The sequence below is a fragment of the Notolepis coatsorum genome (assembly GCF_963971535.1).
Source record: "Notolepis coatsorum genome assembly, chromosome: 16".
NCBI classification, from domain to species: domain Eukaryota; kingdom Metazoa; phylum Chordata; class Actinopteri; order Aulopiformes; family Paralepididae; genus Notolepis; species Notolepis coatsorum.
The window spans coordinates 57031077-57166493 of record NC_140180.1 but is presented as its reverse complement, the minus strand read 5'-3'; the positions used below and the strand labels follow the sequence as shown (position 1 = coordinate 57166493).

Sequence of the window (135417 nt, the reverse complement as noted above, 5' to 3'; positions counted from 1 at the left end):
GCTCCCACGGGCTGAATATTGCCCCGATCCACGAGATTAAATCCACGGGTGCCTCTCGGCGTGCCGAAGCTTTTCCTAAATCACTTCCATCATCGAAAACGAGGGGAAAAGATCGACCCTGAAAATTTCGCCTGATTTTAAAAAACGCTTTATTAAGTGAGCCTATTATGGGATCCACGCGAGCTTTCTACCGTAGATACATCTGGGCGTCCCGCAACTTTTACTCATTCACTTGTACCCCCGAAAATGCTTAGAAAAGAAAAGCAGACAGCGTGGAATAAACTTGCCAAAACGGTAAAGTGTGCCACGGGCGCGCCGTGATTCCGATTCGCGTAAAAATATTCACGGCCATAGAGGAGAGCGTGTGACACCTTTTTGCAACCGATTATGTGTCTCGAATTTGCTCCCACGCGGCGCGCAAAATCGCGCAAGGAAAAATCGGACATGGCACTCTCCCCCACCACCCTCGAAAATCGGCCTTCCTCCGCTATGTCGTGCACAGGGGGGTACTGACAGACAGGTTCCATCCTGAGTATATGAGAGGAGCTTCGGAGAGGCTCCAGGAGAGAGGAGAGAGGCTGAAAACCCGCAGTTATTGCCCGACTGTTGGGAGCTGAATCCCGGATCCGATTTTGATGATGAATACCCCCAAAACATGGAGGGCCCACATTTTTCTTTTTTACGAATAACACGAAACTTTTGTTTTTCAGTCCGATTTCGGGGAAAGTGAGGGAATTCGGGACATTTCCTCATCCTCTGATTGATTGATTGATTGAAAACTTTATTAACAGATTGCAGAATGGGTACAATAGAGTACGGCTCAATACACACAATTGTTAAGGGGATGCAGACCAGAGAAAGACTTTCGTCTTGTTTACATCAGGGTCCCCCATTTTCAATTCATAATGACATTTATGACATACACCACATACAAATATCAAGACATTTATGACATACATGACATACAGGTATATAGTACTGTTACATTTGTGCCATACAAGATATGCAAATATACATTACTGTAAACAGAGACCCTAACAGAAAATATATACATACGATGGGGAGGAGACTGTTCATTAGGAGGGGGTGGGAGGGTGCGTTTGGACATTTACTTGGCCAGTTTTGAATTGCAGCCTCCCATAGGTGCTCTTTGAGAGCGGTTTTGAAGGTGGGTAGGGATTCAAATATTTTTTACGGCTGTGGGTAGGGCGTTCCACATTGTTGTGGCCTGGGCTAATTGCAAAACGTGTTTAGTCCCTTGTTTGTGCAGAATCTGGGTTGAACATGATTTGTGGAACTCCCTCTGGTGTTGTGGTCGTGGTATTCACTGACCTTTGGGAAGTATTTCGACATGTACATGGGTACCTTAGTGGTGTAGTGTATCTTGTAGACCAGGCCCATTGCAAGTTGCTGTACTCTATCATCTACTCTAAGCCATCCTAGGTTGTCAAAATGGGCAGGGGTGAGGTTGGTCAAGCAGTAGTCTGACCAGTTTGTTTTGTGATGTTTGTAATCTTGTTTTTAGCGCCTTTGAGGTGCTTTGGTACCATGAGGAATATCCTAGACCATTGCTACTCGCAATTTAAGAGCGGGTACAAGTCTCATGCTGACAGTCCTTTCGGCAAATCAGACCATGACGCCATCTTTATTTTACCGGAGTACAGACAAAGTCTCAAGCGCGCCCCTGTAGTAACGTGAGAGGTTAAGCGCTGGACTCAGTGGCGGCTGGTCCATAGTGGGCCGCCCTCCCTGGTTAAAAGAAGAAGAAGAAAGGAAAGTATTCACGCCCCCGGCCCCTAGCGGCCTAGCCCCCTCCAACCCCTTTTCATGGGCGCTCGATCTCAGCTCCACGGTCCGTGTGCAACTCACAGGCAAATACATACGTACGTGTAAATAAATACAATCAAATACGATATCCGAGGGCGCTTGGTCTAGTGCCCGAAAAGTCACTCTATTGGCTGAGAGTGGCACGTGACATCGCCTCAAGGAAATACGCTCTGCTAGTAGTTGTCTGGTTGTCTGCTAGTAGTTAGCTGGTTAGATACTGTACATTCAGACAGTGTTGGATCTAACTAAATAGATTTATATGGACACTTTTATGGAAAGTTCAAGCCCTGGACCACAAAGCTTCTCGAAGGATTAAGGCTATACTCGGTCAACAACAGCAACAACAACAACAAGCAGGTATAATGGCTAGCTGGATGCAGTCTGGACAATGGACATATACTGTACACTTTATCAAGCCCTGCTGGATCGCGTTTGAACTAAACAAGTGAGTCGCGGTCTCTCTCTCTCTCTCTCTCTCTCTCTCTCTCTCTCTCTCTCTCTCTCTCTCTCTCTCTCTCGCTCTCTCTCTCTCTCTCTCTCTCTCTCTCTCTCTCTCTCTCTCTCTCTCTCTCTCTCTCTCTCTCTCTCGCTCTCTCTCGCTCTCCCTGTTAGAGCGATGCTGTGTTGTTGTTGAACTAACTAATAAATTTCGCCGCTGGGGGGCCATAATCACCCGGACAATGAATGGTAACTTGTTTAAAATGACAAGATATACATATGTGATTATTATTGTTTGGCTTTGGCAATGTAAACGTAGAGAGAGAGAGAGAGAGAGAGAGAGAGAGAGAGAGAGAGAGAGAGAGAGAGAGAGAGAGAGAGAGAGAGAAAGAGAGAGAGCTGTGCGTGTTTGTGTTTGTTTGGAAACGTGGTTGCATTTGACTGACTGTGATCATATATTGATTGATGGCAATGGTGATAATATTCGCCAATGCGTGCCTTGTACATGTTTGCAAAATGTTTGGTATAGTGCCCCTCCTGGAGAAGAATTCACCAGCCGCCACTGGCTGGACTGTGGAGTCGGTGGAGACACTCCAGTCTGCACTTGAATGTACAGAATGGAGTGTGTTCCGCAACAACACTGACAATATTAATGACTACACGGAAACAGTGCTGGACTTTGTTTGTACTTTGGTAGAAGAAGCAATCCCCTCTACCACAATTAGAGTTTACCTAAACCAAAAGCCCTGGGTGGACAAATCCATCCGTGAGGCTCTGAAAGCGCGCACCTCAACATACAACAACGGACTTGTGACAGGCAACATGAATGACCACAAGGTGGCGAGATACAACGTAAGGAGGACAGTAATAGAGCCAAAAGGGCGCTACAGGGATCAAATTGAACTTCAATATGAACAGGCTGACTCTAGAGGTATGTGGCACGGCCTCAGAACGATGACAGATTACAAAGGCACCTCCCTCAAGCTGAACAGTGACATTCAATTGGCAAATGATCCCAATACCTTCTATGCGAGGTTTGAGGCTGTGAATAACAACACCAGCCTACAAACCACTGCAATGGAGGGGGGGGGGCACTGCCGATGGAGACTCAGTGTTCAGGATAACAGAACATGAGGTGAGGAAGACTTTAAGAAAGTGAATATCAGGAAGGCAGCAGGACCGGACGGTATCCCCGGCCGCGTCCTAAAAGTCTGTGCCGACCAACTGGCCCCGGTATTCACTGACATATTTAACCTGTCCTTAGAACAGGCATTCATCCCCACCTGTCTGAAGAAGTCCACCATTATCCCTGTACCCAAAAAATCCAAGCCCGCTTGCCTCAACGACTACCGCCCTGTAGCTCTCACCTCCATAGCCATGAAGTGCTTTGAGAAGCTAGTGAAGGGCTACATCTGTTCCTCCCTCCCGATCAACCTGGACCCCTGCAATTTGCATATCGCCCCAACAGGTCCATGGAGGATGCCATAGCCCATGTGCTGCACACAGCAGCATCACACCTGGACAAGAGGCAGGGGAACTATGTGAGAATGCTATTCATCAACTACAGCTCAGCATTCAATACCATAGTCCCCTCCAAACTCATAGCCAAGCTCAGGGACCTGGGCTTGAACTATGACCTCTGCCAGTGGGTCTTGGACTTCCTGACGGGCAGACCCCAGGTGGTGAGAGCAGGCAACTGCACTTCCTCATCCATCACTCTCAACATAGGGGCCCCCCAGGGCTGTGTTCTGAGTCCCCTCCTCTACTCTCTGTACACACATGACTGTGTGGCACAGCGGAACAACAACACAATCATCAAATTTGCTGACGACACAGTCGTGGTGGGCCTGATCTCTGCAAACGACGAGAGGGCCTACCTGGAAGAGGTAAAGGTTCTAGGGGGATGGTGTCAAGAGAACAGCCTCTCCCTGAACGTCAGCTAAACAAAAGAGATGATTGGGGACTTTAGGAGGTCGGGGGTCAGGGACTACAGCCCCCTCAGCATCGACGGGGCACCGGTTGAGAGAGTGAACAGTTTTAAGTACCTCAGAGTCCACATATCTGAGGACTTGACATGGACCACACACATTGACAGTGTTATCAAGAAGGCACGACAATGCCTCTACTTCCTTAGGCGCCTAAGGAAGTTCCAAGTGAGTCAGAAGATCCTCAAGAACTTCTACTCATGCACAATAGAGAGCATCCTGACTGGCAATATCACCTCCTGGTTTGGGAATAGCACTGCACAAGACCGTAGCAGACTACAGAGAGTGGCCCGTTCAGCCGAACGCACAATTGGAGGTGGGCTTCCCACTCTCCAAGACATTTACAACAAGCGGTGCATGGGTAAGGCTAAGAGAATAATCAAAGACTCCAGCCACCCAAACAACTGCCTCTTTGAACTGCTGCGGTCAGGCAAGCGATACCGGAGTCTCATGGCAAGCACAGAGAGACTCAGAAGGAGCTTCTATCCCCAGACCATCAGGATGCTCAATGAACAATGAACAATAACAAACCATCAATACACCCACAGCACACACATCCACACGCACACACTCACTTTAAATAAACAACACACTGTAGCACCCACTTTACCACTTTAGACACTAACACACTTTATATTTATATTTATTGGTAAGGAAATTTGCACATCAATCTCATTCCTTATTGCACCTCACCACCACAAGGTGGCACCACAAGCTAAGCTATACCTCACCATTTCTACACTGTACTTTACCTGCACTGTATATACTGTACATACTGTATATAGGTATATTGATTTTTGTTGTTGTTTACACTTGTTTACATACTTGACTTTCTATTTTATACTTATATTATACTTATTTTATACTATCTTGTTATTATCTAGCACACTCAGGAGCAAAACAGAAAAAAGCATTTCATGCAAAGTATTCTGTATTTCTGTATGACAACTAATAAAGAAACTTGAACTTGAAACTTGAGGTGCAAGCATAGTCGTAGTACCCTTGAATGACTGCTCCTGCCAGAGTCTTCAGGGTATTCTTGTTTACCAGAGAGGAGATCCGGTACAAGAATCTAGTTATCTGCCAGCAACAAGACAAAAGGTGTCGCTATAGTGACAAGACGTAATCTAGATATCAAAGTGTTGGACGTGTGGTCAGATACGGAGGGGAGGATAACAATGGCAAAGGTTGAATATTCTCACAGGAAAATTGCACTAATCGTGTTGTACGCCCCTAATACATTTGATGCAGAGTTTTACAGAGTTTTACTTCATGAATATGCTTTCATAGTGGGTGGTGATTTCAATACGTGCTGGGACTCCACGATGGATAGATCCGGCTCCTCTGAGACATATGACCAAAAACAATCCTCTAATGCCCTTAGGAAGTGGGCCCATGACACTGGGCACACTGTTATGGTTTGTAACCGACCCCAATCGCACAACACAAGACAGGTATGATGGTTTGCCAAGAAACAGATATTTATTGAACAACAGGAAAATACAGGGAAAAGGGCACTGTCCCTTTAAGGGAGAATCACAAATACAGGAATATAATATGAGGGGAAGGAAAGGTGCCTTTAAGAGGCGGGCAGGAAAAGGGAACACTAAGGGAAAGTAAGGGAACGCCTAAAGGAAGGTTAAGGGAACGCCTTGGGACAGAGGAACTAGAGACTAGGTAAACCAGGGACAAGGAGAACTAGGGAGAGAGGACTAGGGACTAGGAGAGCTAGGGAACAGGAGAAACGGGGACTAGGGGAACTAGGGACAAGGAACTAGGTGGAACTAGAAGGGGAGAACTTGGGACCAGGAACTAGGTGGAACTAGAAAGGGGAGAACTAGGGAACAGAGGGGACTGAGGCCCGCGGAGGCGGGCTGGGGAACAGGGAGGAACTGGGAGGACTGGTGGAAATCATCTGGGCCGCTCTGCAGGACAGAGGAGATAGTTAATGCACAAAGGGAAAAAACAGAGCAGGTGCAGAACAGTCCAAATAACAAAGTGAACAAAGTAATAATATCTTCGTGTGACAAACACACAGGGGGAGATGTAAAGTCCAAAAATACTATTCTAAGTGAGAACCAAAAACAGAGGCAATACGCTGGGAGAGTGACATCACAATCTAAACTCACCCAGGCGTATGCGTAATGGTACAGGAAACGCAGCGGGAAGGGGGCAAGGGGCATTACGCTGAGTGAGTGACATCACAATCAAAACTCACCCAGGCGTATGCGTAAAGGTACAGGGACAGCAGCGGGAACGGGGGCAAGGGCACTACGCTGAGTGAGTGACATCACAATCAAAACTCACCCAGGCGTATGCGTAAAGGTACAGGGACAGCAACGGGAACGGGGGCAAGGGCACTACGCTGAGTGAGTGACATCACAATCAAAACTCACCCAGGCGTATGCGTAAAGGTACAGGGACAGCAACGGGGCGAGGGCATCGCCACCGGGTGGCTGGCTGTCCGAGCCGAGGAACAGAGCGCTGGGACAGCGGCGGTGACGAGGGCATCGTCCACCGGGTAGCCGCTGTCGGAGCCGAGGAACAGAGTGCGCGCCACACCTTGGTGTGCGCGTCGGAACAGGGAGCTGGAACAGTGGCGGTGGCGAGGATGTCGTCCACCGGGTAGCCACTGTCGGAGCCGAGGAACAGAGTGCGCGCCACACCTTGGTGTGCGCGTCGGAACAGGGAGCTGGAACAGTGGCGGTGGCGAGGATGTCGTCCACCGGGTAGCCACTGTCGGAGCCGAGGAACAGAGTGCGCGCCACACCTTGGTGTGCGCGTCGGAACAGGGAGCTGGAACAGTGGCGGTGGCGAGGATGTCGTCCACCGGGTAGCCACTGTCGGAGCCGAGGAACAGAGTGCGCGCCACACCTTGGTGTGCGCGTCGGAACAGGGAGCTGGAACAGTGGCGGTGGCGAGGATGTCGTCCACCGGGTAGCCGCTGTCGGAGCCGAGGAACAGAGTGCGCGCCACACCTTGGTGTGCGCGTCGGAACAGTGAGACGCCTCGGGGTGCGTCTGCGAGGAGGAGTGTGCCAAGCACGAAGGTCTGGAAGATGCGCGTCGGCGCGCTGAGGTCTGGAGAGCGTGCCAAGCTCGAAGGTCTGGAAGATGCGCGTCTGTGCGCTGGTACGGAGGAGCGTGCCAAGCTCGAAGGTCTGGAAGATGCGCGTCAGTGCGCTGGTACGGAGGAGCGTGCCAAGCTCGAAGGTCTGGAAGATGCGCGTCTGTGCGTTGGGACGGAGGAGCGTGCCAAGCTCGAAGGTCTGGAAGATGCGCGTCTGTGCGCTGGGACGGAGGAGCGTGCCAAGCTCGAAGGTCTGGAAGATGCGCGTCTGTGCGCTGGTACGGAGGAGCGTGCCAAGCTCGAAGGTCTGAAGTGGAACACTGGAATACCTCCCGTAGAGGATTAGAGAGCGCAGTACAGTGTCTCCCTCCAGGCAAACGGCGGCAGGTGGCGAAGGCTTGAGCGCATCTGGCGCGCTGGTCTGGATGAGCGTCAGGACGAACAGCTGCGCTGGGGTCTGCAGTGGAGCGCTGGGGTGCCTCCCGTGGAAGTTACAGGGAGCGCAGAACAGTCTCCTCCACAGGCTACGGCGACAGCAGACGAAGGCTGGAGCAAACATCTCAAGGCTGGAGAGATCCATCTTACAGCATTGGTAGACCAGAGGATCTCCCGAAAGAGTCTAGATGTTAGAGAATATGACTCAGCATGAATACAACACGACCCCACGCCAAAACGAGGGGAAGCGCCCTGGTATTTAAAGCCCACAGGGGGACTAATTAGCCTGCCACCACAGGTGCGAGAGATAATAGAATATCAAACAGGTGTGGCCACTAAGGGTAAGGAACGAGAGGGTGGGGGCTAGAGAGAGTGAGTAGGGAATTCCTAACAGTAGGCTTAAAGAAGACAGAGAAAAGGTAGTGAGCAGCGGGCAAAACCTCACAGTACCCCCCCCTCAACGGGAGCCACCCGGCGACCCAAAACAAATACAGACAGAGTGGCAGGGGGCAAAACAAGAGGTACTGGCCAAGCCAGCAGGGGAAGCCAACCACAAGAGTGGGGCTAGCAAAAGAAACAGGGTCGCCGAGGGGTAACTAGGGTAGCAGAGGGGCAACTGGGGGAACTGGTCTAGAGGAACTGGGTCTAGAGAACTAGTCTAGCGAACTGGGCAAGAGAACTGGTCTAGAGAACTGGTTTAGAGAACTGGTCTAGAGAACTGGTCTAGAGAACGGGTCTAGAGGAACTGGTCTAGAGGAACTGGGTCTAGAGAACTGGTCTAGAGCAACTGGTCTAGAGGAACTGAGGGGCGAGCAGGGTAGCTAAGGGGTAACCATGGAAGCACCGGGAAGGGGCTAGCAGAGGGAAGGTTAGCTGCCAGGGCACTGATAGCTACAGGGCCTATGCTAGCTGTACTGCTACATCAACATAGAGGCTGCGCAAGCTGCCGGAGCCAGGCTAGCAGAGGGAAAGGGTAGCTGCCAGGGCACTGATAGCTACAGGGCCTATGCTAGCTGTACTGCTACATCAACATAGAGGCTGCGCTAGCTGCCGGAGCTAGGCTGGCAGACAGGGCTGGACCAGCATGAGAGCACAAGCTAGCTGGAAGGACAGTCCTAGCTGTGTGAGATAAACTGACCTTGCTAGCTGAAAGGGCAGTCCTAGCAGTGGGAAAAACTACACAAAAAAGTGGAGGCCATGCAGAGGGACCGGGTTAGCTGCTTGGGCCTGGCTAGCTACAGGGCCTATGCCAGCTGCAAGGCTGCATCAACATAGAGGCTGTGCTAACAGCCGGGGCCAAGCTAGCAGACCGGGGCCATGCAGAGGGAAACTGGGTTAGCTGCCAGGGCATGGCTAGCTACAGGGCCCATGCCAGCAGCAAGGGCTGCATAAACATAGAGGCTGTGCTAGCAGCCGGGGCTAAGCTAGCAGACAGGGGCTCTGCTGAGGGACTGGGTTAGCTGCCAGGGCATGGCTAGCTACAGGGGGGTAACAGGCTAACAAGGGAGCTAAACAGGACCAACAAGGAAGCTAAACTGGGCTAACAGGGAAGCTAACAGGGCTAACAGGGGAGCTAGAGGGGAGACTAACAAGCTAACAGGGGAGCTAACAGGGCTAACAGGGGAGCTAGAGGGAACAAGAAAAAAAAAAGGCAAACTCAACCTACACCGTCTGTGCTGGCTGGGGTCGTCGATTTGGTGGGGTCGTACTGTTATGGTTTGTAACCGACCCCAATCGCACAACACAAGACAGGTATGATGGTTTGCCAAGAAACAGATATTTATTGAACAACAGGAAAATACAGGGAAAAGGGCACTGTCCCTTTAAGGGAGAATCACAAATACAGGAATATAATATGAGGGGAAGGAAAGGTGCCTTTAAGAGGCGGGCAGGAAAAGGGAACACTAAGGGAAAGTAAGGGAACGCCTAAAGGAAGGTTAAGGGAACGCCTTGGGACAGAGGAACTAGAGACTAGGTAAACCAGGGACAAGGAGAACTAGGGAGAGAGGACTAGGGACTAGGAGAGCTAGGGAACAGGAGAAACGGGGACTAGGGGAACTAGGGACAAGGAACTAGGTGGAACTAGAAGGGGAGAACTTGGGACCAGGAACTAGGTGGAACTAGAAAGGGGAGAACTAGGGAACAGAGGGGACTGAGGCCCGCGGAGGCGGGCTGGGGAACAGGGAGGAACTGGGAGGACTGGTGGAAATCATCTGGGCCGCTCTGCAGGACAGAGGAGATAGTTAATGCACAAAGGGAAAAAACAGAGCAGGTGCAGAACAGTCCAAATAACAAAGTGAACAAAGTAATAATATCTTCGTGTGACAAACACACAGGGGGAGATGTAAAGTCCAAAAATACTATTCTAAGTGAGAACCAAAAACAGAGGCAATACGCTGGGAGAGTGACATCACAATCTAAACTCACCCAGGCGTATGCGTAATGGTACAGGAAACGCAGCGGGAAGGGGGCAAGGGGCATTACGCTGAGTGAGTGACATCACAATCAAAACTCACCCAGGCGTATGCGTAAAGGTACAGGGACAGCAGCGGGAACGGGGGCAAGGGCACTACGCTGAGTGAGTGACATCACAATCAAAACTCACCCAGGCGTATGCGTAAAGGTACAGGGACAGCAACGGGAACGGGGGCAAGGGCACTACGCTGAGTGAGTGACATCACAATCAAAACTCACCCAGGCGTATGCGTAAAGGTACAGGGACAGCAACGGGGCGAGGGCATCGCCACCGGGTGGCTGGCTGTCCGAGCCGAGGAACAGAGCGCTGGGACAGCGGCGGTGACGAGGGCATCATCCACCGGATAGCCGCTGTCGGAGCCGAGGAACAGAGTGCGCGCCACACCTTGGTGTGCGCGTCGGAACAGGGAGCTGGAACAGTGGCGGTGGCGAGGATGTCGTCCACCGGGTAGCCACTGTCGGAGCCGAGGAACAGAGTGCGCGCCACACCTTGGTGTGCGCGTCGGAACAGGGAGCTGGAACAGTGGCGGTGGCGAGGATGTCGTCCACCGGGTAGCCACTGTCGGAGCCGAGGAACAGAGTGCGCGCCACACCTTGGTGTGCGCGTCGGAACAGGGAGCTGGAACAGTGGCGGTGGCGAGGATGTCGTCCACCGGGTAGCCACTGTCGGAGCCGAGGAACAGAGTGCGCGCCACACCTTGGTGTGCGCGTCGGAACAGGGAGCTGGAACAGTGGCGGTGGCGAGGATGTCGTCCACCGGGTAGCCGCTGTCGGAGCCGAGGAACAGAGTGCGCGCCACACCTTGGTGTGCGCGTCGGAACAGTGAGACGCCTCGGGGTGCGTCTGCGAGGAGGAGTGTGCCAAGCACGAAGGTCTGGAAGATGCGCGTCGGCGCGCTGAGGTCTGGAGAGCGTGCCAAGCTCGAAGGTCTGGAAGATGCGCGTCTGTGCGCTGGTACGGAGGAGCGTGCCAAGCTCGAAGGTCTGGAAGATGCGCGTCAGTGCGCTGGTACGGAGGAGCGTGCCAAGCTCGAAGGTCTGGAAGATGCGCGTCTGTGCGCTGGGACGGAGGAGCGTGCCAAGCTCGAAGGTCTGGAAGATGCGCGTCTGTGCGCTGGGACGGAGGAGCGTGCCAAGCTCGAAGGTCTGGAAGATGCGCGTCTGTGCGCTGGTACGGAGGAGCGTGCCAAGCTCGAAGGTCTGAAGTGGAACACTGGAATACCTCCCGTAGAGGATTAGAGAGCGCAGTACAGTGTCTCCCTCCAGGCAAACGGCGGCAGGTGGCGAAGGCTTGAGCGCATCTGGCGCGCTGGTCTGGATGAGCGTCAGGACGAACAGCTGCGCTGGGGTCTGCAGTGGAGCGCTGGGGTGCCTCCCGTGGAAGTTACAGGGAGCGCAGAACAGTCTCCTCCACAGGCTACGGCGACAGCAGACGAAGGCTGGAGCAAACATCTCAAGGCTGGAGAGATCCATCTTACAGCATTGGTAGACCAGAGGATCTCCCGAAAGAGTCTAGATGTTAGAGAATATGACTCAGCATGAATACAACACGACCCCACGCCAAAACGAGGGGAAGCGCCCTGGTATTTAAAGCCCACAGGGGGACTAATTAGCCTGCCACCACAGGTGCGAGAGATAATAGAATATCAAACAGGTGTGGCCACTAAGGGTAAGGAACGAGAGGGTGGGGGCTAGAGAGAGTGAGTAGGGAATTCCTAACAGTAGGCTTAAAGAAGACAGAGAAAAGGTAGTGAGCAGCGGGCAAAACCTCACACACACTGACCTATGGCGCATAATCATTCCTACTTTAAAGGACTACTCTTGCCTATCAGCCAGACACAAAACTTTCTCTAGGATCACTTATTCTCGTCCCCTATATTGTTTGACAATTTCGATGTTTCACTGATTCCCTTAGCTCTCTCGGATCACAAAGGGATTGTTTTTACAGCATCGTTTGGCAAACTATCCACAAAAGCTCCCAGATGGCGTTTTAACTAGGGATGTACGATATTATCGGCCTACCCATCAGCGTTTCCGTTAGAACATATTCGTGCCGGTCTGGGTGTCCTGCAAGATTTCTATCACCGGACATATTCGAGATATTCCGGTCAGAGTTTTAAACAGCAGTTTATTATAATCACATTTTTATGAGCTAACGAATTCCGTTATAATTGGACATGTGTATTAATTACATCAAGCGAAGAATGAGAAATTGATTTGCAGAATCAAATTACTATCTCTCGCCTCTCAAGTTAGTGCGATACGCTACCAGCATCAAGCTCCCGCCCTGCAGGCTTGCGCTGCAGCAGCTGTCACACGCACCCCCAAATGAATCTCGAGTAGACATCGCTTCACCTCGTTGTATCAGACACGTCACACATATCATAATGTTCAACTTCACACACAGCAAACTGTAGTTGATCATCACATTGCCTCGTTTGCTAGCTCGTCGCCACATGCAGAGAGGACGAGCCAGTGGAGCCACATGCGTGTAACGCATTTGTTAATTTCATTATAGGTTATAGCCTACATTTAGTTATAATCAATAATATGCATTACTATGTGACACGGCAGTCAACCAACAGTTGCATATGATTAAAAATTTCAACACTCACTCACCCCGTCTCTCGTTGTTTGTGCCTATCCGTTTTGTACCTGCGACGGCTGCGAGAACAGCGACTTTAGTTGCTGGTTCGACTTTAATAGATCCCCATTGGAACAGGCGAGGCTCGCAACGGTAGCAGCAGACTGGGGATGCTCTTTGTGGTTCAATCAATAAATTAATAGTAAAAGTACGCTCGACATTTTTGTTTCTTTTCCGCGGGAGCCACCACGGAGCGTCAGCGGTCTCTGTGACTTCAAGTTCAGAAGACTCATCTTCGTTGTCATTATTAGACCTGCTTGTGCTTGGTTTCATGAAATATTTACTAAGCTTAGCTTGTTTCGCCATCTCTCTCTCTTCCTCGTATACCTGTTTGTCGTTATGGTGGCCAGAGCGCGCAGGCTCAAAAAAAATAAAAATAAGTTTCACATCTGAGCGGCGCCATCCTATCAGAGTGAAGCAACAATTAAACTGAAAATGGAATTATTGTTTCGTTCATCGCATAGGCTATTTAATTTTAGCCGATTTTAATACAATTCAAATAATAAAATTGTGCTTAGAGGAATTATTTTCACCGGACATTAAGTCTGGAGATATTTAAATATTCGGACTTCAACATATTTTGCCGGTCAAATACCGGTAATTACCGGCTAACGGAAACGCTGCTACCGATATTATCGGCCGATATTGGCATTAAAATTTTATATCGGAAAATATCTGTATCGGTTGATATCGGTATCGGAAATTAAGAGTTGGACAATATCGGTATATCGGATATGGGTAAAAAGCCAATATCGAACATCCCTAGTTTTAACTCATCCTTGTTAAAAAACGAAGACTTCTGTACTGAATTCAGAGAAAAACTAGCGGCATTTTTGAGGATTAACATCGGCACGGTGGAGGACCCTAGAATCCTGTGGAATGCAGTAAAGGGCTTTGTTAGAAGTCATTCTGTCACACTTTTCGCTTCCAACTTGAGTAAATCTAGAAAAACTGGAAACACTAACCGCGGACCTATACGCTGCACTGCAGACTAATTACAATGAACAAATTAACACACAACGGATAATAGTTAAAAAATAAACTCCATAGACAACACTCTGAGTTTTTAGGACGAGACAAAATTATTACTTTCATGGTTTTAGACCCAGCCATTTACTGGCAATGAGAATTTGCGCAAATTATCAATTTTCAGATATCCCTTCAATCAGGACACAACAAGGAGTAGTTATTACTGACTTAAAAAAAGATCAATGACACTTTTAGAGAATTTTATTCACAACTGTATAGCTCAGAGGTCAACTTCGATCATTCCAAATTTGAAACATTTATTGATGGGCTTAAAATACCAAAATTATCCAAGGAGGAGGCAGAGGAATTGGGGAGACCAATCACTCTTACAGAACTCAGAGAGACAATTGTTGAAATGCAGAGTGGTAAGGCACCAGGCTGGGATGAGATTCCACCTGAATTATATTTAGCATTCTGGGATCAGTTGGGCCCATTGTTGCTCGAGATGATTGAACACGCCATTGAACAGGGGGATTCTTGAGAGATGTAAATATGTCTTTAATTTCTTTACTACTCAAAAAGGACAAGGACCCCAATGACTGTGGCAGCTATAGGCCCCTGAGTCTTCTCGGGCCGATCAAATTGTTTTTGCCAAAGTACTAGCCCGTCGTCTGCAGAAGTATATGACGGTGCTGGTACATTGTGATCAAACCGGATTTATTCAGGGTCGCTTAGCCGCAGATAATCTCAGGAGATTATTACATTTAATTGACAACAGTTAGGACAATATAGTTGTAAGGAATATATAAAATTGCTCTTTATGCGGATTACTTACTATTTTTTATGAAAGACCCCTCCCATTCAGCCACAAAGTTACTTAATATAATTGATGACTTCTGTAAATTATCAGGCTTCAAAATTAACTGGTCCAAATCAGTTTATCTACCTCTTAATGAGCTGGCCAAAGTGGTGCAACTACCAGCTGACATCCCCATAGTTGAACACTTTAAGTACTTAGGCATTACAGATTTTTCCCACACTAAATCAGACAACTAAATATAACTTCACAGGTACATATAATAAAATACACCAAGATCTAAATAGATGGTCGACTACCTAGGATACATTTTGTTAGCTCAATGCTCCCCCTGCCTCGTCCAATAGACCACTGGCGCAAGATACAAACTATGATATCTAAATTGATTTGGAATAACAAATGCCCAAGAATTAAAATAACTACCACTCAACATAGGAAACAGGATGGGGGCTTAGCAATCCCCTATTTTAAGTTGTACTTCTGGTCCTTTTCGCTGAGACCCCTGATAAGCTGGTTTGACCCTGAAATTGCTGTATCATGGCGCTCCTTAGAAGCAGCAGCGGTCTCACCACAAAGATTACAGGATGTAGTATACTCCAATATCCCTATATCAAAAAGGCAATTACGATATGGACCGATCATATCCCACGTAATTCAAACATGGCGTAACGTACAGAGGTCTTGTGCGTCAAATGCCCATGGCACCTCAACGCTCAAATTTTTTATAACCAACATCTACTTGTTGGGCACCAACATGTTAATATTCCTCCTTGGGAGAGGAGGGGAGTTCATACTCTGGGGGATATACAGTATATGATAAAAATGGCCTTTGAGTGTTTCAGGACCTAAGAGATTTTTATGATCATCAATCATTCTCCCTCTACTTGCAACTAAGGTCGCGCTCAAGGCTCATGTGGTGCCGTGGGCTCAAACATTACACCCACACCCCTTTATTAAGCTTATCAGGGACTGGACAACCTCAAGAGGATTTGTCTCAGATTTGTATACACTCTTTTCATGGCCGCCTAGTTATAGTTGAAAGTGGGGGTGCAAGATTTTTTCTTTTTTTTTTGTTCATTTTTTTTTATTATTATTTAAAAAAAATTGGACAGGCAAGAGGTGGTTTGGAGGGGGTCCGGCACGACCCCCTCCATGGCATATTTTTTTTTTTAATTTAATGAACCTGTACGTGCAATTTCCTGCAATATAGAGCCTTCAATCTTGACCAATAAAGCTGCTCTTTTCACTATAAAACTCAGTTTATATTGCAGTATGATAGCCAATTACTATAATAATAATATATTATACTGTATATACACTGTATATTGATTTTTCGCTCATTCATTTTTATTAAATCAATCTCCTTTCGAATAGGCCAAGTTTTTAATAAGAAAGAGAAAAAAGATATATTTCCATTACCTGTGTCTCTTTCTCTCCTTCTCTGCCTCCTCCCTGAGTCTGCAGTGCACAATCATGACATCGATCTCAAAAATTTATTAAAAAAAAAAAAAAAAGTACAAAAAAAAAAAAAAAAAAAATGGAGGCCCCTCGTCACTATAGGCCCACGGGCCGCAGCCGTCGTTAATCCGGCCCTGCTCGTCTGCCATATAGATAGCGTTAACGTTTGGAAATTAAGTCAACGTCATCCAGCTCACACCACATATCTAGATAACGTTAGCTAGCGGCTAGCACTAAAGCTAACGCCAACCAGAAAGGGAAACGTTATTATTATTTATTCGAGGAAACCGTATGACCAGATCGCAATTCGGGACCGTGAAACACTTTTATTGTATTGCGTGGTAGAACCGTAGAAGTTCTACTACCACTCAATAGTAACTTATGTCTAACATAATCCTTTTATTTGAACAACTTACTGGAAAAGCCTGCCTGCCTGCCACCAATATTATGACACACTCTGTGGGCTTTGATTTACACTCAGCCTACCTGCAGCCAGACTACAGCGCTGTGCTCCAAGGTCTACGCGCTGGAGATGGGAGGAACTGGATCAAACCATAATGGGGCAGGGGGGGGGGGGGGGGGGTTCGCAAACTTTGGAAACTTAAAAACTTGTTATTAAGTGTCATTGCGTATTATTAATTTGATTGAAATTACGTAGTTATGGTTAGATTTATATATTGGGGGGGGGGGTATATCATATTTTTCATATGATCAAAAAGTGGTGGGGCAAGATCATACCCTTGCTCCCCCAAGTTCAATAGTGGGAGAGCAGCTGCTCTGCGTGCTCTTAAGGCCAGGCGCCTATGCTCTTATTAATCAAATCCACATATAAAAAATGATCATTCGATACAGTCTGGCAAGGGGACATCCCAGAGTTAGACTTTGAGTTTGACTGGGATGATATTTGGACAAATGTTACATTAGCCTCCCGCAACCCAAATGATCAACAAATCCATTTTAATTATATTCATAGGACGTATATCTCACACCTAGAAAGCTGTTTTCTATGGGACTGGTGCACTTTGTGCTCTCTGAGGGCCACTGGCACTTATATGCACATGTTTTGGCATTGTCCACGAGTAGCTCGTTTTTGGAAGTCAATAACAACTAAAATTTCAAACATATGTAACCCAACAATCCCACTTACAGCAGCAACACTACTTCTAAACGATATATCATTACTACCAGCATCCATACAACAAAAGAGAATCATTGATAGCCATGAGGAGGAAATGTCTAATGTCTAATGTCTTTTTTTGTGTTGTTTTTATTTTTACTCTGTATTTATTATTATTTTTGTTATCGTTATTGTAGTTAATATTATTGAAGTATTGTCTTGTGGTGTCTTATGTATTATTGTGTTTTGTTTGTTTTGAAAAAAGGAAAATAAAAAAATATTTGATAAAGAAATAAAATAATTCATAAATGTTATTCCCAAGGCAGTCCAAAAAACAACTATCTCCCAACTAAACTAGTGCATGTGTGTGATGTCATCATCATTTGTCATCAATTAATTGGGAATGACGTTATAGATGGCACTGAAAGCACCCAGGGTAATGTTCTTAGAATGTTCAAGTACATTTTCTGTTTCAGAATTGAAAATAATTTTGTTGCTCAAGTTGCTCATGTTTGCAAATATTGATTGATCCTTAACTCATTGGGCGCCGGCCACATATTATTACGTGTTTGCTCGACAACCGTTGGGCGCCAAACACGTAATATTACGTTTTTGGATCGTTTTTCCTTTTTTTCTATTTTAATATCAATATTACACTCAACAACATATGTTACCGCTGAAAGCCATACTAAGCACCAAAAGTGCAGTACCGGCCAGATCCTGCTAGGTGGCAGTATCGCCCACCCTTTGAAACCCTGTTCCAGACCCTCGATCCATAAGTTGTGCCAAATTATGTCCGGGACCAGATGGACATCAATACTGGAAATTGCTATCAGACAATTGGCATATTCTTTTTGGAATAAACCCGATCAAAGGTAAAGACTATCTGACGTCAATTCCGCCTTGATCCTACAATGTTTTCATATCGATCCAGCTGATCAGCGTGTGTGGTGTTCAAAACGAATGCCGTTAGTGGCGATCAAAGCATAAAAAAATGATCCATTTGATTTGGAAATAGTAGCGTGTCCAGGCAAGAAACGCCAACGCTTATAGTAGAATTCACATATAGCCCTATAACTCAGCTTTTCAGGAATTATCCCGGATCACTCCTAAACTATACAATATTCACCACGGGATAACATGCAAACGTATACATGAAAAAATGATCTCTTCTTTGCATGTTCAACGGAAGAAAGTCACTGTCAAATGACCATAGTATTGTCTCCATAGCTATAATATAGAATATAGATATAGCTCTCCAAACATAGTGACGCACAGTGAAAGTAGGCTATGGAAACATGGCACAGCCATTACTAGGTTAAGGCTAATGGCTGGTGCCCAATGAGTTAATGTGGCCATGTAAATAACACATTGCAATTATTAATGGAAATAACACATTGCAATTATTAAATTGGGCGATGTTCCCCTTTAAGTCCTCAGCTTTTTTTGACACTCAAGGAAAACTGGAAAAATTATTTGATATGCAGTTCAACACTGTATGTAAATCTTTTCTATGTATTAATATGTAGTAAACATTGTGTTTTGAATCTCACCGGTCTGGGTTTGGGACATTATATGATGGCCTATGATTGTCATTCCTATGTTCAATTCTCATAAGTTACAGCAATTCTGGGTTGATATTGATACCATTAGTTACACAGATTTGGTGTGTGAAGCCAAACCATTTTTGACCACTTGAGAATTAAAAGGAAAAAAAGGGGTCAACAATTCCTTTAAAAGACTATTAGGACTCCAAGACCTTGAAGAACACTTATGAGAATACTATGATTCCGTTTAAATATATTTCGATATCTGGAGATTTCTGCAATAATCCTTTTTTTTGGATGACGAGCCCTTTTATTCTGTAAATGGCTCAGAAAACCCCACCTATTGTCAGTGTACATCCTCTGAATGGCCAAGGTCTACTCTCTAGTTTATGGATGTAAGGATTTATGGTGCTGTAATAAGCATAGATGGCACAATAGGTAATTATATACAGCAAGGTCAGGTAAGAAAAATGCATGAATAATAATAATAATAAATTAATTATAAATAAATAAATAAATAAATAAATAAATAAATAAATAAATAAATAAATAAATAAATAAATAAATAAATAAATAAATAAATAAATAAATAAATAAATAAATAAATAAATAAATAAATAAATAAATAAATAAATAAATAAATAAATAAACAAATAAATAAATAAATAAATATTTAACTCTTTCAATGCCATGCCTGGTTTTCCGTTTTACCGCTTGAATGCCACCATCGGCGCCAATGTTAACGTTAATATCGCCTAATCTATGTTTTAAATTATGGCTATGTGTCTAATCTGCCCATCGCATTATCAAATACTATTTTCCAGTCAGTGCTGTGAAGGCAGATTCTTTTTTTATCGCGTCGTTTACGTTTCAGAGCAGTTAGAAAAGCCCCCGTTTTGATATAAAAAACAGCTCATTCTGGAGCATTCTATGAAAATCGTCTTTTAGTGGAATATTCTACAACGTTGATATTCGTCGGCCTTTTTATGAATCGTTTTCAAATAAACGCTAGATGATCAATATTATACGTGCACGCACGCACATTACGGCCGCGCACTGATAATCGCCCCGTTGATTTCCTCTCGGACTTTTACAATGAAACCGAAAGAAGACATTTCACAAAACAGCTTATAACTTCATCAAACTTACTCCGATTATCCTACCACTGATAACACAGAGTCCTTACCTGACATCAGATGGTATCCAACTGGTATATTCCAATTCCTGATCACCATTCGAAAAAATCGATACATGTATGGATCCAACGCGATACAGTAGAACTCCATGATCCGCGGGGCTCTGAGGCTCCAGAATGAACTGTGGTAACCCCGGCTGGATCAGTGAACTGGAAAATGTGGAGTACCGGATTTTTTTCCCCATTCATTTTTATTGAGTCCATTCCAAAATCACTTATGTCATCTGGGAGACGACAGGGGGCGCTTTTTTCCACAGTGATCGTCGGCGCCCCTCGGCTATACTCGGGTAGGCTCGGGTGATGCAATAATTTTTCAGATCGCAAAAAAAAAAAAAAAGAAAAAAAAAATCAGAGAAATCTCGTGAGTGGCTAGCAACCACCTATAAAAAAACACGAGAAATCTCGTGAGTGGCACTGAAAGAGTTAAAAAGCTGTCACTACATTTAAATGGCAATAGGGGACTCACATACAGGCTCATTGGACGGTCCTCAAGAGTCTCAGTTTTAGAGCCATACATTCCCAAGTTAAATTCCAAAACTGTTTAGGGACCACAGTATGCAGAAATAGGCAAATATATCATTAGAAAAAAGGCAAAAATAACATTTGTAGCTACTGCATGCAAAAACTACATGGTTTTGGACCAAAACTGCATAGGACTAGCATAAATGGGAGACTGTGTTTTTTTGCTTGTGCTCTAGCATAACATGACTACATTATAGATTCTCTAGTTCCATATGATATGACAACATTGGAAAAGGAACGTCACACGGTTAATCAAGGACACCTATGGCTCAAAGCGACAGTGTTGATTTATTGCACCTGTTGGCTGCGAGCATAACCGCCTTGGTGTTTTCAATACATTTCCCATGAGCCTCTTTGCTCTGTTGTCTCTGAGTGCTTTCTTTTTTACATGCAGACCTTTTGCTGAACTTTTCTTGGTGGTCAAGGTGGCTGCATATTTGTTTTCCATTGTTGCAAAACATACCCCGCGTTCTGTGTGCATAGAGACGACTGTGTTCGTTTGATTGATTGATTGAAAACTTTATTAACAGATTGCAGAATGGGTACAATACAGTACAGCCACAATTACTAGGCTTACTTCTGGTATCGCCAGAAGGCTTGTCGCACCAGACCCTTTGAGGTTAGAGTAGAACAGGTGAGTTCTGTGTTGAAGCGCTGTAGGCCTACACTCTCCAGAACTTGATTAATTAATAGAAAAAACACACATCGTCGTATTACAGGGCTAAAGACATCAAGTGGGCCTCTCAATTGGCAACTCTAGTCATAGGCAGTATAACCTGTTTAAGCTATCTCAACAGAAGTTACCCCAGCCTCACATTTCAAAGGATTGATTTGCTACTTCATGTATTGACTTGCTGCTGGTCTCCATCCCACCCTCTTTGGACTGTTGGAACATTTACAGCTATGACTGGAATGTGTGGAGCTCACAGGAAGACACGTATCTGCTGGTGTTGAAACAGAACAGATGAGAGGTGGGTTACAGGTAGGAGACACTGTTGCAATAAGTCCTTATTGCTCGACTACTCCATCGATAGCAGTGAGTCACCCAATGAAAAAAGAAAGAAGAAAAAAAAGGTTTTACATTGATGACAGAGTATGCTGTAGGCAAATCAGATACAAGGTATGGGGAGTAACACGGTCAAACATGTATTGCGGAGGACCCGCAGAACCTTTTTATTCTTTGTGAGATATTGAAATTCTAGGTGGGGCAACACGGCTGCAGCTTAAGCAAAGCCCAAAGTTGACTCAATTACCTAAGTGGTGGTTGACTGCACAGTGCGGTGGCTGTGGCAAGACTGGACCTGTTGAATGTGTTACCCGTGAGTTAGGACTGGTTTCATGTGCCCAGACATAAAGGCTATTCTCACTCTATCAAAGATTCAAGATGCTTTCTTCTTCTCTTTCTCCAGGAGGATTTAAAGCCGCCAGTAAATTAAACTTGTTCAGCGCACACAGTTTGTTTCTACATTACAAACTGCTTTGTGGCATGTGATATTTATCCATACACACAAACAGGGCATTGCTATGGAAACATCCCTGCAATAACCTGCCCCCTTGCTTATTATGTTGCTATAGCAGCCATCCCAGAATAGTATTTTTTTCTCCCCGTCTCTGTCCCTCCCTCGTGTTTCGTGACTCACAACTTGCAGTGGAAACCACAATTCAATCTGTCTCCCATTCCTCTTTTTTCCCCTTACATTCTTCTCTCTACCAGAAGCACAGCCTGCCCTTCTGAATCATGCGTGCGTGCGTGTGTGTGTGTGTGTGTGTGTGTGTGTGTGTGTGTGTGTGTGTGTGTGTGTGTGTGTGTGTGTGTGTGTGTGTGTGTGTGTGTGTTTGTGCATGCATGTGTGTCTGTGTGTGTGTGCCTCAGTGTGTGTTGTGGGGAATTCCGAAAATATTAGGAAATGATGGGTTTCCATGGTAATGGGCAATATAGGGCCTGATGACCAGAGTGTTTTAAGATACTGTATCTTGACTTATTGTTAGAGCACTCGTTTGCTGAGTGTAGATTCTTTGTATCAGTGTGTTATTTCCATGGATACTTTTGATCCACTTTATATTTATGAGATCTTACTTGCACAGATTGGCTTTTAAACAAAAAATATACCAATGTACATAGAAAGACCGGGTCATTGCTTACAATAATATAAGTTATATTATGTAATATATTACATAATGTGTATATTACATAATCAATTACCTGACAGTGTGAATGAAAATATTATCAATACAGCATCATATTCATTATTCAAGATGTAAGACAAAGCAATTTAATAAATGTTGCCAAGAAGATGAAGTTGATTAGCTATGCTAATGAAATTAGAAAGCTAATAAAAAGAGACATGCTATTCCCTCTAAACTCTCATTAGCGTCTCACAACGCTAAGCTCTTTAAAGACCCAATGGCCATAATTCATCCATATAAATGTAGCAAAGTAAATGCCAAATAAAGTAAAATCCCAATGTTTGAGATGTTTTCTTTTCTTTTTATTCCATGGTTGATAAACAAACGTGATACATAGGTTTTGAGTCAGAGAAGGTGACAAGAAAAAAAACATATGGTAATAATAGTTTGATCTTGAACACTTAATCTGATCATTGCAGTACATTATAGCACCCATAGTTAATGACACATTATAGTCATGGAAATTATACATTTTAATATGATTACAAGTTATTAATATGATAAAGTGAGCAAGTTGTTTATTACACATGTAGGCTGACTTGTAATCATATTACTGGTATAAATATAGATAGATAGTTTTATAACATATAATGAGTATTGTTTCAAAAACCTATCTATGCACAATTATAACAACACTAACTTACAATGCATTATGATTGTGTTATAGTGTCTTATAAATATGATTATAGTGTATTTCATAGGCTTCACATAAGTATATATTTCACCATGATTCCAGTACTGACGGAGGGGACTGTACCGGAATAGTCTTTGACACTGCAGTGGTTCAAAATGGCACACAATCCCGACAATACTTCCAAGTTTTGTAAATAAATCTAGTGAAACTGATGCAACAGAGAGCTCCAACAACCTCTGGTTTGCTTGAGGCCTACTTTTAACACCAGAGATGACTCACTCCAGATTTAACCTTCACCCCAAAAAAAGCAACCATTTAGGAGAGCAAACTACAGAAGCGCCAGACGAGCTCGGTTTCAATGAAAGCATGATGTTTTATGAATTGCTGCCATTATTTGGGATAATGCAGTATTTTGCTGGTGCCTCATGTGCTGATTCTGAGCGTGTGAGTGTTATTCACTTTCACCGGGGACAAAAATGGTACTGTAGGTAAATGACAAATTACACCCCATGATTTATACCGCATGATCTTAATGATGTCGATGACGCGCACAGCCCGGCCACTTGTCAAAAACGCTGCCTGTACTGTTGGGATGAGAGAAAGAATGTTGATTGCCAATCTCACCAATTTAGAGGGAGAACAGGAGTGTTGTTTCAATTGATCGGATTCTAAACTTTATCACCGATCTATGACCCCTTGAAATCTATACAAACAAATAACATCATCTGCTGTGATCGCTTCAGATAGATTAAACCGTCCTCACACAATCAGCAAGTACAAACTCCCGCCCATCGGGTGACTATGGCAAATAACAGAATCTGCTGTAATCCCTTCAGATAGGTCTACTTCTATGTGATCAATTGAACCGTCCTCACACAATCAGCAAGTACAAACACCCGCCCATCGGGTGACTATGGCGATAGGCTGAGCCAAACCGATTCTTAAAAAGCAAGTGATCATTTGAATGACCATTTTGATACAGGTGTGGTCTTGTGTTTTCATCTACTCTGACAACAGCTACAGTGTGTACAGTGTTACTCAGGCAAACACAACGTGACTTCTCTTATCTGGCAAGAGATATTAATCATACTGATGGTGATACACTCACACACAATCAAGGACACACACACACACACACACACACACACACACACACACACACACACACACACACACACACACACACACACACACACACACACACACACACACACACACACACACACACACACACACAGTCATACCCAGTCACCCCCTTCATAAGCATGTGCCCGTCGACACATTCAACCTCCAGTTCCCTCACTAATCCTCTCATTTTCCTCTACCCTACAGTCTGAGCTGCACTGTTTGCCTTGTACTCACACAGGCCGTGACTCACGGTGAATCTAAGCCCAGCTATTTGCACTGCTTCGCTGGTCGACACACCTCAGCAGGAAACACACCCGTTCCCACATATCCTTGTATTCAACCACGGTGCCTTTCCACACACACCGGTGATGTCGTCAAAGGGGGATGAACCGTTCATCGGACGCGCTGCTCCTTGTGCAACAGAGGGGGGGTGGATATGTGTCACTGGGTAGCCTGCAGTGTTAAAAGTAGGGGGGGACATGATGGTACGGTGTGTGTATGGTTGTTACCCGCTTATCAAGCGGGCAGAAAAGTGGCAATGTTTTTTACTTGAACTTGAGGACTGCAAAGCAAAACACCATACTTTATACTTATAGCACATGCATGAGCCTGGTCTCTTTTCAAAGATGACATTCTGAAGTTTCTGATTCCAGAAAAAAAATTCACTTTTAGTGCTAACGTAATAGAGTACCATAGGTCTGAACTTGAGTTGTAGAAAAACTTGTTACTCAAGTTTTTCTGTAGTAGTTAGTAGTCCAGAGGTAGTCATAGCCTGAAGCCTTATGTAGTACATATCCGAATTTCATAAAGATCCATTCAGAAATGAGTGATTAGGAGTGATTTTGGTGAACTCAGTTTTCTCATAGACTTCAATTAATTTGGCTGTTTTTCTCTTCCTGTTAAAGAATTTAGTTCGTCACCTAGATCCCTGATTCATACATCCCCACGTGGTGTTTCATTGGTAAGCCACACTCATTGGCTACAACGATCCACAATCATTTTCGAGATCGGATCTAGATTGACGGAACTACTGCGCCAAAAGTCGGGAGTGGTATTTTGCGCGATACCGTGTACTTTGCACAAGCCTCAAATACAGGCATGTAACTCGAGAACCGCTGAACGGATTTTGTCGCTATCGACAGGCAACAAATAAGCCTTCAATTCGATATATATATTGTATTACAAAATATGCACACCCAAGCCACTAGGGGTCGCCAAAGTGCCGGTTGCAAAAAGTCCGAAAAATTTCCCATATGTGGGACGTTGCATGCTAAGAGGAGAACGCAATGCGTTGTTACCTTAAATATATCTAGAGATATAAGCAGAGGAACGCCTTCTGCACACTTCAGATCCATGCATTTTCATTTACTACAGAGCTTTCGGTCTACGGGACCTTTGTCCATATCAGAACATATTATACGTTGACATTTTTTTTAAACCTGCGCATAGAGATTGCCCTGAATTACTCACAAACGCAATGAGTGCAAACATGCACACGTCATGATAATATTATTTTGGCAGATGCTGGGAATGGTGTAAAAATGACACCCTTCTTCAAGGGCAACGGCAGCCACACCTGGGTGGCAAAAAGTCAACAAGACAGGGAATGGAACTGAGTAAACAAGGTGCTGGAGTTGGAGGCTTTGAGTCACACGGCTGATGCTCCTGTAAGGGAGATACCATGTATTCTGCTCCCTCTGCTTGGAACCCAGCAGAGTTATATCTCTCTCTTTAAATGTAAACTACATAAATGTTTCGACAGGAATGGCCTTTGCGAGTTGAGTTTCGTGAATTTGACCCTGGCATCTGTTAGCCTCCTATTTTCTTCACTCATTCTTAATTTAATTTAATTTAATTTAATTTTTCTGGTATGTTGTCTGTATGCAACTTTTATGAATGTATTTCATGCTACTTTCTTGGCCTACCTTAACAGTGTTGGTGGACACTTTTCTAAAACTACTAACTACTTCACACTGATAATCAAATTACATCTTAATTACTCTAAAAACGAATTAGCACTGCTTTGAAAAACTAGACTACTATACAGTCTGGAATGTCATATAGGAGCAACACTGAATGTGATTGATATAGAGGCCAGGGCAGCCAAACTCTGGCATTCCATAAGACAAAGGTGCCCAAACTGTTCAATGTCTAGAGTCAAAGGCCAAAAGGTATTGGTATGCATGGTAGGTTGCAGTCCAAAGAATGCAACCCGACATTGATCATTTAGAAGTGTAACAAGTAAATAATGAGGACTTGGCGCAAAAGGGACGTAAGTGACATTTTCAGAATTTTACAGGAGAGCAAAGACAGCCTAACTCAATTGAAGGTTCCCACTTATGCCTTTATGTTATCTGCCTTTATTTGAACAAGTCAAATTATAGTGAACTTATGAACTTATCCTTTTACCATTTGATAGAGCTCATCAAAGAGCTTTAAAATTATATATAAAACAAGTTTTCGCCCGAGGTGTCACTTACACCCCTTTTGCTCCAAGTCCTAACTGTGTCTTAATTCTGTGTTTGCTAATAATGCCAAATAATTATGCCACATTTGACCCATAGACTCTACTTTGGTCAGCCCTGCTTTATGGGTGTCCTAAGTGAAAGAAAGGGAAAAGGTTTTTGTAAGCATTTGTAATTATGGACAAAAATAGTGAAAGGAACACTGCAACATTATGGGAAATGACTTAGCGTCTTCTCCAGAGTCAGACACGAAGATAGATACTAATGTCATCTCAGTGTCTTCAGTAGAAAGCTTTCCGGCTGCAAGCTAGCCTAGCTTAGCACAATTGAAATGCGGATATGTAGCGGCTAGCCTATGCATTTGCCAAAAACACCTCTCCCAGAGCCTAAGGCTGCGGTTACACTAGGGCCAGTTTTAGTTTTCAGTTTTCAGTTTCAGTTTCGTTTTTAAGAACGCTACGTAATGGCAGGCAAGTTAGACATCGTTTTGCCTCCTAAGCACAGTGATGTATACATGTAGTACAATGCCAAAGCAGTAGCTGGCGATGTAGTTCAAACATGAAGGCCATTTTCAACCAATCCGAAAAGTTGAATGTGCCAATACACTTCCTGCTAAAAAACAACAATCCACCATCGCGTGAGCCATTTAGCCAACGTAGCATTTATTTTTCAGCAAAGAAAGTGCAATAAAAGTGCAATAAACAAAACGGATACATTCACTGTGTGTTCTGCCTCTCATTTGTTGATGAAACAAAACCAACATCAACACAATTTACCACCAAGAGTGGATAGTTTAGTCTCACAAAAAGATCTCAGATGTTCTTAGCTACATGCTAATGTGAATGGCATTCTCCATGTATATAGTTAGCATCGAGGCTATTAACGTAGTAACGTTAACGCTAGTAGAAATGGATGAAAACTTTATTTAACAGATTGCAGAATGGGTACAATACAATACGGCTCAATACACACAATTGTTAAGGGTATGCAGACTGTTGTAGTTTTGGACTGGGCTCCTTATAACAATAACTTGACAATACGTTGGTAGCCGCAGCTACTTGGGACAGCTCTGCTGTAAACACTGGAAATAACCGCGCAGGTCTCTACTGCGCATGGTCATTGGGCAGAACGGCTCCGTATCCGGCTTGCGCAAATTACATGGCACCATTGTCGGCGAGTTTCGGCGAGTTTCCAAAACGAAAACACCTTTTGAGCGTTGCCACTGCCAAAACTGTGTTTCTTTTGAACTTGGACATGAAAACGTAATCATTCGAAAATAGAACGTTGCTGTTTTAGCCCAGTGTAACCATGGCCTTAAGCTAGGCTGGCCTAGCTTTCTACTGGGCACACAGTAGATTGGTATCTATCTTGTTGTCTATCTTGTTGTCTGAATCAGTAAGACAACAAGTTTAACGGCATTCTGCCATAGTTGAGTGGTAGTTGCATTGAGTTTGAATCTTAAAGGAACATGCAAACGTTATGGGAAATGTACAGTAAATTTACTACCACTCAACTATGGCAAAATGCAGTTCAACATGTAACGATAAAAGAATGGTTCAATAAGATACACCACTTAACTGGCCCGGGGCCCTCTTGTGGACACTTTGCCGACCTCTAGCGGCTCGGGTATGCATTTATTTTAATACAATATATTAATAATAATAATAATTCATTTAATTTATATAGCGCTTCTCAATAACCCGAAGTCGCTGACAATAATCGGGAGCAAGAGTACAAACAAAGAAACAAAAGCAAAGAAACAACAAAGAAACAAAAACAAACGGAACGTGAGACCATGGGGGGAACAGGGAAAACAGCATGATAGCACAAAAAAGACTGGAGACAGACATCAATCAGGTTGGAGGGGGGGGGGGGGGGGGGTTATGGGTGGGGGGGGGTTGAAGGCAAGGGAGAACAGGTGGGTTTTGAAGCGAGCTTTGAAGGTGGAGAGTGTAGGGAAGTCTCTGATGGACTGGGGGAGGGAGTTCCAGAGTCGGGGTGCAGTACGAGAGAAGGCCCGATCTCCAACGTTTTTAAGCTTGGATGTCGGGACAGTGAGGGAGGCAGTGGAGGAGGACCGGAGGGAACGGGTGGGGCGGTAGGGAAGAAGGAGATCAGTCAGGTAGGGGGGGGCCAGGCTGTGGAGGGCTTTGAAGGTGAGGAGTAGTGTTTTAAAGTTTATGCAGTGTTTGATCGGGAGCCAGTGGAGGGAGTGGAGGACAGGAGTGATGTGTTTGCGGGACCGGGTGTTAGTGAGGAGGCGGGCGGCTGAATTTTGGACCATTTGCAGTTTATGGAGGGAGCGGGAGGTGATACCAGTGAGGAGGGAGTTGCAGTAGTCCAGGTGGGAGGAGATTAAGGCGTGAATGAGGGATTCAGCAGCAGGGGGGGAGAGGCAGTGACGGATTTTTGCAATGTTGCGGAGGTGAAAGTAGGTCAAATGAGAGGGTGGGGTCAAGGAGGACACCAAGGTTTCGGACTAGGGGGGAGGGGGTGATGGTGGAGTCGTTGATGGTGAGTGTGATGGGTCCGGATCTGGTGAGGGTGGTTTTGGTGCCAATGATGAGAAGTTCAGTCTTGTCACTGTTCAGTTTGAGGAAGTTGTGAGTCATCCAAGTTTGGAGTTCGGTGATGCAGGATTCTATGTGACTGAGGGGTGGGCTGTGGGGGGATTGTGTACTGATGTAGATTTGGGTGTCGTCAGCATAGCAGTGGAAGTTGAGGTGGTATTTACGGATGATGTGACCAAGGGGGAGAATGTAGCAGATGAAGAGCAGGGGGCCAAGGACTGAGCCTTGGGGGACCCCCTGTGTGACTGGGGAGGGGGAGGAGGTGTGGCCGGAGAGGGAGATGAATTGGTGTCTGTCTGTGAGGTAGGAGGAGAACCAGCCAAGTGCTGTGCCCTCAACACCCAGTTGGTGCAGCCTTTGGAGGAGGATGGAGTGACACACTGTGTCAAAGGCTGCACTGAGATCGAGTAGGATCAGGATGTTGAGGGCACCGGAGTCAGCGGAGATGAGGAGGTCGTCGATGACTTTAACCAGTGCAGTTTCGGTGCTGTGAGCGGGACGGAATCCAGACTGAAGGGGTTCATAGAGGGTGTTGGACTGGAGATGGGAGTGGAGTTGGGAGGCAGCAATGCGTTCCAGTGTTTTAGAGAAAAAAGGAAGATTGGATATGGGGCGGTAGTTGGAGAGGCTGGATGGGTCAAGAGTGTGTTTTTTGAGGACAGGGGTGACAGCGGCGAGTTTATAGGGGGAGGGGACGTGGCCTAGGGATAGTGACTGGTTGAAAAGGGCGGTGAGGTGGGGGATGAGAGCAGGGAGGCAGGCTTTGGTGAGAGTAGTGGGTAGGGGGTCAAGGGAGCAGGTAGTGGTCTTGGAGGTGGTCATGAGGTCCATGATGAAGGAGGAGTCGACTGGGGCGAAGGCAGTAAAAGGGGTGGGAGGGATGGAGTCAGGTGGGGGGAAAATGATGGTGGGGGGGGCAAGGGTGGGGGAATTGGCGATGCGGGCAGTCAGTGAGCTGTTGATTAGAGATACTTTATTATTGAAGAAGAGGAGAAACGAGTTGCAGAGGTCAGGGGAGGAGAGTAAGTTATTGTCCACGGGTTGTAGGAGTTTCTTGACAGTGGAGAAGAGAGTCCGGGGGTTGTGGTTGCTGCTGTTGATGATGATGGAGTAGTGGGCAGATCGCAATCATTTGGCGATCTCGGAAATGATTGGACAGGGTTGTAGCCAATGAGTGTGGCGAATCAGGGATCTAGGTGAAAAGTCACGAGCGAACACAGGAAGAGAAATAAATGCAGAATGAATTGAAGTCAATGAGGAAATTGTTTACTGGAGAGCTTCTTTTTTTCTCCAGCTCCAGCTCATACCAATTGTTTTGGAAATACTATATTTGGATATTGAAACTACTACAGAAAAACGTGAGTAAGCGGCCGGGTAGCGCAGCGGACTAAGCATCGGTCTACCACCGCAGAGACACTGGTATCGAATCCAGCTGTCAGCGGTGCCTCCGGTTTGGCCGGTCGTCATACTGACACAATTGGCATTGTCAGCGGGAGGGAAGCCGGTGGGTGGTAATCTGGTCGTTGTAAACAGCGACTCCTACAGGTCGGTCAGGGCACCTGCACAGCGAGTAAGGGATCTGGGTGAGGTAGTGTGCCCTCCCACGCGTTACACTCACCCAATGAGAGTCCTCGCTGCCAGGCGAAAAGAGGCTGCTGGCTGTTTCCTATGTATCGGAGGAAGCATGTGATAGACTCTCGTCGTTGGCAGAGATCAGGCCCACCACTACTGTGTCATCAGCAAATTTGATGATTGTGTTGTTGTTCCGCTGTGCCACGCAGTCATGTGTGTACAGGGAGTAGAGGAGGGGGCTCAGAACACAGCCCTGGGGGGCCCCTATGTTGAGCGTGATGGATGAGGAGGTGCAGTTGCCTGCTCTTACCACCTGGGGTCTGCCCGTCAGGAAGTCCAAGACCCACTGGCAGAGGTCATAGTTCAAGCCCAGGTCCCTGAGCTTGGCTATGAGTTTGGAGGGGACTATGGTATTGAATGCTGAGCTGTAGTCGATGAACAGCATTCTCACATAGTTCCCCTGCCTCTTGTCCAGGTGTGATGCTGCTGTGTGCAGCACATGGGCTATGGCGTCCTCCGTGGACCTGTTAGGGCGGTATGCAAATTGCAGGGGGTCCAGGTTGATGGGGAGGGAGGAACAGATGTAGCCCTTCACTAGCTTCTCAAAGCACTTCATGGCTATGAAGGTGAGAGCTACAGGGCGGTAGTCGTTGAGGCAAGCAGGCGTAGATTTTTTGGGTACAGGGATGATGGTGGACTTCTTCAGACAGGTGGGGATGACAGCCTGTTCTAAGGACAGGTTAAAGATGTCAGTGAATACCGGGGCCAGTTGGTCGGCACAGACTTTTAGGACGCGGCCGAAGATGCCGTCCGGTCCTGCTGCCTTCCTGATATTAACTTTTTTAAAGGTCCGCCTCACCTCATGCTCTGTTACCCTGAACACTGAGTCTCCATCAGCAGACCCCCCCCCCCCCCCCCCATTGCCGTTGCTTGTAGGTGTTGTTATTCACAGCCTCAAACCTTGCATAGAAGGTATTGAGATCATTTGCTAAGGAGATGTCACTGTTCAGTTTGTAATCTGTCATTGTTCTGAGGCCCTGCCACATACCTCTAGAGTCAGCCTGTTCAAACTGAAGTTCAACTTTATCCCTGTAACGCCGTTTTGCCTCTATTACTGCTCTCCTGACGTTGTATCCATGTTGCCTGTCACAAGCCCGGTGTTGTAGGCTGAGGTGCGCACTTTCAGAGCCTTACGGACGGATTTATCTACCCAGGGCTTTTGATTTGGGTAGATTCTAATTCTGGTAGAGGGGATTGTTTCTTCTATCAGAGTACAGACAAAGTCAAGCACCGTTTCAGTGTATTCGTTAATATTGGCTGTGTTATCACGGACCTATGTTACTCTATTTCATTAGCACTAAAAGTGATCTCTCTTTATTGTATCAGTGTCATCTTTCAAAAGAGACCAGGCTCATGCATGTGCTATAAGTATAAAGTATAAAGATATGCTTTTCAAAAAAAGTATGCAGTCCTCAAGTTCAAGTTTAAAAATGGCCACTTTTCTGGGCGGCAGTTAAGCGACAAAAAATAAAATGAAAGAATATAATACTGTAGCTCAAACTGTAAACTGATGTTTCATTCCAAAATGTGACACTTGTTCTTTAAAATGATAGCTGGAATGATGTTAATAGGGGAGAACGGGGGACGTTGTCACACAGGTAGGTGGTCACATTCATTATATTTCACCACCAGAGGATCCTGTCTCCCATACTTTGGTATTTAAATGTCCAGAATTGGAGTCAGAGTTCACCTACATTGTCATATTTGGAGTGAAACAGCTGAATTTGAGGTGAGAGGACTTTTTTGTGTTTTTCATGTCCATTTGTAAATATTCCGCTCCTCAGTATTTTTCTTAGGCTTTTACACAATTGGTTTATAATGAAACAATTATTACCCTTAAAAAGTGTGAAGGGATAGCTATAGTTTAGATTGTTGTTAGCTAGCTAACTAGTTGTTAGATGGCTGTTAGCCTTGATGCTATCAAGACATTCCATGGTTGGTCGTCACATTTTATTTGGGGTTGGTTGTCACATGTTACAACTATGAATTGAAAATGGGGGACCCTGATGTAAACAAGACAAATCATCTTTCTCTGGTCTGCATCCCCTTAACAATTGTGTGTATTGAGCCGTACTGTATTGTACCCATTCTGCAATCTGTTAAATAAAGTTTTCATGGGTGGCTAAGTGGCGCAGTGGGCAAGGCGCTCGCCACTAACCGAGGAGATGCTGGGTTCGAGCCCAGCTCTTGGCGTTGCTACCGGCTTGGCTGGTCGTTCATACTAACACAATTGGCAGTGTTAGGGGTGGGAAAGCCGGTGGGTGGGGATTGGACGTTGTGGACAGCGACTCCTACAGGTCGGTTGGTGCGCCTGTACAGCAGAATCAGGAAGTATCGGGGGCAGCGTGAGCCTCCCATGCGTTACTCCTCTCCACTGAGAGATTGCACTGTTCAGGTGAAAATATGCGACAGCTGCCTCCTCGTGTACCGGAGGGGACACGTGATGCAAGGCTTGGTCCTCACTGCAGCCGACCAGTGGGAGGCATAGTCTAGCAACATTCGAGACAGGGGAGGGGAGAATTGAGTTTTTTTTTTATTCATTCATTCATTCATTCATTCATTCATTCATTCATTCATTCATTCATTCATTCATTCATTCATTCATGTTGTGTAGGCTATTATTGTTAGGCCGATTTATTGTGTTCTTATTTTGTTATATAGGATGGCCTAAAGATGTGTTTCCTGTTTATGTTCATGTTAAGATGCATTAAGTTATGTATTTGTCAACTTGTCAATGCAATTAAACTTTCAAATTTAGTTTTGCCTTCTTGTCTTCTTTTTAAGATTTTCCCATTAAAACACATGGTGACAACCAACCCCATAGTGTGTGACAACCATCCCCATGATGGGTTGGTTGTCACAATGTGTCAGAGTGTCTTTGATAGGTGATTAACTCTTTGTTACAATACGTTGGAAAATGAGAGGAATACACATTTCAAGCCAACATCTTAAGCTTCAATTTAATGTAGGAATGACTATTGAAAGATGTTTTGATTATGAGCAATTCACACTAGAGTAAAAAGTGTGACAACGTCCCCCGTTCTCCCCTACTCACTATGGAGTATTCTATGGAATATTATTGAAGTGATTAGCTATCTAGAGACGTTTGCATTCAAATGAGTAATATTTTGTGGATCAGCAGTATTTCAAAACGATTGTGTAATGGGAACCTTGTTCCCCCTAAAAGAAAATAATTATAGGTAGGGATTCAGAATTTGGAATGAAACCCTTCAAACCCTGTTGACAAACAACTAACATAAAATCACTTTGGAAAACGAATGACGTGATGAGGTTCTCCACATCATTGTGCCTGCACTGGGTACATTTGTGTATGCAAATACGTAGTGTTCACATGGACTTTCACATACATTTCGGTGTCAAAGGGGAAAACTTAAATATCCTGGGTGTACCATTTGAACATCCATTAGCCCTTGGTGTCGTTGAAAGAGTAATGGAATACCTAGATTCACATAGAGGCCTCTAAGGTTCCACATTATCTTACAGATGGTTGGTATTACTCCTCTACTTTTATCTCTGCATGAATGTGCCGACACATGCACACACACACGTGTACATAGAGACACACACACACAGGCACACACGCACACACATATACAAAGCAGGCCGCATGTGCTCGTCCTTCAGGGCTGCGCCCTGTTTTTGTGAGAAAACAAAATCAGAGCACTCTTGACTCATAGTGGTGAAATGTGGTAATGTGCACGCATGTAAATGTGTATATGTGTGTATATATGTATGTGCATGTATATATGTGTGTGTGTATATGTATGTGTATGTGTGTGTGTGTGTGTATATATCTAAGTGTGTATGTGTGTGTGTGTATATGTGTGCCACTCCCTGTTCCCTTCTCCCTACAAAGCCACGAAGCAACTTCCTCTGTGTTTGCTCTCCTCCTTGCCTGTTGTTTGCTACTTCACCTCACTGAGTATGGGTGTGACACGTGGGGAGGAGGAAAGGGGAGTTTTGAGGACAAACCTTAAACTCGGTATACCAGCCATGCAGGCAGGCACGCATTCACACCACATGCACATGCAGCATGGCACAGTCTCTCTCACTCACACACACATGCACGCATGCACGCATGCACGCACGCACGCACGCACGCACGCACGCACGCACACACACACACACACACACACACACACACACACACACACACACACACACACACACACACACACACACACACACACACACATCCACACTGTCACACACCAACATGCCCCAAGGTCACTACACATATGCACCATAACTACTTACACACACACACACACACACACACACACACACACACACACACACACACACACACACACACACACACACACACACACACACACACACACACACACACACACACACACACACACACACACATACACACACACACACACACACGCACAGAGAGAGAGAGAGTGAGCGAGAGAGAGAGAGGCATATGCACAAAACTGAAATCATAAGTCATATTGTTTAAATTATTGAACTAAAATTTTGACCATGCATTTCCCTCTCTGAGACTGTAAGGTTGGGTTTCCTGATCCCAGATTGGTTTCCTGATCCTAGATCACGGGTAATCCCAGGCTGAACCTGTGTGAGACACCGCCCTGTATGACTCAGCCTCTGTAACACGGTCTTCATCATTTTGTAATTTTTCTCTTCGACACCGCAGCTGCATCTCAAACACACAGAAATACAAGGTTTCCATCAACTACACAAGTATGTGTGATGGCGTGTGTCGTTTTGCATATTTGAAGAAAAATGGTTTAATAAAGAGGAAAAATTAAAGCTTCAATATGCGTGTAATATTAGGCAATGTTAGGCAACACGTCATGTGTCTCATAATTGCAGCCTGTAGGCAGATTGAACACAGCCCTACTCAGGCTTGTGCAGGCAAAGATAATGTTTGCATGCAGGATGGGAGATTGGAGTGTGAACGGACACAATACTCTTGCTTTCCATTGTGGTGACAGGAGAAGTGAAACACTGACGAGCAAGAACACCATGGCAGTGAGACGGTCGGGGATGAAACATTATTACGAGTGACAGTATCGTTTTTCCATGTGGTTTTACCTCAGAATACTTTGTAGATAATCCCATAGAAACAATAACTCGCAATTCAGCAACCTTCCAAAGGAGGTTTGCTGAATCTGTGGTAGAATAATCTGTTGTAAACACTCATTTAGCCATTGTTTTCTGTGCGTTTTTTCAACCACTGTGCTCAAACAAAGCAGTCTGAGATGAGGCAGCCAGTCTGTGAGACCTGCTGCTGTAATGATACAGTTGATTCGGTGGTGGTGCTATATGGTAAATGCTGTAATAACATGTTTACGAGGCCTTCCATCAAAAAGGTAAGCTTATGGGGGTGAGCTAGATGGCTAGAGTAGAGTTGTATTTGTGTTTACCATTCTACTATATCCTAGCAACTAACGTCATATCCTGAAATAAGAAAAGGAAAAATACACTGCTTGGAATAATGAAAAAGGAATTAGACAAAGTGAATTGTGTAAAACAAAAAATCAAAACAAAACAAAACAACTTTGGACTTTTTACCTTGGGTTTGTTTTCCTTTTTTCAGTTTTATTACAGTCAGTGCATGGCCTATTCAGATCTTTGTATGTCTAAACTGGCAATACAGGCCCGCCCCTTTTGCTAACTTTTTTTCTTTAAGTAAAAAATATTCTGTATGTCATTGGAGCCCTTTATGACAAGCAGTGGGTGGGCCGACCCACGGCACCCAGGGACCACTCCCTTACACCATAGCCCTCCCCTCCCTTTAACCATTCTGCTCTGCCCCGGAGTAGCAGCCACGCAGAGAAAAAAATAGTAAAAAGCACTCCGAGGAGAGGAGAAAACGGAGGGGAGGGCGAGAGAGGGTGAAAACGCCCTGGAAAACTGTTGATACAGAAATACAAAAAGAGTGAGAGATACTTTTGAGACTGCAAGTTGAGACTGGGGAGACGTGCTTTTACTCTGGCTGGGACGGGGAGAGGAGGACCGTGAAGGATGCTCAAGCTGGCGTGAGACTTCTTGGCGCTCACACTGCGCAAAGGTAAAAAAAAACATCAACTTTCCAACTCAATAATTACTTGTATTGTTCATTATAGTTCTAAACGACGTTCACCGTTTAATTGTGTCCAACGGGGTAGTATTGCTATACCAAGCTTGATCGAACTTTTAATGACGTGGGCAAAGTTTATTTAATTTAATTAAGCCACACTTTATCAAGCTATTACTGAAGGTTGGCGATGGGTTTACTTTGCCAAGTGTTTTGCCGTTCTAAGTGTTGTTATTTTCAACACGAGATGTGAGGTGGGTGTGTATCCCACACACCCGCACATGATGACTGGGAATGGTTTCTCGTGTCGCTCACTTCTCTTCTCTTATAGCCTAACTAACAAAAGCAGACTTGTCTCCTGTCTTCTTGGGGGGAATGCATTTTCGTAGTATGCTACAGTAAATGTTCTCTTTGGAAATTAAACCTCAACGCTCCTGCATTCCAGCAGTGATTTGCCCCCTCTCTCTGTGCAACGTGGATAGATCTCTCCCTGGCGCACGTCGTCAGAGGACGAGGAGTAACGGCCCAGAAACCCGCTCAAGTGTTTAGGGAGGAAACATCTCGGCACCTCCATCACTCATTCAAAATCAAGGGTGACCGACTGACCGGTATCTCGTTGTTAGTTCCTTTATCTTGTGTATTGGAAAAGTGAACGTGCTTCTCTCTGTAAAGCTGTAATGATATAGCCCGCAGCAAGCAATGGGCTCGGGTGTGGATTCCACTCCTTCACCTCCTATACCCCCCCCTCCACACACACACACACACACACACACACACACACACACACACACACACACACACACACACACACACACTCACCTCCCTTCTCATCCCTCCCTCGTTGATTCTCGTCCCCTCCCAGCAAGGCGCACCCAAGGGAGAGAAAAAAAAAGAATAAAAAACGTCTTTCCACGCAGGCTACAATCATCTCAATCCCAGCCACACACAAGTGTTACTTTTGAGCATGTAAAGGAACGGGCTGTGTCAGTGTGATCTCCCAAAACTGCGTTACTGCTCTCCAATCTATACACTCAACTATGTGTGCTTTTTGTAGACTGGTTTGTTGTGGATGGACTGTGGGGAAATTCTCCTTTAAATTTTTTTTCATTTAATTTATTTAGGATTTTTCTTATTTTCTTTCTTTCTTTAAAAAAAACGCTTGGTTCCCTTTAACCTGGGCTCCTGGCCAGGGTGTGGAGGGGAGGAGAAATGGGGGAAGAAGAGGGAGGGAAGGGGGGTGAGAGAGGGAGAGAGAGAGAGGCAGGGAGTGAGAGAGAGGGGGGGGGGGGGGCGGTGTAATGGAATGTAGTGGTTTGGAAAGACAAGCTAATTGAAACCAGGTTTGAGGCATAGTGGGGGAAAGCAAGACTTGAGAGAGAAAGAAGCATTTTAGCAACCAAAAGTTTTGGAACTTTTATTCTTGGCCACCAGCTTACTTATTACTTACTTACTTAAGCCTTTTACCCCGTTTGGGGCATAGGCCGTCAACAGGGGTTCTCCAAGCATCCCGATCCTGAGCCAACCTCTCAATCTGGCCACCAGCTTACCAAAATTAATGAGTAGAAACAGTATAGCTTCCCAGCGTATATATATCAAATAAATTATCTACATCACATTTGATCCAGTGTTTGTTTATTCAAGTGTATAGCATACTTATAGACAAAGCCAGGGCTGGCCGAAAGAGAGCTTAAAAAATATACTCGACTTTGTACAGCCTGGATGAAATAAAAAATGTCACTGCGTCTCGGTTGCCTGGCGTGCAACAACCCCCTCCTGCCACACCCTGAAAGTCTTCTGGAGGGGAAAGCTGCTGTTCCCCCACACTGCTCCTCTCAGGCGCTCTCCACAGGCTGTCAACAATGCACAACCAACTCATATTGAGTGCCCCAAAGCTGTAAAACTCTGGCATTTCTCAAATTGCTCTTGTCAAGGTGATTGATTGTGACACACGGCTGTTTGCTGGAAGAGCCTTATGGTCACATTAGGCTCAGTCAGTATGCTGTTGCATGTAGGTTGTAAGTTAGGTATGTTCGTGGCGTGTCGGGATAACTGTATGTTTCTATGGATTTATAGCTTTGTTGCCACAAGGGAAGATGGGAGAGAATAGGACAGAAAATAACCTATAGGGTTGCAAACATGACCTAGAACTGGTTTTGAACTAAATGTTGACATGTCACTGCAAGCAGCGCAGAGGAAGGCTAGTACATGGTACACTATAGTAGTATAGTATATAGTAGTATATACAACAGTTAAAGTATGAAATGATTATGAAACGATGTTATGGTCATAGTTTGATTGAAATTGATTGAATTGATTGATTGATTGATTGATTGATTGAAAACTTTATTAACAGATTGCAGAATGGGTACAGTACAGTACAGCTCAATACATACAATTGTTAAGGGGATGCAGACCAGAGAAAGACTTTCGTCTTGTTTACATCAGGGTCCCCCATTTTCAATTCATCATAACATATATGACATACATACAGATAGACAGTACTGCTACATCTATACATTTATGACATATCAGATTTGCAAATACAGTACTGTTTGTGATACAAAAGTGTCCAGAAAAAGAGTGTACATTTGACGTAGAAACTGTACATTGGAGGAGGTTGGGTGGGTGGGGTGGGGTGGGGTTGGGTGGGTGGGTGGGGGCTGTACATTGGAGGGGGGGACACACTGTACACTGTACATTGGAATACTGACAAAGCCATACTTGGTCATTTACTGTACAACTGGGTTAGGACATTTGTAGTTAACCCTGTTCTTTACTTCCCTGACTGTTCCCCTACTGGACACTGTATCTGTTACTTGTTACCCGTGGTTTTATGTCCTGCATATTCATACTGTTGCTTATTCCCTGTGGTTCTTTGTTTCTCTGTTCATTTGTTTTGCTCATTGTCAGCGTCTTTGGGTTTTTGAAAAGCGCTTTATAAATAAAATGTATTATTATTATTTATAATGGGTAATGTGTTGCTCTCCCATGGTTTTAGGCCCAGTAAGTCCATCCCTGTCGCAAACAGCATTGTGTCCAGTTGACTATACCTGAAATAATTACACACGTTGCATGGCTGTCCGGGCCCTTAAAGGATAACTCCACTATTTTGGGAAATTAGCTTATTTAACATCTTCCCTGGAGTTAGACAAGAAGATACATACCTTTTTTGTCTCTGTGCGTGCATTTTAGCTTTGGGAATAGACGCTCCGTTAGCATAGCTTAGCTTCATCACTGGAAGTGAGGCAGGACAGTAGCCTTACAGTGCCTTACAGTGTATTGCAAGGTCTGACATTGACCAAACTTGATATGCATGACCTTGGTGGGCTCTAGGTCAACTCCTGCAAAGGGGGTCAATGTCAGACTTTGCAATCAAAAGTTAGGGGGCTAATAACCCTTGCCATAATTTCAGTGCGCCCCCTAACTTTTGATTGCAAGGTCTGACATTGACCCCCTTTTCAGGAGTTGACCTAGAGCCCACCAAGGTCATGCATATCAAATTTGGTCAATGTCAGACCTTGCAATACACTGTAAGGCACTGTAAGGCTACTGTCCTGCCTCACTTCCAGTGATGAAGCTAAGCTATGCTAACGGAGCGTCTATTCCCAAAGCTAAAATGCACGCACAGAGACAAAAAAGGTATGTATCTTCTTGTCTAACTCCAGGGAAGATGTTAAATAAGCTAATTTCCCAAAATAGTGGAGTTCCCCTTTAAGTCTTAACTTGGCAGTGCCAACATGTTCCTCACATCGCTCCCTCAGACTCTGCCGTTCAGGCCGGTCTGCCCCTCGCCCGCCACTGGTATTAAGAGAGGAGAGAGGAGTGGTGTTACTCAGTCGCTCCAGTGTGAAGCGGAAAGAACCCGGACTCAAGCACACTTCCTCTGCCATTTCCTCATGGGCTTGCTGAGGGGTCGGTTGGAGGGAGGGTGGGGGTGGCGGGGGAGTGAGGGAAAGAGGAAAGGAGGGAGGTGGACGAAGAGAATGAGCAGAAAGGAGGGGGCGCGTCTGATTGCAATCAAAAGAAAGTTTGTTTTCTTTTCACACTTTTATGTTCATTCAGGGGACCAGATTGGTCCCTCGGACATCCTATCCGACTGAGAAGAACTCACTGAAGCCCCCTCCTGCGAGATCGCTTCTCTCAAACGATTCCTTAATGAATGTACAGACGTTTGGGCGGTTTCTCTTTCAGTCACGTTTTCAGACCTCGTACGGGCTCCTGGGGCCAGAATGCAAGAAGAAACATAAAATGAGATATTCATGGCGTGTTGTTGTCAGGCGATCGCTAAAATACAGTCCCTTTCCTAGTTGCTCCCTAGCTACGAGTTAAAAAAAAAAAAAGTCCCTAAATGTCATTCGCCACTAGAGCAGATGTCGTTCCAGGCGAAGCCACCACCCGGTAGCCACTCCCTCCTTCTCCTTCCTCGAGTGCCGGCTTGGAATGTCTCAGCACGTCTACTGTAAACCCTGGAGGGCCTGTCATTATCATCACCTGCCTCGTTGGTGAGAAATACTGATTTGAGAATTACGTTCCAGACTGCGATCACAAGTCATGGAACAACCCTATGAGTCACACCCACATGCGTATCCAGTCCACATACATTACACACACAAAAACCCACCCTCCCACCAGGAATCTTATTCATATTGTGCTAAACATGTTTACTTGTAAAATGTATATTTTTTTGCTGTGATAGTCAAATTCAATTAGTTCTGGGAGTCGTTTTTCTAATCTGACAAGACGATGACCCCACCCACTGTTTTGCATCCGGAAAGAGAAGAGAAAGACATAAACCTTTGATTCTTGCTGTCCCCAGGGGTGTTTTTCCTAATATCCGTTACAAAGGGATATCAATTGTCTGCACACTGTAAACCTTACACAACCTTGAGTTCTACTGCGCAGTTCGCCCCACCCTCACACACACACGCACGTACATATTCATTCTAATTCTAATTTGTTGGAATTAGAATTAGTCTACTTTAATCTACTCAAAGAGCATGTCATTATAACATATTGATTGCCATTGCTAAAGGGCATATACCTGGAGTGCAGGTTTTTGTGTTTTGCCTGCATACATTGTGTTTTACATGGGGCCAATGTAACTGTCTTATCAAGTGACTCAACTTGTTCAAACTTGTCCTAACAACAGTTGTAGCATGCTGGAGAGAATCCAGATCGAGTCGCCAACATTGTGTCGTTACACGTGAGACACATTCAGTAATGCTTTTCTATGCATGCCCGTGATAGGCATTAATAGGCTATTGCAACAGTCTGTCTCTATCTATGGACAATATTGTGTTGTGTTATACAGGCCAGGTTTTTTTCCATACTCATGATATGTCGTTATTACATCCTAATATAATCTTTAGGTGGGCTGTGTAAATTCTGTCACCCCCCCCCCCTCTGTATCTCTCTCTGTGTGGTGCAACTATTTTTGCCAGTTGGAAAATTTGCATCTTCAGCAGCTCCCTGTCCAGCTCTCTGCAGCCAAAAAGCAGCTTCACGTCTCCTCCTACTGACTCTCGCCCCACAGTCAAGTTGCTCAATATTCCTGGCTCAGAAGTTGCCCCAAGACACAGGACCATATATCCCTTCTTCGTTTCATAATCCTAACCAAAGCCAACTTGGATCATGCTTTCTCCTCTCTTCACTGTGAAATTTTTTTTGTCGTGTCTCAGTGACAAATCTAAAAACCAGTGTTTGTCTTTGACTTATCTGCACAATATACTGTAGAACCTCGATTTTGCAGGATTGTTTGATGTCCTTTGATAGGCACAAATCTACTTGTGATGAAAATGTAGCCACATCGGAAGGCTGGAAATGCTCTTTCGACATAACCCCTGCTCTAGTTTGTGATCTCGTAAAAATAAACGTAAGAGAAAAGGTTCTCAAAGAGTTTCTCTTCAGTTTTTCCACTGTGCGAGCGGCGACGGCTCCTGCCAACGTCACAATGGTTTAATCAGCAGCAGGCTGAGCTGGCGTCAGTGGGCACGGCTTTGGTCTTGAGCAGGACTTGCGGTCTGGGTTTGGAGGACTCACTCCGGACTACAGAGACACACAGAACAGAACCAAACCATTTATTTTGACTCGCATTCCTTTTCGTATGCGTCACACACATGCATGTCCTATCTATCTGCGTTATTCGGGGGTCTTCATACGGATTCTATGCTGGGGAACTGCCATCGCATTTCTCCTCGGTAGCCGTGACCCTTGTGTTGTTACTCTGCTGCTTCACAGCCGCAATGGATAGAAGGAACAGGGTGGCTATTATGTTGCGATAACAAATCTGATTTGGGCTCTACTTGCTCTCTCTCTCACTCACTCTCTCCAACCTCTCTCTCTTTATCTGCACTGTAGGCTCTTTATTAGCTCATAATCAAATCTTATCACTCGCCAGCTACTGCGACTGTGCCAGAGTCACTAACCATGTTTGATCTTTAATCATTGCCACGCTGCTCCCGTTTACTCCTCAGTGAATTGACAGTCCTCATGGAGTGACTTAAAGTTTCTTTGATCGGGATTCTAGGATTCTCTGACCTACTTTATCTCACAAGCTGTGACAGTTAAACACGCCATGTATGCACAGATTTGGAGGGGAGGTGGGCCCTGGGGGTGGAGTCAAATCAGGGCTGCTGATGTGAGGGGGTGGGGCACACTGTCTCATCACCAGGTACAAAGATGCAGCTATTTCAGTAATGATGGTGATGGTGGTGATGATGATGATGATGATGATGATGATGATGATGATGATGATGATGATGATGATCTGAAGCTGCTGGGATGAAAGGCAATCCTGTTTGGCAGACCCTGTGCTGACAGGCCCCTGTGTGTGTGAGAGTGTGTGTACTTGTACGTGTGTACCTGATTGCGTGTGGGTTGGATGTTTGTTAGGGCAGAACAGACTCGGTGGAGAGGGTGGGAGTGGGGGCTGACTGACTCCAGGGAGGTGGGCGTACATGCAGGCCACAGGGTGGGCGGTACAGACTGGAGCTGTGGTCTGAGTTAGATAGAGAGAGAGAGTGCGAGAGAGAGGACATTTCTTTGGAGTTAGTCACCGTGGTGGGGAGAGGCTGGGCTCCCTTCCAGCTGGCCTGACGGCTCTATCAAGGAATGTGTGTGACTATGAGGCCTGGGTGGGGCTCCGCTGTGAGCTGCTCCCTGAGCAAGTAGAGCGGTGAGGGAGAGCGATACGGTGGGTTCACCTCATGGAACGTAGGTGTAGTGCTTCTCCTGTTCAACATGGGCAGGTCACATGTGAGCTTACCCCCCCCCCCCCAACTGTAAAAAGCCAATGGTGCCAAAACATGTTAAAAATGATCTCTAGACATATTTGTTTGAAAGTCTACACACGGCAAAAAAATACTTATCAACAGAGCATTTTTCACACTCCTACGCAGAGCTGTCTCTATGCCTGTACGTCACAGCCTGCTAAACAGTTCTCTGCCCAAGAGAGCCAAATGTGATACCAAATCCGGAGATCTGCAACCAAATAAGTTAGGAAGAAAATGTGGCTATAACTTTGAATTGGGTGCATACAATTACAGAGTATCTCTAATAACCCAAAATTAATGTTATGAGTTATGCGGTGATAGTAGCTATCAGAAAAGTAAACAGACTTTCCTGCATAAAGAAACCATACCTTCATGGCTGCATTCATTGTAGTTTCCATGGACACAGTGAATAAACAAGGCTGCACAATAATATAATATTATTTATTCAATATGTTAAGGGAAAATAATACGAGGTGGCACCAGTTAGTTTACTTCCTCTTTGAGCAGAGATGTTTGACAGTGGAACGTTGTCCAAATCTCTGTGTAGGAGAATGGGCATTTTTGTACGTGTTGACAAGTTTAAAAGTACCACATCCAACAGCAATGCAGTATTTTGGCATTAGCATAGTAAACAAAAGATTACAATATATCACACCTACAGGTAACATTTGAAAATGTTATGTTATATTCATGAGGTTGGAACCCACTCGATGTTACATTAAGTTTTGCATATTGTTTCATCATGTGATGTTGAGATATGCATAGCATATCTGTCACTCATAATATGGGAGGGTCGTTAAAACAGACACGTTGACACAGGTTTTAAATATGTGTCTAGACAGGGATTTTTTTTTACATGTGTACTTTGGCCATTTAAAGATTTGACATTTTCACACACGGATGCAGCCTTTTTGCCTTGTTAACACATTCCCGGCCAATCGCGTATATATACGTGATTGGGAGCCGACGCCGAAGCTTTTCGATTTTAATATCCTATTCAATGTCACAGAGCTGTATTTTGGCTGGAAAAGGCATATTGGGACTCGGAAAGTGCAGTACCGGCCAGATCCTGGTATTGGCGCTGTCTCGAGAATGCAGTAATCCTTGTTGCAGACTTGTTGTCACCTTTTTTACGCTCCGGGCGGACTTTTTTGTTAGTCTGAAGCAAGGGCTTCACCCGATCGCCTGGAATACTTTTTGCAACGCCGAATTCATTATGCAGTAAAGGAATATGGCATCAGCCAATGGACATATGAGATGGAAAATTCTTTTTGGAATCCAACACGCCGACGTCAATTTCAGCTTGATCGTGCAAGGATTTAATAGCCATCCCCCTGCTCATCCTATGTTGTGGTAATAACAAATGCCGTTATTGGTAATCAATAATCAGAAACGACTTCCCCTGCCCTCCCCCCTTCATGCATTCATGATGGAACATAGCTTGTGTAGGGACACATAGCTTGTGTAGGGACGAAACGCCAATCGATTTAACGTTATTAACTTAGCGCCTTAAAAATTGCTTTTCAGGAATGATCCCAGATCATTCCGATATAACACTCATATTCACCACGGTATAAAACGGGAACGTATTGATGAAAAAAATATTTCTTTATGGCATATTGAACGGAAGGTTCATACTGTCAATTGACAATGACATTGGACCCATAGCTATAATATAAAATATAGATTTAGCTCTACAAACAACGTGACGCACAGTGAACGTTTGTAATGGAAAGGTGGCCTTCCTAGACTGGGGCCCATCTAATGGCTGGCCATGAATGTGTTAAGGATTTTTCGAATGCGGTTTTGGCACTCATTGGTAGGGCTGGGCGATATGGCCTCTAAATGATATCACGATATTTTTTTGCTCCATCACGATACACGATATATATTGCGATATTTTTACATTTCCTCTAAAGCACTTAAAATGCGTGATTTAACCCTTTGATGGATACAGTCACGCCAATATGATGATTATATAAACCTCTGTTGTCAAGCCTCGTCAATATAACCCCCCCCCCCCACCCCCACCCCTTTCCCTACTAATGGAACTGGTGTCGTGGATCACTCCTGTGAGCGTTTCCAGGGTTAGCGGCTAACGTTAGTTAGCGGCTAACTTAGTTACCGCCTCTCTGTCTCTGGGTGTGTGGCGTGCGTGTACGTGACGTAAATTGGGCGAGTGTGTGTGTCTGTGTGAGGGAGAGAGGAAAGTGCTGCACTAAAGTAAGTCTCATCTTAACCGCGGTGGCTTAGAAACTGACGTGAGGTTTTGTGCAAAACATCACGATGTCCACGATATGTTTAAAAAGTGTATCGCTGGGCGGTTAGGTGGCCGAGCGGAGATTGCGTTCGTCACCAACCCCGGACAGCTCCGGGGTTGTCACCAGCTTGGCTGGCCGTCTGCACTAATACAATTGGCTGTATTAGAGGGTGGGAGAAGCTGGCGGGGTGGGTCCGGGTCGTTGTAAACAGCGACTCCTACAGTTCGGTCGGGGCGCCTGCTAAGCGCGGATAGGACTTGAGGGGGATAGTGTGGTCCTCCCACACGCTACGCCCTCTCGATGAGAATCCGCGCTGCCAGGTGAAAAGAAGCGGTGATTGGCTGGACGTGTGTCGGAGGAAGCACGTGGTAGCCTCCACTCTCCCAGATGATCTGACTGTGGGGGGTAAGTGCGCAGCGACCAGGAAGGGACTGGGAATTGGCATACGACTAACATTGGGATGGGAGAAAATCAGAGGAAAAATGGAGGGGGAAAAAAGATAAAAAAAAAAAAAAAAAAAAAAAGTGTATCGCTAATGAACTGTACCCGATATTTATTTAATATCGTCATATTGCCTACCCCTACTCATTGGCTTACTATAGTGCAACTCCCCCCCATATAGTATATCAAGGCATCACGTGTGTGTGTGTGTGTGTGTGTGTGTGTGTGTGTGTGTGTGTGTGTGTGTGTGTCTGCAGTCTCACTTTGATGGAGGAAACAGTAGTGAGGCCATATTGTTGACCTCTTGGTTTGGATCTTAGATGTAGGCTATGCACATAAACTTTCAAGACCTTGAACTTGCATTGTGAAACTATCATGTACTTTTGTTTTTACATTCATGATTTGGGAATTGGGAATCATTATTTCACTCACCAAATGGAATATGGATTGATACTGTGTTTTTCATGCACAACATCCGGTTCAAACTAGTTATGAGGATCTCTTGTGCCAACAGGTCACTGCATGTCAAACATCGATATCTCACCCACACACCGTTAATCTAATCTTCAGCAGTCAATCTGGAATGTTTGCAAACAAAGCTCACCTGTGTGTGTGTGTCTCTCCTATTGGTATCTGACATCATCAGTATAAACTAATTTTCTTTTGCTATAGTTAATTAAAAAAGAAAGATCTTCTGAAAATGAACCTACAGTATGTCAGTTAACCCCCCCCCCCCCCCCTTGTGGCTAATTAATACTACCCTATACTCGGAGTCATGTGTCTGCAGAGTGTACACAGCTGCTATGGCGCGAGTCTCTGCGCAAACACGGTGACAACCACAGTATCGGCTGGCATTTATCATGGCCGTGTCCCATCTATTTCAGTGCCGGGCCCTGTTCCAGTTCAGAAATAAGCCACACAATGAGGCAATACGTTACAAGGACGTCTTGGCCACACACTGCGATGGCAGCCTGGAATGGGGGTTTGAAATAACTGATCACAGTGTGAAATCTGAGGATCCCTTTCCCGCCGTTTACACCCGTCTATATACCACTGGCTCCCCATTAACAACTCATATGGGGTGAAATGCTTGGCTTGTTTGCACTACCGCTTCAACAGGTAAGCAGAAATCAATGGAGCGTTACGTGACGTCATAGACCAAAGATTCCAAGCATTTCAGGAGTGTTGTACCGATGTTGCTAGCTAGTAGGGAGTGACAGTGATTTAGAGTTGACAACACTTCTCTCTGAAAATGACACACTTGTCGATAAGTTAACTATATAGGGGACAGTAAAAGAGTCTCATAAACACAGTTGTTTTGTATAACTTTCTTTCGGGTAATGAGCAGTTTAGGCTATTGAACAACGGAGGGAGGGGCGTAATAATAGCTTGTGAAAATGTGCAAAGAGAAAGAAGAATTTCCTAAGAGGCATGTCCCCACTGGTAGGTGTCTGGCTATACATACACAGTCTGCTTTTGTTGCTGTTTTAAGGCTTAAGAAAATAAGTCTTTGTTTCACAATGCACCTCAGGGTCAAAGCAATCATCTTTGGAAAAACCTCCTGAGATTTTGACGCGTAAAAGCTATGTGAGACATGAGACTGACAAATTTTGAAAAAAACTGCAATTTTGAATCATGAAATCCTTTTCAAAAAGGCAGAAAGGCTACAAGATACGCAGCCGATAGTAAACACTGCAGTCAAGTTAGTGTAATCCAGACATGCTATATGTTTCAGTGTCACCATGTGTCAATATATGTCTGCACATTTAGGACTTGAAGGATTGTAAGGATACAATCATCGTAAAAATGATAAATGATCAACCTTACGGGGGAAACCTCATCTAAACAAGTGTCAGTCACTATAGACAGAGAGATAGATAGACAGCGAGAGTGAAATAAGCGCTACAAACGAGAGGGCATTTGCTATTACTGTGTTACTGTGGTAGTTACATAATTGTAATTGCAAATACAAAGATCTGTTCTGCAAAGCTAAGTTTTCACTTTTCTTTTGTTTGTTTCTCAATAAAGCTACTAATACAAACAAAAGCAATATTATACTTTTATTTTGGCTTATATTTCTGTTGCCCAGCTGGATATTCCAACTAGAAAACAAAACGATCTGCTATTTGTTAAGCTTGCTATTTCCTCACTTTGGTAAACGACGAGAGCACTATATGACCTGTGCTCTGCATCTCTGCTATGTGGAATGATATGTCCCATGGGTACGGAGCTATGCTATGGTGGCCGGCTGCATATTTCACATCTTTTTCTTTGAAGTGTTGGACTTCAGTCATAGTCGAACGACTTTAAAACAATCTGCCCCCATTTTGAGGGATAGTTCCTTCAGAAAACCCAGCGTCTGAAAACCGGGGTAATTTCTTTAAAAAAAAGGCCCCTAATATATACTGTGCATATTGAATTCCCCCTCAACCACACTGCACCTTGTCAAAGTGTGTGTCAGTTTAAGACACCTTGCGTTGGGCTGCAGTGAAAGCCACTTTGTTGAAGCGCTAGCCAACCCAGTAGCAGACTTTATTGACTGTAAGGGAGTGTTTGCATAATTATGAGACAGCATCAATACTCTTCACTCAGAAGGGTTAATTATTAAAGCCTCAGAGAGTTCTGATTGATCAAGGAATTCTCATTGATGTGCGGCTCCGTAGAGCAAATGATGATACAATCCGTGTCAATCCAAAGTGGAACAATGTGACATCCAGATGAACCACAAGCTGGCACACGTGTGGGTGGCTCTCATCAGAACAATTTGTTTCAGTATCTTGTTTTACATTTGAGATATATTTGAGACATAGCGTCATTGTGTCAAGAGAGTGGTGTAATCAGAAAGGAAAGAACCTGATAAAAGATTATCTAAATAAAGGGAGGAATCTCTGTCTGTCTGCGTGCCTGTGTGCATGTTTGTCTGTCTGTCCTTTGCCTATCTCAAGAAGCGTTCATCCGACTGATTTCACGCTCGGCGTGTGTGTCGCTGAGGACCCAGGGGAGTGTGTGTCAAATTTGTTGCCTTTTTGGCCAGATGGTGGCGCTATAACAACAAACTTGTTGTTGAATTGAGTGCAGTGTCCAGTGTGAAGTCGATCGGATGAGTGGCTCTCGAGAAGGCTGCAAGCAGCCAAACCATGGGTCTCCACAATGCTGCAGGCAGCCATATCGGGAGCCAAGCAACTGGCCCATTCCAAAGAGGCATGCGCTCTCCGAACAGTTACTGCACTAGTTAACATAATTATCATGAAGGATCATTATTATCATATTGTCATAAAAACACAGTAATCACGATGAATGATTAACGATTAATCTTTGTTTTCTGTTTTTTTTCCACCAACAGAAATTCTGAGGACCAGAGCAGAAGCCTTCAACTGAAAGCTTGAGCAATCCACAGTAAGTGTCCCTCCCTTCCAAATACATCCCTCAATGATCACGATGCAATGCAAATGACCCAACACATCTCGTACAGTATTGTTTACATAAAGGGAAGGAAAAACACTCACTCACTCACTCACTCACTCGCTCGCTCACTCACTCACTCACTCACTCACTCACTCACTCACTCACTCACTCACTCACTCACTCACTCACTCACTCACTCACTCACTCACTCACTCACTCACTCCTAGACAATATAGACAATATGTGACAGCGATAATATTCTAAAAGGACCCAAGTTAATTTCCTGTTGCAGTGTTTGCTCATGCAATAGTTGACAGGTAATACATTTGGGTCCAAACTGTTCCCCACAGTAGCAACATAATTCCAGTCAAACCGTCTATAGACGGTGTCAACGGAGAGCAGAATCTATTGTGTTGTTGTCAAACGGAACCTCAGAGGGTTCCGACGACGGCAGACTTCGAAACACTTTCGGAATGCTTGTCATGAAGCCTCCTTTGAACCTGGAAGGTCACGCTTCCATTCAGCTGTGAACGCCCTGCCTCGTGGAAACCCGACACTCGCTTGCCTCCGCTCACTTTGCCTCTTCTTTGGCCCCTTTGCTGTGGCGCGACCACCTGTTCCGCTCGACACCAACCCCCCCCCCCCCCCCCCCCCAACCCCTCCCCCCACCAACCCCACTCTTATGAAATGGCCTGCCCTGAAAAGCCCGCCAAGCTCACACTGTTTAACTGTTCTGTCGTTGGCAGCTGCGGAAGATTTATCCTTTTTGAGCGAGGGAAACTTAGTGGAACAACGGATGGACAAACCAAACTGTGTTCAGCCCTTGTGTGCCTATGTCAGACACAAGCAGAGAGAGAGAGAGAGGCGTATCCAGAAGTTTTCTGTGGTCGCCGGCTGGTTAAGAGTGGCTTTTGTTTGGTCGGTCGTACCCATGTCCCCCCTGCCTATCTATAACTCTTTTTCTCTCTCTCTCTCTTTATCTCTTTATCTCCCTCCCTCTCCCGCCCCCCCTCTCTCTCCACACACACACGCCAGCAGGCCACAATATGATATGATAGTGCAGCTCATCCCTCCCTCTTCCCTCTATGAGTTCTTTCAAGATTTTTGCCCAACTCTAGTTCTGTCTGTCCCTCAAACACGCACACACAGACACACACATCTGATGCGCTCACTGATGTCATTACTGTAAAGAGCGTGTGTCCTCTCAGGAATGTTTCCTGCCGCCACAGCAATGCAATGAAAGAGAAAAAAAGACGAGGACGAGAAGAGAGGATTGTCTGCTTGTTGTTCCTGCCTCTCTTGTGTTGAGACATGGGCCTGCCTGCCTGTCTTATGACCCCATGAACAGAAGACGCCTTATGTAGCATCTATTTACCCCCACAACCATATCCCATCATATGATTTTTCTTTGGACTGCAACAATCTTTCGACCCATTTCCCTCTTGAATAGGTTCTGCTGTAATTGGGCATAATATGAGAAGCTCTGCGATTGTTGCACTCAAGAGGGGGGGGGGGGGGATTCCGATACTCGAGACCGGCTTCCCCTCATTGGGCTATTCTTCATAACATTGCCGTCATGCCTTGCTGTTGTTCAACATAGATACAAGAGAAGGAGGAACTAGCCGTAGGGTGTGACATACATTAAAGTGAGTACTTTGTACAAATACCCAGGATGCCCCTGAGTGCAACGTGGGTTAACGTGGCTCTCTGTTTTATATGGTGCTGGGAGCCTTCCTAGAAGGCTCACCAGTCAAGATTCTGTATTTTCATTTCTCCTTCGCTGTTTTCTTTCTCCCTCTCTCTCCTTTCCCCTCACTGCTGTTTACTCGTAGGCTTACATTCCACAGGAACTGTCTCCCCTCTGTCTCATAACCAATCCTCTCTCTCTCTCTCATTTCTTCCTTCCCCCCACCTTTTTTGTTACCATTTCTCTCGCCATCTTTTTCTTATCTCATACCCCCCCCCCCCTCTCGCTGTTCCTTCCTTCCCTCACCCATGGCTCCTGGCCTCGGCCCCTCCCTGTGCGTGCTGCCAGGAACATGTCAAATCTGTGAGAACAAGGACAGCCTAAATAGTTCACAGAGGGAGGGAGGGAGTTGGAAAGTATGTCTTGAGTATAAGAAAGGGAAGATTAAGAAGGTTGATCGTTGATATACTGTTGATAGATAGATAGAAATAAAGAGATACAGAGATAGAGCCAGACAGATACAAAGAGATAGATTGAAAGTGAAAGAGAGATGGAGAGAGAGAGAGAGAGAGAGAGAGAGATAGAGAGAGAGAGAGAGAGAGAGAGAGAGAGAGAGAGAGAGAGAGAGAGAGAGAGAGAGAGAGAGAGAGAGAGAGAGATAGTGTAGATTGGGTGTGGCCTGAGGTCAGAATCCTTCATGTCAGAGATGGGGAGAAAAATAACAAAGTGGTTTTTTCCTCCCTCACTTGCAGGGAGTGAATGAGAACACACAACTGTTGCTTTTCCCTCTCCCTCTGTGAGATCGAGCTTTTGTAAATACCTTTCGGAGCCAACAATAATAGCGAGCCTTGTTTGAGCGTTTTGAGTGCTTCGTTTTCATCGTCCCAACCCCACTTGTTTCCTGAATGGTTCTATAGAGGAGTGATATGCTCTGGGAAGTATGGAGGAGGAGGAGGAGGAGGAGGAGGAGGAGGAGGAGGGGAAGGGGGAAAAAACAATCCCTAATGTGGGAAAGCAGGATCAATGTCAACTATTTTCATGTCCTTTCTTGAATGAGTGTGAACACACAGGTGGTTGGTGGTGTCACGAGTTGTTGTGAAAACCACACAATCCTTTGATTCATTCCAAACACACACGCACGCACGCACGCACGCACGCACGCACGCACGCACGCACGCACGCACGCACACACACACACACACACACACACACACACACACACACACACACACACACACACACACACACACACACACACACACACACACACACACACACAGGGATCTGAAGAGTTTAGGTGTCAGCATCAGTTGACCTCAGCGGAATGTGATCTTCACTAGTTAATTAGATGATGTCTTTAACGAGGCAGATTGGCTTAGCAGCCCCTCCAGAGAGTTGCATACTGTGCGATTTCAGCTGTGCTCGGGCACGGGACCTAAACTGATAAGTCAATTTCGATGATTAAATAGATCTGTCGTCTGAATGTTGGCCATATGTTGCTTGATAGAGTAAATGCACATTTTTAATAAGAGAGACAGAGGCAGAGAGAGGGAGATAGAGAGAGACAGAAAGGGATAGAGAGAAACAGAAAGGGAGAGAGAGAGAGAGAGAGAGAGAGAGAGAGAGAGAGAGAGAGAGAGAGAGAGAGAGAGAGAGAGTGGTCAGGGTATCAACTGCCAGCTAGAGAATAGCATCACTGTATCTCCTATATTGTTGTCTGCTGTCTGTGCGTGTCTATATAATCATTCCCCGACGGCCCTGGTCCTTGTCGCTCATCCTTGGAAACCAGCAAAAGGCTATTTTAGAGAGCAGCTAGCTTCACATTACCTTAAAGCATTGCATGCATTCTGCAATATTCCCAATCATGCGGACCGAGGTCTATTTATTGACTTGTGTTAATTGGACTATGGCCTATAATGTATTCTTGGACATGAGCCAAACAGTTTGCTAGACCAGACTATTTCGATGTCATTCCAGCCTATGTGTTTATTGTTGTATTGTTGAGCCTCTGTTAGCTGCCTGTTTACTGTTTTCCATAAAGACCTCCCTCACTTTGTTGAACTGTTTTCAACTGGGCATGGTCTTCATAGAATCCTTGGTTAGAGTTAGTGATGCACGATATATCGGCCGCCGATATAATATCGGCCGATATGGCGGTTTTTTTACACATCGGTATCGGTCCGATATCAAGATAGGATCGATATTACATTTTTTTAGTTTTTTTTTATTATATATTTTTTTCTTTTTACATGTTTTGGCCTTAAATAGTTTCAAAATATCAGTCATTTCTGAAAATAAGTTACAAAAGTAAAAAAGAAAATAGCTCTTTATTTGATTATCATAAAAAAGTGTTTTCTATACAGAGATATCGACATCGGTAAATATCGGTATCGGCCAGAACAGCAATATTAATATCGGTTATCGGTATCGGCCACAATTTTCACATCGGTGCATCATTAGTTAGAGTTTTCTTTTATTATTTATTTAAGTATTTTCTTTCCCAGAGCCTGGGCCCCGTTCCCCGTACCTGGATAACTGAGTTAGCCGGATAACTTTCGGTCAAGCCTGACTTAAGCCGGACCTTTCTGTTCCCCGACGCGCGATTGTCTAAATCACCATGACAACAGATCAAAAAGTTTGAGCCTGGTCGAGAGCAGGGTTAAGTTCAAGTTAGCCGGATGAACCATGACCACGCCCCCGCAAAGAAGTGACAGCTCGTTTCCTGAAATGATTCTCACAGTCTAGTTACGTTTCTGTGCTTCGTTTTCCTAGAGGGGGCTTTTGAAATGTATAATAATAGAACTAAACTCTGATAATAAATCATATTGAGCCTATAGATTTACTTTGTCCTAAATAAAATAATGCACGTCATATACGGCGCTCGGAGTCGCGATACACGCTGCATGTGGTTATTTTAATAACGGCTCATTGCAAATGTGAATCCCGCGGGGATATTTTTAATGAATGAAACCTATCGGCCGTTTGGCTCTGATTAGTTTCATATATTAATCTCCGCTGTAGATTTGCTTAACGGAGCGCCGGATTGTGTTTCATTCAAGCATAAAATTGAAGTGTCTATGCTGGGATTGTGGTTTTTGTGTGATATTGTAACTGGGATTAAAATGTCTGATGAGATGCGCTGTTTGACGGATTTGAGAAATTGAATGAGCCGTTGACGTCACATTAATGCATTTGAGAATAAAGAGATAAAACTTCATTTTTTGGTAAGAAAAATATTCTAAACACGGGTCTCTCGTCCATTAATGCATAAACAATGAGTATATCCCATGTGGCACAGTGGCGCAGCGGCTAGTGCTGAATCTTGGCAACCGGGCGACCGGTGTTCGAAACCCTGCTTTTCCAATATAATTCTTTTGGAATATAATATTAATGATTATACGCAAAAGTAGCCTAGTTTTAAGTTAAAATATTATAAATCTACATGCATTGAGGATGTCATTCTTTATATAGCTCTCAACGTGCACCAAATTGAATTATTCCTACATTTCAAAAAGAAGGAAAAGACTAGGAGAAGTGGGATTCGAACCCGGGCCGCCTGTGTGAAAGTCAAAAGCAGACACCGTTACACCACAGTGTAGATAAGTAAATGATCCACCATACATCAATCAATGGGTAAGAGAGCCGTGTCCTTATTCCGTATAACAGTTTAACTAATTATTTTCGCTAGCAAGATCTCATTTGATTATCCATTCCATAAACCTACTGCCAGCAGGCAAGTTTAAAGAAATATAATCTGATTGATTGGGGTAATGAGGGACTTAAAATTAGCCTATAGATAACGCATTTAACTTGTCGGTGAGGCGATTGAGCCGTAATGCAATCTGTTAATAAAGTTTTAAATCAATTAATCAATCAATGCCGTTAGAAAATCAGGATCTCTGCTATCGATACGTGATGGCTTTTCAACTGAAGCGGCCGCGCGCACTTATCCTGGGTCTCAAGTCTGGTTTGAGTTAACGAGACTGAATCCACCTTCGAGGAACATGAAAATCCCGGCTTCAAACATCGGGTTAACTGAAGCTGGATAATGGGACTCTTGATCGACTTAGTTGAACCAGGTACGGGGAATAGGGCCCTGGTCTGGTGGGCTTGCAGTCTATTTATACTAAAATCATGACACTCCCATTAAATTTTTTTTAATCTTTAATAATTATGTCATATAGGCTACAGTGAACAGATGTGGTTTTAAAGGGATCATTTTGCCAATTTGACTTTTTTTGGCAGGCACTTCATCATATTGTGGTGAATTCATTTTTATTTGACTAATATTTTCTTTTTTATTATAATATTGTTTGCTCTCCAGTTACGTTTTATTATCTTTTTTATAATTTTTATAATTGTTTTGCTCTTCAGATACCCTCAAAATGAATTGTTAGCATTGTTAGCATTTTTTGTTGAAACCAATGAGCACCACTAGTCATGAGCAAACAAGGTAGCCAGCAGCTAGCCCTACCTATTAGTTTGAAATGCTAACAGAATAACAACGCTAAATAACCATCTTTAATTTGCTTTCTCACCACCAATGTGACAAGTGCTTCTTGGCAAAGAAAATCAACAGGTACATTTCAAATGTCAAAGTATGAACTTCTCTGGTCACTGAAATATTATATACATTTCTTATATAAAAAAAAGAATCACTAAGTTGATGGGAATCACATCCGCAAGGGTCTTTCAGACAGAGTAAGAACAATTGCTAGCCATACGCTTTCGCAAAAAAACTCAAAGGTAAATCCAACCATCGCTACTAGGCCTACAGTATATGTGGTTCACCTAAGGGCAAGGCCGTGTTTGATAAACAACGTGAGATTGGATATACAAGTCGTGTTGACATAGTGGTTGTCGGGAGATAAAACCTCCCACCAAGATTAAAACTGTACAGAAACTGTATAGAAATAGTGGTGTTTCTAGGGCAGGGATAGATAAACAACATTCCAATACCAGTCTTACTCAGAAACACATAGGAAGAGAGAGAGAGAGAGAGAGAGAGAGAGAGAGAGAGAGAGAGAGAGAGAGAGAGAGAGAGAGAGAGAGAGAGAGAGAGAGAGAGAGAGAGAGAGAGAGAGACTGAGTGAGTCACACACAGAAAGCCCGCCCTAGTGCCCATGCAGCCAAGATTTAAAGCTTTGCTTCAAGTTCTCCAGTAAAAGCTTTGTCTTTTTTCACCTTCCCTTGTTTGATTGAATGATATGTGGAGGGAGTGTGGTGGTGGCCATGTTGGACCCTTTGAATGATATGTGGAGGGAGTGTGGCGAGTGCGTAGGGTGGCCATGTTGGACACCTTTGAATGATATATGGAGGGAGTGTGGTGAGTGCGTAGGGTCGACCATGTTGGACCCCCTTGTAACAGCTATCTTTTCCTTGGGTTCCTCTATATCCTAGTGGCCTGTTATCTCTAGTGGAGCAGTGTGGCAAAGTGTGCTACCATAATAGCCACCAACGTTTTTTAACTAGCTGGATGGGGTCACCTTCACCCTTCACTCACTCTGCTCTTGGTATGCAGGATTTGGTGGCTTACTGTAGCAATTATGTTATTTATAGTTGTGCAGAAGTACTGTGAGACAGGGGAGAAGGGAGAGGGGTACAAAGTTAGTATGGCTCCTCTGGGATACTGTGTTCTGTTGAAAATAATTTTGAAAAACAGTATGAATATAAAGTCAGTAACAGATGGGCTCGATGCATTTCCTTCAACGCAGTCTTGGACAGAAGTTAAATCAGTATGTTATTGCCTCTGTTATGTCACTTGAAGAAGTGGAGAGGGAACAGAGAAAACATGCCAGAAGATGACAACTGACAAGTACTTTCATCTTACATTATTGACTGAAGGGTCTTCATTTTTGTAAACAAGTGCTGTCATTCTAGCTGCGGCCCAGCAGGGTATGTGGAGAGAGACAGGATCTAACTTGGGTTGATGCCATTGGCAAGGAGCCACATAGTGACACCCTCACAGAGATTTTTTGGATTCCACCACTGAAGTCTTTGGAAAGGCATATATTTTTTTTAATTAGTGTGTCTGATCGAATGGCAGGTCAACTTTAGCTCAAGAATCCCGATGGTGCAAAATTACCTCTGAGCGGTCAGAAGTATAGTCACGTTGGTTAGAGCAGCACGTCACAGGTGTAAAGGGATTATATGTCGATGCATGTATTTATGCATCTTAAATTATGTGACAGAAGAGCCTGTGAATCGTACAAACAGAGTACAGTTCCTCATCTCATCAATTAGTGGTCTGAAGGTAGCGATGAAACCCAGATAGGTTAAACCAGGGAATGGGAGGGGATGAAATGAGGAAGACACTAGCAGACGATGAAGGACAAGAAGCCCCCCCCCCCCAAGTACAAATCTCTTCACCTTGCAACCAACCACCCAGGCATGTTGCCTCTTGCAATGTTCTATTGAGGCACAAAGTAATAAAACTATGCAAGCCTTGTGTTCTGACCTCAGTCCCTCCCCTGGTTGGTATCCTGTTGCTCAGGCAACGCCATAAAAACAGACAATCAGTCAGCGCTGTGACTCACATCCTGTTTCTTTTGTTCTATCCTGTTGATAGGCTTTCCCATTCATATTGGTTGATTAGAGCCAAATGGACAAATAGTGAGACGGGATGAAGTGTAACCAGCAGCACCATTATTCTACAGTTCAAATGCTCTTCTTAAAAGGATTTCCAGCGTTGTGAACGGACTCACACAGCGCAGTATACACAAAGTGTTTTATCACTGTCGAACATCACCCATCTGATGGTCATGTTTAAAGTGAATCACGTCCTTGAACCACGCAAATCTCTTAATTGCTATGAAATGCAAACTCTTTAACTGAAAGGATTCATCATTTATCTCTCATCTTAATACTCCCTGATCACTGATTAGTTTCACTCGCTGTCGTTCCAGAGCCGGCCATCTATGAGAGTTTAAACGATGGCTCATGCTCTGATGCATGAAAGCATGCAAACCACTGCTGGCGTAGGTAGGTAGGGTCACGACTCAGACGGTCTTGTGTAATTACAGGGGTGGATTGTGGAGAGGTTGGTATTAATGGAACAATGGGTTGTCTGTTCCAAAGATGTGGGGAGGACTAGTCAGCATGAAGAGGCAGGAATCTCTGGTACAGGGAATGATGTAAACAAACCTCACCGTTGCTGCGTCATTGGCTGTTGTTAGAGTTTGTAGTTATGGGGGACAGTGAGTACAGGCAATTTTAAAGTAACACGCCAACGTTATGGGAAATTTGCTTACCATCTTTCCAAAGTTTCCAGTCAGACAAGAAGATAGATACCAATTTGTGTGTTCAGTTAAGTAGAAAGCTATCTTGCTGCAAGCTAGCCCATCTTGGGATTATCCCTATGTTCCCCGGGTCCTATGTTCCCCAGGTCCTATGTTCCCCGCTTGATTGATTAATAGATTGAACATTTTATAAATTTTAATTATTTTATTACTTATTAATGTCCGCCTTGTTTTGAACTGGTTAAGCTTAGGCCCTCTTTCGAAGTTGGTTAAGGTTAGAGTTTGGAATCAGGGCTGGTGGTCTACAATTTTCAATCAATCAATCAAGCGGGGAACATAGGACCCGGGGAACATAGGACCCGGGGAACATAGGACCCGGGGAACATAGGACCCGGGGAACATAGACATGCTCCCCCTATCTTAGCACAAATGAGTGGAAGCGGATACGGACCACTAGCCCAGCTGAAAACTCCGGGAGAGGTGTTTTTGACCAACAGCTAGGCTAGCTAGTCCACAATTTCCCATAATGTTGGTGTTCCTTTAAGACGGAGCAAGTTCAGCAACCAAAATGCAACACCATGGTGAAGTGGTGTTGCAATATGGCTAAAGGCAGTATCATCAACCTTGCTGTTGAAACACCAGTGAAATCAAATGACTCCACCTATTTAGTCACTGATATTACCTAAATGGTTTCTCAGTAACATGATAGACTTTTGTAAACTTGACCGCACCCTACAGGTGCTCATCTTGGTGATGCAATAGCTGCTACACATCAAACCTAAAATGATATGTCTTACCAACAGAAATAACATGATGACATGTTGATAAATGAGCATATGTGATGGCAGTTACACCTATAGGCTCTTCCCAGTGTTGTTGCTAGTGTCTGTCTGTCGGCGATATGATAAACAGAGGAACAGGTTTGGTGGAGCCTACATGTACATTATGGACATTATACTGTATGTGTCTGTGTATGCTCAATGTTGTGTGTATGCGCATGTTTGTATGAATTTGTGAATTGATGTGTGTGGGTGTCCGTATCAGTGTGTGTGTGTGTGTGTGTGTGTGTGTGTGTGTGTGTGTGTGTGTGTGTGTGTGTGTGTGTGTGTGTGTCTGTACACAGTATGTCTGTCTGTGCGTTTCTGTCTGTGTGTTAGTGTGTCTTCAGAAAGAAAGCAGCTTTAACCATCATTGTTCTTTCTATTGACATTGGAGCAGAGGTGTAGGCACAGGATTGGGCTGCTTTCCTCAGGGCAGGGTGTGGTCTGACTCCAACCATATTTCCACAACACGGAGCACACAGGAGGGAGGGAGGGAGGGAGGGAGGGAGGGAGGGAGGGATCTGGCAGTTTGGTGCCTTTGAGAGTTAGGGACGGCAAAGTTGTCTCACTATGGTTTTACCGCCATCTAGTGGTCATTACTGACTCCTGCAAGCAAGTTTGACAAAGGAGAGCTGTTTTGTGAGTGAGAGGTTCATATGGTTCATATGGCTTGTAAGTCTAAAAGAAGAAGATCCTGTCATGCATTTTGAATAAGAATTGTTCTCCACAATGTCACAAGGTATAATCATGCTTTGTTCGTAACACCTTTTGACTTAATAACGTTCTCTTTTTGCAGGAAAACCAGGGCAGTTTTCACACCATCACACCAGGGCATAAGGGTCGGAAAGCAAAAAACACAAGGTATTAACTTTCACCATTTTGGTTATGTATTCCATATTATAGAGTTGTACAGTAATTGTCCATAATATTAATTAGTTTTTCAGATTAGTAGTTGTAATCTCGTCCGTCTGTCTCTTTCTCTCCATCTCCACTATTCTGTAGATGGCTGAGGAGGAGGAGACCAGGGAGGTGCTCTTTCCAGATTGGGAAGGCACAGACAAAACGGGCCTGACCATTGAGCAGACAGGTGGAGGGGAATTCTTCGTCAAAGAGGTGAAAGGAGAGTCACCTGCAGCACGATCCGGACAAGTATACGAAGGTGCGATATTATCACTTCAAATATTTTTTTTTACCGGCTGTTACTTTAACAAAAAATCTAATTCGAAATTCGTTGCAGAATTGTAGACAAGTTCGAATTTGAATTTCAGTGTAAAAAAAATAAAACAAAAAAAGGGGATATAATAAACCTAAAAAAAAGTCTAAGCTATTTTCAACGTTTTGGCTACAAATGACTTTACTTGGTCACGCCGGCATGCTGGTCGACTCCTGAGAGATATTCAAATTGAAAGACTAAAAATAACCATGACCAGTAATTATTTGGAATACGTGTTTTACCTTTTTTACCGGTATCCTTATTTTTTAAAGTTATTATTATTATTATTATTATTATTATTATTATTATTATTATTATTATTATTATTATTATTATTATTATTATTATTATTATTATTATTATTATTATAATAATATATATATATTATTTTTTTCAAATTCGAATTTCTCCCTTCAAGTTCGAATCTCGTGTTTTTATGTAAATTTGAAATTACATTAGAAATTCGAAAATAATGTGACAGCCCTGTGGAATGAATCCTCAGATTAGATTAGTGTCATTTACATACCCACTAAACCACGTAAAAAAATAACTAAACATTTGTGTGTCTGTTTTTGGTCTTCCGTTCACAGGTGACCAGATCGTGGGCGCTACGATCTACTTTGACAACATGAGCTCTGACGAGACATCTGAGCTACTGAAGACGTTGAACCGCCACAAGGTTGGACTTAAACTACAAAACAGAGGGGACAAGTCTCCTGGCCGCTCGCCCCTGAGCACGCCGTGTCGCTCGCCCATCGGCACACTGACCTGGGAAGGGAAGAGCCGACTTGGAGGTTCGAGTCCAGACATCATCCTTGTAAGTTAATTCTTCAGATAATCAACCCAAGCACACATTTTCTTCTTAGACCTGCTCTATGTTACTTTTTCTTTATTTTTATTTTTTTAAACTTAAATTTGTATTAAACATTTATAGACATACAACACACCATATACAATAACATCAACAACACTATTAAACAGACATAAACAATAAAGAAAAAATTTAATACTCAAAAACAAAATAAAAAATACTGACTTGAGCAGAAATTCCACAAACATAAATAATAAAATGGAAAAACATAAAACAGTTGTCATACCCTAAACAAAAATTAAAATAAAAAAGCTAACTAAAGCAGCATTTTGTGACATGGGTTCAGAGACCCTCCTTGAACCTCTTTCCTCTTTTACCCTTCGCCCTCTTGTGTTGCATTTGGTTCTTCCTCTGTGATGTCGTTTTCGTTCCCCTTGTAATCCTCCCACTTTCCCCATCTTTCTCCAAATTTCTCTTCCTGTAACCTCAGCATGTGTGTTATCCTCTCCATATCCTGTATCTCCCCTACTATTCCTACCCATTGTGCTATTGTCGGTGGGTCTTCTTTGTACCACAGTCTTGTTATTGCTTTTCTGGCCGCTATCAACATTATCTTTATTAAATATTTGTCCCCCCCTTGTATTCCCTCGTGTGTCAGGTCTCCTAAGTAAAGCACCAGTCCTGTTTGTGGTAACCCGTATCCTAATATTCTGATCATTGCCTCCCCTATCTCCTCCCAATATCCCTTCAGCTTCTGACATCCCCAGAATATGTGCGTGTGATTTGCCACCTTCTTCCCACACATCCTCCAGCATGCTCTTTGTGTTGGTGCATATTTTCCCTTCAGCTCTGGGGTTATAAAGAATCTGATTATGTTTTTCCATCCAAACTCTTTCCATATCCTCGATCCTGTTGTTGAATGTTGCACCTCGCATATGTTACCCCATTCCTTCCCTGTTATTCCTATCTCTAGTTCTCTCTCCCATTTCTCCCTTATGTAATCGGTCGTGTGTCCCTTGCTGGTCATTATAGCCCGGTACAGTGCTGATATTACCCTTCCTTTCCCTCCTTCGTATGCCTTTACTATCATCCTAATTATTCCATTCTGTTCTTCGTCCTTGTCCCCTCTTATTTCTTTATTATAGTAATCTCTAATCTGTAGATATCTGAAGTGATCCCTGTTTTCTAGTCCAAATTCCTCCTTTAATTTTTGTAATGTTTGCATTTCCCCCTTCTCTATCAATTTGCATATCGCTGTTGCCCCCCCCCCCCTCTCCCACCTTCTGAATCCATGGTCCAACCTCCCTGGTTTGAATCTCTTGTCATGTGCTATCCATCTCAGAACCCCTGTCTGCTTCTCCAATTTGTGTGTTTTTACTACTCTGTTCCATATGGTCAAGGTGCATTTGGTGATTGGATCTAACAGTCCCTCTTTCTCTTTGAATAGTTCCCTATCTCCCACCAGAGCTTGTACCTTGTATCCCTCCCCTTCTTTTTCAATGTCTTTCCATCTTGCCTCATACTTGTCGTTACACCAGCATGTCACTGCTCTCAGTTGTGCTGCATAATAGTAATCTTGTAGGCTGGGTAGTGCCATCCCTCCCTCTTCCTTTGGTAGTTGTAGTGTTTTATATCTGACCCGTGGTCTTCTCCCCGCCCATATGAACCTCGATATCAGTCTGTCCCACTCCCTGAATTGATTCTGTGGTATTTGTATCGGTAGTGACTGGAACAGGTACAGTAACCTTGATAGTATGTTCATTTTAATGACCTCTATTCTTGAATTGAAGTCCAAGGGCATTACTGTCCATCTCTCTAAGTCTCTCTTGATGTTCTTCTATGTTACTTTTTCATGGAAAAAAATATAGCTTCTTTAGCAAGTAAAGAGTTAAGCTGAACAAGAAAAAAAAAACACCCAGCAGTGACAAATGAAACCCAGTGTTATGGTTTGACACCGACCCCAAACGCAAACGGCACAGAGAGAGTAGTTTCAGAGTTAGCCAAAATCTAGGGCTTGTTTATTTTACAGAATAACAGAAAGAACTTGGTTGAGAACAGAAACAAACTGGGATACAAGCATTTGAGGAATGTTGCTGCTCTGCAGCTTCTCCCGGGGAGGTTACGTTTGAGGAATCTGTCCGTGACGTCAGAGCCGCTCTGCAGAATCCTCCCGGCAGTACTCCGAGGTGGTAGCGGAACAGGGAGAGAGAGAGAGCGGGTTAGCTCAGTGAACAGTTGGGAACAGACAGGTGACAGGTGAAGTGACTTGTCCCAAACAGATAATCCAAGTGACAGAATCTTCGGTGTGAAAACACACAGTGAACAATGTCCCAAACAATAAATCCAAGTGATAGAATCTTCTGTGTGAGACACACAGTGAGCAAAGTCCAAACAATAATGAATCCCAATGAATATCCAATACAGGCAAAAAGGGTGAGAGACAGTCTGAACAAAAAGCAGGATCTCTTCAGTGTTTACACACACGAAAAATGATAGAGTCCAAAGACTGTCTTGCAAAAACTCACCAGAGCGCTGTGCGTGAAGCGAGCAGATCAAACAGGGCGAGCGCTTCGTAACGGGGAACGGGTTGTCCAAACGGAATACTCCTCGAGAGTCCTGGGAGGCAAAGCACAGGGAAAAGCAGGCGACGGAAGGAACGGCAAATGCAGAGAATATATCAGAACGATCCAACAACACTTAATGGGGAATCAGGGTATATATAAGCAAAAGGAATGCTTAATGACAAGCTGTGACAGCTGCGGGATGAGATTGACAAGCGTGTGGTTGGGGGAGCACCAATCAAACGGCGTCTACAGGAAGAAGCGTGTGAAGAGGAGAATGCAATTAATTAACCGAAATCTTAAAGGAACAGAGCGAGTAGGTGAGCAGCGGACAAAACCTCACACCCAGTGGAATTGCCCAAATGAGACATTCTGGTAGGGTATGACCAGCAGTCTGAGATCTTCTCTGCAAACAGGAAATACATGAATCATGTATTAGAACTACATAAAAGGCTACAAAGTATTTTCTAGATCATAAATATAAACAACACAAATGAAAAACATAAAGTTATATAGTTGCATAAAGTTACCTTCCTTGGAAGAAATGATATTTTCTTCTCCCTCCTTGTTTGTCTGTACAAAACAGTGAGCAGTTAACTCTCATTGCTGCCATTGTGTGAAAGTCCATAGTGCAGTTTTAAGTATCTTGAAGCCTTCAAATAAAGTATAATAATAATAATAAATAATGTTAACAGCCAATGCCCTCACAGTTGTATAATCAGTATAAATCATTTAAAGGGTGAATGTTATACTGTACATAATCCAAAAGTATCCAACATCTACTGTCTTCAGCTCAATTTCTACACAACACACTTCTTTAATGTTGATCTGAAAGCTGTAAACAACCATTATGTTTCTTTGACTGGGGCATTCTGTTCAATATACCTTGCAATTTACACCATACAGTTATATTTACATTTGGTATAGATACTAATTGCCTTTCTTTACAATCCATAGAGTGGGGATGATGAGGACTACAAGAGAATATACACAAAAAAGATTAAACCAAGGCTGAAGTCTGAAGACCTCGCAGAGGGAGTGGACGTGCGCACTGAGCGGCATAGCAGCACAAGCAGCGATGGCAGCACCATCACCACCATCACCCGCCGCATCACTACCTACACTGTGGATATCCCGGGTGGCATGAGTGAGCATCTTGAACTGTCGAGCCCAGAGGCCAAGGGCCTAAGGCATGAATCTGGGGATGGGTCCCCTCATATCCGAATCTCACACGGAAGTCCCTCAGGTAAAGGGGGAGCAGAAGAGGGGGTTTTTGAGCTAGGGAATGTCTCTGTCACTGGGCCACATGTTAGCTCCACAGAAAAACACTGGAGCGCTGGAGGGGTGAAGACCACAACATATACTAGGGAGATAGAGGGGGACGGAAGTGCAGGGCTCGGTTTTAAGGGGTCTAGCTTTGGAATGTCAGGGGTCAAAGGCCAGGGAAGCTTTGGGATCTCAAGGGGGAGTGGGGAGCTTGGAGACGGCAGTGGTCAGGCGTCAAGCACAAGTATGACAATAAGAGATAGCCTGGCAACAGGTAGTAAGCATGTTACAGTAGGAGGTGTAGAAATACCCTCAGGTGATGTGAAAGGAGGGTCAGGTAGTATGTCCTTAGCAGGGAAAACAACATATATGTCCTCTACATCACTGGGCAAGGCAGAAGGGGGGAATGTAGACTTTGGTTTGGGTGAGAGAGGCACTGTGAGTAGTCGAGTACCTGGAATTACAGTCACTGACCAGCAAACAAAGGGGTCGGTTGGTTTTGGTGTTCCCGGTATCCACCTTGGTAGGAGCTCTGTATCTGATATTGACACTGAACTGAACGGAGGGAAGATATCAGCAGGATTTAAAGTACCAAGAGTAGATATAAGTACATCTGGCCTCTCCTCAAAGACAGAACTACAAGGTACAGACTTACCCGGAATGTCCCTAAAAGGGCAATCTGTGAAAGGGTTCAAAATTGAAAGCAACAGCAAACTCCATGGTGGAGTACAAATGGATGTCAAACTACCAGATGTGAAAGGGAATGTAGATGTTTCCATTCCTGAACTAAAAAGTGATGTAAAATCCACAGACGTCCACATTACAGGGCCAACGGTTTCTTTGCCAGGTGTGAATGTAAATGTAAAAGGTCCAAAGATGAAGGGAGGTAAAAAGGCAACCAAAAAAGATACAGAAGTTACAGATGTTGAGGGCCTTGACTTTGGCTTTAAAATACCAAATGTCAAGATGACATCATCTGGAATGAAAGAACCCAGGATTGAGGGAACTCACATTGACATAGATGCACCTAAAGTGGACATAAAAAGGCCAGATGGTCAAGTTAAAGGGGTAAAACTCTCAAAGCCTGATATTGATGTCCATCTGAAAGGAGCTACTGGAAAAGGCAATGCTGATGTGTCCATGCCAAAGATAGAGGGAGATATTAAAGCACCCAAATTAGATGTTGAGGGGGCAAATGTTCAGATAGGTGGTTCTGAAGGTAGTTTCAAAATGCCAAAGATAAAGGTACCATCATATGAGATGAAAGGACCAAAAGTCGAGGGCCCTGATTTCGGTGTTGTTCTCCCAAAAGCCAACATTGACATCAAGGCACCGAAAGTTGAGACTAAATTTGATATTGAATCATCGGAAATGATTGTTGAAGGCCCTGGTGTAAATATCAAAGGGGCCAAAATTAAGATGCCTAAGATCTCAACATCAGGTGTGGATGTGAACATGAAAGGTCCACAACTTAAAAGAGACGTTAATGTGTCAGTGCCAAAGATGAACATTAAAGGTCCTGATGTTGACATTGAGAGCCCAGAAGGTGGGTTGAAAATGCCAAAGATAGGTATGCCAAAAATGGGGTTCAAAGGACCAAATGTGGAGGGCCCAGATGTTGATGTCAGCCTCCCAAAGGCAGACATCAATATCAAGGCACCTAAATTGGACATCAAAGGACCAGAAGTAGACATTGCAGGCCCTGGTGGTAAAATCAGAGGTCCCAAATTCAATATTGGATCTATGTCTGGTCCTAAAACGCCAGATGTTGATTTAAACGTGAAAGGTCCAATGGTTAAGGGAGATGTACATGTGTCAGATATAGGGGGAGACATGAAAACACCTGAAGTATCTATTGAGGGTCCATATGTTGGCATTGAAGGGTTTGAGGGTGGATTCAAAATGCCAAAGATAAGGATACCTAAATTTGGAATCAAAGGACACGATATCGATGTTAATCTCCCTAAAGCTGACATTGATTTCAAGGCACCTGCAATTGGATTCAAAGGACCAGAAATTGATGTTGAAGGCCCTGATGGTAAAATCAAAGGGGCCAAATTCAAGATGCCATCCACATCAGGTCCAATGATTTCTATGCCAAATGTGGACTTAAACCTGAAAGGTCCTGACTTCAAAGGAGATGTGTCAATACCAAGGATAAAGGGAGACATAAAGGCACCAAAAGTTGACATTGAAGGTCCTGATGTAGATATTGAAGGAACTGATTTTGGATTCAAAATGCCAAAGATAAAGATGCCTTCATTTGGCATCAGAGGACCAACAGTGGGGGGTACTGACATTGACGTTAATCTCCCCAAAGCTGACATTGACATCATGGCACCTGAAGTAAATATTAAAGGGCCTAAAATTGATATTGAGAGTCCAAGTGGTAAAATCAAAGGGCCGAAATTCAATATGCCATCCATGTCAGGTCCAACGATTTCTATGCCAGATGTGGACCTGAAAGGCCCCAGGATCAAGGGAAATGTGGATGTATCAGTGCCAAAGATAGAGGGAGACATAAAGGCACCAAAAGTTGAGATTGCAGGTCCTGATGTAGATATTGAAGGCCCAGAAGGTGGATTTAAAATGCCAAAGATAAAGATCCCTTCTTTTGGCCTCAAAGGACGAGCAGTGGGGGGTCCTGACATTGATGTTAATCTCCCCAAAGCTGACATTGACATCAAGGCACCTAAAGTGGATATTAAAGGGCCTAGAATTGATATTGAGAGTCCAAGTGGTCAAATCAAAGGGCCGAAATTCAATATGTCATCCATGTCAGGTCCAAAGATTTCTATGCCAGATATGGACTTAAACCTGAAAGGCCCCAAGATCAAGGGCAATGTGGATGTATCAGTGCCAAAGATAGAGGGAGACATAAAGGCACCAAAAGTTGAGATTGCAGGTCCTGATGTAGATATTGAAGGCCTTGAAGGAGGATTTAAAATGCCAAAGATAAAGATGCCTTCATTTGGCCTCAAAGGACCAACAGTGGGGGGTCCTGACATTGACGTTTATCTCCCCAAAGCTGACATTAACATCAAGGCACCTCAAGCTGGAATCAAAGGACCGGAAATTGACATTGATGGCCCAGAGGGTAAAATCAAAGGGCCGAAATTCAACATGCCATCAATATCAGGTCCAAAGATTTCAATGCCAGATTTTGATTTCAATCTGAAAGGTCCAAGACTCAAGGGAGATGTGGATGTATCTGTGCCAAAGATAGAGGGAGATATAAAGGCACCAAAGGTAGACATTGAAGGTCCTGATGTTAATATTGAAGGATATGGAGATGGATTCAAAATGCCAAAGATAAAGATGCCATCATTTGGATTTAAAGGTCCAAAGGTCGAAGGGCCTGAGGTTGATCTGAACCTTCCAAAAGCGGAAATTGATATCAATGCACCTGGCTTTGACATCAAAGGACCTGAATTTGACATTGAAGGCCCTGATGGTAAGATCAAAGGGTCTAAATTCAAGATGCCATCCATATCAGGACCCCAAATCTCCATGCCAAATGTAGATTTCAACATGAAAGGTCCTAATCTCAAAGGAGATGTGTCAGTACCAAAGATAGAGGGAGACTTCAAGGCACCAAAAATTGACATTGAAGGCCCTGATGTAGATATTGAAGGAACTGATGGTGGATTCAAAATGCCAAAGATAAAGATGCCTTCATTTGGCATCAGAGGACCAACAGTGGGGGGCCCTGACATTGACGTTAATCTCCCCAAAGCTGACATTGACATCAAGGCACCTGAAGTAAATATTAAAGGGCCTAAACTTGATATTGAGAGTCCAAGTGGTAAAATCAAAGGGCCGAAATTCAATATGCCATCCATGTCAGGTCCAAAGATTTCGATGCCAGATATGGACTTAAACCTGAAAGGTCCCAAGATCAAGGGAAATGTGGATGTATCAGTGCCAAAGATAGAGGGAGACATAAAGGCACCAAAAGTTGAGATTGCAGGTCCTGTTGTAGATATCGAAGGCCCAGAGGGTGGATTTAAAATGCCAAACATCAAAATGCCATCATTTGGCTTCAAAGGACCAAAAGTAGAAGGCGGTGATGTTGATGTTAATCTCCCAAAAGCTGACATTGATATTAAGGCACATGCAGTTGGAATCACAGGACCAGATATTGATATTGAGGGCCCAGAGGGTAAAATCAAAGGGTCCCAATTCAAGATGCCATCCATATCAGGTCCAAAGATTTCAATGCCAGACTTTGATTTCAATCTGAAAGGTCCAAGACTCAAGGGAGATGTGGATGTATCTGTGCCAAAGATAGAGGGAGATATAAAGGCACCAAAGGTAGAGATTGAAGGTCCTGATTTTAATATTGAAGGCCATGGAGATGGATTCAAAATGCCAAAGATAAAGATGCCATCATTTGGATTTAAAGGTCCAAAGGTCGAAGGACCTGATATTGACCTCAACCTTCCAAAAGCAGAAATTGATATCAATGCACCTGGCTTTGACATCAAAGGACCTGAAGTTGACATTGAAGCTCCTGATGGAAAAATCAAAGGGCCCAAATTCAAGATGCCATCCATATCAGGACCACATATTTCCATGCCAAATGTGGACTTTAATCTAAAAGGTCCAAAAATGAAGGGGGGTGCTGATCTTTCTTTGCCAAAGGTAGAGGGAGAAATAAAGGGTCCAAAGTTGGATATTGAAGGTCCGGATGTTGATATCGAAGGTCCTGAGGGTGGATTCAAAATGCCAAAGATAAAGATGCCATCATTTGGCTTCAAAGGGCCCAAATTAGAAGGTCCTGATGTTGATGTAAAACTTCCGAAAGCAGACATAGACATCAATGCACCCGGTTTTGACATCAAAGGACCTGAAGTTGACATTGAAGGCCCTGATGGTAAAATCAAAGGGCCCAAATTCAAGATGCCATCCATATCAGGACCACATATTTCCATGCCAAATGTGGACTTTAATCTAAAAGGTCCAACAATTAAGGGGGGTGCTGATCTTTCTTTGCCAAAGGTAGATGGAGAAATAAAGGGTCCAAAATGGGATATTGAAGGGCCGGATGTTGATATCGAAGGTCCCGAAGGTGGATTCAAAATGCCAAAGATAAAGATGCCATCATTTGGCTTCAAAGGGCCCAAATTAGAAGGTCCTGATGTTGATGTAAAACTTCCGAAAGCAAACATAGACATCAATGCACCCGGTTTTGACATCAAAGGACCTGAAGTTGACATTGAAGGCCCTGATGGTAAAATCAAAGGGCCCAAATTCAAGATGCCATCCATATCAGGACCACATATTTCCATGCCAAATGTGGACTTTAATCTAAAAGGTCCAAAAATGAAGGGGTGTGCTGATCTTTCTTTGCCAAAGGTAGAGGGAGAAATAAAGGGTCCAAAGTTGGATATTGAAGGTCCGGATGTTGATATCGAAGGTCCTGAGGGTGGATTCAAAATGCCAAAGATAAAGATGCCATCATTTGGCTTCAAAGGGCCCAAATTAGAGGGTCCTGATGTTGATGGTAAACTTCCAAAAGCAGACATAGACATCAATGCACCCGGTTTTGACATCAACATCAAAGGACCTGAAGTTGACATTGAAGGCCCTGATGGTAAAATCAAAGGGCCCAAATTCAAGATGCCATCCATATCAGGACCACATATTTCCATGCCAAATGTGGACTTTAATCTAAAAGGTCCAACAATTAAGGGGGGTGCTGATCTTTCTTTGCCAAAGGTAGATGGAGAAATAAAGGGTCCAAAATGGGATATTGAAGGGCCGGATGTTGATATCGAAGGTCCCGAGGGTGGATTCAAAATGCCAAAGATAAAGATGCCATCATTTGGCTTCAAAGGGCCCAAATTAGAGGGTCCTGATGTTGATGTAAAACTTCCAAAAGCAGACATAGACATCAATGCACCCGGTTTTGACATCAAAGGACCTGAAGTTGACATTGAAGGCCCTGATGGTAAAATCAAAGGGCCCAAATTCAAGATGCCATCCATATCAGGACCACATATTTCCATGCCAAATGTGGACTTTAATCTAAAAGGTCCAAAAATGAAGGGGGGTGCTGATCTTTCTTTGCCAAAGGTAGAAGGAGAAATAAAGGGTCCACAATTGGATATTGAAGGTCCAGATGTTGACATCGAAGGTCCAGAGGGTGGATTCAAAATGCCAAAGATAAAGATGCCATCATTTGGCTTCAAAGGGCCCAAATTAGAGGGTCCTGATGTTGATGTAAAACTTCCAAAAGCAGACATAGACATCAATGCACCCGGTTTTGACATCAAAGGACCTCAAGTTGACATTGAAGGCCCTGATGGTAAAATCAAAGGGCCCAAATTCAAGATGCCATCCATATCAGGACCACATATTTCCATGCCCAATGTGGACTTTAATCTAAAAGGTCCAAAAATAAAGGGTGGTGCTGATCTTTCTTTGCCAAAGGTAGAAGGAGAAATAAAGGGTCCACAATTGGATATTGAAGGTCCAGATATTGACATCGAAGGTCCCGAGGGTGGATTCAAAATGCCAAAGATAAAGATGCCATCATTTGGCTTCAAAGGGCCCAAATTAGAGGGTCCTGATGTTGATGTAAAACTTCCAAAAGCAGACATAGACATCAATGCACCCGGTTTTGACATCAAAGGACCTCAAGTTGACATTGAAGGCCCTGATGGTAAAATCAAAGGGCCCAAATTCAAGATGCCATCCATATCAGGACCACATATTTCCATGCCCAATGTGGACTTTAATCTAAAAGGTCCAAAAATGAAGGGTGGTGCTGATCTTTCTTTGCCAAAGGTAGAAGGAGAAATAAAGGGTCCACAATTGGATATTGAAGGTCCAGATATTGACATCGAAGGTCCCGAGGGTGGATTCAAAATGCCAAAGATAAAGATGCCATCATTTGGCTTCAAAGGGCCCAAATTAGAGGGTCCTGATGTTGATGTAAAACTTCCAAAGGCAGACATAGACATCAATGCACCCGGTTTTGATATCAAAGGACCTGAAGTTGACATTGAAGGCCCTGATGGTAAAATCAAAGGGCCCAAATTCAAGATGCCATCCATATCAGGACCACATATTTCCATGCCAAATGTGGACTTTAATCTAAAAGGTCCAAAAATGAAGGGGGGTGCTGATCTTTCTTTGCCAAAGCTAGAGGGAGAAATAAAGGGTCCAAAATTGGATATTGAAGGTCCGGATGTTGATATCGAAGGTCCAGAGGGTGGATTCAAAATGCCAAAGATAAAGATGCCATCATTTGGCTTCAAAGGCCCCAAATTTGAGGGCCCTGATGTTGATGTAAAACCTCCAAAAGCAGACATAGACATCAATGCACCCGGTTTTGACATCAAAGGACCTCAAGTTGACATTGAAGGCCCTGATGGTAAAATCAAAGGGCCCAAATTCAAGATGCCATCCATATCAGGACCACATATTTCCATGCCCAATGTGGACTTTAATCTAAAAGGTCCAAAAATGAAGGGTGGTGCTGATCTTTCTTTGCCAAAGGTAGAAGGAGAAATAAAGGGTCCACAATTGGATATTGAAGGTCCGGATATTGACATCGAAGGTCCCGAGGGTGGATTCAAAATGCCAAAGATAAAGATGCCATCATTTGGCTTCAAAGGGCCCAAATTAGAGGGTCCTGATGTTGATGTAAAACTTCCAAAAGCAGACATAGACATCAATGCACCCGGTTTTGACATCAAAGGACCTGAAGTTGACATTGAAGGCCCTGATGGTAAAATCAAAGGGCCCAAATTCAAGATGCCATCCATATCAGGACCACATATTTCCATGCCCAATGTGGACTTTAATCTAAAAGGTCCAAAAATGAAGGGTGGTGCTGATCTTTCTTTGCCAAAGGTAGAAGGAGAAATAAAGGGTCCACAATTGGATATTGAAGGTCCGGATATTGACATCGAAGGTCCCGAGGGTGGATTCAAAATGCCAAAGATAAAGATGCCATCATTTGGCTTCAAAGGGCCCAAATTAGAGGGTCCTGATGTTGATGTAAAACTTCCAAAAGCAGACATAGACATCAATGCACCCGGTTTTGACATCAAAGGACCTGAAGTTGACATTGAAGGCCCTGATGGTAAAATCAAAGGGCCCAAATTCAAGATGCCATCCATATCAGGACCACATATTTCCATGCCAAATGTGGACTTTAATCTAAAAGGTCCAAAAATGAAGGGGGGTGCTGATCTTTCTTTGCCAAAGCTAGAGGGAGAAATAAAGGGTCCAAAATTGGATATTGAAGGTCCAGATGTTGATATCGAAGGTCCAGAGGGTGGATTCAAAATGCCAAAGATAAAGATGCCATCATTTGGCTTCAAAGGCCCCAAATTCGAGGGCCCTGATGTTGATGTAAAACTTCCAAAAGCAGACATAGACATCAATGCACCCAGCCTTGACATCAAAGGACCTGATCTTGACATCGAAGGCCCTGATGGTAAAATCAAAGGGCCCAAATTCAAGATGCCATCCATATCAGGACCCAAAATCTCCATGCCAAATGTAGATTTCAACATGAAAGGTCCTAATCTCAAAGGAAATGTGTCAGTACCAAAGATAGAGGGAGACATAAAGGGGCCAAAAATTGACATTGAAGGTCCCGATGTAGATATCGAAGGCTCTGAAGGTGGATTTAAAATGCCAAAGATCAAAATGCCATCATTTGGATTTAAAGGTCCAAAGGTCGAAGGGCCTGATGTTGATCTGAACCTTCCAAAAGCGGAAATTGATATCAATGCACCTGGCTTTGACATCAAAGGACATGAAATTGACATTGAAGGCCATGATGGTAAGATCAAAGGGTCCAAATTCAAGATGCCATCCATATCAGGACCCAAAATCTCCATGCCAAATGTAGATTTCAACATGAAAGGTCCTAATCTCAAAGGAGATGTGTCAGTACCAAAGATAGAGGGAGACATAAAGGGGCCAACAATTGACATTGAAGGTCCCGATGTAGATATCGAAGGCTTTGAAGGTGGATTTAAAATGCCAAAGATCAAAATGCCATCATTTGGATTCAAAGGTCCAAAGGTCGAAGGGCCTGATGTTGATCTCAACCTTCCAAAAGCGGAAATTGATATCAATGCACCTGGCTTTGACATCAAAGGACCTGAAATTGACATTGAAGGCCCTGATGGTAAGATCAAAGGGTCCAAATTCAAGATGCCATCCATATCAGGACCCAAAATCTCTATGCCAAATGTAGATTTCAACATGAAAGGTCCTACTCTCAAAGGAGATGTGTCAGTACCAAAGATAGAGGGAGACATAAAGGGGCCAACAATTGACATTGAAGGTCCCGATGTAGATATCGAAGGCTTTGAAGGTGGATTTAAAATGCCAAAGATCAAAATGCCATCATTTGGATTTAAAAGTCCAAAGGTCGAAGGGCCTGATGTTGATCTGAACCTTCCAAAAGCGGAAATTGATATCAATGCACCTGGCTTTGACATCAAAGGACCTGAAATTGACATTGAAGGCCCTGATGGTAAGATCAAAGGGTCAAAATTCAAGATGCCATCCATATCAGGACCCAAAATCTCCATGCCAAATGTAGATTTCAACATGAAAGGTCCTAATATCAAAGGAGATGTGTCAGTACCAAAGATAGAGGGAGACATAAAGGGGCCAAAAATTGACATTGAAGGTCCCGATATAGATATTGAAGGCCCTGAAGGTGGATTTAAAATGCCAAAGATCAAAATGCCATCATTTGGCTTCAAAGGACCAACAGTTGGGGGTCCTGACATTGATGTTAATCTCCCCAAAGCTGACATTGACATCAAGGCACCTGCAGTGGATATTAAAGGGCCTAAAATTGATATTGAGAGTCCAAGTGGTAAAATCAAAGGACCGAAATTCAACATGCCATCCATATCAGGTCCACATATCTCTATGCCAGATATGGACTTCAGCCTGAAAGGTCCCAAGATAAAGGGAGATGTGGATGTTTCAGTGCCAAAGATAAAAGGAGACATAAAGGCACCTAAAGTGCACATTGACACTCCTGATGTTGACGTAAATTTGAAAGGCCCAAAGTTGAAGGGAGACATGGAGGGTGAAATACATTTGCCAAAGACTGATATCAAAATTGATAGCCCTGAACTTGCGTCAAAGAAGTCAAAATTCAAAATGCCAAAGTTTGGATTCAAGAGTCCAAAGGTCAAGACCCCTGAAGTTGATGTTAAAGTAGCTCATGGAGACATCAACGTTAAAGGGCCCAAAGGCAGTGTTGAGGGCCCTGAACTAGACATGGGTGCAAAGAGTCCTGAGACTGGTTTCCGGATGCCAAAATTCAAAATGCCCAAGTTTGGCTTCAAAAGCCCAAAGCTGGAGGCACCAGATGTTGATGTTAACCTTCCCAAAGCTGACATTGATATCAAAACTCCAAAACTGGAAATTGAGATACCAGAAGGGAAAATCAAGGGCCCGGAAATCTCAATGCCAAATGTGGACATAAATTTGAAAGGACCAACATTTGGTGGAGATATCAAAGGACCAGAATTAGACATTGAAGGGCCTGATGGTAAAATCAAAGGGTCTAAATTCAAGTTACCCTCAATATCAGGACCCAAAATATCTATGCCTGATATGGACTTCAATCTCAAAGGACCTAAGGTCAAGGGAGACATTACTGGCCCAGAAATTGACATTGAAGGCCCTGATGGTAAAATCAAAGGTCCAAAATTCAATATGCCATCCATATCAGGACCACACATTTCCATGCCAGATGTGGACTTTAACCTAAAAGGTCCGAAGATAAAAGGGGGTGCTGATGTTTCTCTACCAAAGGTGGATGGAGAAATAAAGGGCCCAAAATTGGATATTGAAGGTCCAGATGTTGACATTGAAGGTCCAGAGGGTGGATTCAAAATGCCAAAGATAAAAATGCCATCATTTGGATTCAAAGGGCCCAAATTCGAGGGTCCTGATGTTGATGTAAATCTTCCAAAAGCAGACATAGACATCAATGCACCCGGTTTTGACATCAAAGGGCCTGAAATTGACATTGAAGGCCCTGATGGTAAAATCAAAGGGCCCAAATTCAAGATGCCATCCATATCAGGACCACATATTTCCATGCCAAATGTGGACTTTAATCTAAAAGGTCCAAAAATGAAGGGGGGTGCTGATCTTTCTTTGCCAAAGGTAGAGGGAGAAATAAAGGGTCCAAAATTGGATATTGAAGGTCCAGATGTTGACATTGAAGGTCCAGAGGGTGGATTCAAAATGCCAAAGATAAAGATGCCATCATTTGGCTTCAAAGGACCCAAATTAGAGGGTCCTGATGTTGATGTAAAACTTCCAAAAGCAGACATAGACATCAATGCACCCGGTTTTGACATCAAAGGACCTGAAATTGACATTGAAGGCCCTGACGGGAAAATCAAAGGGCCCAAATTCAAGATGCCATCCATATCAGGACCACATATTTCCATGCCAAATGTGGACTTTAATCTAAAAGGTCCAAAAATGAAGGGGGGTGCTGATCTTTCTTTGCCAAAGGTAGAGGGAGAAATAAAGGGTCCAAAATTGGATATTGAAGGTCCGGATGTTGATATCGAAGGTCCCGAGGGTGGATTCAAAATGCCAAAGATAAAGATGCCATCATTTGGCTTCAAAGGGCCCAAATTCGAGGGTCCTGATGTTGATGTAAAACTTCCAAAAGCAGACATAGACATCAATGCACCCAGCCTTGATATCAAAGGACCTGATCTTGACATCGAAGGCCCTGATGGTAAAATCAAAGGGCCCAAATTCAAAATGCCATCCATATCAGGACCACATATTTCCATGCCAAATGTGGACTTTAATCTAAAAGGTCCAAAAATGAAGGGGGGTGCTGATCTTTCTTTGCCAAGGGTAGAGGGAGAAATAAAGGGTCCAAAATTGGATATTGAAGGTCCGGATGTTGATATCGAAGGTCCCGAGGGTGGATTCAAAATGCCAAAGATAAAGATGCCATCATTTGGCTTCAAAGGGCCCAAATTAGAGGGTCCTGATGTTGATGGAAAACTTCCAAAAGCAGACATAGACATCAATGCACCCGGTTTTGACATCAAAGGACCTGAAGTTGACATTGAAGGCCCTGATGGTAAAATCAAAGGGCCCAAATTCAAGATGCCATCCATATCAGGACCACATATTTCCATGCCAAATGTGGACTTTAATCTAAAAGGTCCAAAAATGAAGGGGGGTGCTGATCTTTCTTTGCCAAAGGTAGAGGGAGAAATAAAGGGTCCAAAATTGGATATTGAAGGTCCGGATGTTGATATCGAAGGTCCCGAGGGTGGATTCAAAATGCCAAAGATAAAGATGCCATCATTTGGCTTCAAAGGGCCCAAATTCGAGGGTCCTGATGTTGATGTAAAACTTCCAAAAGCAGACATAGACATCAATGCACCCAGCCTTGATATCAAAGGACCTGATATTGACATCGAAGGCCCTGATGGTAAAATCAAAGGGCCCAAATTCAAAATGCCATCCATATCAGGACCACATATATCCATGCCAAATGTGGACTTTAATCTAAAAGGTCCAAAAATGAAGGGGGGTGCTGATCTTTCTTTGCCAAAGGTAGAGGGAGAAATAAAGGGTCCAAAATTGGATATTGAAGGTCCGGATGTTGATATCGAAGGTCCCGAGGGTGGATTCAAAATGCCAAAGATAAAGATGCCATCATTTGGCTTCAAAGGGCCCAAATTAGAGGGTCCTGATGTTGATGTAAAACTTCCAAAAGCAGACATAGACATCAATGCACCCGGTTTTGACATCAAAGGACCTGAAGTTGACATTGAAGGCCCTGATGGTAAAATCAAAGGGCCCAAATTCAAGATGCCATCCATATCAGGACCACATATTTCCATGCCAAATGTGGACTTTAATCTAAAAGGTCCAAAAATGAAGGGGGGTGCTGATCTTTCTTTGCCAAAGCTAGAGGGAGAAATAAAGGGTCCAAAATTGGATATTGAAGGTCCGGATGTTGATATCGAAGGTCCAGAGGGTGGATTCAAAATGCCAAAGATAAAGATGCCATCATTTGGCTTCAAAGGCCCCAAATTCGAGGGCCCTGATGTTGATGTAAAACTTCCAAAAGCAGACATAGACATCAATGCACCCAGCCTTGACATCAAAGGACCTGATCTTGACATCGAAGGCCCTGATGGTAAAATCAAAGGGCCCAAATTCAAGATGCCATCCATATCAGGACCACATATTTCCATGCCAAATGTGGACTTTAATCTAAAAGGTCCAAAAATGAAGGGGGGTGCTGATCTTTCTTTGCCAAAGGTAGAGGGAGAAATAAGGGGTCCAAAATTGGATATTGAAGGTCCGGATGTTGACATCGAAGGTCCCGAGGGTGGATTCAAAATGCCAAAGATAAAGATGCCATCATTTGGCTTCAAAGGGCCCAAATTAGAGGGCCCTGATGTTGATGTAAAACTTCCAAAAGCAGACATAGACATCAATGCACCAGGCTTTGACATCAAAGGACCTGAGCTTGACATTGAAGGCCCTGATGGTAAAATCAAAGGGCCCAAATTCAAGATGCCACATATTTCTATGCCAGATGTGGACTTTAATCTAAAAGGTCCAAAAATGAAGGGGGGTGCTGATCTTTCTTTGCCAAAGGTAGAGGGAGAAATAAAGGGTCCAAAATTGGATATTGAAGGTCCGGATGTTGATATTGAAGGTCCCGAGGGTGGATTCAAAATGCCAAAGATAAAGATGCCATCATTTGGCTTCAAAGGGCCCAAATTAGAGGGTCCTGATGTTGATGTAAAACTTCCAAAAGCAGACATAGACATCAATGCACCAGGCTTTGACATCAAAGGACCTGAGCTTGACATTGAAGGCCCTGATGGTAAAATCAAAGGGCCCAAATTCAAGATGCCATCCATATCAGGACCACATATTTCAATGCCAAACGTGGACTTTAATCTAAAAGGTCCCAAAATGAAGGGGGGTGCTGATGTTTCTTTACCAAAGGTAGAGGGAGAAATAAAGGGGCCAAAATTGGATATTGAAGGTCCGGATGTTGATATTGAAGGTCCAGAGGGTGGATTCAAAATGCCAAAAATAAAAATGCCATCATTTGGCTTCAAAGGGCCTAAATTGGAGGGTCCTGATGTTGATGTAAAACTTCCAAAAGCAGAGATAGACATCAATGCACCAGGCTTTGACATCAAAGGACCTGAGCTTGACATAGAAGGCCCTGATGGTAAAATCAAAGGGCCCAAATTCAAGATGCCACACATTTCTATGCCAGATGTGGACTTTAATCTAAGAGGTCCAAAAATTAAGGGGGGTGCTGATGTTTCTTTACCAAAGGTAGAGGGAGAATTAAAGGGTCCAAAATTGGATATTGAAGGTCCGGATGTTGATATCGAAGGTCCAGAGGGTGGATTCAAAATGCCAAAGATAAAGATGCCATCATTTGGCTTCAAAGGGCCCAAATTAGAGGGCCCTGATGTTGATGTAAAACTTCCAAAAGCAGACATAGACATCAATGCACCCGGTTTTGACATCAAAGGACCTGAAGTTGACATTGAAGGCCCTGATGGTAAAATCAAAGGGCCCAAATTCAAGATGCCATCCATATCGGGACCACATATTTCAATGCCAAATGTGGACTTTAATCTAAAGGGTCCAAAAATTAAGGGCGGTGCTGATGTTTCTTTACCAAAGGTAGAGGGAGCAATAAAGGGGCCAAAATTGGATATTGAAAGTCCGGATGTTGATATCGAAGGTCCCGAGGGTGGATTCAAAATGCCAAAAATAAAAATGCCATCATTTGGCTTCAAAGGGCCTAAATGGGAGGGTCCTGATGTTGATGTAAAACTTCCAAAAGCAGAAATAGACATCAATGCACCAGGCTTCGATATCAAAGGACCTGAGCTTGACATCGAAGGCCCTGATGGTAAAATCAAAGGGCCCAAATTCAAGATGCCACATATTTCTATGCCAGATGTGGACTTTAATCTAAGAGGTCCAAAAATGAAGGGGGGTGCTGATGTTTCTTTACCAAAGGTAGAGGGGGAATTAAAGGGTCCAAAATTGGATATTGAAGGTCCGGATGTTGATATCGAAGGTCCAGAGGGTGGATTCAAAATGCCAAAGATAAAGATGCCATCATTTGGCTTCAAAGGGCCCAAATTAGAGGGCCCTGATGTTGATGTAAAACTTCCAAAAGCAGACATAGACATCAATGCACCCGGTTTTGACATCAAAGGACCTGAAGTTGACATTGAAGGCCCTGATGGTAAAATCAAAGGGCCAAAATTCAAGATGCCATCCATATCGGGACCACATATTTCAATGCCAAACGTGGACTTTAATCTAAAAGGTCCAAAAATGAAGGGGGGTGCTGATCTTTCTTTGCCAAAGGTAGAGGGAGAAATAAAGGGGCCACAATTAGATATTGAAGGTCCGGATGTTGATATCGAAGGTCCCGAGGGTGGATTCAAAATGCCAAAAATAAAAATGCCATCATTTGGCTTCAAAGGGCCTAAATTGGAGGGTCCTGATGTTGATGTAAAACTTCCAAAAGCAGACATAGACATCAATGCACCAGGCTTTGACATCAAAGGACCTGAGCTTGACATCGAAGGCCCTGATGGTAAAATCAAAGGGCCCAAATTCAAGATGCCACATATTTCTATGCCAGATGTGGACTTTAATCTAAAAGGTCCAAAAATTAAGGGGGGTGCTGGTGTTTCTCTCCCAAAGGTAGAGGGAGAATTAAAGGGGCCAAAATTAGACATTGAAGGTCCAGATATTGATATCGATGGTCCTGAGGGTGGATTCAAAATGCCAAAGATAAAGATGCCATCATTTGGCTTTAAAGGGCCCAAATTTGAGGGTCCTGATGTTGATGTAAAACTTCCAAAAGCAGACATAGACATCAATGCACCCAGCCTTGACATCAAAGGACCTGAGCTTGACATCGAAGGACCTGATGGTAAAATCAAAGGGCCCAAATTCAAGATGCCATCCATATCAGGACCACATATTTCCATGCCAAATTTGGACTTTAATCTGAAAGGTCCAAAAATGAAGGGAGGTGCTGATGTTTCTCTACCAAATGTAGAGGGAGAAATAAAGGGGCCAAAATTGGATATTGAAGGTCCAGATGTTGATATCGATGGTCCTGAGGGTGGATTCAAAATGCCAAAGATAAAGATGCCATCATTTGGCTTCAAAGGGCCCAAATTTGAGGGTCCTGATGTTGATGTAAAACTTCCAAAAGCAGACATAGACATCAATGCACCAGGCTTTGACATCAAAGGACCTGAGCTTGACATCGAAGGCCCTGATGGTAAAATCAAAGGGCCCAAATTCAAGATGCCACATATTTCTCTGCCAGATGTGGACTTTAATCTAAAAGGTCCAAAAATTAAGGGGGGTGCTGGTGTTTCTCTACCAAATGTAGAGGGAGAAATAAAGGGGCCAACATTAGACATTGAAGGTCCAGATGTTGATATCGATGGTCCTGAGGGTGGATTCAAAATGCCAAAGATAAAGATGCCATCATTTGGCTTTAAAGGGCCCAAATTTGAGGGTTCTGATGTTGATGTAAAACTTCCAAAAGCAGACATAGACATCAATGCACCCAGCCTTGACATCAAAGGACCTGAGCTTGACATTGAAGGACCTGATGGTAAAATCAAAGGGCCCAAATTCAAGATGCCATCCATATCAGGACCACATATTTCCATGCCAAATTTGGACTTTAATCTGAAAGGTCCAAAAATGAAGGGAGGTGCTGATGTTTCTCTACCAAATGTAGAGGGAGAAATAAAGGGGCCAAAATTGGATATTGAAGGTCCAGATGTTGATATCGATGGTCCTGAGGGTGGATTCAAAATGCCAAAGATAAAGATGCCATCATTTGGCTTCAAAGGGCCCAAATTTGAGGGTCCTGATGTTGATGTAAAACTTCCAAAAGCAGACATAGACATCAATGCACCCAGCCTTGACATCAAAGGACCTGAGCTTGACATCGAAGGACCTGATGGTAAAATCAAAGGGCCCAAATTCAAGATGCCATCCATATCAGGACCACATATTTCCATGCCAAATTTGGACTTTAATCTGAAAGGTCCAAAAATGAAGGGAGGTGCTGATGTTTCTCTACCAAATGTAGAGGGAGAAATAAAGGGGCCAAAATTGGATATTGAAGGTCCAGATGTTGATATCGATGGTCCTGAGGGTGGATTCAAAATGCCAAAGATAAAGATGCCATCATTTGGCTTCAAAGGGCCCAAATTCGAGGGTCCTGATGTTGATGTAAAACTTCCAAAAGCAGACATAGACATCAATGCACCCAGCCTTGACATCAAAGGACCTGATCTTGACATCGAAGGCCCTGATGGTAAAATAAAAGCGCCCAAATTCAAGATGCCATCAATATCAGGACCACATATTTCCATGCCAAATGTGGACTTTAATCTAAAAGGTCCAAAAATTAAGGGGGGTGCTGATGTTTCTCTACCAAAGGTAGAGGGAGAAATAAAGGGGCCAAATCTGAATATTGAAGGTCCAGATGTTGATATCGATGGTCCTGAGGGTGGATTCAAAATGCCAAAGATAAAGATGCCATCATTTGGCTTCAAAGGGCCCAAATTCGAGGGTCCTGATGTTGATGTAAAACTTCCAAAAGCAGACATAGACATCAATGCACCCGGTTTTGACATCAAAGGACCTGAAGTTGACATTGAAGGCCCTGATGGTAAGATCAAAGGGTCCAAATTCAAGATGCCATCCATATCGGGACCACATATTTCCATGCCAAATGTGGACTTTAATCTAAAAGGTCCAAAAATGAAGGGGGGTGCTGATGTTTCTCTACCAAAGGTAGAGGGAGAAATAAAGGGGCCAAAATTGGATATTGAAGGTCCAGATGTTGACATTGAAGGTCCAGAGGGTGGATTCAAAATGCCAAAGATAAAGATGCCATCATTTGGCTTCAAAGGGCCCAAATTAGAGGGTCCGGATGTTGATTTAAAACTTCCAAAAGCAGACATAGACATCAATGCACCCGGTTTTGACATAAGAGGACCTGAATTTGACATTGAAGGCCCTGATGGTAAAATCAAAGGGCCCAAATTCAAGATGCCATCCATATCAGGACCTAATATTTCCATGCCAGACATGGACTTCCATCTCAAAAGCCCTAAGGTCAAGGGAAATGTTGATTTTTCAGTACCAAAGATAGAGGGAGACATAAAGGCACCAGAAATCGATATTGAAGGTCCTGATATTAACATTGAAGGGCCCAAGGGTGGTTTGAAAATGCCAAAGTTCAAGATGCCATCATTTGGATTTAAAGGGCCAAAAATAGAGGGGGCTGATGTGGACGTTAACCTCCCTGAAGCTGGCATTGACATTAATGCCCCAAAGATTGATATTAAAGGTCCTGAAATTGACATAGACGGCCCTGATGGTCAAATCAAAGGGTCCAAATTCAAGATGCCATCCTTATCAGGACCACATATTTCCATGCCAGATGTTGACTTTAATCTCAAAGGTCCAAAAATTAAGGGGGGTGCTGATGTTGCTTTACCAAAAGTAGGGGGAGAAATAAAGGGACCAAAATTGGATATTGAAGGTCCAGATGTTGACATTGAAGGTCCAGAGGGTGGATTCAAAATGCCAAGAATTAAAATGCCATCATTTGGCTTCAAAGGGCCTAAATTGGAGGGTCCTGATGTTGATGTAAAACTTCCAAAAGCAGATATAGACATCAATGCACCCAGCCTTGACATCAAAGGACCTGAAGTTGACATTGAAGGCCCTGATGGTAAAATCAAGGGTGGTAAATTCAAGATGCCATCTTTTGGATTTAAAGGGCCAAAGGTAGAAGGTCCAGATATGGATCTTAGCCTTCCAAAAGCAGAGATAGACATCAATGCACCCAGCCTTGACATCAAAGGACCAGAAGTTGACATTGAAGGCCCTGATGGTAAAATCAAAGGTCCAAAATTCAAAATGCCCTCTATATCAGGCCCCCACATCTCTATGCCAGATGTGGACTTCAATCTGAGAGGACCTAAGTTGAAGGGAGATGTGGATGTGTCAGTGCCAAAGATAGAGGGAGACATAAAGGGACCTAAAGTGGACATTGAAGGACCAGATTTTGACATTGAAGGTCATGAGGGTGGATTCAAAATGCCAAAGATAAAAATGCCATCATTTGGGTTCAAAGGACCCAAATTGGAGGGTCCTGATGTCGATGTAAATCTTCCCAAAGCAGACATTGACATCAATGTCCCCAATATTGGCATAAAAGGACCTGAAATTGACATTGAAGGCCCTGATGGTAAAATCAAGGGTGGTAAATTCAAGTTGCCATCTTTTGGATTTAAAGGACCAAAGGTAGAGGGTCCTGATATGGATTTTAGCCTTCCAAAAGCAGACATAGACATCAATGCACCCAGCCTTGACATCAAAGGACCTGAAATTGACATTGATGGCCCTGATGGTAAAATCAAAGGGCCAACATTCAAAATGCCCTCTATATCAGGCCCCCACATCTCTATGCCAGATGTGGACTTCAATCTGAGAGGACCTAAGTTGAAGGGAGATGTGGATGTGTCCATGCCAAAGTTAGAGGGAGACATAAAGGGACCTAAAGTGGACATTGAAGGACCAGATTTTGGTATTGAAGGTTCTGAGGGTGGGTTTAAAATGCCAAAGATAAAGATGCCAGGATTTGGATTCAAAGGACCTAAAGTGGAGGGTCCTGATGTTGATATAAATCTTCCCAAAGCAGACATTGACATCAATGCCCCCGATATTGGCATTAAAGGACCTGAAATTGACATTGAAGGCCCTGATGGTAAAATCAAGGGTGGTAAATTCAAGATGCCATCTTTTGGATTTAAAGGGCCAAAGGTAGAAGGTCATGATATGGATGTTAGCCTTCCAAAAGCAGACATAGACATCAATGCACCCAGCCTTAATATCAAAGGCCCTGAAGTTGACATTGAAGGCCCTGATGGTAAAATCAAAGGGCCAACATTCAAAATGCCCTCTATATCAGGCCCCCACATCTCTATGCCAGACGTTGACTTCAATCTGAGAGGACCTAAGTTAAAGGGAGATGTGGATGTGTCCATGCCAAAGATAGAGGGAGACATGAAGGGACCTAAAGTGGACATTGAAGGACCAGACTTTGGAATTGAAGGTCCTGGGGGTGGGTTTAAAATGCCAAAGATAAAGATGCCAGGATTTGGATTCAAAGGACCCAAATTGGAGGGTCCAGATGTTGATGTTAATCTCCCTAAGGCTTACATAAGCATTGATGCCCCGGGCATTGACATCAAAGGTCCCAAAATTGAAGGACCAGAGGGAGAATTCAAGATGCCATCAATATCAGGAGATATCAAAGGTCCAAGTGTCAACGTTGATGCACCTGCCTTCAATGTTGAAGGTGCATCCATTGATGTTGAAAAACCAGGTGTGACATTTCCCAAATTTAAAGGTCCCAAGTTTGGAATTAAGACCCCTGAAGTTGAAGGGCCTCAACTAAATGTTAAGACACCAAAATTCAGTATGGGAGCCAAAAGTCCAAAAGCAGAAGTTAGTCTTCCAGAAGTTGATGCAAGTATTGACGCCCCTGATATCGACATCCATGTCAAGGGAAAGAAAGGCAAATTTAAACTTCCTAAAATTAAAGGAAAGGCAAAGAAACCTGAGGTTGATGTTGATATTGAAACACCAGGTGTAGCATTAGATGTAGATTCACCAGATATTCATGTAAAAGGAACAAAGGGAAAGAAGCCTATGTTTGGTAAGCTTCATTTTCCCGATGTAGAACTTGATATCAAATCACCCAAAGTGAAAGGGGATGCCTCCTTTTCAGGGGCATTGAAAACACCTGACATAGATTTGCCATCCGCTAGCCTACATGCTAGTGTCGAGGGCTCAGGAATTGACAATCCAAGCATTAGTCTGGAGGGGCCAAATGTGAAAGTAAAGACACCTACAATAAAAATGCCAGATAGCGACGTAAATCTCAACAGACAAGGAGCGTTGGCCTTCTCAGGAGGTATAAAAGGTCCAAAAATAGATATGAAAGGAGGTGCAAAGATGGATGCAAGTGTTTCAGAGGGCAGTGAATCTGGCGGGCTTCAATACCCAGCAGGAACAGTTACAATTCCCAAAATCAAAGTTCCAAAGTTTGGCGTTGCTCTGCCTCACATGCAACGCCGGGAAGTCGGGGTAGATGTTGAGTCGGGGGCAGCAGCTGGTGGAGACATAAGCATACACCCTCCGTCAGTCAGTGCTCATGTCAGTGCACCCAATGTTGAGGTTCCCAGTCCAGAACTGAAGCACAGTGGGGGAAGAGTAAAGGTCAAGATGCCCAAATTCTTTGGCAAATCGAAAGGGAAGGGCGGGAGTGCGGTAGATTTAAGCCTTCAGGGACCAGATGTGGCATTGAGTGGTGGTGGAAAGGGTGGAAAGGTCTCTAAAGACATAAGTTTAAGTTCCGGGGAATTGGTCGGTGGAAAGTTAGAAGTAGGGGGTGATTCTGGTCTGAGTATTTCACCAAAAGGCAAATCGGCCTCTCTAGATCTATTTAAGAAATCAAGACACAGGTCTTCTTCTTTTAGTGATGAGGGAGGGCTTGCTGTAGGCGCACCGTCAACATACTTAGAAGCGGAGGGCAGTGACATTTCTTTAGATCTGGGGGGAGCAAAGGTCAAAGGAAAGAAAAGCAAGTTAAAGTTTGGCACCTTCGGAGGTTTTGGTTCAAAGTCAAAAGGCTCATATGAAGTGACACTAGGAGACGATAGTGAAGCGAGGGTCGAGGGAAGTGCAGGTGTTTCTCTCCCGTCAAAGAAATCGAGAATGTCTTCGTCCTCCAGTAGTGACAGTGGGTCAAAAGGAGGCTTCCGCTTCCCAAGAGTTGAACTATCTGTTTCACCAAAGAAATGATGAATAATGAGGCAAGTTAAACTCTCTCATGTACACCCCAGCACCTTGTCCGATTCACCAGTGGTTCTCAACCCCCTTAGGTTGAGAATCACTGTCATACATGATATACTATCCCTTACTGTTTAGGTATGCAAAGGGGGGGGGGGGGGGGGGTTCTTAAATTAAATCGCAGTAATTCCAAATTTCACTCATTCCACAGGGGTACATGAGATTGTTTAAAATCCCATCAAACTGTAAATAAGATGAATTTGTATTGTAATATTAAAATATTGTTTTTGTACATAGTCAAAATTTATTGAACATATACCATCTCACCAAATTATCACCAATAGTGCCTCACAGGGTTTATAAAAAAAAATAAAAAAAAATCTATCAAAAGGATATTGTTAAGAGTAGGTGTGGTATTTGTATGGGGTCTATTGCACAAACAGAGATAAAGTTCCAATAGTTATTTCTAAGAAAGATTTTATATACCCAAGCACACAGCAAAAACATCATCTTCTTGTTTTTATGTATGAAATGATTTACTTTGTTTTGTTTTGAAGCTTTGGTATTATATAATAAATGCAGAAGCATATTTACTCAACATAGAGCTGGCCCTTTATAACATTTTCTCAAGAATGACAATGTTGTAGAGACCACAATTGCAAAGACAATCAATGTTTCTGGAAACTATCAACTCTATTAACTGCTGTCAATACTTTGTCAATCATTTTTATGGTGATGTCAATGCATCCATTTACTTTGTTACACTTAAAGAGAATGTGCATTTTGTTTTAATAATGTTTCATGTTTCTCTACCATGATTTATTTCCATTTGTATGTGTTTTACTTTTATTGTCTTCTTTTTTCCCCCTCACTCATTTCCTCCTTGTACTCACATCTACTCGGTTCGAGTACAGAAAGTGTACAAATGTTATGAATAAAGAATCACTCTTATGTCACTTGTTTGCTAATAAAATCATTGTTGATTCGAGAGGATAAAGAATTGCACAGTTATGAGTATTGATTTGATGGAGTATCATCTTTGGGTCTATTTTGTTTCCTGTGTGCCTTCTGACAAATAAATAAACAGTTGAGTTAAAAAAGATGTTTAGTTTCCTGGGTCATTCATTAAGGTCTTATTTTTACCACATGTAATGATCAGTTTGCTTTGGCCAAACCTGCAAATCATGCCATCCATGTGTCAATTATTTTATTATCTGCTTGCAGCTTGGGTTGGGAATTTTAAATAAAACAAAATACAACTTGGATTGGGATTGGCAAATAAAAGAAAATACAGTTTGGATGATTGGGATTGGTAAAACTAAATACAGCTTGGATTGGGATTGGTAAAACAAAATACAGCTTGAATTTGGGATTGGTAAAGCAAAATACAGCTTGGATTTGGGATTGGCAAATAAAACAAAACTGATGTGGCTAACACAATAACCTATAAGGAACAAAGAGTAAAATGGTATTCATAAAAACAGCATTATTAGACATGCCAATGTAAGATATTTATAAGATGAGATATTTTGTTGATTTGTACGAGACGGCTGAACAGAGATTGAGACAGGAGTCAAAGCAATGTTGCCAGCCAACGATGGTTTACTTCTGAAACACACAAAAGACAATACAGGCCTGGACCAGAGCCCGAGTGGACTGCGGTCAAGTCAGCCTGCAATTCGGAAATCACAGTCAAGTGGTCCACCCGTTTATTTCCGTTTGCGCATACACTTGCCTTATTACGGTAAAAAGGTTTTTAGTTCATGCTAACGTTACCTTAAGCCAGTTGCCTTAATGCCTTCCTGTGTACAGACAGTTGCCATCCTGTGGTTCCCCTTCACATGTTATCAGTGAAGTTCGTTTGTATCTCATACGATTTAGCAAGAGATGTTATGTTCAGTTACAATATTTCATATCGTATACACGAGTGTGACATGAACGTTCATCCCCGTTAGCTAGCATAAGCGCTACATTCAGAAAGGGAAAGGACGCTCTGATGTGGCATTTCAACATAAAAGCCCTCGAAAATGTTAATAAATTTACCTTAATAATTTAAAGGAAACCACCCATAGTTCAAGCCCAATTCCACTTCAGAGTCATAGCAGAAAACCTCAGAGTGTCACCCAGAAACCTTCAGTACATTCTGATGTGGCATTTCAAAACAAAAGCCCTCTGAAATGTCATAAACTAGCTAGCTTTCCTCAACTTTCAGATTATAATTTAAGGCAAGACACTACAGGTGAATAGGGTAAAATATTTAACTAATAGATATCACAATGAAACTTCCCCAGTTGATTACTTATATTAAGACAAGACTTTTTTGTATTACACGTTTTCTGAAATTGTATGTTTAAATATGCAAATGAGGCATGATCTACTTAAATATGCACTATTTGCATATAATTCCAGGACAGAAATCTGAACATTGGATAAAGCCATTTTCAAAATTATAGTTTCATTTTGTTGACATATTAGAGCCAAAGGTTATTACAGAGGGGATTTTGGATATCTCTTTATCACTCCATAAATCAGAAAATACTCCATTCAGTAAATTTTTATGGTAAAATTCCATATTTCGCCATGTTTTTAGGAATAAAATGTGATATAAATCAGGGTATGAATGCGATATAAACAAACCCTTCTGTAAATACCTTCAGAACATAGATATGAATAGAACTGGAAGGTTTGGTGTATGTGAGTGCTACTGAATTGGAGATTTCTGGCTCAGAGTATGAGGAAAAACTAATTAAAACTCATTTTTGGGAAAACGCCTTCAAAGTTCTGTATTGTAAAATGCCATACTTTTTTTTTTAAACAGATATTTACAAACACAATACATAATCAAACCATTAGTAATAGACAACCTAAACACATGCCTGATAACTGAATAATAATAATAATGATGTTATTGAACTGAACAGAACTACACACAGGCTACAAACAGTGTAGTACAGTGTAGTACCCCTAATAGGCAAAAAATATTTGAATAGATATCACTATGAAACTTTCCCAGTTTGTTATGTACATATAAACTAAGAAAAAATATATTGCAAGTTTTCTGAAATGTATATATGCAAATGAGGCACTTCACCATTAAATATGTGCACATTTATGGATGCAATAAGGTAAAATGAAGTAAAAAAAAAAAAACTAAACTAAATGTGTGTTATTGACGTTATATTGTCACTAGTTTCATAGAAGACATGTTTAGGAAGCAAAATATAACAACATCTCAAAATCAACAAAAAAAAGTATATTTGCCTATTCACCTGGGGTGTCTCGCCTTAAAGGAAACCACCCATAGTTCAAGCCCAATTCCACTTCAGAGTTGTAGCAGAACACATCAGAGTGTCACCCAGAAACGTTCAGTACATTCTGATGTGGCATTTCAAAACAAAAGCCCTCTAAAATTTCATAAATTAGCTACCTTCCCTCAACTTTCAGATTATAATTTAAAGGAAACCACCCATAGTTCAAGCCCAATTCTACTTCAGAGTTGTAATGGAACACCTCAGAGTGTCACCCAGAAACGTTCAGTACATTCTGATGTGGCATTTCAAAACAAAAGCTACGAACTGTAATACCTTTGATACAAGAATCAATTTTTTTATGTCTAACATATTAATCTTACCTGTTTACATTGCCTGGTCCTGACACAGTGTAACGCACATGGTTATTGTTTACAAATAAATTCTTACAGAGTATTGCACAACTTTTCTTTATTTCAATTGTGTTCATAGCTTATAAAGCTTTCTTTAAAAGAAGGAGGATGTAATATTCATGCCTTGAATATATCATTTTACGACAGGCGCGCCAGAGGTGCCATTCTCTAACACAAACTCTAACCTTAACCAGCTCCTTAACAGCGCCTAAACTTAACCGTTCTAACCTTAACCAACTCCGAAACAATGCCTAACCTTAACCTTAACCTTAACCATGCCTAACCTTAACCGGCGAAAGAATACACGTTAAAAAAAAATCACGTTAAAATTTTTTTTTTATGGGATTCGAACTCGTAAACAACGGACCGCAGGATCGCAGGACCGCTGCTCTGCCAGGTGAGCTGAAGCGCCGAATGAAAGTCATAGCGGATTTGGACGGTTACATCATACCGCAAGCTCTGCCGCTCCGCTCCGCGGAGCGTGCCGCGCGGCAGAGAAAGTTGCGCGTCACGTGCCTGTCGGGGCCAATCAGGCCTACCCCGGAAGTCACTTACTGTTGCGGATAAGCTATAAGCCGCCAGGCGCACCTTCCTGTTATGTATACCATAGATATATATAGAACACTAGATAGCTTACCCGCGCTGCCGGCCAATGGAGAGCGACGTCACTGAACCGCCGCCATCTTGCCCCAGTCAGCCTTGAGTGAGAGTGAGTGAGCTGCACAGACAAAAATACTCATAACTCGCTGAAATATTGACGGATTTACAAATGGTTTGGTTTATTACAAGCAGTGTGCGAACCATAGCATGGTCTTTGGGTGAGCCAAATAATATTTTTTTGTCGCGGGGGGGGGGGGGGGGGCGGGGGGGGGGTGGCGCGCCTCTCAGGGAGCAGTCGGACTGTTGGAGGATACTGTGATCGCACTCGCAGATGTTACTGTAGCCTGTAGCCTGTAGGCCTTATGTATGTATGTGACAAGTAAACCTCTTGAATCCTGTCATATATTCAATCAGTTTCAGTAACTACAGAACACATAATACTAGACAACTCACTTGTTGAGGTCCGGCCGTCTGGACGGTCTGGGCTTCCACAGCGCATTCCATGATAGAAAAAAGGTATCCATTTAGTTAGATGATAGATCATCATCCAACACTGTCTACAGTATCCTATCCTGTGTTCATACGACCGCAGGCGCCGGCACGGTCACCGGGCGTTGTCAATAATAGTCCCCACCGGAGCAAAGTGGGTCAAGTTTGATTTGTGCCGTGCAGGCTGCAGCGCCGCCGCGCTCCGAGTGGTAATTGCAAGAATAGCATGCATGTTGCCATATTACGTGTGAATTAGTGCGCAAATCATTAATCATACATCCAAAATAGCATACGTTTATTATTATACACGATGATGATACAGAAAATTACAGAAAAATGAGAAATGCATGGCAAAAGTAGCATTTATTTTCAGTAATCTAGAGACCCCCAGGGGAGCTTTAGCGACACCCAGGGGAGCTGATGTCTGATCTAGGTGAGCTATAGCGGACCGAGCTCCCCCCGTGGATCGCACCCTGATTACAAGCATTATTAAGGTGGCTATGATTTAAGCGGTTTGTAAAAAAAACATCTTTAAAAAAAAACATTTTTATAAGTATCATAACTACATCTTTGATGTTTATAGCAAACCAACCCGTTTGTAAATCCGTCAATATTTCAGCGAGTTATGAGTATTTTTGTCTGTGCAGCTCACTCACTCTCACTCAAGGCTGACTGGGGCAAGATGGCGGCGGTTCAGTGACGCTGGTGACTCCGCCTTAAGCTATCTAGTGTTCTATATATATCTATGATGTATACCTGCACAAGGGGTCCTGACAGTCAGTTGGCTGCCAGCCGTGGATGGAGTTACACTCATGCTTACCTTTGCAATAAACCTCTTAATGTAATCTCCTCGTCCTGAATGATTATTCTCTTTAAATCGAATACGACATGGTGTCAGAAGCAGGATGAACATGGACATGGAATCCCGTCGCCACGGATGAATTGGGATTCTCTGGACTTACCGGGAGAATGGAAGAAGTTCAGACAGCACGCGGAGCTAATGTTTTCGGGCCCACTTAAGAAGAAAGGAGAGGACACTCAGGGGCAGCGTTTTTCTACCTCAGGATCTTAAGCCGTTTTGAGGCTGGGCTCCAACCACTGTGTGGCCTGGTGACAATTGCCACATTGTTATGCAGCAGGAAATCTCTGACATCACTGATATGCACGTTTTGAGATGACTCAGTTTGGTGAGGGTGAGGGCGGTTGTGAGGGGAATTGGAAGAGTGCGCCAATATGAGAATTAGAGACATAAGTCTTATTGATATAGAGCCACACGGCCGGGAAACGGTACTGAATACTGGGAAAGGCCAATTGTAAGATAGTACCCCTTTAAAATTTTAAATGTTGTACTCTGTTTTTATAAATTATTATTTCTTTTATTATTATTGTTCTGTTATCTCCCTGTGAAGTTCTGTGTATTGTTATTATGGTTATTGTATTGTGTTGTCTTGTTTTCATGTTAAGTAATAATAAAAAAATTTGATAAAAAAAAAAGAAGAAAGGAGAGGACGAGAAATGTAGCTACCTGCTACTGTGGAGCGGAGAAAAAGGGAGAGACATTCACAACACATGGACTCTCAGTGCAGATGAAGCAAAGGTATTGAAGAGCTACTATGACAATTTCGAAGCATACGTACTTCCAAGGAGGAATACGATTTTCGCTAGGTACAAATTCCATGAAAAAACCCAGCAACCTAGCGAGTCATTTAAACAATTTGTCACTGCATTGAAACTACTCGTGAAGGACTGTGCATATGCGAACAATGATGAGATGGTTAGAGACCATATAGTGTTTGGCATACACTCAGCAAAAGTAAGAGAGAAACTATTAAACGTTGGATCAGACTTGTCATTAGACAAAACGATAGATATAGCTAGAGCCCACGAGCTAGCACAATCTCAGATAAAGAGCTTTACTGGCGCCACTAGCAGCGCGCAGGAGCAGCTTGTGCACGAGGTGCACAGACATGAACAGAAGAATACCGCACAGAGGTACCGCCCCAGAACAGAGTGGACAGAGAGAGCGAACAGAGCGAGCGACACAGACACACGAAGGAACTGTGGATACTGTGGGAGCAGAGCTCACAAGGAAGAAGATAACTGTGCAGCTAGAGGGAAACAATGCACGAAGTGTGGAAAATGGAACCACTTTGCTAAAGTTTGCAGGGCCGGTAGTTTCAAGAAAAGGTCAGTACATGAGATTAGCATGCGCTCTGAGTCAGGTGAAGAGTCAGACGAACTATATGTAGACACCGTGACAGACAGACGGTTTGATGAAACAGAACAAGCTTTCGCCGACATACAAATAGGAAAACAGGGCACAGAGCTTAAATTTAAGCTAGACACAGGTGCACAAGTAAATGTAATTCCTTTGAGAGAGTATCACAGTTTGCAAGATAAACGCAAAATACAGCCTACTTCACGCAGACTGACAGGATATGGTGGAGAGAAACTAGTAGTAAAGGGCACATGCATGTTAAAGTGTAAATACAAAGAGCGTGACATGCTGTTAGACTTTTACATAGTAGACACTCAGGCACCCCCAGTTCTAGGTTTACAGGCATGCCTGAATATGGACCTCATTAAACTAGTGTTGTCAGTCACTGCATACACAGATAAGCAAACCATCATGGAAGAATACCACAATGTGTTTAAAGGGATCGGACTATTCCCAGGAGAGTGTCACATCCATATAGACCCAGACGCCACGCCAGTAGTCTGCCCACTGAGAAGGACACAGATCGCACTGCGTGGCCGACTGAAAAAGGAGCTACAGAATATGGAAGACACACAGATCATCGCTAAAGTCATCGAACCAACGGAGTGGGTCAGTGCACTGGTCATTGTTGAGAAACCACGCACAGGCAAGCTCAGAATATGTTTGGACCCTAAGGAGCTAAACAAGGCTATCAAGCGCCCGCACTACCCTCTGCCGACACTAGAGGACATCACACCCAGACTAGCAGGCGCACGCTATTTCAGCGTACTGGATGCAAGGTCGGGATACTGGTCCATCAAGCTCTCTACAGAATCATCGAAGCTGACGACGTTCAACACACCGTTTGGACGATACAGATTCCTACGATTACCGTTTGGGCTCGCTTCTGCCCAGGACGAATTCCAACGGAAAATCAACGAGACATACGAGGGACTGAACGGAGTAGCAGCTATAGTAGACGACATCCTTGTCTATGGCGCGACCAGAGAGGAACACGACAAGAATCTACATGCAATGTTGGAGTGATCACGGGAGAGAGGCGTTCGGCTCAACGCAGACAAGTGCACCATCGGAGCCACCGAAGTGAGCTACTTCGGGCACGTCCTTTCAGCTGACGGCATGAAGCCTGACCCAGGCAAGATAGCTGCCATCAAGGAGATGGAGGCGCCAAAGAGCCGTGCAGAACTGGAGACCGTGCTAGGTATGGTCAACTACCTGGCGAAATTCGCCCCGAGCCTCTCCGAGATCAACGCACCCATGAGACAGCTGCTTAAACAATCGAATGAGTTCCTGTGGGACGCGCAGCACGACGCTGCATTAAAAAAGATGAAAGACATACTTACCAGTGAACCGGGGCCAGTCCTCATTTACTTTGACCCAGATAAGGAGCTCAGCTTGCAAGTGGACGCATCAAAGTATGGTCTGGGTGCTGTGCTGATGCAGGAAGGAAGGCCCATTAGCTACGCATCCAGATCACTCACAGACAGCGAGGTCAACTACGCACAAATCGAAAAGGAGATGTACGCAGTCCTTTATGGATTCAAATGCTTCCACCAATATGCCTACGGTCGCCATGTTGTGGTGCAATCTGACCATAAGCCCCGTCGATCATGAAGAAGCCGATCGCCGCAGCCCCACCGCGGTTACAGAGGATGATACTACATCTACACAAGTACAACTTCACGATCGTGCACCGCCCTGTGAAAGACATCCCAGTTGCCGACACGCTGTCTAGGAAATCACTCACCTCTCACGACGACGGACTCAGTGAAGGGATGGACCTTCAGGTACACATGGTGTACAACAGCCTACCTGTACACAACGACAGGTTACAGGAGATCAGAGAAACAACAGACAATGACACACAGCTAAAGCTGCTCAGCCAGGCTATCCTGGAGGGATGGCCTGAGGAAAGAAAACAATGCCCCCAGAACATCACAGAATACTGGAACCACCGAGATGAACTATCCAAAACGAATGGAATCATTTTCAAAGGGGAGAAAATAGTCATCCCTACCAGCCTCAGAGGAGAGATGCTGATCAAGATCCATGCAGGCCACATGGGCATGGAAAAATGCAAACTGAGAGCACAAGACATCATGTTCTGGCCTGGAATGGGTAAAAACTTTTTTTTTCTGGACTCTTTTTGTATCACAAACAGTACTGTAATTGCAAATCTGGTATGTCATAAATGTATAGATGTAGCAGTACTGTCTATCTGTATGTCATGTATGTCATATATGTTACGATGAATTGAAAATGGGGGACCCTGATGTAAACAAGACGAAAGTCTTTCTCTGGTCTGCATCCCCTTAACAATTGTATGTATTGAGCTGTACTGTACTGTACCCATTCTGCAATCTGTTAATAAAGTTTTCAATCAATTCAATCAAAGCATGTATCTTATGGCGCTTTTCCACTGCATGGTACCTACTCTACTCTACTCTACTCTACTCTACTCTACTCTACTCTACTCTACTCTACTCTACTCTACTCTACTCTACTCTACTCTACTCTACTCGCTTTAGGTACCTGGTACTTCATTCCTTTTCCACTGCAGGTACTTAAATAAAGTACTCAGTTTGTCTCCGTGTGGGGAGGCGGGGCTGCTGGTGTACAGCTGAGAGCTCCATAGCTCTGTGAGAGCTCCAGCATAGCTATGTCCGTGAGCTAGTAGGCGCAAGCCAGAGTAAAACACAGTTTTCAATCAATCAATCAATAACAACATTAACGAGACTCTCGTTGTGTCTATTCTGCTAACGCTAACGTTACCTCTCATTGTGTCTATTCTACAAGCGTTAACGTTAGCTAGGCTGTCTATGCTAACGTTAACGTTAGCATTAGGCTAACAAGCTGTAACGTTACCAGTCGCGTCTATTTGCTAACGTTAGCATTAGGTAATAACCGGTTTAAAATGGATGGTGATTACCTCACGTTGTGTCTATTCTACTAGCATTAACGTTACTCATACAAACAATCAATAGCGAGTTATATTGATCACGCTATGTACGATAGCCATGCTAAAACGCTAGCACAACATTAGCACAACATAAGCTTAAGCCTTAACAAGTCAGCGATCTTTTTGCGAGACTAAACTCTCCGCTCGGTGGCAAATTGTGTTGATGTCGGTTTTGTTTAATCAATAAATGAGGCAGAATACACAGTGACTGTGTATCGTTTGTTTATTGAACTTGTGCAGTGGCACAGTGGTGCAGTGGCTTCAGCGCTGTCGAGAGACCCTTCATGAATCGTCCATAATAGTTCAGTAGTCCCAAGTATGAACGGAGTTGGGCCACATTTTGGGGGGCAGGAGCCTCCACAATGGCCTTAGTCTTTGAAGGAGCCTTGTGCAGCCCTGCAGCGTCAATCACATGGCAGAGGTATTCGATGGAAGACTGAAAAAATTCACATTTCCCTTTGTGGACTCTCAGTCCATAATCCTGCAGCCTCTGCAGGGTCTCATCCAGGTTCTGAAGATGGTCTTTGTCATCCTTCCCAGTCACCAGGATGTCATCTAGGTAGCATTGTACACCGGGCAACCCACACAAAATCTGATCCATCGCCCTTTGGAACAGAGAAGGGGCTGAGGTTATCCCGAATGCCAACCGACAGTACCTGAACAACCCTTTGTGGGTGTTAACCGTCAGAAACTCTCTGGAGTCTTGATCCACGTGCATCTGCAGGTACGCATGGCGGAGGTCAATTTTACTGAATTTCTGGCCGCCAGACAGGCCAGCGAACAAGTCCTCGATAAGAGGCAAGGGGTATTTCTCCACTTCCAGCACTGGGTTCAACGTAGTCTTGAAATCACCACATACCCTTATTTCCCCATCCTTTTTTACAATTGGCACGATGGGGTACTCCAATCGCTGACGCTAACTGGCTCCAGCACCCCACTTTTCACCAGAGCATCCAGTTCCGCCTCCAGCTTGTACACGACCCTCAGCCTGTCTGGCCTCACGTGGTATGAGGCTGCAATCCATCACCTGGAAGACAATAGGCGTGGGAAGAGGACTAACAAGCCAACTCCAAAACCCTCCCCCAGAGGTTAAATGGGTTTGCGTAGGGCCAACAACCCTACCTGGAAAAAAAGCACGTTACTAAAGCATCTACGATAATTCAAAACCAACTCGACCTGGGAAAAGAAGGGCTCCCACACAGGAGGCGCATGACGCAGTGCAGTGAAAGCCGAAAGGAAGCTGTAAGGCCGACTCCCCTCTTAACCCCCAGGAAAACCACCAGAATTGCCACATGGAACATCAGGACGATGTACAAACCAGGGAAGACAGTCCAGGTAGCACAGGAGATGAGGAACTACAACATTTCTCTCCTTGGCTTGTGTGAGACAAGGTGGCTACAAGCAGGACAACTGAGATTGGCATCTGGGGAGATGGTGCTCTACTCCGGTCATACAGAAGAAGGCGCCCCACACACGTAAGGGGTGGCCCTGATGCTGGCTCCGGAGGCACAGCGCTCTCTCATTGGTTGGGAACCGGTGAACCCACAAATCATCACCGCCAAGTTCACCACTAAGAAGGACAACATCAGACTATCCATCATTCAGTGCTACGCGCCGACAAACGACACCGAAGACGAGAAGAAAGACAATTTCTATGAACAACTGCAGGCTGTACTAGACAGACGGAGAGAAAAAGATATCACCATCCTCATGGGTGATTTCAACGGCAAGATAGGAGCCAACAACACAGGCTACGAAGACATCATGGGCGTACATGGATTGGGGCAGATGAATGAAAATGGAGAAAGGTTTGCAGACCTGTGCTCCCTCAACCAACTGGTAATAGGAGGCAGCATCTTCCCCCACAAACGTATCCACAAGGCCACATGGAGATCTCCAGATCAAGTTACGGAGAATCAAATAGACCACATATGCATCAACAGAAAGTTCAGGAGGTCATGGCAAGATGTACGAGTCAAGAGAGGGGCAGACGTGGCATCAGACCATCATCTCGTGCTGACGATCATAAAACTACGTCTGAAGAAGTACGCCACAACAAAAGAGAAACTGAACACAAGCAAAACAAGATCAGCAAAAGCAAAGGCACAGGAAGAATACACCCAAGCCAATAAGGAGGTGAAGAGTAGCATTAAGAAGGATAAAAGAGATCACATAGACAACTTAGCCAAACAAGCAGAAACAGCGGCAGGGCAAGGCAACATGAAAGACCTCTATATGATCACTAGGAAGTTAGCAGGCAAGTTCCAACAAACGGACAAACCGGTAAAAGACAAACAGGGAAACCCACTTATAACAACAGAGGACCAACGGAGAAGATGGGCTGAACATTTCAAAGAACTACTGAACCAACCAGCCCCGACTGAGCCAGCGGACATTACACCAGCGGAGAGAACACTTCCAATAAACTGTGATAAACCCAGCAAAGCAGAGATCAAAAAAGCTATTATCTCAACAAAGGACGGAAAATCTGCAGGACCAGATGAAATACCAGCAGAAGCCATCAAGGCCGACTTGAAGACTGCGGTAGATATGCTTCATAGCCTCTTCACCAAGATCTGGGAGGAAGAAAAGATTCCAGAAGAATGGAAAGATGGAATCATCATCAAGCTACCAAAAAAGGGAGATCTCACCAACTGCAACAACTACAGAGGAATAATGCTTCTATCAGTACTGGGAAAAGTACTCAACAGAATTATACTGGACAGAATGAGTGTTGCTGTGGATCCCATGCTTCGAGACCAGCAGGCAGGCTTCCGGAGCAACAGATCTTGCACGGACCAGATCGCCACCCTGCGCATCATTATAGAGCAATCCATCGAATGGAACTCTCCATTATACATAAACTTCATAGACTATGAAAAAGCCTTTGACAGTGTGGATAGAGAGACTCTGTGGAAACTGCTGAGGCATTATGGTATCCCAAAGAAAATCATCACTCTGATTCAAAACACCTATCAAGGAACATCATGCAAAGTTTTACATGCAGGCCAACTGTCAGAGAGTTTTGAGGTCAAGACCGGTGTGCGTCAGGGATGCCTCCTATCGCCCTTTCTATTCCTCCTAGTCATAGACTGGATTATGAAGACCACCACAAAAGGAAATAAAAACGGCATACAGTGGACCCTATGGACACAACTGGATGACCTCGACTTTGCTGATGACCTGGCTCTCCTGTCACACAACTACAACCAGATGCAGGACAAGACAACCAAGCTGGCAACTACATCCCTTGAGACTGGGTTGAGAATAAACAGGAAGAAAACCAACCTAATGATGATCAACACCTCTACCAACAACACAGTCACAGTAGGTGATGAATCCATACAGGAAGTCAACTCCTTCACTTACCTAGGCAGTATCTTGGATAAGAAGGGCGGCACAGATGGCGACGTCACAGCAAGAGTAGGCAAAGCCAGAGCAGCATTCATCATTCTGAAGAACATCTGGTCCTCCAAGGACATCGCCATGACAACCAAAGTGCGGCTCTTCAATTCAAATGTCAAATCCGTCCTTCTCTACGGTTCAGAGACTTGGAGAATGACGAAAAGAACATTGCAGAAGATACAGACCTTTATAAACAGCTGTCTGAAACACATGTTTGGGATCCGGTGGCCAAACAAAATCAAGAATGAGGAACTATGGCTGAAAGGAAGACAGGAACCAGTGGAGAAGCAGATCCTGAGACGAAAGTGGGGATGGATAGGCCACACTTTGAGGAAACCGGCTAACAGTACTACTACTATTAGGAAGTGGAAGAGAGGGCGGCCTAAGAACACCTGGAGGCGGGACACTGAGGCGGAGCTCAAGAGACGAGGAACTACCTGGGGGGAGGCAGAAAGGACAGCCCAAAGCCGTGTTGGATGGAGAAAAGTCGTAGATGGCCTATGCTCCATTGGGAGCGATGGGCCTAAGTAAGTAAGTAAGTAAGTAAGTAAGTAAGTAAGTAAGTAAGTAAGTAAGTAAATTCACAGTGTTCAGATAATTTCCTAAGTGCTGTACAAACATCGTTACAGTTTCCCCCTCCTCTTGATTCCTCCTATGGAACCGAAACCGTTCCGCTATCAGGAGTGGTTTAGGAGAAAAGTGTCCCGTCAATGCAGTAACAATCTGTGCATATGTCATTTCCCCCGGTTTCATCGGTCGTACCAAACTCCGTAGAATGTTGAAAGTCCTTGCCCCAATCACACTCATAAACGTGGGCACAATCTTAATGTTTTTAATGTCATTTGCGATCACAAAGAAATCAAATCTCTCCGTATATGAACTCCATTGTTCCACGCTCTCATCAAAGGGGCCGATACTCCCCAATATTCCAGCCATTGTTCTTGTTACCACATGCACTTCTTTTTTGTCCGTACTCTTATCACTGTCTGTGTCTAGATCCGACATTCACACACACATCAACGTTACCAGTCCGCCGCAGTGCCGCACACGCATAGCTCCGTTAGCCGCTCAGGGTACACGTATTAGCTCCGTTGCTAATGGCAACCAAATGTCCTCCACTTAGTTCCAAAGTCCAACTTTTCTTTCGACCAAGGATGCCGCGCAGTTCCGTCGTCCACGTCGCCAATTTGTTATATCTGATCCTGGTAATATAACAAGGAATCATCACAGACACGGAGGTACTCAGTAACGAGGCTTTATACTTGATAGCAGGTAAATACAATAACAACCCCAGGTGCGCAATCACCACGTACATATACAGGCAGGCCCGGACTGGCCATCGGGAGCACTGGGAGTTTTCCCGGTGGCCTGGCCTGCACAGATAAAAAAGAAAAAATTATATAAAAAAAAAAAATATTATATATTTTTTTTATTATAATTTTTCTTTTTTTTTCTTTTTGCCAGGCCATTGTTTCTAGTTGTGGTGGCGGCGCGGCGCGATCGTTTTTATATAACCAGGTGGGTGGGGAACAACCAGGATTTCACTGTCTGCGACAGAGTTGGAGAACTATCTACGGAGCCGTGCTGCCGCTTGTGATTGGTGGAGGCGGGACCAGGCGATACAACTGATTGACCGTGGAGGCGGCTAATGGAATGGCAGATGGCACACTCCCAAAAGGAGTTGTTAAATCTGACATTACAAAAAACAATATGTGGTGGTTATGATTGGGGCTGAAGTTGAATAAACAATTTATGAAAGAGAGAGTCAAAATAATTCCAAGATAATTCAAAGATTACACACCTTTGCCACATTGGCTACAAACATAATCACTGCAAAGTTATCAAAAAAATAAGAATCTGATCAGACACAAGGGTTAAGTTGTTGTTCCCTTTCTAATTTCCTCAAAAACATCTAGTCTAGTTAATGTGATCAATATTATTTGACAATTGATGCTTTTTGTTGGAAATTTCAGTCAGTGAGCTCATACTTTGAGCTCATTTTATAGTTAAAATGATTGAGACAACGCAATCTTCTGTCTTCGTTGTGCATGCATGCGTGTGCTCACCACATGTGATACATGTGTCACTATTCTGGCAGTGGCTACTGTTATTATAGTATTGTAATGAAAGGTCTGTTATTTAATGTTTGTGTAAAGGGCTATTTTAACTGTTGATGGGTAGTGCATCAGTAAAGTGAATATGGTATTGTGCTCTTGCCTTGTTTGAATAGGTGGAGAGAGTGGTTAACTGTATTATAATAGTAAATAGAAAAATATGTTGTGCTCTTGTTTTTTTCTTTTTGAAGGTGGAGAGAGTACCATTGCTAGTGCCACAACAGTTTTATTTGAGATTCATAATAGTACATTGTACTAAGCAATTGTTGGCTCATTAGTTTGTGATTCACATGCACTAAAATTCACCAGAATGCAGGAAATTAAGTCTTTGTAACAAAAATGTTCCGGTGGGGGACCCCCAGACCCCCCACTTAAAAAGTGGCCTGATTGGGGTTATATTTCGCGCTATATCTCCCGGTATGAATTATTTCCCCAGTCCGGCCCTGTATACAGGGCGAGTACGGCGATCGCCCTGGGACAAACCCAACCCAATACATAACAGTTGTCTCTCCCAGTTTGCTTGTTGCCTTTTGTATTCCCTTGTCTTGTTTAGTGTTCATGTCTTCAGTTTGTATTTAGTGTATTTGTTATTAGTCTTGTCTTGTATTAGTGTCACTTTAGTCTGTAAAAACTCTCTCTCTATCTCTCTCTCTCTCTCTGTTCAATGATTTAAAGTAGCCAAACGTTACAGTATAAATACTAACTGGATATTTGATGATATAAACATTTTATTTGATTATCTGAAATATTCTAAAATCATTAAGTCTGCTATTTAACTATTTCTTCACTGTTTGGCCACTTTTACACGGTCTCTGTGAGTCTATGGAACACCTCTACAGGTTTTTGTTTTTTCATGAAGGTTCATTGCTCTGTTTTCGGGTCGTGTTCTCAAAAAATGGTCCTTGTGGTGGATTGGAGATGTACGTTTTATTAATATAGGGTCACACGGCCGGGAATCGGGGCTGAACACTGGGAAAGACCATTTATTAGATAGTACCCCTTGGAATTAAAATTTAGAAGGTTGAACTCTGTTTTCTTTTCTCTTTGTCTGTATAATTGTTAGTCTGTATTATTATTATTGTTTTTGTTATTTTCTTGTGAAGTTCTATGTATTGTGATTGTGGTTAATGTGTTGTCTTGTTTCATGTGAATAATAATAAAAAATTTGATCAAAAAAAAAATCATTAAGTCTGCTATAAGCCATTATCCCTTTGTGTGTGATTATTATTTTCTCACAGTAGTGTGTATGTGTGTGTGTGTTTGGCTAAAGTGGATAGAAAACACATTACTGTGCAAAAGTCTTAGGCACCCAAGAGTTTTTATATAAATTATCTTAGATGTAAATAAAAAAGAATAAACAATTGAATTAGTGTGTCAGTAGACTACTCTTAGTACATTTTCATTTAATTATTTTTTAAAGCATCTTCATGGTTTAATAATGCAAACATATGTTGCAGGGACTATTATAATCATCATATTGGCGTGACTGTGTTAGGGTGGCATCTAGGTTTGAACCCAAGAGCAGAACACAAGGTACAGGAGAATGAGGCGGTTTAGGGTGTTTAATAGGTACCAGGTTTGACAAGGTTGGAAATACTGAATGTACAACAAGGGGGTTAAGAAGGTCAGTCCATGTGACACCAGGCAGTGTCCAGGCTGGAGACATCCATGAGTGGAGAGTAGTCCGGGGTTGTGTGATCCTACACACAGAGAGAGCAAAGTTAGAGAGAGATTACATATTGCCCTTCTGTCACATTATGCAAAACATGCCCCTTTTAGTTTGATTGAAAGTGAATACGGCACTTTTGAGCCCTCTGATTGGTCGAGAGGTTTAAGGAGGCGGGACTTCCGGGTATGTCATACCTTATAAGGGCATATAGCCAAGTTTGATGGATTGTAACCACGCCCCCTTTTTGAGATGATTTATGACCCCTTAGGGCTTCTCTGATTGGTCGAGAGGTTCAAGGAGGCGGGACATCCGGTTTAGGAGGCGGGACATCCGGTTTCGGAAGGGGAGGGTGTTATAAGGGCGGGGACTTCCGTTTTTAGAATTTTTTTCTAAATAAACGTTTTTCAAAATAAAAGATTCAAAAATAAAAGTTTAAAAAAAAATTCAGATTGTATTTGTGTATCTTAAGAATATGTATTTGTGTATTCCACGGTTTTCAGAATATGCATTTGTGTATCTTCAGAATGTATTTGTGTATTCCAAGGTTTTCAGAATAAGTGTGTGTGTGTGTGTGTGTGTGGTTTAAGTTACAGAATGTGTGTATCTTAAGAATAAGTATTTGTGTATTCCTCTATCTTCAGAATAAAAGTTTCAGAAATGTTCAATAGCCGTTCTGTCAGTTTGCTGTTGGTGTGTAGAAAGAATTCTTCCCTGCTGTGTGTTCTCTCAAGTGTCTCTCAACAGACTGAAATGAAGCGCTGCAGGTTCTCTGAAATTCTGAAAGTGACACCCCCCTGCATTGTCGTGAAGGAGGGTGTCTAACGATGGAGGTTGGTCCCAAGGAGGAGTATGAAGATAGCGTATAGGAGGGCCTGAAACTACTGTATTCACTTTGTGTCACTGGGACCAGATTTATGACCCTCCGACTTCTCCTTATCTGTAGAAAAAAAAACTCACGGCCCCCAAAGGTGTCTGTGTGTGATTATCTGTTTTACCCATTGGTGATTAGAGCTGTGAAAAGGTCTCATTCAAATGTTTTTTCAGAAAAGACACATTAGTATCAGTGATGGGACATGCAGTTTGGGGATAAACAGAGGTGTCAGAAGGGGGGTGCCTTCACAACACGTTTTAATATCTCGGTGAAAAAATAAGAGGAAGTATGTCCCCACAGGCAGAGGTTACAGCGGTCTTAGAAAACCCGACTACTGTAGATCTCTCAGAGGATGATCAAAACAGTATTATATTGATGGAGACCTTTAATAGGCTACTAATACGGGGTAGCATTGGAGGTATGTGTATAGGGGGTGTTATTGGTGTATGTATTTGCCTTTGGAAGGTGTGCGATATTGCGCACGACATAAATGGGGGCGTTGTATAGAAAAAAAAAGCTATATATTTAGACTGGCTCCTTTACTGATAGATCCGCGAGCATAATGGCTGACAATATTTGCACACCGCTTATACACACAGCGGACAGACTTGCTCGTATCAAGGCATTGTTAAGGGCACCCTGCAGATATGGACGGGGCATTTATAATGAAGTATGGCCTACATCCGATGGATTACTGAGTCTGGAATATGATGGCAGATTAGATAGAGTTGTGATATACAAACTGGGTCTAACTGACTTCCAAGGCCTTGGAGAAAGGCCAGAGCTCTATTTAAGCGAGAGAGAGTTCTGGCAGATAAAGAAGAATTCTTTTGACGCGTTAGACGGTTTAGCCGTTAGAAAACTGAAGGAAGGCCAGCTAATCAAGCTGTTAACACTTTAATCGCCGTTGACGCTGGAACACGTCATTCCCCGCCATGCTTATTCTGCCGAAGACGCTGGACAGCGTCTTTGATATCAATATTTCAAAAATCTGTGATCGAAATCATATTTCTCCCCCGGAGACATGAGATGTACTGGTGAGCCCCTATCAACTCTCTAACGGTTCAAGAGCGCCATCTGGTGGCTGATCGGCGGATCGCCCAGGGAAGAAACAGGAAGTGGAAGCTGGTGCTCATTTCAATTTGGTCCGATCACTCGGTAATAGTCCCAGGACTCGAGCTGATCACGACGGATAGTGATCCGTTACCAATAACTCGATAAACAACATGATTTGGACGTATATACTATTAAACAACCTGGAAATGGATCGGATATTTCAACATCCCATAATAGAAAAAATTCTGTTCCACGCTCATCTCCCAACGGCGAGAGGAAGCTACGTTGAGTTTCAGCGTTATTTTGTAATGTCTTATACTAACTGCTCTAATGATCATATCACCCACACTAGATGAATGATATAACGTTGCCCGCGGAATTATAAACGACCCCCCCCCCATCCGGTCATCATCAGATCATACGTAGTAACTTCTAGAAGTACGTCCATTTGAAATTTTTTATCTCGCACAGATTCCTACCAAACTGTATTTGATCATCAATATAATGCATTTAGGGCTATAAATCAAGTTCTGGAGAAAGCTGCAGAAAACAATAAAAACATACTTATACTTTAGACCGTATTTTAGTATGAATATGTGAATGAAAAAGTATAACGTTGCTACACCCTGAACAATAAATATAAGACGTTGAATGGGCCATAGTAATGTCAATTTAGCAATACAATTTAAAAAGTTATAGCCCTGCAAAGAAGGGGAACTTCTCCATGTTAAATAGGGCTGGTGAGGGATGGTAAATTATGAATTTAACCCCGGCGATCAAAGTGTTAACAGGGTCTAGTGACATAGAAAGTTATTTTGTATATTACACAGCACGTATTTCTATACATAACACTCCCGGCGTTAGTGGGGTGGGGGAAATGACAATTTTCAAGAGGTATGCTTTTGGGCCCGAGAGCGTTCTATTTACTGATCCTGTAAACACGTGGTTAGAATGTCTTCACACATGTGGAGCTGTCACGAGCAAGATGCTAAAGGTGCAAGCAGATATGGATCATTTAAAAAGACGTCTCTCTTCCCATACAACGAATCAGAGGAACACAATACCAAATGTCCTGGCGAGGGTGTGAAAGAAGGGGCGTGTTAACCGTAAAATACCATTTAAAAAAAAGTTACAACGGACTTTAAAGACTAATCATGGCCTCCTTCTACACGGGATACGAACTCTACACTGGATACGAACTGGAGTCTGATGAATCCAACTCACCGCTACTCTACATTCCTCTAACGATGAATACCTGCGAAACACCTGATCTGTCATCACAAGACACCGTAGCCGATGGAGCGGCTGGGGACACAGAACCTAACAGCCAATGGCGGTCCCACACCCCTGAATCTGGTTTTCCGCAAGACATGCCTGTCACAGAGAGGAGACGACTTACAATACTGCCCGTTGTGGTTGACGAGAGACCTGGATTCCTAGACCATTTAATGATTGCCAGCATTAAACTAGTTCTGGCCGAAGTGTTGAAGTGCTGTATCAATCAACATCTCATCGAACAGTGCTATGGTTGTAGCATTCAGCATCCCAGTCAGCGGCATCATGAGTGCTTGTTTGAACCTGCATTGTACTACGTTGTCAACGAAGCGGCCCTACTGACTATGTTATGGAGTGGTGAGCTGACCCCTAGCATCAGCGCTCTCCTTGACCGTCTATGTCTAGCCATCCCATCCCCGCTAAGAATGCAGGGAATCTGCGAGGGGCTCCTCTACGAGTTTCAGTCATTTAAGAATAGCGAATGTCTGAAGGAATTGATTAAGGAAATACACCTTGATTACCCAGAGATTGATACTGAGGCAGTCTACGATTCAGTACTTCTGTTCATGTCCACTGTGCCAAAACTGGCAAAAGTCTATACAGTATGATTTGTTTATTTCTGAAAAATAAAATGGTGTGTTTTAAAAAAAAGAAATGTCTCCTGTTTAGTTATTCACTCATGTATTATAATCCTAGGGGTGAGGTGGTTTGAAAATATGGATGGCATACTAGCTAAAATATATTATGACCCCGCAAATCCTGGTTCGTTTGGAGGCGTAGAACGCTTGCGTAAGGCTGTGGAAGTCTCTACAGGAGATAAAGTAGGAATAAATGTTATTAAAACATGGTTATCAAAACAAGATAGTTATACCCTACATAAACCTGCTAGAATACATTTTAATAGAAACAGAGTATTCGTACCACGACCTCTATATCAATTTCAAATTGATTTATGCGATATGCAAAGCTTGGCACAGTATAACGATGGTTTTAAATATCTGATGACTGTAATTGATGTATTCTCAAAGATGGTTTATGTCAGGCCTTTAAAAAATAAAACGGGTTTAGCTGTTACAAAAGCCTTCGCTAATGTTTTAGATGAAAGTCAAGCGCCAGTAAAAATACAAACGGATGAAGGCAAAGAATTTTTTAATAAACATTTTAAAGAATTGTTACACCGACATAACATTCATCACTTCGCAACTGGAAGTGAAATGAAGGCGAGCGTTATCGAACGATTGAACCGTACATTGAAGGATAGGATGTGGAGATTTTTTACAGCTAAAAATACTTTTCATTATATCGACATGTTACAGGATATGGTTCAGAGTTATAATAACACGTTTCACTCCAGTATTAAAATGAGACCTATAGAGGTCTCTAAACATAACATACTACAGGTATTTAAGAACCTGTACGGATCATCAGTTTTAGCTCATAAAAAAAAACCTAGATTTAAGTTTGATATAGGGACGACTGTACGTTTATCTCGATATAAGTCTGCCTTCGACAATCGTTATGAGCAAACGTATACGCACAAGACGTTTATTATAGAGAAACGTTTACCCCGTGTCCCGGTGGTGTATGTCTTAAAAGACCAGGATGGTGAAACGGTAAAAGGGGTTTTCTACAAATTGGAGCTGCAAAAGATTGTGGAAGGGGTGAATAAAACATACAAGATAGAGAAATGTATTGAAGATAAGAGGGTAAATGGTAAGATGTACACACTGGTAAAATGGAGGGGGTGGCCGGCGAAATTTTATTCTTACATCTTAAAGAGTACTATCACAAATGTGTGAATAAGGTCGTTATATAATCCTAGACTTTTAAGGAGGTGTTCATAATTACGCATATTAACACAATGGAAGGCTTCTACGTCACACTCCCTTCCAACGCATGCATGTCTGTATTCCCCAAGAATAAGGCTTCTAGTTTCAATATTAATCTGGCTAGACCCCTCCAATTAAAAGGAGAATGGCTAGTCGGTCTGGCTGAGATAACATACCCGCATACATGGTACAATTTACCTCCCGAGTCAGCATATTTTGAGTGTCGGCACCTAAAACATCCTAACATGGTGGTTGAAACAATACGGATAGGTTCAGGGGGTTACTATAGAAATACTAAACAATTAATAAAACTAATCACCGATAGTCTACGCATGACAGGTGATAAAAAGGCGGGGCTCCTTTATAAAGAAATTGGTAATAGATGTGAGTTTACGGGGAATGGACTGTATGAGGTGAGATTCCCTCCAGGGTTATGTTATGTTATAGGATTGAAATGCTATAAATAGTATGATTTAGCTAATATAATGGCCCCTTATCCTGTGGATCTAGGTTCAGGTGTATATAATCTATTCATATATTCAAACCTGTCAGACCATCAGCTCGTAGGGGACTCGTTCGTTCCTCTATTATCCACGGTACAAATCAGGGGGTCATACGGAGATATAGTGAACATACGTTATGATCGAGTGCATTATTCTAGGGTATCAAAAACCGATATAAATACTATTCAAATAGAAATCAAGACAGACACAGACCAGCTAGTTAATTTTACGTATGGGAAGGTGATCGTAAAATTACATTTTAAGCCCTTGAACGTAAGCGTGTAATAAAAAAAGAAGTAAAGATATTATGGACGCACACGTGCATCCTAACCGTTTCGTTAATTATTATGTAAATCAGGTGGGACATGGCTTAGCTGGATTTGCTGGGGCCCCAGTGCAATATGGTCGAGGGATAGGGTCTATCTTCTCAAGATTATTCAAATTTGTTATGCCTTTTCTTAAAACTGGTATTAACATAGCTAAACCACACATATATGTATATATATATATATATATATATATATATATATATATATATATATATATATATATATATATATATATATATATATATATATATATATATATATATATATATAGGTAAAGAGGTTTTAGATGACGTGATCCAGAAGGTCACCACTAGGATGGGTGAGCAGAGCGGTGCCGGTTATGGTGTGAGGTCATCGAAAAGAAGGATACCTCCTGGGTGTAGATCTACAGGGGGCATTAATAAAAAGCCTTATAAAAAGAAGAAGGTTAAAACACGAGGTGTTAGTCAAAGAAGACGTCCGACGAAGAAACGTGTCCGTGTAAAGGATATATTCTAAGTGAAACATGATCCATCAACGCTCCCAAGAATGCTCTAGATCCGAGTTGGATATCTTTTCAGCCCCTTATACACAACTATCGATCAAGCGAAGCGATTATATTGAAATATCACCCATAACAGCTCTAACTAGAGATTCTCCTATAGAATTTCATATACCAGGTGAAGGAGAACGATACCTGGATCTCAATAATACGTTACTATATTTAAAGGCGAAGATCACCAATGGCGATGGTACTAATCTGGCAGCCAATGCAGATGTCTCTATAATCAATTATCCGAACACTTTGAGTGCCACTCACGAGATTTTTCTGGTTTTTAATAGTGACGTAGAATGCCACTCACGAGATTTCTCAGATTTTTTTTATTTTTATTTTTTTTCATGAACTAGACATCAGCGGCCATCTTGCTACCACATTTATGAACGTCTAGACATGCAACTTCGCTCGAATCCGCTAGGTGGCAGTATAGCCCTATGTTGTAACACATGTATAATGTTATCAGTCAATCTACCTGCATTATTATAAGGATGATGGATCTCTGCTGTGATTGGTCGATAGTAAAGATCGTGACGATCTTGACCTGCCCACCTGATATTTAACCTGAGCACACACAGCGTGAGCTCAGTGCGTCTTCGGATTTTGTGAATACAGTTATCATTGAGAGAGAGAGAGAGAGAGAGAGAGAGAGAGAGAGAGAGAGAGAGAGAGAGATAGATAGATAGAGAGATAGAGAGAGAATAGCGTTTTGATTTGATTTGATTTTGAGCATTTAGCATTGATAGTAGTATTGATAGTATTTCTAGTAGTAGTAGTGATTGATAATATATTTTCTTCATTTTGTAATACTTATTTTCTTTTGTAGTACCAGGTAATATTAGTTGCAGTACTGTAGCAAGTACAGCACTTTTAGATAAGTGCTTAGTCCGTGTTTTAGTAACACTAGTTAGTAGATTTTCATAGCCGTTTTTATAGTAATAGTTGAGAGTAGGTATTCACAATGCGGAGAACGAGGAAGTCGGTTAGGAGAGGCAAACTCCCGGACCGATACGTCCAGACTACACTGCCGTTCACCCAGGCCCCGGTTGCACCAGCCGCCGCAGCTGCCGCTGGGACAAGCCGTGTACCTCCGCCTCAGGTGAGGCCGGCACCGATCAATTCTCCGGTCGTGGCCGCTGCCACCGGCTCTCCGGTAACGATCGCGCCGCTCCCGGTCAGAGCCACAAAGAAGCGGGTTGGGGCCCCGGTTGCACCAGCTACCGCAGCTGTCGCTGGGACAAGCCGTGCACCTCCGCCTCAGGTGAGGCCGGCACCGATCAGTTCTCCGGTCGTGGCCGCTGCCACCGGCTCTCCGGTAACGATTGCGCCGCTCCCGGTCAGAGCCACAAAGAAGCGGGTTGGGGCCCCGGTTGCACCAGCCGCCGCAGCTGCCGCTGGGACAAGCCGTGCACCTCCGCCTCAGGTGAGGCCGGCACCGATCAGTTCTCCGGTCGTGGCCGCTGCCACCGGCTCTCCGGTAACGATCGCGCCACTCCCAGTCAGAGCAACAAAGAAGCAGGTTGCGAAGACCCGGCATGTGTCGCCGCCGTCCTCCCACACCTCGGATGAGTCTGAGATCGACATCGCTGATGATATTGACGAGTGGACACCAGGTAATTTCAATCCAATAAATGGTCAATTCAAGGCATGTGTAACTCGAATATATATATATATATGCATGTGTTTATTGAATCCATGTGCGTGAATGTATCTCGTATGATCAAATGTTTGTAGATACATTGCAAGCTAATATATGCATGTGCAGCGTATGTATATGATCAGCGAATGTGGGTCTTTGAAAAGTGCTATAAAAATCAATGAATTATTATTATTGTGTCGCTATATTGCGTCTGTAACGCGGGGTATATACACAGTAACGCGAATATATGCATGTGTTTAGTCAATGTCATGAAAAGCAAAGTGCACGGCCTAGATATGGCCTGGTTTATGATTGAATGTTTGACCATTGATGCTAACTGTGATTTATTATATATATCTTTATAGGTCCAGGCAGAATGGACATGGAAGACGACATGGATGATGAACCCATGCACGAACGTGAAGGCGTTTGGCCGTACAATAGGAGACTGGGTATGCATAATAGTACATATAAAATTATAATTTGATTAGAATGTTTTGTGACTGCATGCATGATATCGCCACGTTGTGTCTTTGATGTGGCATGGCTCAATGAAATGGCCTTGCTTGATGTAGCCACGTTGTGTCTTTTGATGTGCTTTGATGTGGCATGGCTCAATGCACATTTTGTTAGACATGACACTGTGTGATCTGTTAGGCATATGTCCAGGTGTTAGTAACCCCCCCCCCCCATCCCATCCCCACCCCAGTAATGCTTTGATGTGGGCCTTGTGTTGTGAGTATATGACCCCACCAGATAATTTGTTGATGTATCTCTCTCTCTCCCCCCCTCTCTCTCTCTCTCTCCCCCCCTCTCCCCCTCTCTCTCCCCCTACCTTGTCAACCGATTCCGGGAGCTATTTCAGCCAGACAAGAATATTAGCATAGACGAGGGGATGCTGGCCTGGCGTGGCAAACTACAATTCAAGTGTTCAGCCCCCTGAAGCCCACCAAATATGGGATCAGGTCATATGTGCTCTGTGATTCTCACACTGGTTACTGCTTTTCACTGCGACCATTTTGTGGGGACTATGCACCCCTCAAGGACACGGTTGTTGGGCTCCTAGGACGTCTGTCAGGCAAGGGTTACTTTTTGTATATGGACAACTTTTACAACTCGTGGCCTTGTCTGACATACTCCTACAGTTGAGGACCCACATCTGCGGTACCTTGAGGATGCACCGGGGAGAACCGGCGCAGATAAAGCATGTAACCAATGTTGACCTGCCGGTGGGCGAGACCATGGCCCTGCACAACAATCGGGTCATGGTTCTCGCCTGGAGAGACAAGCGGATTGTCAAAATGATCAGCAGCTTTCACCATGGCACTCTAATGGAAACATTCGTCTGGAAGAAGGGTCATAGGAAGAAGGTACCGGCAATGAAGCCAGACTGCGTGCTCACATATAATGTCTGCATGAACGGGGTTGACAAGTTAGATCAACATATCAGTTACTATCCGTTCATTAGGAAGACTGCAAAGTGGACCAAGAAGTTCGTAGTCTATTTGATTCAAATAGCCATGAACAATGCCTATGTTCTGTACAGAGCCAGACAGCCAACAGGACCGCACAAGTCACTCATGCAGTTTCAACGCTGACTTGTGTGATGAGGCAGATGCAGCCGGTTTAGCTCGCACAGTGGCCAGTGCCGCACGTGCCGCAGGTGAGGCAGATGAGGCAGAGGCAGGTGCCGCAGGTGGGGGGGTGGGGGGTGTGAGGTGGGAGGGAGCTTCCAGGACCCAAAAGACAGATCCACACTGCAGGTTGGATGGCAAGCTAAAAATGCATGTTATGGAAAAGTACCCACCCACCCCAAAAAAGACGCATCCCACGAGAGAGTGCCGGGTCTGTAAAGAAAAAGGCATTAGGCGGGAAACCAGATCATACTGCGCGAAGTGTGGAGTCCCCCTACATCAAGAGTGTTTCACACCCTACCACACAAAGAGAGATTATGCTAGCTGAGCATTATCGCTAGCATAAACTCTCTTTGTGTGCTAAGAGTGGAAACACTCTCCATGAAATATATATATATATGGATGGGTGCGTACTTCCCCGTAGTATGTGTTATGATATATGAGTGTATACATTTAGTCATTTAGCTGACGCTTTTATCCAAAGTGACTTACAGGTTCTGTACGACAAGTCATCAGGACGGGCACAACTCTATCAGCTGAGTAACAATGTGTGTCTGAGGCGGCCAGACGATGCAGAGCGTAGGGTTATTGAGGGTGTGTAGTATATTGTATAGTGTCTTGTAAATAGTGTAAGTATTTCACAATATAGGTATTACTGGTTGTACAGAACAAAGGTGTTGGCACACAGTACATTTTGCTGAGTATATTTTACTCAAACTGAGTACATTTTACTCAAACTGTACTGGTCAACTCTAAAATGTTTCCATTGCGCCCATTTCTCCAACACAATGTCACGCAATAGATACCAGATCATTTGGAGGTTCCTACATTTTAGCAACAACGAGACAGCAGACAAGGCTGATAAACTGTACAAAGTACGCCCGGTCCTAGATTACCTTGTCAACCGATTCCAGGAGCTATTTCAGCCAGACCAGAATATTAGCATAGACTGAGTCCATTTGGGCTCAAATGGACTCAGTTTGAGTAAAATTTACTCTGCAAAATTTACTGTGCACATGGATATATTTGAAACACTATTCTTGGTCCACTTTCAGAGTAGCAATGTTGGTCTATCTTGTCAATGCCGTTCATCAGTGTCCTGGTGTTAGCTGCTGATCATTTTCACAGAGTTTCACAGAGTACATATGGCTCACTTTACTAACTAACACACTATGTACATATGTGTTCTGATGCACACACATAATGGTTATCTGCCATTTTGTCAGGTCAACACTAAACATATTTTACATGCACATGTGCAGCGGCCATTTTGCCAGGTCGAAAATGAATGGACTTGAATATATACACATTGTATGTTGTTTTTGCTACTGTATAGATATGTCCAGGTCAAAACAATGCACTGTACATGTTGTGCCTTACCTGAAGTGAACACATATTGTCCACTTCAAGTGTTATAGATAGTTCATTATGCTTTTTTTTATAGCATGAATGTGAATGCACTTTACATGGTGTACCAAAATGGTGCTTTTATCTGAAGTGAATACATTTTTTACACCAAGTGTTTATAGTGTGCCGAGTATGGGTTGAACACAAGACCTTTATATGTACATGTGTGCTGATGCACACACATAATGGTTATCTGCCATTTTGTCAGGTCAACACTAAACATATTTTACATGCACATGTGCAGCGGCCATTTTGCCAGGTCGAAAATGAATGGACTTGAATATATACACATTGTATGTTGTTTTTGCTACTGTATAGATATGTCCAGGTCAAAACAATGCACTGTACATGTTGTGCCTTACCTGAAGTGAACACATATTGTCCACTTCAAGTGTTATAGATAGTTCATTATGCTTTTTTTATAGCATGAATGTGAATGCACTTTACATGGTGTACCAAAATGGTGCTTTTATCTGAAGTGAATACATTTTTTACACCAAGTGTTTATAGTGTGCCGAGTATGGGTTGAACACGAGACCTTTATATGTACATGTGTGCTGATGCACACACATAATGGTTATCTGCCATTTTGTCAGGTCAACACTAAACATATTTTACATGCACATGTGCAGCGGCCATTTTGCCAGGTCGAAAATGAATGGACTTGAATATATACACATTGTATGTTGTTTTTGCTACTGTATAGATATGTCCAGGTCAAAACAATGCACTGTACATGTTGTGCCTTACCTGAAGTGAACACATATTGTCCACTTCAAGTGTTATAGATAGTTCATTATGCTTTTTTTATAGCATGAATGTGAATGCACTTTACATGGTGTACCAAAATGGTGCTTTTATCTGAAGTGAATACATTTTTTACACCAAGTGTTTATAGTGTGCCGAGTATGGGTTGAACACAAGACCTTTATATGTACATGTGTGCTGATGCACACACATAATGGTTATCTGCCATTTTGTCAGGTCAACACTAAACATATTTTACATGCACATGTGCAGCGGCCATTTTGCCAGGTCGAAAATGAATGGACTTGAATATATACACATTGTATGTTGTTTTTGCTACTGTATAGATATGTCCAGGTCAAAACAATGCACTGTACATGTTGTGCCTTACCTGAAGTGAACACATATTGTCCACTTCAAGTGTTATAGATAGTTCATTATGCTTTTTTTATAGCATGAATGTGAATGCACTTTACATGGTGTACCAAAATGGTGCTTTTATCTGAAGTGAATACATTTTTTACACCAAGTGTTTATAGTGTGCCGAGTATGGGTTGAACACGAGACCTTTATATGTACATGTGTGCTGATGCACACACATAATGGTTATCTGCCATTTTGTCAGGTCAACACTAAACATATTTTACATGCACATGTGCAGCGGCCATTTTGCCAGGTCGAAAATGAATGGACTTGAATATATACACATTGTATGTTGTTTTTGCTACTGTATAGATATGTCCAGGTCAAAACAATGCACTGTACATGTTGTGCCTTACCTGAAGTGAACACATATTGTCCACTTCAAGTGTTATAGATAGTTCATTATGCTTTTTTTATAGCATGAATGTGAATGCACTTTACATGGTGTACCAAAATGGTGCTTTTATCTGAAGTGAATACATTTTTTACACCAAGTGTTTATAGTGTGCCGAGTATGGGTTGAACACAAGACCTTTATATGTACATGTGTGCTGATGCACACACATAATGGTTATCTGCCATTTTGTCAGGTCAACACTAAACATATTTTACATGCACATGTGCAGCGGCCATTTTGCCAGGTCGAAAATGAATGGACTTGAATATATACACATTGTATGTTGTTTTTGCTACTGTATAGATATGTCCAGGTCAAAACAATGCACTGTACATGTTGTGCCTTACCTGAAGTGAACACATATTGTCCACTTCAAGTGTTATAGATAGTTCATTATGCTTTTTTTATAGCATGAATGTGAATGCACTTTACATGGTGTACCAAAATGGTGCTTTTATCTGAAGTGAATACATTTTTTACACCAAGTGTTTATAGTTTGCCGAGTATGGGTTGAACACATGGTGCACACAATCTAATGGTTATATATTTTATGTTTTGCTAATTTATATATTTTCGGGTCAAAATGAATGCACTTTACATGGCGTACCCAATGGTGAATAAATCTTGTACACTTCAAGTGTCAAGTGTGTATATACAGAACATTATTATGCAATGTGTTTTTTACAACATGTGTGTCGAGTATCTGTTGAACACATGGTGCACTGCAATCACTACTTATCTGAAGTAAAGACATTTCTTCCACTCCATCAAGTGTCAAGTGTGTATTATATACATAATACATTATAATGCAATGATTTTTATAACTTGTGTGTCTTAGATTATAATATACAGAATACAATGCAATGCAAAAATGAGATAAGATATTCCTTTATTGATCCCCTTGGGGAAAATTCAGGCATCATAGCAGCATTACATGTCAGAATACCTGTGGACGACTACACCATGATATGCAGGTAAATTCATCACGAACAGCTGTGAAGACATATTAGTATGCTGAGATATACAGTAATTGTGTGAAATTGAAGCAATATATATATACATTATTATAAAAATTCATATGGCATGCAACGTAATCTATATAAAAAATATCCCTATATGCATTGCATTTCATGAATGATAAAACACCAAGTGGTGTAGTGTACAATGTGTGGCATTATGCACTTGGAATAATTTATGTGCAATCATGATCTATCCCCCCCCCTTTATAGAATGTGAAGCGCGTATGCACAGTTTTGCTAAATTACTGCGTTTTCTATACATATTTTTGATTTACCTTGAAAATGTCTATATGTAATATTAGTATGCCGAGAGATGTATACAGTAATTGTGTGAAATTGAAGAGATATATATATACATTAGTATAAAAATGCATATGGCATGTAACGTACTCTATATAAAAATATCATGCATTGCATTTCATGAATGCTAAAACACCAAGTGGTTTAGTGTACAATGTGTGACATTATGCACTTGGAATAAATGCAATCATGATCTACCCCCCCCCCCCCCCCCATTTATCGAATGTGAAGCGTATGCACAGTTTTGCTAAATTGCTGCATTTTCTATACATATTTTTGATTTACCTTGAAAATGTCTATATGTAATATTAGTATGCCGAGAGATGTATACAGTAATTGTGTGAAATTGAAGAGATATATATATATACATTAGTATAAAAATGCATATGGCATGTAACATACTCTATATAAAAATATCCCTATATGCATTGCATTTCATGAATGCTAAAACACCAAGTGGTTTAGTGTACAATGTGTGACATTATGCACTTGGAATAAATGCAATCATGATCTACCCCCCCCCCCCCCCCATTTATCGAATGTGAAGCGTATGCACAGTTTTGCTAAATTGCTGCGTTTTCTATACATATTTTTGATTTACCTTGAAAATGTCTATATGTAATATTAGTATGCCGAGAGATGTATACGGTAATTGTGTGGAATTGAAGCATACAGCTACACATTATTATAAAAATGCATATAGGCATACAACGTGATCGATACAAATATCTCTATATAATATATGCATTGCATTTCATGAATGATAAACACCACTAAGTGTTGTGTGTACAGTTCATGACATTATTGCACTTGGACAATGTGTTTCAGACGAGGAAATATGATTTCGCGCTGCTGCAGCAAAACGCTCATATCTCGGCTTTGAGGAAATGCGCCTCGATTTGGACCAATATTTACCTTTTTTGGCGTGGAATTGTGAACGAACGACGGCATGGATCAACAAACGGCTTTTGGCGTATTGTACATCAACTAGCATGTTGTCAAATGAGCCCAACCATTTCCACATAGCTAAAATATATAATATAGAAATCTATCCGCGGAAATCATGAGTTTTCGCTAAATCAGCCTCTTAAGAGTGTGGCATGGTGGGGGATTTGCCGGCGCCATCTGGTGGCAGTGAAAGTGTTAAACACAATTTTTAGCCAAGTAGATGTAACAGTCCAGGATCGTTTAATCAGTCAGTCTAGTTCTACACATCCTTATAGAGCTATGATTGAAACATTACTGAATTATTCTCCCGATAGTCTGAATAGCCAATTTACCGCTGGTTTATTCGCTAAAGATACAGGCGGTGCCATGGAAGAGCTCCGTCTAGCAAACGACAGGAGGAATAAAGGCTTAAAAACCAGGGGTCTGGAATGTGCTCTATCGCGAGAGTTTCATCTACTGGGTGGAATCCATTCAGATATATTTTCTAGCGATCGTCTATTATTAAATAAAGTTGATTTAAAAATAAAACTCACTAGAGCTAAAGACGGTTTCTGTATAATGTCAGCGCTCGATGGGGGTTTCATTCTACATATTATTAATGCGACCTTATTCGTAAAGAAGGTTGTAGTATCCCCGGCTGTACAGTTAGGCCATGCATCGACGTTACAAAGGGGAAATGCACTATATCCATTAGCACATATTAATGTAAAAACATTCTCTATCCCTATTAACTCAAGGGTGTCAACCCACGAAAACATCTTTCTGGGTTTGCTACCGAAATACGTAATACTAGGTTTAGTTGAACACGAGGCTTATAATGGTACCCCTATTAGGAATCCTTTTAATTTTCAACATTTTAATTTAGAATATGCAGCCTTAAGTCAAGACGGTCGTCAGATCCCATCAAAAGCTTATCAGCCACAGTTTGCACAAGGAAATGCTGTGAGGGAGTACTACAGTTTATTCACATCTGAAGGATTCTGCTCTGATTTTTGATCGAAATGATTTTCTAGAAGGATATGGGTTATATTATTTTAATCTAGACCCTGACGAGGACGGGCTGGCATCCTCGCCCGCTGCTACAGGGAATCTACGTCTGGAGATGAGATTTCAACAGCCTTTACACACCACCGCTACGCTAATCGTATATGCGTGTTTTGACTAAATTCTTGAAATCAATGACCGGCGGTTTTGGTAGATTACTATTAGACTATGAACAATGTAGAATTGCAAATGTTATGTTCATCCTTGCTGGGGTCGCGTTTTCACGGCGTCTGGGCTTGTAATGAACTAAAGAGTAAATTACAGAATACCCGGACTAGACCATTCTGTTTTATAGTTAATACCGATCCCAGTAATAAGCCAGGTATGCATTGGCTCGCTGTTACAAAGGATCAGATTAAACCGAATATATATATTTATTGATTGATATATATTGCATAGTATTTGTATATCGTTTGATATCCCTTGTATATTCCTTGTACATATACACGGAATATCCCTTTAGCCTAGTACAGACCATAATATTTCATTCTCCTATTGGACAGCGGTCCACAGGCGCCAGGGCCATGCCTCCAGAGTCAGGTTCAAGGCCACCGTCAAGACATGTCTGTACATGCCCGGCCTTGCCCAGGGATACGAGACAGAAATGAGGTTGGCACTAGATTGTTCGCCGTGCATATAAATATGGCGCAGGTGAATACAGAAGTAGAGTTACCCAATAAGTTGAAGCCTCACCCACGATACTCCGTGCGGTGAAGTATGGCCTGTTTGGCCCCAAATAGAGCATTGAGACCGCGTGCGAATTAATAACTGAATTGTCAGAGTTTGGCGCTATACCGTCGAGTGCGACATATTTCTATTAAGTCAGTAATAGTCTATTTGTGTATAGTGTATCGTGCGGCTAAAGTTCTACAGTGACCAGCATCACCAACGCTTCCTCGTACCAGCTAGAGTGCTTATCCAGGCTGGGCTGCTTTCATGGCGCTTTCACCCGAGGAGACCTAGACGAGAACCGTGTGGACATGTACACTGGATTAATCTACCCGACGACTACATAGCCCTTTGCGGCTGGATTATATTTGTTTTGGTCCTGTGATTTATGGAGCGGAGAATCGCCGACGCCTACACGTGTGGGATTTACCCTGTGAGGAGCCACGTCGAGTCTGCGCCTCAGAGAGCCTGAGGCCGGCTAGCTTTCTTCACTGTGGAGCTACAGTCTACGGAGAACAGCTGTATTCGTCTGTGGATCAAGAGACTATTGCACCGTCTCCTGTACTTGGAGTCTCCTTAGTCATCGTTGACCAGACTCTCTACTACCGACAGATCCTCTACCCCTGCTGGCTTACAACCGGGGGGACCCTTCCAGTATCTCCCGCTATATATTACTAGTGTACCATAGATATAATTCCCTAAGATTCAGGTTGTATAATTACCTCCTGCGTAACCAGAGAATGGACATTCATTATTGATTTGCCTACGCACATTCCTTTGCCTTATAAGCGCATCCAAAGTAAAATAGAGAAGTATATTATGTACCTTTTGCTGCAATAAATACTTAATTACCACTTTGTGTGGAACCGATTCATTGTGGGAAGTGTTCATCATATTTATATATCATGTACTGTATGGCCAGTAATTAAAGTACATAAAGCGGTAGTGGTTTAATGATACCATACTTATCAATACAGTCAGGGAATTGTACCCCTCAGTTACAATTGGTCCTTCGAGCCGGAGGGTAACTAGTGTAATATTAATATAGTGGTATTAATATTGACATGGCCTATGATGAACACTCCACAAAACGGTTCTCCTAAAGTAGATCGCCCGCAGCGTAGACGGCAGACACCTCAGTACTTAGAGGATTACGTTGCCAATATACTACCTAGCTTTCTACAGACGGTAAACGCGGAAAAAGTAGATAGTAAAATTATGTCCGACCCTATCGACCAGGCTACCCCGCCAATAGAGGCCCTAGTGGGTTCTAACGTAACTGACCAAGCTCACGGTAGGGACCAGGAGGGACCCGACATGACTTTACCCCCCGCCAAGACCGAAGAAGTAGTCCCCGGAGAGCTCCAGGATAAAGACAGCTCTCCAGGGATGGAACTCTACCCGCTACAAGAAGAGGAGAGCACCCCGGAGATGGATCTCCAGGACTCGCCACAGGAGAACAGATCTCCAACGAGTACTGCCAGGAGCGGATCACCTCAACCAGCGTCTTCCCCCAGCGAGGCGGACAAGATGCTGGCACAGGCATTCCTCGCCAGCCTAGCAGCCTCAACAGAGCGCGATCGACTCCAAGCACAGACGCTTAGTGAGCGCGAACATTCTTCCATGGAAAGAGAACGCCTTCAGGCGCAGCAACGGAGCGACGAAGATCGTATACGTCTAGAGATTAGACGCCTTCAGACGGAAGAGAATATGGTAAGGGACCGGGCCGAAGCCCAGCGCGCCGCCGCCGAAGCCCAGCGCGCCGCTGCCAATGCCCAAAGAGAAGCAGAGCGCGACCTCGCTCTCACCAAGCGCGAAGCCGAGCGCGACCGATTACAAGCGCAGATAATGGAGCAGCTGATCACCAGGGCAACACCCCCTCCCTCCGCACGGGGTTCCAGGGCCTCGTCAAGACAAGGGTCAAGGGCACCCTCCTACCCGATCAAGCGACCCTGAGCCCGACCACCAGAGAGAGCCTATACCCCCCTCCGAACCCCTTCCCCGACCGGTCCAAGTGAGACCCAGCTACAAGGAAGAAATGGTCTACACCGCGGAGAGGCTAAATAGACGACTACAGGATCTAGAGGACCTGCCAGAGGAAGAAGAAGAGGGAGAGGAGGAGAGTCAAGCCCGACAGCAGCACAGTACTCCACAGGACCAGGAGGTCCAGTACAGCCCAGGCTCTACCCCCGCGGCTCTGCGCTACAGACCCCCGACTCAATTCACGGGTGAGCTTGACACACGACCAGCCCCGAGGAACAGCACCTGGATACGCGGGCCATGGTACCCAGCAGGTACCAGCCCACCAAGAGGCGTAAGAGGAGACTCGCCTAGGAGGCCTCTCTTCCAACGCTCACCGATGTGCCAGCCATCCATGGCATCATACATTGGCACACCGACGTTTCCGGACTTCACCCACGAGAACAGAGCACAGTACACGGAGCTACGAATGTGCTTAGAGACAATGATGTCCGATGTAGCTGATGAACCGTACAAGTATGCTATCCTACTGAAGCACCTCAAGGTGCCCCGAGCGCACAATATAGCGCTGGCCTATGCCACCTCTACTACCCCATACACAGCGGCTCTAGCAGCACTCGACCAAAGATATGGACGCATATGGGACTACGTAATACAAGAGATAAGGCATATTGACCGCCTACCCCCAGCCACAGACAATCGCTCACTAGATGACCTGTCTATCAAGGTACAATCCCTGGTAGGGATGCTGGGGGCGCAAAGAGAAAAGGGTATGCACGAACTGTACGCAAACTCTAATGTCGAGAGGATTTTAGAGAAGCTTCCGCCCGCCCGACAAGAGCGCTTCAGGCGGCAAAGAGACCACCGTGATCCTAACGGTCCCGAGCCATCCCTCCTAGACCTAGCCGACTTCCTGGCGAGAGAAGTCAACAGCCTACGGTGGGATACGTCCATGCGGAGCACCCCAAGCTCCAGAGAGGGACCTAGGAGAGCAAACGATGGCCGAAGATTGGTGACCATCATGCACCAATCAGAATCAGTACCGAGCAGCAAGAACCACAGTACCCCCTCGATGAAAGAGAAGTGGAAGATGGTGTGCCCGTACTGCGAAAAGGAACACTGGTTGTCACAATGTGACACATTCAAGAAGATGACCGCCGACGAGGTGAGTCAATGGATAAAGTCCAACCGACACTGTTACCGATGTGCGCGCAGTCACATGGCAGCCGATTGCCGCTTAAAGAAGAGGTGTAATCGGTGTGACGGAGCCCACCTAGATGTCCTACACGACAGTAACAGAAGAAAGCCTGCACCCTCAAGCAGCACAAAGGCAAGTGTTATGTACATTGACCCCGCCAGCAGCGGGGGCGCCCGGGTGCTCTTAAAGGTGGTCCGCGTAACACTGAGTTACCAAGACAAGGTCATGGACACTTACGCCGTCCTTGACGACGGGTCAGAGAAGACCCTTCTCCTCGCGTCCGCTGCGGCCCAGCTGGGGCTGCGGGGGAGCGAAAACCAGATGACGATTCGGACAATAAGAAGAGATCTAAAGACGATAAAGGGCGAGAATGTCTCCTTCACTATCGCAGCAAGCGGGCAGCCAGAGAGATGGTATAGGATTACTAACGCTTTCACCAGCCAAGAAATAGGCCTGTCGCAGTACACCTACCCCATCGCCAAGCTGATGGATAAATATGTGCACCTGCGTCAACTACCTATACCGCTCATAGACGGTGCCACCCCGACCCTGCTGATAGGCTCCGACCATGCAGACCTCATCGTCCCGATTGACCGGGTCCACACAGGGCCCAGAGGCTGTCCTGCAGCAGTCGAGACCCGCCTAGGATGGACATTACAAGGCCCCCTCGCTAAGTCTCTTAACCGAACAGCAGCCACTAACTGCCTCCACTCCAGAGTGACAGAAGAAGACACCACCCTCCTACAGCATGTCGAGAGGCTATGGACACTAGAGACAATGCCCTTTAAGAACGAAAAGAAAGACATTCGTTCCAAGGAAGACATTTACGCTATAGCCCTCCTCGAGCAGGGGACAAAGAGAGTCAAAGTCAACGGAGTGATGAGATACGCAACTCCACTCCTGAGGCGAGAGGGTATGCCTACCTTCCACGCCCCAAAAGAAGCGACGGAGCGGTATCTATTGAACACAGAGCGGCGCCTAGCCAGAGACCCCGCTCAAGAGACGGTGTACCGCGCTGAGATTAACAAGCTAATCACAGCGGGACACATAAAGAAAATTGACATTAAAGAGGCCGATCAGACGACCGAATCATGGTACGTGCCGCACCACAAAGTCCACCACAACGGCAAGGATCGTATTGTGTTCAACTGCAGCTACCAGATCGGATCACAAAATCTGAATAAAGAGCTCTTGCCCGGCCCAACACTCGGCCCCTCTCTACTAGGCGTGTTACTACGTTTCCGCCAAGACAAGGTGGCCATCAGCGGCGACATCAAAGGGATGTTCCTGCAGGTGAGACTAGTGGAGGAGGACAAGCCCCTGCTGCGGTTCCTATGGAGAGAGAGGATCGGGGATGAGCAACCAGCCATCTATCAATGGGAAGTCCTCCCTTTCGGAACCACATGCAGCCCATGCTGTGCTACGTTTGCACTGCAAAAACACGTCGCAGAGGACCCAGCAGCTGATGAAGAGGTCCGACAAAGTGTAGGAAATAGTTTCTACGTGGACAACTGTCTGCAAAGCGTCTCGACGCCAGAAGAAGCCGAGGCCCTTCTACTCAAGCTCCGCGCCTCCCTGATCAAAGGCGGCTTTGATCTCAGGCAGTGGGCCAGCAGCGACCCGCAAGTATTGCGCAGCCTCTCCCCCGAGGACAAGGCAGCAAGCAGCGAGACCTGGATGGCGACCATCCCAGGAGAAGCCCAAGAAATGACATTAGGACTAGTCTGGCGCTTCAAAACAGACTCGCTCCATTATAAACACACACCCCTGACCAAGGAGCAGGGAAGGTCGACTGCACTACCGACCACCAGACGGAGTGTATACAGAACACTCGCCAGACAATATGACCCGTTGGGATGTATTCTACCTTACACCACCACGGCAAACGTGAACTCACCATTCCGGTGCAAAGAACAATCTTGTGGTCAGACTCCACGACAGTACTCACATGGATCCGGTCTGATTCGTGCAGATACAAGGTCTTCGTGGGAGTCAGAGTCACAGAGATTCAAGATTTAACAGAAGTAGCAAGCTGGAGGTATGTGGACACAAAACACAACCCAGCTGACGTCATCACCCGGGGAATGTCCCTGGATGACCTCACCCGTCACAACCTATACAGTGACGGGCCAGAGTTCCTCAAGCTCCCGGAAGAAGAGTGGCCTACACCCACCCCACGGGAAGCGAGTAAAGAGGAGGCCGAAAACAAGAAATCTATGTTCTGTGGATTGAACACACTCGTCTCCACAGACCCCGACATAGACGATTGCCTCACCCTAGAGAGTGCGCAGCTAAAGACATTCCTGTGGCACCACCCAGAGGTTCAGCTCACTACTGACATTACAGCAGCTGACTACGAAGAAGCAGAACTTCTCCTACTACAACGAGCCCAGAGAGACTCGTTCCCCGATGAGCTAGACTGTCTACAGGGAGCAAAGCCCGTCCCATCAGACAGCAGACTGCTCCACCTAGCCCCCGAGAGCGACGCCCATGGTCTCATCAGAGTGGGTGGTCGTCTGCGGAGAGCTCCAGACTTACCGGATGACGTCAAGTACCCGATAGTCTTAAACAGCTGACACAAGGTCACAGAGCTGCTCATAAAGAAATACGACGAGGATGTGCATCACGCCGGGGCAGAGAGAGTCTTCGCGGAGATCAGACGTCGTTATTGGATACTGCAAGGGAGAGAAGCAGTGCGGCGCTTCCAGCGAACCTTTCTAGACTGTCGTAAGTGGCGAGCGCAGCCCAGTATACCCCGGATGGCTGACCTACCTCCCTGTCGCCTCCGACTCGGCGACAAGCCTTTTCACTCCACCGGTATGGACTGTTTCGGCCCGCTGTATATAAAGAAAGGAAGAGGAACCGAGAAGCGGTGGGGTATTGTATTCAAATGCATGACCACCCGAGCGATGCATATAGAACTCCTTCCAACCATGAGCACAGACTCATTCCTTATGGCCTTCCGAAGATTCACATCGCGGAAAGGCAAACCGTCTATATTATTGTCTGATCACGGGACAAACTTCAAAGGCGGAGAAAGAGAGCTGAGAGAGAGCTTCCAAGCTATGGGCCCAGAACTTAAGACCCACCTCGCTCCATCCCAGATTGACTTCCAGTTTAATCCCCCGAACGCACCTCACTTCGGTGGAACTTGGGAACGAGAAGTACGTTCAATAAAGACAGCCCTGTACGCCGTGCTTGGGGCCCAGACCGTGGCGGAAGAAGTCCTAATGACAGTCCTCACGGAGATCGAGGGAGTATTGAACTCAAAGCCCCTCGGTTACGTCTCAAGTGATGTAGCAGATGTCGACTCAGTCACCCCCAACACACTCTTGATGGGGCGGCTGGACCCCGCGCTACCACAGACAATGTACAGGCCTGAAGAAGCGAACGGCCGAAGAATGTGGAGGTACAGTCAAGTATTGGCTGACAAGTTTTGGAACAGCTTCCTACTCCACTATCTACCGTCTCTACAGACCCGCCAGAAATGGGTGAAAGAGAGAGACAATTTGACAGAAGGAACAGTCGTCATGATTATCGACCAGTCACTACCCCGAGCTATGTGGCCGGCTGGCCGCGTAAGCAAAGTGATCACCGGTGCCGACGGAAAGGTCCGAGCAGCCGAAGTGCTCGTCCAAGGACGGATCTACACCCGACCCGTGGCGAGGCTAATAGAACTGCCAAGGCTCCCCGATACTATCGATGACGACCATGACCCCATGACTTTGTGAACTGCCCGACCCCTCACAACAGACATTGAGTAGTGGACAGTGCGGTTAATCTGTCTCTGCTTAGCTAATTAGGTGGGACTAATTAGGAGGCGGCTGTTACAAAGGATCAGATTAAACCGAATATATATATTTATTGATTGATATATATTGCATAGTATTTGTATATCGTTTGATATCCCTTGTATATTCCTTGTACATATACATGGAATATCCCTTTAGCCTAGTACAGACCATAATATTTCATTTTCCTATTGGACAGCGGTCCACAGGCGCCAGGGCCATGCCTCCAGAGTCAGGTTCAAGGCCACCGTCAAGACATGTCTGTACATGCCCGGCCTTGCCCAGGGATACGAGACAGAAATGAGGTTGGCACTAGATTGTTCGCCGTGCATATAAATATGGCGCAGGTGAATACAGAAGTAGAGTTACCCAATAAGTTGAAGCCTCACCCACGATACTCCGTGCGGTGAAGTATGGCCTGTTTGGCCCCAAATAGAGCATTGAGACCGCGTGCGAATTAATAACTGAATTGTCAGAGTTTGGCGCTATACCGTCGAGTGCGACATATTTCTATTAAGTCAGTAATAGTCTATTTGTGTATAGTGTATCGTGCGGCTAAAGTTCTACAGTGACCAGCATCACCAACGCTTCCTCGTACCAGCTAGAGTGCTTATCCAGGCTGGGCTGCTTTCATGGCGCTTTCACCCGAGGAGACCTAGACGAGAACCGTGTGGACATGTACACTGGATTAATCTACCCGACGACTACATAGCCCTTTGCGGCTGAATTATATTTGTTTTGGTCCTGTGATTTATGGAGCGGAGAATCGCCGACGCCTACACGTGTGGGATTTACCCTGTGAGGAGCCACGTCGAGTCTGCGCCTCAGAGAGCCTGAGGCCGGCTAGCTTTCTTCACTGTGGAGCTACAGTCTACGGAGAACAGCTGTATTCGTCTGTGGATCAAGAGACTATTGCACCGTCTCCTGTACTTGGAGTCTCCTTAGTCATCGTTGACCAGACTCTCTACTACCGACAGATCCTCTACCCCTGCTGGCTTACAACCGGGGGGACCCTTCCAGTATCTCCCGCTATATATTACTAGTGTACCATAGATATAATTCCCTAAGATTCAGGTTGTATAATTACCTCCTGCGTAACCAGAGAATGGACATTCATTATTGATTTGCCTACGCACATTCCTTTGCCTTATAAGCGCATCCAAAGTAAAATAGAGAAGTATATTATGTACCTTTTGCTGCAATAAATACTTAATTACCACTTTGTGTGGAACCGATTCATTGTGGGAAGTGTTCATCATATTTATATATCATGTACTGTATGGCCAGTAATTAAAGTACATAAAGCGGTAGTGGTTTAATGATACCATACTTATCAATACAGTCAGGGAATTGTACCCCTCAGTTACACTCGCTGTGTGTCTTGATAACGAACGAGAGGGTGTTTTTTTTTTTATTCCTTCGGGCTTAGTCCTAACTCTAAAGCATACCCGTCAGACATTAGTGAATTTCTACAAGAAAATGTAACAGAGGCCTATTACTACTCTACTCGCAGCGTGCAGAATGAACTATCAGCCTTTTGTGGACATCATTGTGTATATTTTCTGTGTCAACGAGCACAAGGATACAGTTTGAACGATATCCTATTTAAACATTATACAGGAGATACTTTGAGAAACGACCTCCTAGTTAGTAGATTTGTCTTGAAATATAAGAAATGTATATTAAAATGCAGAGGTACCCATAGACAGGCGTGTTGTAGTTTAAGAATGTTAAATGAACGTATGTAACAAATATAATAAAACACACATTCTGAAAGTATTTCATTGTTGTTGTAGTTTAAGAATGTTAAATGAACGTATGTAACAAATATAATAAAACACACATTCTGAAAGTATTTCTTTGTTGTTGTTTTTTATTAAAAAATACAAAACATGAATGCATTTCACAAACTGAGCCAACTTGCAGCTGTTTCATCATTCCGTCTCCTCTTTCTGCGGGTGCTAGGATTTTCAGAAGGCGAATTCATGTCGCAGAGAGCTCTCTCCACATTAACACCTGTGCGGGTCTTTAGAGCATTCAAAGAACAACGTGCATCTTTATTCCCAATATATGATAGAGGTATATTAACCTCCGATAAGGTTTGTAGAAAAACATCATAACCAGGACCTGGTGCAGAATGTTTAGAGGTAGTAGTCAACGTTTTTAAATAATCCAACACATGCAATCCTTTTATGGGGATACTGTCGTGAATAAACTCGCCTTTAAGATTCCATGATTCTGTGGGTATAATATTTAATTGTTGCATGATTAAGCATGCTTTTATTTGACTTCTAACAGGGAGTGCAGAGACTAATTGGTCAATATCTTGAGGGGTTCTGACCTCTGCCGTTTCTATCGGTGTATCCATAGGTATAAATTTGGGGGTATCATGTTCTTTCTGTCTGAGTAAACCTAAATAACGATGTAGAAGAATATTCATTTTCTTAGCTTTATCCGAATCCGATGCATATACAGATGGATTATGTAATCGCGATGCGTTGGTGTCAATTGGAGGCAACACCTGTTCCTCTTTATCTGTTATATCGTTCAGAATATTGTACATTCCTGTATGTAATTTATCTGACGCTTTGTCGGAGATATTAATAGGAGTTGTCATCCTGCTCGAGGAGACCTGATTCCAATGACTCTTAGGGACGAGGATCATTTTTTGCATGCTGGTCATCATTAGGTTTTTTTTGTGAATAAAGACGTTAAAAATGGAATTGCTACGCTGAGTAGCGGTAGAAAAAACCGTCCCCAGTTTGCATAAGCGTTTTTCTCTTTTTTGACAGATTAACTTTGCTATCAGCCAAGATCTTTAGGATCTTCTTTTTTCTTCGTAGTTTATGTGTGTGGACGTTTTTAAGGGGTATAACACCTTTCAAGACATTTAATGCTATCTCGCACACACATCTCAACAGATCTGGTGATGCCCTAGTTAACATCTGCTTTCGAATGATAGGGGGACTGTTATATAAAGCTTTCAATACAGCCATATGACCCCTTATACGACATGACATGTTCCTTATTTTTTTATGTACACCACTGGAGGTCCTTCCTGGGGTGTTAGACCGGTTCTAAGTCTCAACTGGTCAGGGCAGTGTGGTCGCAAATCTATTAATAGATAAGAATACGGATGCTTTGTAGCCTCTTTGAAGCTGTCCAGTAGAATAGAGCGCTCACCGGGGTACATTTGACCCGCTAATACTGAAAGTTGTAATCTATCTCTAGGGTTTTTAAATAAAATCAAATAACTAGCGTTGAGACTAATTGTGCAGTTATGTTTACCCTGTTGAAATAGATTCTGTGTAAGCATTATAACACTCATATTCCTATGATGCCTGTACTGGGTAAAAATTTTGGCCACTTCAAGATGTTCTCCCGCTGAAAAAACCATATCATCGAGGATAACTAGATGATTCATACTGTTAGGGAATAATGTCTCATCGTTAAATGATTCTGGCAACCCTTTGACAAAAGTGATTTTTATTGTCTTCAACAACTCATCATACATTGTTTGATAGCAGTCATAAATCCATACAATATTATCTGGTACATTTGACAAAGAACGAATATTTTTTGTACAAGATAGGTCTTTCCACAGCCACTTGGACCCGCTATAATTGTGGACATAGGGAGCTCTAAACGGGGATCAAAATCATATTCTGCTGTAAAACTTTTTTTTTACCTCACTCAATACCCAAAAGGTTTCGTCGTACCGTCAGAGTATAATCTTCTTTTATCGTAAACCACTCTGACCCTCTTCAAGACGTTGGCATTAGATAGAGATAGATCTTTTTTACATCTATTTATATTGAATTGGGGGGCGTAGAGGATCTGGTCGGGTGATGAAGGGTCACGTTTTAAATAATGTTCAACTAAATTACACATAGCCCCAAATGAAACCGTTCTGCAGCTCTCATAAGTCTGGGTTATGCCCTTCGCTTTCAAGACAACATTATCTTGGTTTGTACGATAGGCGTATGATTTGGGTCCACAGGTTACCCAATCGATGATAGATTCGCCCAGTCCTAGCTCGCTAGTCAGTTCGCCTAGATAGGATCCTAGAGGCAAACTCACACCATCCTTACCTGTCTTATAAATCACACTATCTGTGTCATGATATAAAACATTTTCGCCAAGTTTATGCAGATAGCTATACAGATGCATACGCCCGTAGCCTGTCACAAAGGATGCTATGAAAATATTGGTATTTCTTTGACTGAGAAGATGACGCTCCGTATAACACCACTGTACTAGTGCGACGTCATCATTAAGGAATGAAAAGTACTGAAAAGTTTGAAGAACTCTGCAGGGTCTCTTAACAGCACAGTGTTTGGTAACTTAGAGCGTTGGGCAAATTTACCTATAGAAAGAATTCAACATCAATTTGAACAGACACCTTTTTGCTGGGTTCGATATGATTGAGGCCTTATCTAACAGTATCCCTTTGCGGCTATGGTATTCAGTTATATATCTTTCTTTATCAGCCTCAGTGATCACGTCAGAGGGGTAACCGCTAGCCTCTGTCTTCCCCTTCAAGAAAGCTTTAATGTAAGAGCCAAAGATATCGTTACTACGTTCAGGGAAATCCCATACTTGATGGATTTCTGCTACGCGATACCCTACCTCTATAGCTTTGTTTAACTCGGGGGTAATCCATACACCTGTTAATGATCGTTCTACATCAGTGTGCAGACAATCACTATCCTGATTGTTTGCGAGAGCGCACGTTCGACACAAAGGGAATAGGAGTTTACCGTTTCCTCTATAGGGGAGTACCGGAAAGAATAACCCCCGCGGAGGAACTACAGTTGCTTTGATCAGTCCAAAATAAGTGTTTAGGTCCTTGAAATCACTGCGTATAATAACTGGATGACCTGTTGGGTAAAAATATTCTGAACTGCGCATAACGTGCGGATATAAAGAGCACACGTCATTGTACGATATTGTCTCATCGGCTGTGGTTGTGTAACGTAGTCTAATAGCATATGTCCGTCCTCCATACAAAGCATCTCTAGGATCAAAACATTCCTCTGTCAGACTGTACGGGTATTGTTTAAGGAAAAATCGAAGTTGTACGTCTGTATCTTTCAAATCTTTCCACTCATGCTCCCACATCACCATTGTTTCGATGCTGTACGTGGCTTTTAAATCAGCTATCTTAGCTAAACTATCTGTATACATTTCTCCATACAGTTTACGGGTCAAAGGATTCAAATCATGGGCCTTTTAACATTTTGTACACCCATGGAAGAAGCAGCCGTAAAATTCAAAGGCGCGTTTCTCTAGGTCGCTGTCATGATATCCGTCTAGATAGTAAGGCCCGACATGTGTCTCACCACCATTCAAAGCATGTTTTATGGAAATAGCATGTTTTTTAGACATGTATTCGAGCCATTGTATGGCAGCACTAGAGTAACATTTATGACTTCTATAATTGTCTGGATCTGGTATGGCTAAAGTGTCTGTTTTTAGATATTTTGTTTTGAAAACTCATAAGCAGGCCGCTGCTATGGTGATAGATTGAAAAGGATCGACTGATGTTTCTTTAATGAAATCCTCCCTATATTTCATACATCCACGGCTAAGTATATCCACATCGTTGGTACAATAACCTAGCGCCTCTGATGCAAAATTAAAAACACCTGTCTTAACGCTATCGTACCAAAGAAAAAATGTCGCTCTTTCTGACGTGGACATTCTATCAGGGTTATAGCACTCGGGTACAGGATAGCGACCTATGTAGTTAAGGTTGTCTAGAGAGCTGAATGAATGGGGAAAATACCCCTTCATTTGATCCGTGAATCCCATGGCTGAGGGCAATTGACTTAATTTCATTGGCAGAAAGGAAACCGAATCAATATAGCGCTGTCGAAATGTTTTATCGTTTAAACATAGGATTTACTACCTTGTGTGATTAGATCAGGGGTTAATCCATCTTTAACCATTGGATTTAAGACTAGATAGCTATCGAAACCGCGACTATTATGGGCAATGAAGGTTTGACCTGCAAAGCAGTGTTTTCGAAAATGTTTAAGAAACTGCTTAACACAATCAGGCCCTTTTCACGAGTCTTTACGATTATTAATCTGACTACAAATGAGATACGGCACATGCCTGTTATTGCAGTCCACAAATGATTCAATATCGTAAAACACTATGTTGGCTTTAGGCTTCGTGTCGACGGGTAATGTTTTGAAATAACATTTATGATCACGTTTGGCTGTCTCGTTAGGTAAAGGGTCCTTACATGTGTAACAGGTAGCCATCCTCCACACGTGTTCTTTTGGTTTCGTGGCCGTGATGTAGAATACACTAGCAAATTTTTCAAATTTTTTATAGGCTTCGCAAACAGATTGTTGTTTTAGAGCGGTCGAACGCCTTGCTTTATGCTGGTCATAACAGAAAGACGATTGACAAATCCGATTGCAATCTTTACATTTCTGTAGCGCTTTTGGCACTGTGTGAAAATCAGCGTGGTGACATATGGAACAGGTAGTCTTACATGTATGTCCCCCTTTTCTCGTGTACCCCGCAAAACACCCCGTGCCTAGAAAAGCCTGCAGTCTGGTTATTCCGTAGTAATGCCCGGAATG

General features: G+C 43.7%; 1 protein-coding gene across 1 annotated transcript; it reads left to right on the top strand.

Moving 5' to 3' along the window:
- The first annotated feature begins 37083 nt into the window (after nucleotides 1–37083).
- Nucleotides 37084–89211, top strand: ahnak (AHNAK nucleoprotein). The gene is made up of 6 exons (XM_084332314.1): nucleotides 37084–37180; nucleotides 50503–50555; nucleotides 61107–61171; nucleotides 61313–61469; nucleotides 62114–62340; nucleotides 65853–89211. The coding sequence occupies exons 4-6, from the start codon at nucleotides 61313–61315 to the stop codon at nucleotides 88119–88121; spliced, it is 22653 nt and encodes a 7550-aa protein (XP_084188440.1). The 5' UTR covers nucleotides 37084–37180; nucleotides 50503–50555; nucleotides 61107–61171; the 3' UTR covers nucleotides 88122–89211.
- Nucleotides 89212–135417: the final 46206 nt, after the last annotated feature.

What these genes read in the sequence shown, in the direction of transcription:
- ahnak (XM_084332314.1), top strand. Translation starts at nt 61,313, where the DNA reads ATGGCTGAGGAGGAGGAGACCAGGGAGGTGCTCTTTCCAGATTGGGAA. An exon ending in ATCCGGACAAGTATACGAAG is followed by an intron (nt 61,470 to 62,113) that starts GTGCGATATTAT and finishes TTCCGTTCACAG; the next exon opens with GTGACCAGATCGTGGGCGCT. An exon ending in CGAGTCCAGACATCATCCTT is followed by an intron (nt 62,341 to 65,852) that starts GTAAGTTAATTC and finishes TACAATCCATAG; the next exon opens with AGTGGGGATGATGAGGACTA.